At 41.4% G+C, this 121,896-nt stretch overlaps 2 protein-coding genes across 2 annotated transcripts; one reads left to right on the top strand and one right to left on the bottom strand.

Moving 5' to 3' along the window:
* Nucleotides 1–482: 482 nt before the first annotated feature.
* LOC122557200 (tumor necrosis factor ligand superfamily member 10-like) lies at nucleotides 483–17,382 on the bottom strand. Its single transcript, XM_043704637.2, has 5 exons — nucleotides 17,113–17,382; nucleotides 13,984–14,133; nucleotides 3,785–3,830; nucleotides 3,293–3,373; nucleotides 483–1,563 (listed from the first exon to the last, which is right to left on the bottom strand). Exons 1-5 carry the CDS (start codon nucleotides 17,278–17,280, stop codon nucleotides 1,130–1,132), a joined length of 879 nt encoding a protein of 292 aa, XP_043560572.1. The 5' UTR covers nucleotides 17,281–17,382; the 3' UTR covers nucleotides 483–1,129.
* An 18,247-nt stretch (nucleotides 17,383–35,629) lies between these two features.
* LOC122557492 (fibrous sheath-interacting protein 2-like) lies at nucleotides 35,630–70,698 on the top strand. Its single transcript, XM_043705240.2, has 8 exons — nucleotides 35,630–35,814; nucleotides 45,183–45,308; nucleotides 47,774–47,935; nucleotides 52,163–52,252; nucleotides 52,337–52,467; nucleotides 59,146–59,278; nucleotides 61,850–61,960; nucleotides 70,313–70,698. The coding sequence occupies exons 1-8, from the start codon at nucleotides 35,752–35,754 to the stop codon at nucleotides 70,484–70,486; spliced, it is 990 nt and encodes a 329-aa protein (XP_043561175.2). The 5' UTR covers nucleotides 35,630–35,751; the 3' UTR covers nucleotides 70,487–70,698.
* The last annotated feature ends 51,198 nt before the right edge of the window (nucleotides 70,699–121,896 follow it).

The following is a 121,896-nucleotide window of genomic DNA, read 5'->3' as shown; positions in this document are numbered from 1 at the left end:
AACCACTAGAAGAGCCTTTTGCCAAGACAGTAGAGGTTATGGAGGTGCATTTTGCTGGGGTTGATGCCGTCAGCCTCTGCTGAGACAGGAGGCGACTACAAGATTGGGTAGAGTGAGAACAGAAGTAGGTGGGGGGGAAGGGAGAGGGAGTACAGTGAGGCTAAAGTGAGAAAGAGGGCAAGGGAAACAAAGGAGGGAGAACAGTTCCATAAAGGAACACACTGCTAATTGGATCCAGGAAGATATGAAATCACTAAAACAATGAATTCCCTGACATAAGTGTGAAATCTTTAGGCTGCATAAGTTTGGAAGAGATTTTCATTTTACTTTTACAATTACACTATTCTCATGTTAGTACACTATTCATTCTTCAAAGTGAATCAGGTTTTAAACACTCAAATGTTTCCAAATAAACCCCATTATTCTATTGTTTTCAATCAACAAGATAAAATCATTCTGTTAAATATGATACAAAGAACTAGTTGAGCAAACATATTTTATTTGGCAGCAACATCATCCTGAAGATAGTGCTTGCTTTTAAGCAGCTTTAACACTACTTTCAAGTCAGCCACTGAGAAGCATGTGATCCCAGCCTGCAGGCATCTTGCCTCAATATTTGTATTCTTCCTTATAGAGAGAGAAGTATGATCATTCTCTCCCTGAGACTGTGCCATGTGGCAAACTGAACAATTAAGATTCCCATTTACCAGTTCACAGTGGAGCACAATAAAGCAAAACATCACAACCCAAAGCCAAAACACCTGAGACAGATCTTCCCCTAATGAGATATATGCCATTGTGATGTTTTTTGTAGTCATGGATCCTGTGCAATTGTATTCAGATTTGTCTTTTTATGGATTCAAAAACATGATTTCTATAAGCCCTAACCTCATTTACCCACGATTCCCATGTCCCTTAATTTCCTGTTCTTATACAAACATCAAGGGAAATCTTACAGTAGGACAATAATTCCTTCATATTGTATCTTTCTTTTTCCTGATTATGAGGCTGTAACCATGTATTCAGGGATATGGTGGACCTGACTCAAAATGTAATTGAATTTAACGTCAGTTATTGTTCTATAAAATTTCAGTTTAAACTGATGTGATCACTGGTTTATTTGTTAACTCTAAAAAATCATGAAAGCACCAAAATATGTTGCCCCCTCATTAACATCTACAGCACTTGCATTTGTTACTTTTATGAATAGTTTGTCCCCTTGCTGCAGTTCAAAGAGGGCTCCTTGAAAACTTGTATATGCATCAAACGTGGACTCTTTTGACCAACATTTCGTGGAAATAGCTTTTGTTAGAAGAATAGGATTGTAATAATTCATGGACTTCTTGTAAAGATACTGCAGAAACAGATTGTATTGTTGATCTTCTCCATTTGGTTCCGGTATATGCCAGAAATAAACTTGGGAGTAGACGTAGTAGATACCATTTCTTGGAATGGTAATTTCTCCATGATGGTATTTTATACCACCTTGATGCACTGCATATCCTTTTACGTTGTTCCAGTAGAGGATATCCTGTCCATCTCCATGAGCAAAATAAGGTGGCACTGCCAAGGAAGTTTCAAAAGAAGGAATTAAATACATTTTTAACAATGATATCAGTTGTATTCTGTGACATAGTTCATAACAGATACTAAATCTTAAAAGGGCAATAGCATTGTATCATATAACAATGGCCTGCAATTTGCTGTTAGTAGCAAAGGAAAAGCTTTCACTGTTCACCTTGTGTACCTTTGCCCAGACATTTGGCTAGTTTGTCTGTGGTTTATCTCATCCTTAGGTGGGACACAAGCATGTCACAGAAATATGACACATTGGAAATGCATGACTGCAATAAACATAAATTCCCAGGCTTCTTGTCAATCTTTCTCTGTGGCAATATAACATCAATCTAGACAAATACGCCTTGGTGCGGAATGATTAGTGCATCCAGCGCATGCCTGTTTTAAACATTTTAAAGAAGACTTCTTTAAAGAGTCATCAACAATGAAGAATACCAAATTGCAGAACTTGGATTTTTGATTCTGGATTGGGAAAGCAGTTATAATGCAGTCATTGATGATGAAAGAGTCACACAGTATTAAACTTCAAATGGTATGCAATTCATGGAGGATAGATAAGTAGTTTTAATGTAATCCTCTTTCCATTCTCAACTGTTACTTTTATTTTACTTTTATTTAGAATTTGTGTGTTTTCTGAAATATGGAGAGCTATGGAAATCAACTGTGATGAAAAGTACGTGTCAGTATTTTATTATTGTTAATGGACATCAACAGTACTAGGGCCTGCAGCTTTGCAAGGCACTTTTACCCAGTAGGAAAAGCAAGTGAATATTAAAGATTTGCCAACAGAGTCCAACTGCCATGTTCAAAAAGAGGTGTCTACAATCCTTAGGTAGCAGGGTGGAACATTATTATCCTTTGCATGTGACCACCAAAGACAAAGTACAGTCAATGGCCCTTTTGTGGTGGAATGATAGTCTCCCTACCCCTGTACCGAGAGATCCAGGTTCATGTCTCACCTGCTTCAGAGGGGTGCAATTAATTAAAAAGGTATTTTTTTAAAAGTAGAGACAACCTATTGAATATTGATGTGAAACCCATTATCAAGTACTAACAATGTTCAAAGAATGAACTTAACTCAAATGAGAAATGACAGTGTTGCAGATCTCAGGTTAAACAAGGGCATTAGGGTCTTTCACTTGGTACTCTGAGAAGTGCTTACGTCTCCTTTGGGCCTACAGACAGTAATTCGTGCTCAGGTCGCCCTTACTCCAATCTTAATAAAAACCATCTCCTGAACCAGTTTTTAAACATTTTTTTTACTGTTCACAGCAACCATCCTTGTGGTATTTCTAAGTGAAAGTGTAAATAAAGTGCCAATGGTATGCCAAACTCTCAAGGAATTTTCAGAAATAAGGCTCAGCTAAAACTAAAAGAAAAAAAATACATATCATCACTCTAACTTCAAAGTCAGCATCCAGAAGTGAAAAGGCAACATGGAATATCATTATGTCACTTTCTCTATAACATTATAATGGATATTTTTAAATATTAAGAATTGTTACAACTCAGACACTACTGACTCTTAATGTTGCAGTATGTTTAATAATTATTTAACTACATATAGGAAAGCTGCCTGAAAATAAGATGGTGAACACCATATTTGATTTGTTCTGAACTCAGAGTGTAGAAAACAAAACATTGAGCTGTTATTCTTTTGGTTGAGAAATATTTACATTTTTACCATTAGAATAATGCACAAGAATTTGCTTACCATTTTTTAGAGGCTTGTTTCTGTGCTGTCCAGTTAAATGGATAGCTGGTTTTTCAGGACCCAGGGATGTTACATTGTGTGCTAAAAAGGAATGAAAAGTGCTTAAATGTTTTTAAAATTTTCCTTCACTAAAAAGTCACTGAGTCTGGATGCATTAACATGATACAATTGCAATGGAAATGTTTCACAAGTCTTACAAATAGATTAACTTTTTTTTTACTCCCTTTTCATAATATGGGGAACAAATAGTGGGGATGCCTCTGGTAAGTAAGGCACTTCCAAACATAGATGAAGTAGTGAACATTGACCCAGTCCTGCTGTTAAGCATGCTCTGACAGTTTGTTCACACTGGCAGAAACAAACAGATGCAGCCCAGGCTTCTCCAGTCTAATAAATTTCTACAATGTACATCTCAAACAGAGTGCCTGACAGTCTACTGGACATCTTCAAAATTATCATGAACCATCATGTCTCTACTTCAGTAAACCTCACCTTTCAATTCCTTGTATATTAAATTCCTCACATCAGATTGCAGACGCTGAAAAATAACGAAATAAAATGAACACTTTAAGGATACATTTCAATTCCAAAGAGTACACACACAAATTGTAAAACTATTTGTTTCAACCTCTTAAATAATTAACTGCCTGCTCAGGTGGCCTTGAACTAAAGGTATTGAACTTGGTTCTCTTCACTCATGTAACAATATAAAATAGCTTTACCTTGGTGGAAAATTTTGTTCATCATGTTATTCTGGCAACATGACTGTACCATATTTAATTGATGAATACACATAGGTCACTTTCAAGGTAACACTGAAAGAATGACAATATCTTTACAAGTCAGATGGTGAATGACTTGGAGAGGACATTATACATTAGAGGTTTTCCTGTATCTGATGCCCATGTTCTTCTATATAGTAGTGGTCATGGGTTTGGAAGATCAGTCAAAGCAGCTTTTGTGAATTTGTTTGAATGTGGTGCAAATCAAATGGGCTGGTTTGTCCGAGATGGTATGACGATTCTTGAGTGTTATTCAGGCAAGTGGGGAGTAATCCATCACACTCCTGAGCTTTGCTTTTTAAATGGTCGCAGGTTCTCCGAATCACAAAATGACTTACTCAATATAGGAATGCAAGCCTCAGACCTGATCTTTTAGTCACTGTATTTATGTGACTAGTCTAGTTCACCTTCTGGTCAATGATAATGTGCAGCATATTGATAGTGAGGGATTCAACAATGATAATAGCATTCTGGATCAGTGGTGCTGGAAGAGCACAGCAATTCAGGCAGCATCCGAAGACAGGCAAAATCGACGTTTCGGGCAAAAGCCCTTCATAATAGCATTCAATGTCAAGGGGGGTGGTGTGATTCTGTCTTATTGGAGATGCTAATTGCCTAGCACGTGTGACATGAATGTTACTTACCACTTGTAAACCCAGGCCTGGATACTGTCCAGGTCTCGCTGCATTTAGACATGGACTACTTCAGTATCTGAGGAGTTATGAATAGTCTTAACATTGCACAGTGGATATTCCCACTTTTGACCTTACAATGGAGGCAAAATCAGTGGAAAAGCAGGCAAATATGGTTGACTCCAAGGCACTTCTCTGAGGAAATCTTGCAGGAATGCCCTGAAGCTGAGACCACTGACCTTCAATACCCACAATTGTCTTACTCTAGGTAGATATGGGAGTTTTCCCCCAAATTCTCATTGACTCTAATTTTGCTCAGGCTTGTTGTTGGCAGACTTCATCTAATAAGACCTTGATGTTGAGTGTGGTCTCTCTCACCTCTACAGGTAGTTCCTTTGTCCATGTCTGAAGCAGGACTGCAATGACATCAGGGACTGTGGCCCTGGTAAAACCCAAATTGAGCATTACTGAGCAGGCTATTGCGAAGCAAGTGGTGCAAAATGGCATTGTTGATGACACCTTCCATTATTTTTCTGATGACCAAGAGTAGACTGATAGAGAGATAACTGACTGCTTTTAATTTGGCCTGCTTTCTCAGACAAAACATACAAGGGTAAATTTCCATATTATCTGGTAGGTAATATGGAAATTTCTGGATTTGGGAGTAAGACCTTGGCTCCAAAAGCTTTATAGACCAGCAGCTCAGCAAAACATACAGGTAAGCTCAAGGGAAATCCTTTTAACTTTCCTTTGTAGTTTTACAGCTGTTAAGATAGCAGTTAGGGCAGTTGCATGTTTCTCCTGGGAGTTCAAGGAGACTTCTTTTGTCCCTGATGACTACACCTGGAAGTGCACCCAACTGAGCTCCTAAGAGGCTGTGTTAGGGAACTGGATCTGGAGCTGATCATCTGAGATGCTGAGCACTTCATAGAGTTTGAGTGACGTGGTCACACCTAAGGTGCAGGCAGAGAGTAGCTGGGTGGCCACCAGGAAAGGCAAAGGGAACAAGCAGAGAGTCAGGACTCCCCTGTGGCCATTCCTGTCGAAAGCAAGTATACTGTTTTGGGTACTGTTGCTGGGTTGACCATTCAGGGGAAAGTAGCAATAGTAAGGTTGGTGGCAATACAACTGGCTCCGGGGCACAGCAGGAGAGGGTAAAAGTAAACAGGACCTTTGTGATAGGAGACTTAATAGTTAGGGGGACAAAGATAGGAGATTCTGTGACTGCAAATGGGAATCCAGGATAGTGTGCTGCTTCCCAGGTATTGGGGCCTGGCATGTCTCAGAGCAGCTGCAGAATGTTCTCAAGGGGGAGGGGGAGCAGCCAGAAGTTATTGTGCAGATTGGCACAAATGATATAGATAGAAATAGGGATGGGGTCCTGCAGAGTGATTATAGGGAGCTAGGAAAAAGGTTAAAACTAGGACCTCGTTAGTGATAATCTCCAGATAATTTGCAGTGCCATGTGCTAGTGAGGGTAAGGACAGGAGGATACGTCGCTAGTGAATTGGTGCAGGGGCAGGGATTCATATTTTTGGGTCATTGGGATCTTTTCTGGGGCAGAGGTGACCTGTTCAAGAGAGACAGGTTGCACGTGAACTGGAGGGGGACCAATATCTTGGCAGCCAGGTTTGCGAGGGAGGATCTAAACTACATTGGCAGAGGGGTGGGGTCCTCAACAGCAGGAAGGCAAGTGCAAGGCTCGATGGAGATACAGTAATCAGAAATAGTTAAGTTGAAGAGACAGGTCAGGCTGGAACACCACAGGGAGCAAGGAATGCCTGTTGGATTAAATTGCATTTATCTCAATGCAAGAGGGCTGTCAGGTAAAGCTGATTAACTCAGGGCGTGGATAGGTACGTGGATCTGGGATATTATAGCATTACAGAAACATGGCTAAGGGAGGGACAGGACTTGCAGCTTAATGTGCCAGGTACAGGTGCTTTAGGCAAGACAGACATAGTGGTAGGAGGGGAGGGAGGGGGAGTTGCATCTCTGATTAAGGCAAGTATGACAACAGTAATCAGAGATGAAATAAATAAAGGATCATCCAGTGAGGCTTTGTGAGTGAAGCAAAGAAGTAAGAAGGGAATGGTGATGTTCTTCGGGTTGTACTATAGAACCCCAAATAGTCAATGGGAATTAGAGGAACAAATATGCAGGGAGATTAGGGAGACTTACAGGAGCAATAGGGAAATTGTAGTAGGGAATTTTAATTTTCCTAACATAGACTGGGACTGCCAGAGTGTTAAGAGCTTAGATGGGATGGGATTCATTAGGTGCACTCAGGAAAATTTTCTCAAGCCATATATAGAGGGTCCTACTCGGGAAGGGGCAAAACTCGACCTACTCTTGGGAAATAGGGCAGGACAGGTGATGCAGATGACAGTGGGGGAGCACTTTGGGACCAGTGACCATAATTCCATTCATTTTAAAATAGTTATGGAGGGGGACAAATCTTGTCCACAGGTTCAAGTTCTGAAATGGGGCAAGACAAATTTTGATGGAATTAGGAGCTTGCAGGGAGTGATTGGAGTAGTTTGCTTGCAAGTAAAGGGACGCCTGGCATGTAAAAGTGAGATGGTTAGAGTTCAAGGTCTATATGTTCCTGTGAGGTTGGCAGGAATAGGAAACTCTGGATGACAAGACTTATTGAGGCTTTGACCAGAATAATGGAGGCATAGTTCAGTACAGGCACCTTGGATTTGGGAATCCCTGTAGGTAAAAAGGGAATACAGGAGGTTTACTGAAGAAGGAAATCAGGACAATGAAAAGGGGGCACAAGGTAGCCTTGTCTGAGAAGATTAGGGTGAATCCAACGAGGTTCTTTTAGAATATTAAAGGAAAAAAGAATAACTATAGAAAAGCCTGGGAATTATAGACCTGTAAGCTTAACATCTGTGGTGGGTAAGTTACTTGAGAGGTTTCTGAGGGATAAGATATACATGCATTTGGAAATACAGGGTTTGATTAGGAGTAGTCAGCATGGCTTTGTGTGTGGGAGATAACGCCTCACAAATTTGTTAGAATTTTTTGAAGAATTGACCAGGCAGATGGACGAGGGCAGGTTAGATCGCATGCAAAATGGATGCAAAAATAACTTGACGGTCGGAAGCAGAGAGTGGAAGGATGCTTGTCAGACTGGAGGCCTGTGACTAATGGAGTGCCTCAGGGGTCAATGCTGGGCCCATTACTGTTTGATATCTATGAGAATGTACAAGGCATGACTGGAAAATTTGCTGATGACATTAAAATAGGTGGCATCATGGACAGTGAGGAAGGATATCAGAAATTGCAGAAGGACCTTGATCAGCTTGGGAAATGGGCCAAGAAATAGCAAATGGAATTTAACATAGATAAGTGTGAGGTCTTGCATTTCAGAAAATCAAATCAAGATAGGAATTTCATGGTGAATGGTAGGGCCTTAAGGAGTGTAGTGGAACAAGAGGGACCTTGGAGTTCAGGTGCACAGTTCTCTGAAAGTAGATCATAGGTATTCAGGGCAGTGAAGAAGACTTTCAGTACACTAACCTTCATCAGTCAGGACATTGGGTATAGAAGTTGGGAAGTTATGTTGCAGCTGTACAGGATGTTGGTGAAGCCGCATTTGGAATATTGTATTCAGTTTTGGTCACCTTGTTATAGGAAGGATGTTATTAAAATGGAAAAGACTGCAGAAGAATTTTATAAGCATGTTGCCTGGACTCAATATTCTGACCCAGAGGGAGAAGTTGGACAAGCTAGGACATTTTTCTTTACAGAGTATGAAACTGAGGGGGCACCTTAGAGAGGTGTATAAGATCTTGAGAGGCAGGGATAGGGTGAATGCACTCAGTCTTTTTCCCAGGTTTGAGGAATTGAGCACTAGAGGGCATCAGTTTAAGGTGAGAGGGGAAAGAATAAAAGGGAACCTGAGGGACAACGGTTTTTAGACAGAGGGTGATACGCATATGGAAGGAGCTGCCAGTGGAAGTGGTTGAGGTGGGTACATTAACAACATTTAAAAAGCATTTGGACAAATACATGGATAGGAAAGGATTAAAAGTATATGGGCCAAATGCAGGAAAGTGGATGGACATTTTGGTCAGCATGACCAGTTTGGGCCAAAGGACCTGTCTCCGTGCTGTAGGACTCTATGACTCTATGTACATTGACTTAAACTGCTTGGCTAAGGGCATGGCAAATCTTGGGGCATAAATTTTCAGGATTATTGTTGTAAAGTTGTCATGGCCCCAAGCCTTTGCAGTATGCAGGTCCTTCAGCCATTTCTTGATATAAAATGAACTGTATCAAATTGCCTTAAGACTGGCATCTCTAATGCTAGAGACCTCTAGAGGAAGCCGTGATGGATCATTCACTCAGCACTTCCAGCTGAAGACTGTTGCAAATGCTTCTTCCTTATATGTTGCACTGTTGTACTCAGCTCTCAAATCACTGGGGATATTTATGGTGTCTCCTCTTCCAGTGACTTGTTGAATTGTCCACAACCATTCATGAATGGTTGTGGCAGGACTTAGATCTAATCCATTGGCTGTGGAATCACTTAATTGCTGCTTATGTTGTGTTGCAGCTTCACCAGATTGACACCATTGTTCCTGGGCATGTCGTCCTCCACTCTTCATTGAACCAGGATGAACACTTGGAGTTTGACTATGATCACTGTGATCTGGTGACCATACATCCTTCTAGAGAGGGACACATTGTTCTTTGTAGCATATGTTTGACAAGTTAGTTGTTTTGCGGCTAATTGCTGTCACTCAACATCACTATGCAATCACCACCATTAGAATTTACTTCCTTCCTCTCTTCATGTACGACTGATGTGTTTTCTGAGCTGGCTTTTGTTCCTTCTCAACACATCATGATCAAGAATGACATTATAAGTTATGAGCTGATTGTTTAATCTAGAAATCTTTACTGGTATCCAAATATTGGATTTCCAGTTCATACAGTTTGCTTAATGTGCAGTTGTGATAGTGGTCTACCTGCATGCTCATCTTGTATCTCTTTTATTCTCCTCTGACTTTGAAGAAGAATATCTCATGTCTCAGAATGACAAGATCATTAATTTTGCCTTCGGAACATCAGTTGCGCAGAGCATGTTAATCCTTTTCCACTGATGTTACGTGGAAATGCAACCTGGTAATACAAAAATCTTGCTTTGTTACTGACCACATAATGGCAGCACGGTGACACAGTGGTTAGCACTGCTGCCTCACAGCGCCGGAGACCCGGGTTCAATTCCCGCCTCAGGCGACTGACTGTGTGGAGTTTGCACGTTCTCCCCGTGTCTGTGTGGGTTTCCTCCGGGTGCTCCGGTTTCCTCCCACAGTCCAAACATGTGCAGGTCAGGTGAATTGGCCATGCTAAATTGCCCGTAGTGTTAGGTAAGGGGTAAATGTAGGGGTATGGGTGGGTTGCGCTTCGGCGGGTCGGTGTGGACCTGTTGGGCTGAAGGGCCTGTTTCCACACTGTAATGTAATCTAATCTAATCTATAATCATTATACATTAGGCAACGCACCATCCATTCTGCATTAATATTTCAGTATGGTTGTGGGATGGCAGTGTAATATAGGTCACTTCTTACTTGCTACACATATTCTGGAATGGTCTGTCATTGTACTGTAGTCTACTGTCAGATGTAATCTATTCCAGGGCAGTAAATAGACTGAAAATAGCACTTTCTGGATTAGTGATGCTGGAAAAGCACAGCAGTTCAGGCAGCATCGGAGGAGCAGTAAAATCGACGTTTCGGGCAAAAGCCCTTCAGCACTTGCTGCAACTACACACCTGTGCATACTGGTAGTCATGTCGCTGTTGGAACATTGGTATCTACCACACTGATGATTTTGGGAAGACATGATAACCTTACTTATTGGCATTGTAGTGTGACTCCACAAATGCACAGAATTGGTGTTTCATTATATTCTGCCTGACTTTTGGGGGTTGTATACTGAGTGTCAGATACTTCGGCACATATTGGCACTAAGCATACTGCAAGACATGTTTGCACTAATTCCTGTGTCGATTTTAACTTTTAAGGTGTATCATATTGCATTTTCAGGACAAATGACATTCACGATTAATAGCTTCTCATGATCTTACTATGTGGTGTGTGAGGTTAACAACTTTTTGAAAGTTACTTTTTGTTGGAGCTTTATTGATGTGTTTGTGTTTAACATTTTTCTTGCTCTTAGTGTTGTAGTTTTGCACTGTCTTGTTGGTCATCTGTATTTTGTTTTCGGGTCTGGCTAGGCCTTTGGAACCAGATCCCTAGCACATGCATGACTAGTGTCCCTTAGTGACACTTATTTTATAGATGAAGGAAAACTGGACAATATGATAAACTGTATTGGTTACATACTTTATTGGTTTGGTACACTTTGCTGATCACTGAAATAGCTGGAAATGTGTTGCTGGAAAAGCGCAGCAGGTCAGGCAGCATCCAGGGAACAGGAGAATCGATGTTTCGGGCATAAGCCCTTCTTCAGGAATGGGGAAAGTTTGTCCAGCAGGCTAAGATAAAAGGTAGGGAGGAGGGACTTGGGAGAGGGGCGTCGGAAATGTGATAGGTGGAAAGAGGTCAAGGTGAGGGTGATAGGTCAGACTGGGGTGGGGGCGGAGAGGTCGGGAAGAAGATCTCAGGTTAGGAAGGCGGTGCTGAATATGATGGATTTGACTGAGACAGGGTGGGGGGAGGGGAAATGAGGAAACTGGTGAAATCCGAGTTCATCCCTTGTGGTTGGAGGGTTCCTAGCCGGAAGTGAAATAGTGTTGGATGCATGAAATTATCGAACAGCTTCATTCGCGAATTTTGAGAAGATTTGAGAACCTCAGGTTGAGGTTCTGGATGTAAGTTTCAGCTTCATTCTTGCTATGTGGGAAACTGTTTTTTTCTGTGTTTATTTTGTTACATATTCTTTTAGAAGAGCTTTGTACTTTAACCATTTAAATTACAGTCACTTTTTTAAAAGAGAGGGAAGTTTCTAATTTGAAAGAACTTCGATTTTAATTACAAAGATAGTAACTCTGTCTTCTGGCTGGTTAAATCCTAGCTACAGATTTTGCTGATTATCCAACTTTATTCATGTCCAGAAGCTTTGGTTGACCTTCAGTGTGTTTTCCAAATATCTACACCTTGAAATCTTGGACTTTATTTTAATAGACCGAGAGACACAACTGCTAACCATGATATACATTTTGTTTCCAGAAAAGTATATTTATCTGATGCAGTAATGCTAATGTTACCTATTGTGACATAAGAAACTGGAACATGGATGACATGGTATTAAATGATCCAAGATCTGTTTATTATCATTGACCAGAAAATGAACTGGAATAGCCATATAAATATAGTAGTTCAGAATACTGCAGTGAGTAATGCACTCCAGTCTCCCCAAAGCCTATCCACCAACATTCCCTCTAAGCTGCATGGCTGCACAATGCACAGCTTCTCCAATGTTCTGTGCATGGGATCAGCATCAGCACATCAATTGCAGCTTTGACTTATAGTTCTGGATGTTGCTGCTATACATCACCCCAGGAGGCCCAAACAGCTGGTAAGAAAATTAGTGGAAACCCTGCTGTCCACCATCTACAAGGCACAAATCAAGAATAAGATGGAATACTCCCCAATTGTCTGTTATCGGAGTGCTGCTCCAACAACACAAGAAGCTTGACACCATCCAGGACAAAGCAGCCTGTTTGTCGAATCTACAAACATCCAATCACTCCATCACCAACATTCAGTTGCCACAGTGTGTACTACGTACAAGATGCATTGCAGAAATTGACCAAAGATCCTTTGACAGCTCTTTTCAAAGCTATGACCGCTATCATCTAGAAGGTGAAGGGCAGCAGATAGATGGGATAACCAACCGTGCAATTCTCCCTCCAAGTCACTTACCATCCTGACTTGGAAATACATTGTCGTTCCTTCAGTGTTGCTAAGTCAAAATCCTGGATTTCCCTCCCAAATAGGATTTTGGGCCTAAGTACATTACATGGACTGCAGCAGTTTAAGAAGGCAACTCACCATCACCTTCTCAAGGGCAATTAGAGATTGGCAATAAATGCTGGTCCTGCCAGTGATAGCCTGTTTCTCCCATGAGTGAATAAAAAAAAATTACAGCTCACTAATATATACAAATATTATATTCACAGGTGCATCCATGTCTGGGCTAATGTTAAGATATTTGGTTACAGAGACGAGTAACATGCTTCTTTAGCTTATCAACTTTAACTGGCCACATGTACATGGAGTCTGAGATCTTTAGACCTTCAGGTCACATACTATGATACAGTGATGATATCATGCATATGTTATTTAAAGGTATACTTATATACCATGTGTCTTAAAGGTACATTCACTGTGAGACACAACAGATCGATTGCAAAGTATTGCCAACTGGTTGCTAATTCAACTTCACCACTACTAAAAATTTGACCAAGATTCTCTAACAATTAACTATTTTCTAATTATTTTATAATGCTATCATCATCCACATTCATAAACCTCAATTTTATTCAAAGCTCTGTCAGCTTATTCTGCCTTTGATTGTCTTACCTATTCACAGTACTGTTCTCATTGATGTAAGTAGTCTTCCTGACCAAAAATATCCACCGGAAGTTAAAACTCCAGGTAATCCATACAAATACCTGAATTCTGTGTCCTAACAAACAACCTCCCTCATACATCCACTTTTGAAGATCCTCAGACTGAAAAATTTGGAAGATTGATTTATTATCTCACCCCATTTTGTTTTGCAGAGTCCTAATGTTATTTCTATACTCCTCTGAATCCAGTCTCTTTTGCTCCCTATATCACCAGCAGGTAACCTTCAGCTACTTCCATCCTACTCTCTGGGATTCCCCAATGCTCTCAATCTCACTTTTAGCAACCTTTTGAAAACTCATCTCTTTCAGCATTTTTTTCTTTTAGTCTACACTACCAGCATCTTTTCCTTATCAAGTTGGAAAAGGCCTTCTTTCATCAAAGGTCCAAAATAAATAACTTTTCATTGTTCTTTTGAACATTAATTTTTCCTGTTAATTTAGCCATTTCTTCAGCATAAACTACATTCATTTAATACAAGGAGACTAAATAGATAAGTATTTATTTTTCTGTAAATGTTCAAAAAGGCCAGGGCTCTAGGTGGGGCAAATTGGGTTGGAATGTCTGGTCGACATGGATGAGTTGGACCAAAGCGTCTGTTTCTGGGCTGTACATCTCTATGACTCTTAAAAAATTAGGATGAAAATCAGTAGAATATTTACCTGGTTGATCAGAAAGTTAACATTCTTGATCCATCTGTCACACATAAAATCTTCAATGGCCATGTCATTATCTCTTAAATTATCGATGTAGGAATTCAAGTACTGGAGACATCGTTCTGGATAGTTATCAGAATTTAATTTCTGTTGCATCTGGTTATGACAAAGACAGAATTATTAAATTTCTGTGCTCAACGTTGTTATGATTTTCCTTTTGCCTCCTCCAAAGACAGTAGTGGCTGGTGCTGTGAAGTATTGATAACCCAGGATATCACAGAACAGCTGCAGAATATTCTTCTGTGGTTTGGAGAAAAGCGAGAGGTTGTGGTCACATTGGTACTAATAATGTTAGGTAGGAAGGGGAATGTAGTCCTGCAATTAGCAAGTAGGACCTCTAAAAGTAGTAATTTCTGGATTACTCCAAGTTCCCTGTGCAATTGACTATAAAATTGAAAGAAAAACAAAATGAATGAATGAAAACAAGGCTGGAGTGATGGTGCAGTAGAGAGGGCTTCAGAAGCCTGGAACACTGGAATGGACTCTGGAAAGCTGGCAGCTGTACAAGTCAGAGCTGAAAAATGTGTTGCTGGAAAAGCGCAGCAGGTCAGGCAGCATCCAAAGAGCAGGAGAATCGACGTTTCAGGCATAAGCACTTCTTCATTCCTGAAGAAGGGCTTATGCTTGAAACGTCGATTCTCCTGCTCTTTGGATGCTGCCTGACCTGCTGCGCTTTTCCAGCAACACATTTTTCAGCTCTGATCTCCAGCACCTGCAGTCCTCACTTTCTCCTAGCTGTACAAGTCAGACAGCTTGCAACCAGAACAGAGCCGAATTTGAAGTCTTTCTGGATTTTATTGTGCTATTGGGGAGGGTTTAACCTGTGTGTGAAGGGTGTAGAGGAACAAAACTTAAAGGAAATTATCGAGGTGTAAATAACCTAGAGTAGTTATAAGCAGGGTCTTTACTTACTCTATATAGTCTTGGTTAAAAATCACACAACACCAGGTGACAGTCCAACAGATTTATTTGCAAGTACAAGCTTTCAGAGCGCTGCTCCTTCATCGCTCCAAAAACCTGTACTTCCAAATAAACCTGTTGGACTATCACCTAGTGTTGTGTGATTTATTTTTTAAAACTTTGAACTCCAGTCCAATACCGGCACCTCCACATCATATATAGTCTTGGATAGTGGTAGTGTCAGGGGCAGTGAGGGGCAAGCATTCTCATATCATGTGCAAAAGAATCTCCTACAGCAGTTTGTGTCCAACCCAGCAAGATAGGAGGCACAACCGAACCATCCTTTAGAATGAGATGATCCAAGTAGACCAAGTGTCATTTAAGGGTCAATGCTGATTGTGGCATAAGATTGAGGATGATGATGGAAAACAGCATTCAATCACCTGACAGAGAGTACGCTTAATGGGACAAGAATAGAGCTGAGCCAGATAGACTGAAACCAAAAGTTGGTAGGAAAAGCAAGAACTGAACAATATTTTCAAAGTGGAGATACTGAGCACTTTCCTCAAAAGGGAAAATTATGACAAACAAACCTGAATACCCTGGTTGATAAGGAGATAGAAAGTAGATTAAAGAAAAGGTTTGCTAATGATAGGGCCGGGTAGTCAATACAATTGAGAACCAAGTTGACTACAGGGCATACGGAAGGAAGATGAAAAAGCAAATGAGCAAAGCAATAGGGGATTATAAGAAAAGACTGGCAGCTAACATGAAGGGAAATCCCAAAGTCTTTTATAAGCATATTAATTGTAAAAATGTGGTAAAATGAGTGGGGCCAATTAGGGACCAAAATGGGGATTGGCATATGGAGATAAAAGCCAAGGCTGAGGTATATAATAGTACTTTTGCATCTGTCCTTACCTGGAAGACCATGGTGATGGAGGAGGTAACTTAGTCACAATGATGAAATGAAAAGTGAAGCAAGCTTAAGTTCTTCAACTGACATACCAATCAGTGCTGATTTTTAAAATGCCTGGACAGGACCATCAAAGAAATTATTCCAACATTAAATGGGATTGCATGGGCATGTTGAAAAACTATGATTTTGGAAGATTGTGATGTTTTGTCCAGTTGTTTTTGTAGAATTGACCGCATGTGGGTTCATTATAACATACGTGCTGTCCCTGTACAAATTTCAATATGCATAGCTTTTAGAATTGAGTGTGTGGATTTCATTGTACATCAATGGAAATTGTACGTGTGTGCTTATGCAGAATTTCTGTACACAGCAAACTGATTCGGTGTAAATTTCGATGGAAAGACAGTAATAACGCAAGGACATTCGCGGAGAGCTACTTAAAACCTGCAGAAAGTAATGTTCAGCTTGAAACTGGGTGTGAATGTACCTATACCAGTTACAATTAAACCGGTGTCAAAAGTTGAAACTGTATCTACGTGACTTTCAGGACAGAGGTAGAACGGCTTTATGTAAAAGAATTTCTTCTGTAACTCGGTCAGATGAAGGCTCTCTGCACTCGAAACGTTAAATCTGTTTTCTCCCCTCTCTCTGTTACAGATGTTGCCATTCCTGCGGAATTTCTGCCACACTTTTGTGTTTTTATTTCAGATTTCCAACATCTGCAGTTCTTTATTTCTATTTCATTGTAATGGTTGGTTGTACACGAATGTGATGGTGGAGTTGAAGAGTTGTGTTGACAATAACAGGGCGGATATGGACTCAGGATTCAGAATTCCCCGAACCCCACCTATTTTGAAAGGCGTCTGAACTAAAATGGACATGGCGCATTCGAGCAGTTGCTGCTTTCGTTTTCCATAAATCCTAGTCTTTAATTCAATCCTCTACATACACTTCTTACTTGTACAAACTAATGGATTCCAGACTTACATAAACACAATGAAGCAGTTACAAATTGCAACACTTTTTTAAAATAAAAGTACTGTTGCCGAACAGTGCTGAAAATTTCTTGCGCGACAACCTCTTGTTTTGACGATTTTTTTGCAATCCTAAATTGTTCATACTGCACGGGGCGAGCTTAAAGTTGTCAGCCATTCTGTATTTAATACTGTCCGGGGTGACAGCAGTTTCTTATATAAATAAACTTCTCATCCGTCTGTGTATTGGATCTATTTTACAACAGTTGGTACTGTTCTTACCTGGTCAATCTGATCGGTGAAGTAACAGAAAAAGTAGCAAGTGACACACATTTCTGCAATGGCTGTAAATCCCAACAAGAGCGTAACGATGTGCCATTTTCTCTTTTCAACAGCCGTGCACTTTTCCTCCAGTTTTTGATAACTGTAATCCGTCGGAGGCGAGGACATTTTTGTTGAACTTAAGGAGCGACTTTCCAGCAGGTTGCCTGCAATCCACTGAAACTGTGGCAAACAAAGGCCCAGCGTTTCTGCGCTGAGTGACGCTAAAGACTGGGAGTGGAACCAAAGACACTGCTTCCTAGGGGTTGCCTCATTCCCATAAAGCCAGTCCTTTGTGCCTTGGAGACTGTTGTTATTTACCAACGCGTTTAAAGTGATTCCGAAAGCTAGCACAGTAAATCTGGTTAAACTCAGGGTACGTTTCAGAGAAAAAGAACTACAAACTTTTTCCAAAATTAGAAATCCGGATTTAAAATAGCTTTTGAAACAAATAATAAAAGCAAAATCCGACAGATAATGAAGATCTGAGATAAAAGTAGTGCTGGAGAAACGTAGCAGGTCTGGCAGCATCTGTGGAGAGAGAAACTTTAAATGTTTCCAGACCAGTGACACTCTACTGACACTGTATGTTAATTTCTGTCCACAAAAAGGAGACATCCAAAATGGCCAATTATTGCTTTCTCAGTCTACTCTCAATTGTGAGCAAAGTGATGGGCCATGTCATTGATAATTTAGATCAAAGTGGTGCTGGAAAAGCACAGCAGGTCAGGCAGCATCCAAGGAGCAGGAGAATCTTACCTGCAGTGCTTTTCCAGCACCACTCTGATCTAAACTCTGGTTTCCAGCACCTGCAGTCCTCACTTTTGCCATGTCATTGATAGTGCTATCAAGGAGAATTTGCAAAGGAATCTGATGAAGAGTCATACTGGACTTGAAGCATTGACTTTATTTCTTTCTAGATGTTGTCAGACCTGTTGACTTTCTTCAGCATTCCTTGGTTCAGGCTGCCAGCACCCACGGTACTTTGTCTTCCTGCAAAGAAACAGTTTGCTCTTTAAAACTCAGTTTGGGTTCAGCCAGGAGCACTCAGCTCCCAACCTTATTACTTCCTCGTTCCAAATGTGGACCTGAACCTCTCGAGATAAGGAGAGAGTGACTGCCTTGACATTAAGGCTGCATTGACTGAGTGTGGCCCTGAGGAGTGCTGGCAAAACTGTGATAAATGCAAACCAGGGGAAAATCTCTGCTCCATACCTAGTATAAAGAAAGATGCTAGTGCCTGTAAGAGGTCAATGACCTCAGCTCCAGGACATCATTGTTGTTGTTCCTCAGGCTTGTGTCCCAGGCTGAACAATCAGCAGCTGCTTCATAAATGACCTTCCCTACATCATAAGGTCAAAAATGGGGATTTCTGTTGATCAATTTCAAAAAGAAAATCCAGAATCTTTCATGGCTCCTTAGAGACTGAGCCAGTCTGTGTACACATGCAGCAAGAGTGGACGAACATCCAGGCTTGGGCTAAAAAGTGGCAAGTGACATAAAAGTGGCAACTGTCAGGCAATGACCATCTCCAACAATCGAGAATCTAAGCACCACCCCTTGATAGTCAATGGCATTATCATCGCTGAATCCTTCATTATCAACATCCTGTGTGTTATAATTGACCAGCGGTGACTGAATTGGACCAACCATATAAATAAAATGGCTACAAGAATAGGTCAGAGGTGAGGAATCCTGCAGCAAGATTAACTTAGCTAACTCCCAAAATCTGTTCACCATCCACAAGGAGTGAGTCAGGAGTCTGAATTAATACTCTCTACTTGTCTGGATAAGCAGATTTAACAATGCTAAAGGAGATGACACCATTAAAGACAAAACAGTCCACTTAATTGGTACATCATGCTTCAACTTCAACATTTAGTCCCTTCATCATCATGGCAAAGTAGCAGCATAGTGAACCATCTACAATATGCACTGTAGTAACAGCCTCCTTTGAAAACACTTCCAATCCCATGATGTCTACCAGCTAGAAGGACAAGGGAAGCAGATGCATGTGAACACTATCAACTGTAGATTATCTCCACATTACTCACCATCTTGACTCGGAACGCTCTTTAAACTCAAGAGCTGTTGCAACAACTATTTATTTATTTTGGGATCCACACTCAGTAAGAAATCAATGATTTTCCCTCACCTTCGCTGGGCTGAAATCCTGGATTGACTTCCTAATAGCAATATGGGTATCTCTTCACCCCAAGGACTGCACTGGTTCCAGGAGATAGCTCATCACCATCTTCTCCAGGGAAATTAAGAATGACAAAAGATGCTGGCCTAGCCAGCTATGTCCACATTCTAAAAATGAATTAAGAAAAGTCACGCACCATCTTGAGCATGAACTATAATGCTGTTCCTTCACCATTGCTGGATTCAGCCTGGAAATCATTGATTTACAGTACAGTGGGTTTACCCACAAAAGAACTGCAGCAGCTCAAGAGGGCATTTTACTCTGACTTTCATTGGGATAATTAGCAATAATGACATAAGTCAATGAAAAAAAATCTCTCCATGTGATATCAAGGAACACCTGAAGATGGATGTGGCTCTGGACCTTAAAAACATTCTGGCAATAGTACTGAGGACTAGTGCTCTGGAATTTGCCACACCATTAGATTAGATTCCCTACAGTATGGAAACAGGCTCTTCAGCCCAACAAGTCCACACCGACCCTCCGAAGAGCAACCCACCCAGACCCATTCCCCTACCCTATATTAACCTCTAATGCACTTAATACTATGGGCAATTTAGTATGGCCAATTCACCTAACCCGCACATCTTTGGATTGTGGGAGGAAACCAGAGCAAACCCATGCAGACACGTGGAGAATGTGCAAACTCCACACAGACAGTCACCTGAGGCTAGAATCGAAAGATGGAAAAATGTCCTGTTCATAAAAAAAAAAGTGCCAAATCCAATCTGGCCAGTTAGCAGCCCATTAATCTACCCTCAGTCATCACAAAAACGAAGAAATGGTGAATAGCAATACTATTAAGTGGGAGTTACTCAGCATTACCTTGCTCACTGACACCCAGTGCGCTTTCCACCAGGGACACTGAGCTTCAGACCTAATTGCAGCATTGGTCAAAACATGGACAGAAGAGCTGAATTCGCGAGTTGATGTGAAAGTTACCACCCTTGACACCTCGGCAGGATCTGATTTAAATCTATCCACTGGTTGGAGTCCTACAAGAGAAGCAGTATTGGAGGCCACTCATCTAAGGCCTAAAACATTTCTATAGGAATTCAAGTTTTGTGTTCTAAGCCCACCATCTTCAACTGCTCCATCATAATAAGTTTGGAAGTCATATCATTCACTTTTCCTCAGATTCTGAAGCAACAAGTGCCCACATGCATTAACACCCAGACAACATTCAAGTATGGATGGTGGAGATGCAACTTACATTCAAGCTGTACTGATGCCAACCAATGAGCATGTCCAAAAGGAGAGAATCTAACCTTCTTGAAATTCAACAGCGTTCCATCATTGAATTCACCACCTTTAGTGTCCTGTGGATTAACATGGACCAGAAACTGAACTAAACCATTCATATGAACACTGTGGCTGGGAAATTTGCATGGAATTACTCACCTTCTGACTTCCCAAAATCTGTCCAGGATTTAGAAGGCAGAAGTCAGGAGTTGGTGGAGTCCACTTGCCTGGGTGAGTGCAGTTATAATACTCATGAAGTTAACCACAATTAAGGGTGAAACAGATTGCTTTATAAGCACTCCATCCACCATGCAAAACATTCACTCATTTGACCACTGGCAAACAATGACCACTGTGGCCATACACAGTGCAACAATTCATCAAGGCTCCTTCCACACCACTTCATAAAAGAATGAAGGAAGCAGACACTTGGGAACACTACTACCTGCAAAATTTTCCCTTTAAGCCACACACCATCCTGATCTTAAATCTTCAGCAATTAGGGATGGTTAACAAATGCTGACCTTGCCAGTGACCCATGTTGTGTGGAATTACGACTATGTCAAATGGAACAGACTTTGAACACATCCAGCAACTGAACATTGAGCTGCTGTAGGCCATCAACAGCAGTAAAATTATACTCAAAGGCCATCTGCAATGTCATGGCCTGGCACATCTCTCACTCCATCATCACCATCAAGCTAAGGAATCAATACTGGTTCAAAGAAGAATGCAGGGCAGCATGCCAAGAGCAGCATCAAGAAAACCTGACAAATATGTGTCAACCTGGTGAAGCTACAAGACAGATTACTTGCACACCAAATGGCACAAGCAGCATGTGAAAGATGCGCTAAGTGATTCCACAACAAACAGATCAGACCCGAGCTCTGCAATCCTGCCACATTTGACTCTGAATGGTGGTGGACAAGAAAATAATTTGCTGCAGTAGGGGGCTCCACAAATATCCCCATTGTCAAAGATGGCAAACCCAGCAAGTCAGTGGAAAAGATAGAGCTGAAGCATTTGCAACAATCTTCAGCCGGAAGTGCTGAGTGGATGATCCATTTTGACCTTATCTGCAGGTCCCAGCATCACAGATTCCAGTCTTCAGCTAATTCGATTAACTTCCCATGATATCAACAAACAGTTGAAGATATTGTGTACTATAAATGCAATGGGCTCGGAAACATTCTGGCAATAATACTGAAGACTTCTGCTCCAGAACTTACTGCTGTCCAAGATGGCTACCAGACTAGTTTGCCTGAGGTTGTCACGATGGTCACACCTTCTCAACTTCACCCATCACCTGAGGCATGATGACCTTTGGGCTAAAACACCACTAGTCATGTCTCTCTGAAGACAGAGTAGCCATATGGCCCTCAGACTATGGTGGCATTATCTTATTTTAATTTTACCAGACTGGCATCCAATAATAATACATATAATACATAGAGTCATTGAGTCATAGCGAGGTGCAGCACGGAAACAGACTCTTCGGACCAACTGGTCCATGCCAACTAGATATCCTAACCTACACCAGTCCTAGTTGCCAGCATTTGGCCTGTATTCCTCTAAACCCTTCCTATTCATATACCCATCCAGATGCCTTTTAAAAGTTGGTAGAAAGTGAGGACTGCAGATACTGTAGGTCAGAGACAAGAGTATGGTGCTGGAAAAGCACAGCAGGTCATAAGAGGAGCAGGAGAATTGACATAAGCATCCCCACAACGCCGATTCTCCTGCTCCTCGGATGCTGCCTGACCTGCTGTGCTTTTCCAGCACCAACTCTCACCTTTTAAAAGTTGTAGTTGTACCAGCCTCCACCACTTCCTCTGGCAGCTCATTCCATACACGCACTACCTGCTGCATGAAAAAGTTGCCCCTTAGGCCCCTTTTAAATTTTTTCCCTCTCACCCTAAGCCAATGCCCTCTAGTTTTGGACTCCCCATTCCAGGGAAAAGACCTTGTCTATTTATCATATCCATGCCCCTCATGATTTTATAAACCTCTATAAGGTCAGTCCTCATCCTCTGACGCTCCAGGGAAAGTAGCCTCAGCCTATTCAGCCTCTCCCTGTAGCTCAAATCCTCCAACCCTGGCAATATTTCGGAACTCTTTCAAGTTTCACAACATCCTTCCGTTGGAGGAGACCAGAATTGCACACAATATTCCAAAAGTGGCTGAACCAATGTCCTGTACAGTCGCAACATGACCTTCCAACTCTTGTATTCAATACTATGACCAATAAAACAAATGCCTTCTTCACTATCCTATCTACCTGCGACTCCACTTTCAAGGAGCTATGCACCTGCACTCCAAGGTCTCTTTGTTCAGCAACTGTCCCCAGTTACCCTCCCATTAAGTGTGTAAGTCCTGCTCTGATTTGCCTTTCCAAAGTGCAGCACCTTACATTTATCTAAATTAAACTCCACCTGCAAATCTTCAGCCCATTGGCCCATCTGATCAAGATTCTGTGTTACTCTGAGATAACCTTTTTTTGCTGTCCTCTACATCTCCAATTTTGTCATCTGCATACTTACTCTACCTCCTATGCTCACATCCAAATCATTTATGTAAATGATGAAAAGCAGTGGACCCAGCACTGATCCTTGTGGCACTCCACTGGTCATAGGCCTTCAGTCTGAAAGGCAACCCTCTACCACCACCCTCTGTCTTCTATCTTCAAGTGAGTTCTGTGTCCAAATAGTTAGTTCTCCCTGTATTCCATGAGATCTAACCTTACTACTATTTACCATGAAGAAACTTTACCAAAGCCTTACCGAAGTCCAAATAGATCATGTCACTGTTCTGCCCTCATCAATCCTCTTTGTTATTTCATCAATCCTCTTTGTTATTTCATCAAAACATTCTATCAATTTTGTGTGACATGACTTCCCACGCACAAAGACAGGTTGATTATCCCTATTCAGTCCTTGCCTTTCCAAATGCATGTAAATCTTGACCCTCAGGATTCCCTCCAACAACATGCCCACCACTGATGTCAGGCTCACCGGTCTATAGTTCCTTGGCTTTTCCTTACCATCTTTCTTAAATAGTGGCAACACATTAGCCAACCTCCAGTCTTCTGGTACCTCACCTGTGACTATCGATGATACAAATATTCCAGCAAGGGGCCCAGCAATCACTTTCCTAGCTTCCCACAAAGATCTAGGGTACACCTGATCAGGTCCTGGGGATTTATCCACCTTTATGTGTTTCAGGCATCCAGTATTTCCTCCTCTGTAGTATGGACATTTTTCGAGATGTCACCATCTATTTCCCCTCATTCTATATCTTCCACATCCTTCTCCACAATAAACACTGATGCAAAATACTTGTTTAGTATCTCCCCAATCTCCTGCGGCTCCACACAAAGACTGCCTTGCTAATCTTTCAGGGGCCTTATTCACTCCCTAGTTACCCTTTTGCCCTTAATGTATTTGTAAAAACCCTGTGGACTCTCTTCAACCCTATTTGCCAAAGCTATCTCATGTCCTCTTTTTACCCTCTTGATTTCCCTCTTAAGTGTACTCCTACTGCCTCTATACTCGATCCCTCCTGTCTATACCTGACATATGTTTCCTTCTTTTCTTTAACCATAACCTCAATTTCTTTAGTCATCCAGCATTCCCTACACCGACCAGCCTTGCTTTTCATCCTAACAGGAATATACTATCTCTGGACTCTCGTTATCTCCTGATGAGTGCAGCTCCAACTCAAGAAACTGAAAACCATCCAGCACAAAGACCTGCTTGACACCACATCCACAAATATCCATTCCCTCCACTAATGTATAGTAGAAGCAGTGTATACCATCTCGAAGTTAAATTGCAAAATTTCACTGAAGCTCCTTTGGCAGCACCTCCCAAACCACCACCACTTCTATCTAGAAGGACAAGAGATGAGAGAACACTACCACCTCCAAGTTCTCCTCTGAGTCAGTCATCATCCTGACTTGGAAATAGATTGCCGTTCCTTCATTGCCACTGAATTAAAAGCCTGGAATCTCTACCCTAATAGCATTATGGGTCTACCTACACTCAACAGACTGCAATGTTTTAAGACGGCAACTCACACCCTCCTCAAAGAAATGAGCACTAAGTGCTGATCCAGCTCGCAAACCCACATGCCATGAATGAATAAAGACCACAGTTCTCTTCGGTAATTAAGCTTGGGCAACAAACGCTGGCCCAATCTGCGATACTTACATAAATGCAATATTAACTTGCCCGAAATAAACAGATTGACATTTACTTGAGTAAAGTTAATGAAGGAATTTTGAAAGAGTGTACTCAAATCTGTAGATATATAAGACAAATATTCTGAGTAAATAATTTTGAAAGTGTCATATATTGATAAATCTTACCAACTGATGTTTTTTAATTACTGGGAGGATTGGGGGAAGCAGCAAATATTGCATCAAAGAACTACCGAACTTTGTAGCACAGAAGGACCAACTTGATCTACTTTAATTTGGCTGGGATGTTTACAATAACGCAGAATGCTCCACGTGCCATATAACATTGAAAGTAATCTGAGAATTGTAGTACAGGAATTAATTTTCATTTTTTTTCATGACACTTGTTTAATAATTGAGAATTTTATTTTTCACAGAGCTATCAGTAGATAGATATTTTTAAATTCCATTTAATAGATATAGATTTACAATAATGTTACCATTATGCAATTCCTTGGTGGGCAATTTCCTGTATTATGTAAGGTCTTTAGTTAATGAAAACCGATATTCTTTAAACACACTTTGTCCTTTTATTTCAATTTTAACTACAGTAAATGATATTTCCCATTAATATAAATTGCAGTGCTGACTAATACATATTGTCCTGTCCTTCATCCATCCTCATTATAAGAATGCACATCCATCCCCATCACCTTTGTCTTGTCAACATTGATCAGGAAACTGTATTTCCCATTGACTTGCTCAAGATCTTCCTTTAATTCCTGCACTGAGTTAACAAGTAAGATAATGTCATCAGCAAATCAAAGATTAAAACCTCACGGCCAACCAATCAGCAGCCCACGTTTGTATTTTTCAGGTTATCATATTAATTTCTGCTTGAATATTGGTCAACTACACAGACAGTACATATCCCTGACTGATAAGTATTATCTGGAATAGCTTCACTCAGGATTGTGGCCACCATCTACAGACCTGTAAACATATTCATTGAGATTACACGGTCCATGGCTATTGAAGATTAAAGTTAAAAATTAAACACATTTACCAAGGCAACAGGGCATAAATTTTACACTCTAGCACTTGCTCATTTAATGATGACAATTCAAAGGTATCCAGGTGAACTTAAAAGTGAATCAATGAAATTAATTGTCTGAACAACCAGAAAAAGATCATCAGAGTGTGTTACTGGAAAAGCACAGCAGGTCAGACACATCCAAGGAGCAGGAGAAACAACATTTCGGGTGCCTAATAAAGGGCTTTTGCCCGAAACATCGATTCTCCTGCTCCTCGGATGCTGCCTGCTCTGCTGTGCTTTTCCAGCACCACACTTTCGACTCTAATCTTCAGCAGTACTCACTCTCACTGAGAAATAGATAATCAGATCAATGTATATTAGTTTGTAGAAGATGTATTCAAAGTATGCTTTGAAGCTCAAATGGAGCTTGAGATGCTTCAGACAGTGTAAGTTTAGTAAAAATACTTTTTGTCAAAATAGTTTGCTTGCAAGAGAAATGTAAACACCATAGACTAACAATGCTTGAAACATGAAAACAATTTCAAAATGAATCAGTGTATTATCTCAAAGTACACTGAAATTAAAGGTACAAATGAGGTAGACTGAAAAAATGTTCAGAAAGCAATGCAGGCTGATCATATCATGGCAAAGTTGAAACCACAGTCCTTGTAACTGCTACTTCGAGCTCTTAATTTATATACATTATAATCATACATTTCAAATAGAACCATATTTAAAACAAGTGAGTTTAAACTTATTGGTTGTTTAAATTTTGATTTACAAAATTAATATTTTTAACAGTCTCATATAAAAGATGTAGAGCTGAATTTTACTGAAAAATCAGCTATGTGGGAGGTTTCATGGAAGGCTTTTCTCCATGAGCTCTAGCGACTAATCTGTTACAATTCACTGCTGCTCATCTCATTATGTATGCACCATGCCTCTAAGGGGCCACTCTTGCACTCACCAGCAGCAGTATTACTCATCGCTGCCAGGACCTTCCAAGATTTGTGCCACTGATGCTACATTTTGATATTAGCTGTGAACCAGTTCAAATACAGCAAGCAGGAATGGATATTCACAATTTGTTGCTGCACATTTCTAAAGTGAAAGGCTGAGAAAGAAAGCACTCCTGCTTCATGAGCATGGACCTCGACAATGGACTAACGGAAAGAAAGGCTGTCCTACTTCTTCAGGACCATCAGAAGAGACCACAGCACCATATCCTGTCAGCCTGGTCTGACGTTGCTGCCTGCGTCAGTGCAGTGTCTATGGATCAGAGAAATGCCCAACAGCGCAGGAAGGTTAACAACCTTTTCCATTTGGCAAGGGTAAGTGACGCCATATTCTCTCTGCTGCCTCACACTCGCTCTAAATCTGCATTTATAATAAACATCGCAGCTGTGCCAACACAAAGGGTTAGTAGATGAGAGGTCTACCTTGGAAACAAAAGTAGAAGTTGCTGAAAAAGCTCAGCACATCTGGCAGCATCTGTGAAGAGAAATCAGAGTTAACGTATTGGATCCAGTAACCCTTCCTCAGAACTGATGGTAGCTAGGAAAATGTTTGTTTATATTGCAGAAGATAGGGTGGTGAGAGGGGTTAAGATGTAAATATAGGTGGGATAGAGCCCAGAGAGAGATAAAAACAGTTGGATAGACAAAGGAGTGGATAACAATCTGGCTCAGAGGGTGAATAGCTGTTAACGGGGACTGTTAGTGGCTAACAATAAGTAATGTGTAACCGCAGACTTTGTGATAACAAGGCCTAGTGTGTGGGGTGGGGAGCTAGGATATGGGAGATTTCAGGTCCTAAAAGTATTGAATTTGATATTGAGTCTGAAGAGCTGCAGGGTCCCCAGTGGAAAAATAAGTTGTTGTTCTTCCAGCTTGGGTTGAGCTTGGCTGGAACACTGCAGCAAGCCTGAGACAGGGATGTTGGCCAGGCAGCGGGGGGGGGGAGGGGTAAAGTAGCAGGCAATTAGAAGTTCAGGGTCTGTTTTGCGGGCAGAACATGGATGTTCTGCGAAGAGGAAAACCAGTTTATGCTTTGTTTCCCCAATGTAGAGGAGACCACATTGTGAGCAGTGAGTGCAATAGACTAGATTGAGGGAAGTTGAAACTTTATTGCTGGAACAGCACAGCAGGTCAGGCAGCATCCAGGGAACAGGAGATTCGACGTTTCGGGCACAGGCCCTTCTTCAGGAATGAGCAGAGAGTGTTCAGCAGGAGAAGATAAAAGGTAGGGAGGAGGGACTTGGAGGAGGGGCGTTGGAAATATGATAGGTGGAAAGAGGTCAAGGTGAGGGTGATAGGTCGGAGTAGGATGGAGGCGGAGAGGTCAAGAAGAAGACTGCAGGTCAGGAAGGCGGTGCCGGGCTGGAGGGATTCGGCTGAGACAAGGTGGGGGGAGGGGGGATGAAGAAACTGGTGAAGTCCAAGTTCATCCCCTGTGGTTGGAGGGTTCCCAGTCGGAAGATAAGACACTCCTCCTCCGACCGTCGCGTTGTTGTGGTTTGGCGGTGGATGAGTCCAATGACCTGCATATCCTCGGTGGAGTGGGAGGGGGAGTTGAAATGCTGTGCTACAGGGTGGTTGGGTTGGTTCGTCCGGGTGGCCCAGAGGTGCTCTCTGAATCGCTCCGCAAGTAGGCGCCTGTCTCCCCAATATAGAGGAGGCCACACCGGCTGCAGCGGATGCAGTAGATGATGTGGATGGAGGTGCAGGTGAATCTGTGGCGGATATGGAAGTTTCCTTTGGGGCCTTGGAGAGAACTGAGGGGGGAGGTGTGGGCGCAAGTGTTGCACCTCCTGCGGTTGCAAGGGAAGGTGCCGGGAGTGGAGGTTGGGTCGGTGGGGGGTGTGGATCTGACAAGGGAGTCGCGGAGGGAGTGGTCTCTACGGAAAGCTGATAGGGGAGGGGAGGGAAATATATCCTTGGTGCTGGGGTCTGTTTGGAGGTGGCGGAAGTGACGGCGGATGATGCGCTGTACATGGAGATTGGTGGGGTGGTAGGTGAGGACCAGTGGGGTTCTGTCCTGGTGGCGGTTGGAGGGGCGGGGCTCAAGGGCGGAGGAGCGGGAAGTGATGCGGTGGAGGGCACCGTCGACCACGTCGGAAGTGCTGCTTCACCTTGAAGGAATGTTTGGGCCCTTGGATACTGTAGAGGGAGGAGGTAAATGAGCAGGTATTACACCTTCAGCAGTTGGCGGGCAAGGTGCTTTTGGGCTGTGGTCAGGGGAGGTTTTGGGAGTGAAAGAAAAGTAGAGCAGGGTGTCCTGGAGGGAACAGTCCATGCAGAAGATAGACAAGGGAGGGGAGGGGAATATGTGTCTGGTGGTGGCATTTTGCTGGAGATGGCAGAAATGGCGGCTGATGATTTTTTGGATGTGGATGCTGGTGGGATGGTAGGCAAGGACAAGAGGAACCCTATCACTGTTGCGGGAGGGAAGAGAGAGGGTGAGGGCAGAAATGCAGGAGGTGGGTCGGACCCATTGGAGGGCCCTGTCGACAACGGTGCTGGAGAATCCTCAAATGAGGAAGAAGGTGGACATTTTGAAGGCTCCCTTGTTGAAGTTAGCCTCATCAGAACATATGTGATGGAGATGGAGGAACTAGGAGAATGGAATGGAGTCTTTACAGAAAGCAGTGTGCGCGGGTGTATAGTCTAGGTAGTTGTGGAGATCGGTGGGTTTGTAGTGGATATTAATGGTTAGTCTATCCCCAGAAATGGAAACAGATGTCGAGGAAGGGAAGGGAGGAATCAGAGATAGACCAGGTGAAAATGAGGGCGGAATGGAATTTGGAAGCGAAATCGATTAATTTTTCCAATTCAAAACGAGAGAGGGAAGCAGCACCGATGATATTGATATATCAGAGAAAGAGTTGTGGGTGGGGACCAGAATAGGATTAGAACAAGGGATGTTCCACGCACCCTATGAAGAGGTCTGCCTCAGCTTTTGAACAATGGAGACCCTCAAATCCCATTATCGTGCACACTTTGCCACAGTTATTTGCTACGAAACACAATAGTTTCTGAAAGTGAAAATCAAATCCACCCAATTAGCTGAGTGGCTCAAAACCAATTTATAGTCACATGAAAAGAACTGCTGATTAGTTTGGTCTACCCATGAATTATAAGACTTGACTTTTGATTGTCAGTCTCCAGACTTTGCTAAACTGCTACTGCAGATCTCAATATCTCTTTGAAATCTAACTTCTGGAAAGAAACTGATGTTTTGCCTGTGAAGTGAACCAACCTACAAATTTTCCAGCCTATAACTACTGCATCTTCACCACACACACTATGTCTGAGCTCTTGTGGTACAGACTTTGTTTTAAACTTAAAGAATTTGATGAGCCATTTTAAATTGGACTTCACAAATAGCATAAGGGGAAACACAAAACAGCCTTTTTCTTTTTATAAGACTGGAAAAGGAAATATGAAAAGCAAATTAAAAAACACACTTCTGTTATCAGACAGAAGAGAACAGTAAAGATAATTCAATTCACCATGCCCTCTTGTCCATGACAGCTGCAAATGTTAATTCTTTTTATCATTGTTCAATTGAATTGGTCTCTACCACTGTGTTTCAAATCCTAACCATCTTACATCATAAAAGAAGTTTTCTCATGCCATCTTGCTGTTTATTTTCAAATGCTTCCTCTGGTTTTTGATCCTTCTACCAAACTGAACAGTCTCTTCCAATCTACATTGTCCACGCACCTCAGTATTTAAAGAATCTCTATCAAATTTCTGCAATTTCTCATTAATGAGAACAATTTCAGCTGCACTCTAATCTATCTTCATAACTGACATAATCATCCTTAAATCTTTGCTGTATCCTCCAATGTCTTCACATTCTTCTTAAAGTATGGAGAAAAGAAATTGGAGAAAATACTCAGTTGAGATTGAAACTAGTGCCTTGAAAGATTCCCCAAAACTTCCTTGCTTTCACTCTATGCCTCTGTTTATAAAGCCCAGATTCTCTATGTCTGCATCTTCAATGCTTTGTGCACATACACCTTGAGGTACTTCTGCTCCTGCAACATCTCCCCATACAGAATGTCTCATTTATTTTATAATTTTTTTCTTCATTCTTTCTACCAAAATTTCTCTGCACATTTCTCTGCATTAACCTGCCATGTGGTCACCCACTCCAACAGCTTGATACTGACTTCTTGAAGCCAACGTTTCTCTGAGATGTGGGCTGCAGATGTGCCCAGTCATTCTGATGTTCCACACACAGCGATCGACATGCCGATGTGGATCATTGCCCTGACATCCGGTTTATAACTGGCAGCATCCTTCAATGCATTTGATCCTGACCTGGAGACTTATCAAGATAGAAACACAGAACCTTGGAGAAGAAGGTCATTTGAGCCAGTGTTCTGAGCTATCCTGAGCCTGTGCTAACACTGTGCCTTGTTCATTGAGAGGAAATGGCACTGAGGATTAAAACTTCTGTCTCTCCTCTGGCATTGTTGAAAGCTGACAAAAGGGCTATAAATGTCTCATTTTGACATTTGACTTAGGAGTGTAGGACCACTTATTTCAACAAGTGTTCCATCAGTCATCTCACAAAGAGATAATAGAGGAGTGTAAAAATGAATTGCTATAATCTCACCAGACCATAGGGCTGCTCCCTCATGGGAGAGAGAGACATTAATGGTGATCTAACTCACTTCCCAGGTAAGGGGATATGATGAGAAGGAGAATCTCTTATGGCAAACCTCAGCCAGTGCAGGAACAGTCACTCTGCATTAGAAACCAGCCATCCAGGCTACTGAGCTAACTAATCGCAGCAAACTGTAAGTGCTGTGTGAGCACAGAACTCTTCTCTGCCCAGCCCCACCTCACCCACAAAAAAAATTCATGGGATAAAATAGAATTTGGAATTTTATTTGGCATTCAGATGGAGAGGGAATCAGATCCATGTCCTTTTGCAACTTGGGTTTACATTACATTAATTGCATGGGAAATGGCCCACAAATGCACCTTAAAGTCACAGTGATATCTATCCAATGACCAATGACATTTGGTGCAATTACACATGAATTCTCAGTACCGTCACTGCAGTACTGCACTTCACCTGTAGTAAGTTACCTACAGTGGACAAAGTCAGAAGTCGCATGACACCAGGTTATAGTCCAACAGATTTATTTGAAATCACAAGTTTTCAGAGCATTGTGAGCATTCATCAGGTGAAATGGAGGGAAGTGCACAGGCACAGAATTTATAGGTAGAGAGATCATTGCCGGAAAATTCCAGGTAATTAAGACTGTCAAAAGATAGTTCAAGTGGTGTGAGTGGAGTGTCGACAAGCTGCAGACGTAAGTAAAGTGTCAACAGCAAGTGATGGGATGACTTATGATCCAATTAATTGAGGCAGACATGTAATTACAAAAATCAAAAACAAGATGGTGCTAGAGACAAACTAGCTGGAACATAACATGATAAATATAAGAGTAGCATGACAAGGATCTAACCAAAGTAACAAATAATCCAAAATTGCACAAACTAATAAAGGTAGAAAAATCATAATAAGTTATCAAGGTGATGGTGTCAAAACAGAACAGTAAGGAAGAGTTTACAGATATCGAACAGTATGGTGGGGTTACATGTAGTGCGACATGAATCCAACATCACGTTTGACGCTGTCTTTATGGTTGTGGAACTTGGCTATCGGTTTCTGCTTAGCGATTCTGCATTGTTGTGCATCTCAAAGACCACCATGAAGGACACTTATCCAAAGATCGGCGGCTGAATAACCTCAGGAGGAAACATTTCTGCCTGGCGATTGTTGTTGGTGTCTATTAATCCGTGGTTGTAGCTTCTGCATGGTCTCGCTGATAAACCAGGCCTCAGGGCATCCTTTCCTGCAGCATATAGAATGGATAACATTGGCCGAGTCACATGAATACCTACTGTGTACGTGGTGGGTGGTGTTCCGACATGTGATGATAGTATCGTGTCGATGATCTGGAATGTCTTGCAGAGGTTGCTATGGCAGGGTTGAGTGGTGTTATGGTCACTGTTCTCTTGAAGACTGAATAGTTTGCTGTGAACGTTTGGCGCTTGTTTGAAGGCAAGAAGTGGAGACATAGGGATGACCTTGGCAAGATGTTAGTTATCACTAATGACATGTTGAAGGCTGTGAAAAACATGGTATAGTTTCTCCACTCTGGGGAAGTACTGGATTATAAAGGGTGCTGTATCGGTCATGTCACTTGTCTTTGTTCTAAGGAGGTCCTTGCAGTTTTTAACAGTGTTACATTGGAACTGGTGATTGTTGAGTTGAGCATCGCATCCTGTTCTTAAGGGAGCATCTTTCAGTGTCTGTAGGTGTCTGTCATATTCCTCCTCATCTGAGTAGATCCTGTGTGTGCAGGGCTAGAGGAGTGAAGCATCATGAGGTTATCTGTGGGCTTGCGGGAGAGTGAAGTACTGTGGTGTCTATCATTGATGGAGATGTGTGTGTCCAAGGAGATTGATTCTGAAAAGTAGTCTGTGGTAGGTCTGAAGATGGGATGAAACTTGTTGATATCCTCATATAATTGTTTCAGTGATACTGAATGACCTCCTTTCCAAAATCAAACTGGAGAATGCATTCAATTTTGATAATGAGTAGTTGGCTGGATGGACAGATTGTGATGCAGAATGATGGCAACAGCATGAGTCCAGTTCCACACCGGCCAAGACTACCATGAAGGACCCTCCTACTGAACTTCTTCCCTTAGCTTAAGTATGGAGACCCTCAGGTTATACCACTACCAGTCATTTCTCTCTCCAGTAATACAGCAGTCCTATGGCCCTGTAGTTTTATGGTGACTTTACCTTTATGAACCACACTTGATCCAAATTAATAAGAATGTTCTACTTTCTGGCCTATTTGTCCCTCTTAATGCTAAATGCACACTAGAGCGCATAGATTACTGTTGTTCTGTCTTAATTTATGCTATTTAGATTTACTAGGATGTTGCCTGGTATGGAGGGAAGATCTTACGAGGAAAGGCTGAGGGACTTGAGGCTGTTTTCATCAGAGAGAAGAAGGTTGAGAGTGACTTAATAGAGACATACAAGATAATCAGAGGGTTAGATAGGGTGGACAGGGAGAGCCTTTTTCCAAGTATGGTGACGAGGGGGCTTAGCTTTAAATTGAGGGGTGATAGATATAGAATAGATGTCAGAGGTAGTTTCTTTACTCAGAGAGTAGTAAAGGTATGGAATGTTTTGCCTGCAAATGGACATGCATGGAATAGTGTAGGTTAGATGGGCTTCAGATTGGTATGACAGGTCTACACAACATCGAAGGCCGAAGGGCCTGTACTGCGCTGTAAAGTTCTATGTTCTATAAGCTTATTGTATATTGAAGTGTATATTTGGCTTCATTCCAATCTAAATTTAGCACTTATTATTTACTAGATGGTTTATACATTTTCAACTATATTTCTTTTGTCAGTGAAAACAAATAATTACAAATATATTCAGAAAATGAAGAAATTGAACAATATTTGATCACAGTGGCTCAGTCAGTAGCCCTGCTGCCTCACAGTGCCAGGGACCTGTGTTTGATTCCACCCTCAGATGACTGTCTATGTGGAGTTTGCAATATTCCCCCAGTGGAGAAAGTGAGGACTGCAGATGCTGGAGATCAGAGCTGAAAATGTGTTGTTGGAAAAGCGCAGCAGGTCAGGCAGCATCCAAGGAGCAGGAGAATTGACGTTTTGGGCATGAGCCCGAAGAAGAGCTGAAGAAGGGCTCATGCCCGAAACGTCAATTCTCCTGCTCCTTGGGTGCTGCCTGGCCTGCTGCGCTTTTCCAGCAACACATTTTCAGCAACATTCCCCCAGTGTCTGTGTGAGTTTCCTCCAGGTGCTCCGGTTTCCTCCCACAATCCAAACATGTACAGGTTAGTTGGATTGGCCGTCCTAAATTGTCCTTAATGTTCATGGGTGTGGAGGCTAGGTAGATTAGCCACGCAAAATGCAGGGTTACAGGGCTAGGAAAGGGGAGTGATCTGGGTGGGATGCTTTTCGGAGGGCCAACGTAGACTTGATGGGTTGAATGGCCTGCTTACACAATGTAGGGATTCTCTTATTCTATGAGTGTTCTTGTGAAGGGTGATTGTTGATTTCTTTCAGAGTCTGATTTGACTTTTTGATATGTTCAGTAGTTTCTGCCTTGGTATTTCCACTCCCTTTTATTTTAAATGGGGGTGTAGGGTTGAATGTAAAAAAAGGACTTCATATTAATGTGAGATGACCAATTGTATTGGCAATGATGTGTGAATCTTGATTCACCTCTGATCCAGAGGTGCTGCTCTGCAGATCGAATATTTAATCTGCTTGTTGGGAAAGATATCATGGTACTATTTGGAGGAAGAGTTGGGGAGTTGCCTCTGGTGGCTTTGCCAATATTTATCCTGCAGTCAACATCAATGGGTTAATTGTCTGCTCATTACATTGCTGTTTGTGGGAATTTGCTGCTCACAAATTGGCTTGGCTGGCACGTTTCTTATATGGTTAGCAGCGATTATACATCACAAATTAGCTGTGAAGTGCTTTGACACATGAGGGGTCAAGCGAAAAGAAACCGAAGTCTTCCTTTTTTGTCACGGTTGCTATGGAGTGTGTTTACCTCGAGTGCCAAAGTCTCGCGATATTTCTGCTATTCGCTTTGCTATAGTTTCTATGGTGACGGTGTAAACATAGCTGTTTGTTAATTATTAATTATAGGATATGGCCAGTGCTGGTGAGCAGGTCTGAGAACTCCCCAGTTAACCCAACCAGCCTTAACAAAGGGTAAACAGTGCCTTTGCAACCAATGCACGTGGCGACAAATCCCTCCCAAACATTTTCAGAGTGAAAATAGGAAGTGTCAAGAGCCTCGCTTCACCCTTCCATTCAAACCCTTAGTGTAGTGCATTCACACCGCCAAGATGAAAGCCTACCTGTCCTCCTATTCCAAGAATGCGGCCCTTCGCACGGCCGAGGAAAGAGATGTGAGTAGTAGATAATATTACAATAAAGATTAGTTGTCGCTTTGCTGAGGGAAGACTGCAGGTGGACGCTCATCAGTGATCAGACGACAAACTAATTGCTTAACTTCGGGGAGGGGAGTTAAACAGCGTCTCTTTGGGTTGGCTTCTATCACACATGTTCGATGGCAGGGGAATGGAACTAAATTAACTAGACTAAGTCATCCTTCATGTGAAGGACCAAGTAGGTCTTTCCCACTGCAATGCGACAGCAGACTGAATGGTTCTGGCCAGGAAGCAACCAGTGGTTTGTGCTGATTAGAGCTAGCAATGCCGCATTATCAGGCTTTAAGCTGAGGCTGTTGTTCACATGGATGAGATGTGTCCCTCTGGTGGCAATATTCAACGGGGCGTGCCCTTTTGGCGTCAAGCAATTACATTACACACCAGGCTTTGTTGGTAATTCTGAGGACTGAAAGAGTCCACAAGAGGCTACAGAGATGGAACAATTCACTGACAAATGAAATTCCATGAAATGGTGCATTTGTGTCAAATAGTAATAATTACACGAAAATTTGGACAAAACTGGATAAGGTAGTAGAATGATGGGGGATTCATATCTATAAGGCATTTATGTAAGTAACTCAAATGGGTGAGGTCATAAAAAAGTGGAACATTGCACACTGCTGCAGGAGCACAGTATATCAAAATGTAATGGTAGCGAAGTAGGTCTTATGATTTAATTGGGAGCATTCCTGTCTCTGAAATAGATGCTTTGAATTCAAGTCCCACTCTTAGACTTGATAGCTAAGGAAGATGTGTTCATAAAGTGGCCAGATAAGTTTAAATTAATCATTCTAAATCTCTCCAATGGCAATAGGAGGTAATTTTAAAAATGATAGATTCCTGGTCAGCCATGTGAGGTGTGTCCCATGGAAAGAAATTGGAGCCCCTGCTATCACTATCAAAAGCTCCAGGCAACAACATGCATATTCTGTTGACAAGGCATCTGGGACTCCTTGGTTGGTTGGCTCAGCTAGTGGGCCTCATTCCTGAAGATGCGCTTATGCCCAGAACGTCGATTCTCCTGCTCATTGGATACTGCTGCGCTTTTCCAGCAACACATTTTTCAGCTCAGCTAGTGGGATGGTGGGTATGAATCAGATCAATGTGAATAGCACAAGATTTGATCTCTGTTCTAGCTGGAGTTGGCACATGAATTCTAAGTGCCCTACCCACTGTGGCACTGTTATTTAGACAGAAAACTCAAAAAGAATGTTGTATCCATAAAAGTGGGTAGAAGGTGAACTTGCTTGTGAGGAGGAACTTATAATGTCATTCTCCACATTTTAGAGAAATCTAACTCATAGTATGTTAATTACTTGGCCCTTTCATCAGCACAACTGGCCCATTTCATAGAATTCCTACAGTGTGGAAACAGGCCCTTTGGCCCACCAACCGCTCCAAACAGTAACCCACTCTAACCCATTCCTCTACCCTATTATCCTCCATTTACCTCTGACTAATGCACCTAACCTACACATTCCTGAACACTATGGGCAACTTGGCAAGGCCAATTCACCTAACCGACACATCTTTGGATTATGGGAGGAAACCTGAGCAACCAGAGGAGACCCACGCAGACACGGGGAGAATGTGCAACTTCCACACAGACAGTCAGCCAGAGCTGAAATCAAACCCAGGTTCCTGGCACTGTGATGCAGCAGTGCTAACCACTGAGCCATCAAGCTGCCTCCTTCATCTCTGTCAGAGATGTAAGAGGTCCATGAGGGAAAGGGAACCCCGTTAAGAGCTGTGTTAAGGTTGGTTTATGAAGCAATGCTTTACCTATATTTACAGAACAAGGTATTTGGTTAATACAGTCCAGGGTGGGTTTTTGTAGTGACATAACAAAGTTATTCAAAATTCTGAAGAAATGGATTGGAGTAAATAGAAACAGATTGTTTTAAGTTGATATGAATCTTGAAAGAAAGCAAGAAATTTAAGTCAGATGGAAGTAAAAGGTGTTTTTTACTACACAGAGGACTGTCGAGCTTTGGAGCATATTTCTACAATAAGTGAATAACACAGCAATCAACAATTAAAGTTGTGTCGCCATAGTCTTACCAGACTACAGGGCTGTTTTCTTATTAGAGAGACGCAACTGGTAGTGATTTAACCTGAGGGCTACTAGTTCTCGGGCGAGGGAAGAGGTTGAGAAGGAGATTCCTTCATGGTAACCTCAAACCAGTGATGGAATTGTTAGCATCACACTCCTCTGTAAACCAACGATCCAGCCAACTGAACTACACCAATTCCCATAGTTGAAGTAAACATCTAATAAACAGATAAAGGAAAAGAGGACATTAAATCTAGACCACTACCCATGTGGAATTAAGATTATTGTTTATATAAATAGCATAGTTGCCAATACTACTCCTTGCCAATTATATCAAATTATTTTAGATACTAATCTAATTGATTTAATAGAAAAGGCAAATGCTTTGGATTGAGAGGCTATTACCAACTGTGTACACTCAGTCTAAGTTATCAAATGCCATCTTTTCTTACAAGAATAAGCAAAGTTGCATAATTATAATGGCATTCACCTATGACTGCATAAGGCACATTGAGGCAACCATTTACAATACAATAGAATTCCCACTTTTGCTTTACTTTGCTGCCATATTTCTCTCCGTCTACAGTTTTAATAAAATATAATTTTTTCTCCCTTCATAACTGTCAAATATCCAGACCAGGACTGTCATCCTTCCAACTTGGCACTGCCTTCATGACCTGTCTTATCTGTCCGTCTTCTTTCCCACCTATCCACTCCATCTTCCTCTCTGACCTATCACCATTACCCCCATCTTCATCTGCCTATTGCACTCTCAGCTACCTTCCTCCCCCCCCCCCCCCCCCGCAGCCCCAACCCCCTCCCATTTATCTCTCCACCTCCTTGGCTCATAAGCTTCATTCCTGATGAAAGGCTTTTGCCCGAAACGTCGATTCTCCTACTCCTCAGATGCTGCCTGACCTGCTGTGCTTTTCGAGCACCATACTCTCGACTCCGATCTCCAGCATCTGCAGTCCTCACTTTCTCCTTTCATCTCTCACCTCTACATTTCTGATTGTTTATTTTTCTTACTTTTCCATGACAATATGGTGTTTTGTAATGTGCAGAAAATCATGTCAGCTGCTATTGTAGGACATGTACAAATTTACACCTATCTAAGTTTACATATAATTCCTGTCTCCAGAAATGATACCTCCATTGTTAAGATTTTGTCACACTTCTGAGTTAATGTTTTCCATGACAAGTTCATAACTGCACATTTATAATGGAAACTCATGTTGTATAATGGTAGAAGGATCTGAAAGGGTTAATGCTGTAAAGTACCTTTGTGGGAGAAGCAGGGTCTGAAGAGTTAGTCTGACTGTTTGTGTCTTCACCATTCTTTGAAATAACAGGCTGAAACTTACAATTTTGGCTACGTGTGAACTGGATTGAGTTTTTTGGAGGGATTCCCACCAAGATTTCATTGTGTCTTACCAAACATGCTTCATCAACTGCCTACCCTGTTCTGTCCAAATCTATTTCCATCTTACCATGTGACATTCCCAGAATAACTTACCATCCTGGGGCAGCTGTTGAAAGATGCATCACTGACACCTCTGCCATCTTTGAAAGGCTACTGTGCATCCAGATAATAGTTGGAAATCTGGTATCACCTCTGACTGGCAGTGTAATGGCACAGCAACCAAAAAGCCAAGTTTCTGATGGCATATGGCTGGTAATCGTTTGCATGTATAACCCCATTCTCTCACTTTAACCACCAGGCTGTGTGCCTGTCCTCTACATCCCTTTGAAGTGCTTTCTTTTTTTGTCACTGCTATTCTTTCCATAATGCCCACTGGACACCTACATCTAGTAATTATCCAATAGGGAACCATCACATACAGACAAGCAATAAAAAAAATCCAAGCATGAGCTTTTGTTGACAGACAGCAACAGGGTTCAGAAAGGAAAAGAATAGATGTTGCAATTCACTCACCTCCACCATGCAAACCAAATGCTGAAATCGTGATCCTGACAGTCTATGATGGTCTTCTGCACCCAGCTAGCATCTACTGGAGTTGGGTATCAATCAGGTCCCATTTGCCTTATCGGGTCCAATGAAACTAAGCTCTGTCATCCACAAAATGAGTTCCAGTTTCAATGTGCTTCCACTTTTTTTCAGAAAATTGCTCCCATTTCCCCAGCTCCTCAAAAGTTATCACTCTGCTTTGCTGCCTGCTCAAATTGGGATGCACTTCAAGCCAGGCGTGTGTGGCATTCTCTGTCTGGACTATATTAGAGGACCCCCCCTCTCCCCCCTCCGATTTATCCAAGCTGAAAAAGCACATCTTTAGCAGCCCTATTGTCTGCACCACAATTGCCAGCATGATGAATGTGCCGTCCTGGTTGAGTGACCAACACACCGTAAAGTGCTCGGACACCCTTTCCATCCCAGACTCACATCAACCATAATGCGTGCCACTGAATTCATTAGAGACCATCATCATAGTTTTGAGGCATGTGATGCAGTGATGTTCCCCTATCCTTTGGCACCTTGTGGAACTTCAAAAGTGATGGGCACTTTTGCCAGTTTTGTCTCTTTTTTAAGGTATTGTTGATAACTTTGCATTGCTAAGATGACATTGTCTGTTTGGCTAGCATCAATAGCATGGCGCAATCTGCCTTTGACCATCATTTCATGGACCAGCATGTTCACTCTGCATGCTTCTTGTATGTGCAAATAAATGCTTGCAAAAGAACTGTTGCTGAAATTTGCAGACAGGTGCTTCATGTAATTGCCCCTTCAATGTCAAACCATTCAGTATTCATGGAACTGTGCATATGCCCATCAAATTAATGTTGACTCTGCCCACCTTGGCATATTTTCCCATTGCATTTCACATCGAGGGAATAGCAAGTGATGGCAGGGACCTTAACATTTGGTTGACACTTTCAACAATAGCTTTACCTGGTCACCAGGTAACCCTCCCAGAGCCTTCATCATGTTCTCTTTTACCTTAGTCGACCCTAGAAGCCCATTTCAATCCATTTTGTTGATTATCTTTCTTTTACTCTTTTGAGTGTGGTAAGAGCGTGGAAAGAATTGTTTGTTCTTATTACCTGCAGCAACACCAGAAATATTCCCTCTTTCCAGTTATCAGCCTCTTAAAAACTTGAATCTACTTCCTTTAGTGTATTCTGTGATCTATTGCACACAAATTCTCTTATTATGTGGTTGGAGTGCTCTAAATACGTATCTTATACTGTTTAAAAACATCACTAACTAATTAGCAATAGATTGAAACAGATGACTGCAGTATATTATGTTGTTCTCACTCAGTTTATATTGTTCAGCTGTAAAAGTTAATCTAGATTCAGGATTATCTTAAAAGCAGAGAATGCTGGAGAAACACAGCAGATCTGATAGCATCTGTGGCAGCAGAAAAATGGAATTAACATTTCAATTCCGGTATAACTATTCAGAACATTGTGTTTCTATTTTCACAGATGCTGCTGAACCTGCTGAGTTCTCCAGCGTTTTATGTTTGTATTTCAGATTTCCAGCACCTGCAGTATTTTGGTTTAATTCAGGATTGGCTCTTGCCTGTTTGAAGATTAGATTAGATTAGATTAGATTAGATTACTTACAGTGTGGAAACGAGAGAATGAACTTGGTCTCATAGAAACCAATTGTTTTTTAACATCATACTTAACTTTCTTGTGGCAGGATCAGAACATGATTTTTAGATCTAAGCCTTTTATGTAACAAACAAAAAGCAACTTGCCTAAATACTATTCAGTAGGAAACATTCTTTACACTACAGTAAAGTTTCTTCCATTTAACTTTTAAACAACCAAATAGCCCATGTAACTCTCCCCACACAAACCTCACTCCATGTTTATACTTTTACTCTGTCTCTTAAGTGGCTACATTCTTCTTCTGGAAATAGTCTAATATTTTTATCTGCTTCTACTTGTCAGTTTCCTTTCTCCATGCCCAGTTGGTCAACTTCTAATCTCCAACCTGACTTCTATAATGAGGGTTACCCTAGAGATTCCTCCCTCTAGCCAAAGCGAGCCAAAGTCCCCTCAATCCAAGTATAAACTCTCAATTATGTTCTACTGTACATGGTGAATAAGAAAGACATCATTTCCTCTGCTTCAGGAACAGAACTAACTACCTCTATCTCATCACTCTTTCTATCTTTCTCAGATTCCTGCAAACCAATACTACAATGATGTGCTATGAACTCTTCTCTCACCTCCATGGCAAAATGAAGAACATAGGTCTTATATCCCAGTAGGAATGTTATCTGCTAGACCCCCAACTTCATTCTATATTGAAATTAAATAGACTGCGATTTTTGGGAAGATTTGTAGCTCAGGTTGATGATATGGATGTAAGTTAGCTCGCTGAGCTGGAAGGTTTGTTTTCAGGCGTTTCGTCACCATGACTAGATAAATCATCAGTGAGAGCATCCGGTGAAGTGCTGTTGGTATGTCTTGCCACTCTATTTTTAGGTCTTGGTTTCTTAACGTGGGTGATGTCATTTCCAGTTCATTTTTTTCAAGGGAAGATGGATGGGGTCTAAATTGATGTCTTTATTGATGGAGTTCCAGTTAGAATGCCAGGCTTCTGGGAATTCTCATGCATGTCTTTATTTCGCTTATCCTAGGATGTGCGTGTTGTCCCAGTTAAAGTGGTGTCCTACTTTGTCTGTATTTATGGAAACTATTGATAGTGGGTCATGTCTTTTGGTGACTAGTTAGTGTTCATCTATCTGGTTATCAAGTTTCCTGCTCATTTGTCTGATATAACGTTTTTTACAGTTCTTGCATGATATGTCGTAAATGTATCTAAGGGATCCTTTAGGTTCATTAATCGCTGTTAAAGTGTGTTGGTAGGTTTGTGGCCTACCCTGATGCCGAGGGGTCAGAGTAGTCTGGAATTCATTTCTGATATGTCTTTGATATAAGGTAATTTGGCTGTAGTTTTTGGTTGTGTTGTGCCTGCTTGTTTAGGTTTGTTTCTGAGGAATTGGTGGATTGTGTTTACTGAGTACTCTTTTTTATGAAAACGTTATATAGGTATTTTTCTTCAGCTATTTGTAGTTCTTGGGTGGGGAAGTGTGATATAGCTCATTGAAATAACATCTTGATCCAGCTCTGTTTGTGGGTGTTGGGATGATTGATTCTGAAATTAAGTATTTGGTCCGTGTTTGTTGTTTTTCTATAGATGCTGATTTGAAGTTCTCCATTAACTGTGTGTTCAACTGTAACGTCTAGGAATGGGAGTCTGTTGTCATTCTCCTCCACTTTTATAAATTTTATGCCTGTCAGGATATTGTTGATGGTGTTGTAGGTTTCTTCTAATTTGTTCCGTTTTGTGGAACAACAACAGACTCCTATTCCTAGACGTGACAGTTGAACGTACAGTTAATGGAGAATGTCAAACCAGCATCTACAGAAGAACAACAAAAACGGACCACATACTTAACTTCAGAATCAATCATCCCAACACCCACAACCAGAGCTGCATCAAGACATTGTTTCAACGAACTATATCACACTGCCGCACCAAAGAACTACAAACAGCAGATGAAAAATACCAATACCACGTTTTCAATAAAACAGGTATCCAATAAACACAATCCACTGATTCCTCAGAAACAAACCCAAACAAACAGGCACAACACAACCAAAAACTATAGCCACATTACCTTATATCAAAGACATATCAGAAATGACTTCCAGACTACTCAGACCCCTTGGCATCAGGGTAGCCCACAAACCTACCAACATACTTAAACAGCAATTAATGAACTTAAAAAATCCCGTAAATACTACCAGCAAAACTAATGTCATTTATAAAATACCATGCAAGAACTGTAAAATACAGTATATCAGACAAACAAGCAGGAAACGTGCCACCAGGATACATGAACAATGAGCACCAAAAGACATGACCCACTATCATTAATTTCCATACATATAGTCAAAGAAGGACACCACTTTGACCGGGACAACACACACATCCTAGGACAAGTGAAACAAAGATATGCATGAGAATTCCTCAAGGCCTGGCATTCTAACAGGAACTCCATCACTAAATGCATCAATTTAGACCCTCTATCTTCCCTTGAAGAAAATAACCAGAAATGACAGCCCCCACCTTAAGAAACCAAGAGTTAGAAATAGAGAGGTGGGACATACCACCAGCGCTTCACTGGGGGCTCTCACTGATGATGTTATCTAGTCATGGTAACGAAACATCTGAAAATGAACCTTCCAGTGAGCTAACTTACATTCATATTAAATAGACAGTTTAAAGTATAACCCATTATAAAACCCGAAATTCCTATTCCACCCTATGAAACTTGAGGACGACCAATCTATTCAGACTCAACAGCAATTCTTTGCTGTTGTTGATAGTTATGAACATCTTGCACCTCATCATAGTGAAACAACTTAGAAACCCTTCAACTTTTAACAACCTAGCTATAAAAGCTAGAATTCTATCTATCAGATAGAATTGAGAACAGGTCTCAAGACTCCCTTCATTCTTCTGTTTTATCCTAAGTTGAAAAGACATTTCCAGAATGTAACAATCTTATAAATATTGTAGTTGTAACAGTATTGGAGAAAAAAATAAAAGTTACTAAATTGATAGTGGTAGACAGATACCATGAATTTATTTCTGACATTGAATAAATACATTGTAAAAAATAGGCTTATGTTTCCATTATCATACTGATTCCATAAATTCAGTTTAAAGAAGTGCTGAGTTTCTGGAAATATCATCCTTTGGATAAAATGTTAAGTTCAGGCTGTGGATTCCAGTGGATCAGATATGCAATTTAGATCCCACATTACTTTTGAAAAACAAAATCTAACTACAGTGTCCTGGACCACACTCTTTACTCAGTCAAAACACTCATTGACTTATCAGACAAATTATTGTGAGTTGGAGAATGCAATTTTATTTGCTCAACAGTCATTTGCTAAGAATTGAGTTTTTGAAGTGAATTCAGAATCCATGGGCAGAAAATCCATTTTTTGTGTGAAGCACATTCAAATATCTCAATGTTATGTAAACCTATCCATCACTTAACAAAAAAAAAGGCAACACTATCATATTAGTATATCTTTAGAATTATCATCTGATAAATTCATGATTATGTTGTTTATGAACTATAGTAAATCTTAAAGAAGTTATCTTAAGTTATCTCTTTGCTTCATATAAATTGTGAAACTATGAATTCCACATATAAAATGTCAAACTACAAATTCACCTCATCCAATAATAAATCAACTGATTTTTTTTTATCTACAGTGTATGAGCAGTAAAGCAATCATGGGGGCAGGGTCAAAACAACTTTTGAATTTGCCCCTGGGGTCCAAGCTTCCCTTGCTTCCAGGTAGTGGAGTTCTGCTGTACACAACAACCCTGGGTGAAAAGGTAAGTCATAAAAGTAAAACTAATTCCTTTATTCAGAGTTTGTTATTATTAAAATCCTGGGCTGGATTACCATTCTGCCTCTTTATAATAACTCTTTCATTAATTTAATGCAGCAGTTTCAGCTTTTTTGCTTCATTGAATCAACAATCATGAAAATTAACATTGGCAAAACCCAAACTCAGACAAATCAAAAACTCACCAGGTGACAGAGTGTCTTTCTAATCACTGTCTCTCTGATCTTCCATCACTGAAAGGCCAGGCTGTGCTTCTTGAGTATCTGAAAGGGAAAAGATCTAAGTTGTTATGAGGGGATGGCAGAAAGCAAGTGGTGCATGCTTACATCCTAAAGACTTTAAAATTCATACTTTATCTTTCGTTTTGGTACTGGATAGTCTCCCCCATTTCCTTGTGTGTGTGTTGTGTGTTTGATGTTGTGTCTTTGTTATTTTTACTCAGTGTTAATAAGTAATAAAATGGATCTTCATTTCACTCAAGAAAACCTGGTAATAGGCACTTTTTAAGAACACAAAGAACAAAGAAAATTTACAGTCCAGGAACAGGCCCTTCGGCTCTTCAAGCTTGAGCCGATCCAAATCTACTGTCTAAACCTGTTGCCCAATTCCTAAGCATCTGTATTCGTCTGCTCCCCACCTACTCAAGCATCTGTCCAAACGCATCTTAAATGAATCCACTGTTGGCAACGCATTCCAGATGCCCACCACCCTCTACGTAAAGTACTTGCTGCGTGTATCCTCCTTAAACTTGCCACCTCTCACCTTGAAACCGTGACCTCCCGTTATTGATTCCTTCACCCTGGGAAAGAGCTTATCTCTATCCACCCTGTCTATACCCTTCATAATTTTATAAACTTCAATCAGGTTCCCCCACCATCTCCTTTTTTCTAATGAAAACAAACCTAACCTACTCAACCTCTCTTCATAGCTAGCACCTTCCATACCAGGTAACATCTTCGTAAACCTTCTCTGCACCTTCTCCAAAACGTCCACATCCTTTTGGCAATGTGGCAACCAGAACTGTACACAGTATTCTCAGTGCAGCCGAACCAATGTCTTGTATAAATTAAAAATGACTTGCCAGCTCTTATACTCAATACCCCGGCCAATGAAGGCAACCATACTATATCCACCTGTGCAGCAACCTTCAGGGTAGATTGGATCTCCACTCCCAGATGTCTCTGCCCATCAACTTTTCCCAAGGCTCTTCCATTCATTGAATAATTTGCTCTTGAATTAGTCTTGTCTAAATGCATCACCTCACATTTGTCTGGACTGAAATCCATCTGCCAGTTTTCCACCCAACTCTCCAGTCTATCTATATCCTCCTGTATTCTTTGACAGTCCCTTATGCTTTCTGCTACTCCACCAATCTTCGTGTCATCTGCAAACTTGCAGATCATACCAACAGTGCCCTCTTCCAGATCATTTATGTATATCACAAACAGCAGTGGCCCCAACACTAACCCATGTGGAACACCACTGGTCACCTTTCTCCATTTCAAGAAGCTCCCTCCAACAACTATTCTCTGTCTCCTATTGCTCAACCAGTTCTTCATTCACCTATTGTTTCTGGTGAATGAGTTAACAGTGAGATATGGTTGCATGCTAAAAAGAACGAAAAAAATTGTATTGTGACCAACTGAGGATATTGAAAAGAAGGAGTCACTGCTCCTCAATTAGTCGACATACTCCCCTATTTTTTTCTTGTTCAGAGATCTGTTAATGTTTTGGTGAAAAGCCCAAGAAGATATCCAGAAGTATTTGCTGAGTTTCTGCTTTGTACTATTGACTCTTGATCTACAACTTGAAACACTTAACATTCCTATTAAGGTAATGTTATACTGACCCTGAGACTGATATCTTTCAGAACACTCTCTCTGCCCAAGTGTCGCCCAAGGGTAAGATTGAGGGCGAGGTTCCAAATGTGCCGAACCACAGAGTAGGCAGCATTAGTCCTAAGGCTGCAAAGACAGAAAAAAAGGTTACTATAGGAAAATGACCTTAATTATTTTGTTTTGCCATGCCACTGATTTTGGTCACCATCCTCCAAGATGATGTGGAACTCAGCTGCATATTAAACAATGTTGTGTGCAGGCTTCCATTAGACAAAACTCTGTTGTGATGAAGAACTGAAGACAGGACAGGGCTGAGGTGCCTACTGGCCTCCATCCAAGAATCTGCATAGCTGGTGTGTACTGATGGTCATTGGGTATTCATTTTGGAGCACCGGTGTCTATTGGCACCAGTGACCGAGAAACCCTATGTTTGTTTGGTTTCCTTACTGCATGGCAACCAATCACGTTGTCATGAACTGAAGTGTTAATAAGTGTTCACCATCCCTCTTTGCAGTTCTTTTTTCTTATGTTAAAATGGATATTTTAAAATGTAACTAAATTGTAAGGTTTAGTACTCATGACAATACATAACTGCTCAATGTCTTAATTACAGCTTCATCAACCATCTTGTGAGTTCAATCTCACAGATCCCAACTTGCACCTGTTAAAACTCAACTATCAAAGTCTTCATGATCCTTATTTAAGTGGTTACTACAGGCGTAAAGACATACTGAAAAAGTTAAAAAATCAGGGGCTTATCACAGAAAACAATAAGGTAATTGACAGTCAGTAAAGATGTCCCAATTTTGAATTATGGCTTATCTTTTTCAAATGTATCTTGTAGAAAGGTGACAACTTTGCACATTTTAACAATGTAACATGTTCAATGCAGGGCATCATTTCGTTTTTTTTATATTTTAGTTTGTATGTGGAGATAGGGTAATGGGATAACAATAATACATGAATCATTAATTGATTTGAAGAGTTTTGATACTATTTTATAAAACTTGTAAGTGCTTTTCTATGCTATTTCTATTAATTATTCTTTGGGTTGCTTTTATATGAGGTTCCTTCCTGAAGAGGTGAGGAATGATAATTATTGAATATGAATGTCATTAGAAAGAAAGGAACGATATTCATTCATGCAATGCATTTTGCTATCTATCATCCCCAAAAGTGCAATACAGCCAAGTACTTTTGTACTAATGGAGAATTACACAGCAAAATCTCACAACAACAATGTGGTAATGAACAGAACGCTTGTTTTTCACTTTTTTGGTTGTGGGATAAATATAGGTCAGTAGCATAACGGCTCAGACAACTTGATTAAAGATTTAAGTTAACTTTTGACGGTCGTACCAATATCATCATATTGGACAGACTCCTACTTTTGTGCCTAAGTGCTGGTTGTGTCAAGTCTTTTTGAAATTTTTTTTGCAGTGTGCTTTCTCACAGAATGTTACCAAATGCCTTCTTAAATTCCTATGCTGCTGTATGACTTCGCTCCCATGATTCTTTCTTACTGATGATTGAGAATAGACTGATGGGCAGTAATTAGCTGAGTTGGATTTGTTCTCGTTTTCAGAACAGAACATACTTGAGTAATTTTCCACATTGCTAGCTGGATGTCAGTGTTGTAGCTGTACAGGAACAGCTTAATTATGGGTGTGACTAATTCTGGAGCACAAGTAATCAATAATATTGCCAGAATATTGTCAGGTCATATAGCCTTGCAGGATCTAGTGCCTAGAGCCATGTCTCAAGTGGAGTGAATTCACTTAACTGAAAACTGGTACTTATGACACTGTGGACCACAGGTGGAGGCTAAGATGGATCATTTTCTCGGCACTTTTGACTAAAAATGGTTGCATATGTTTCAGACATGTCTTTTGCACTGAGTTTGGACTCCCCATTAGTCAGAATGGGTATTTGTGGATCCTCCATTTCTTGTGAGTTATTTAATTGTACACAGCCATTCATGACTAGTTGTGGCAGGACAGCAAGTCTTCGGTCTGAACCATTTGTTGTGATATTACTTAGCACTATCTATTGCATGTTGGTCACACTACTTGGCATGTAAGTAGTTCTGTGTTGTAGTTTCACCAGATTAGCATTTCATTTTAAGATACACCTTGTGCTGTTTCTGAAATGCTCTCCTGCACTTTTTTTATTGGTGCTGATCTCTGGCTTGATGGTAATAGTACAGTTGGGTATATGCTGGGCCATAAGGTTAAGATTGCAGCGGAATACAGTTTTGCACATGGCCCATAGAACCTCATGGATGCCCCATCTTGAATTTTGTCCGTCTTGTCCTGATGAACCACCTGATGAAGGAGCAGCGCTCCGAAAGCTAGTGCTTCCATATAAACCTATTTGACTATAACCTGGTATTGTGTGATTTTTAACTTTGTACACCCCAGTCCAACACCGGCATCTCCAAATCCTGTCTTGAATTATTAGCTCTGTTTGAAATCTCCTTCATTCAGCATAGTGATAGTGATAGTGCTGTGGAATATGATGGAGGGATTTTTCAATGTGAAGGTGAGTCTTCATCTGTAGAAGAATCATGCGGTGGTCATTTCTACCAATACTATCATGGACATATGATTACAAGTAGACTGTTGAGGATGAGGTCACGTATATTTTTCACTTTTGTTGGTTCTATACTGCAGTGCTAGTCCAGCAGTTATGTCCTTTTGCACTTTGGGAATATATTAGTCAGCAGTAGAAAGTGAGTACTGCAGATGCTGGAGATATTCAGACTTGAGAGTGTGGTGTTGGAAAAGGAAAGGAGGTCAGGCAGCATCTGAGGAGCAGGAGAATTGGCGTTTTAGGCATAAGCCCTTCATCAGGAATGAGCGTTGTGGGCCAAAGAGGCTGAGAGATAAATGGGAGCTGATGGAGCTGGGAAGAGGGTAGCTGGGAATGTGATAGGTAGATGAAGGTGGGGGTGACGGTGTTAGGTCGGAGAGGAGGATGGAGTGGAAAGGAGGGAAGGAAGATGGACAGGCAGGTCAGGTCATATGGTGGAACCGAGTTGGAAGGTTGGATCTGGGATAAGGTAGGGAGAGGGGAAATGAGGAAACTGGTGAAATCTTCATTGATCCCATGTGTTTGGAGTGTCCCAAGGCAGAAGATGAGGCATTCTTCCTCCAGGCGGAAAAGGAGGAGTCCTAGGACCTGCATGACCTTGGGGGAGTGGGAGGGGAAATTAAAGTGTTCGGCATGGGGCAGTGGGGTTGCTTCGTGCGTGTGTCCTGGAGATGTTCTCTGAAGCTTTCCGCAAGTAGGCGTCCTCTCTCCCTAATGGAGAGGAGACCGCATCGGGTGCAATGGATACAGTAAATGACGTGTGTGGAAGTGCTGGTAAATCTTTGATGGATGTGGAAGGCTGTCAACGATGTTCAGGTGTGTGACGTCAGTGGAGGGAGAAGTGGTTGCGACGGCGGCAGCTACGGGGTTGGAAGCACCAGGACAGGTGACGTAGGTGATATCATCGAGGACAGAAATGATGGGACGCATGGTATGGGTGATGTCGGTGGGGGCGGAGGTAGCTGTGACAGCGGCAACAATGGGGACAGAAGTGATGTTGCCTTCCACAGCCATCAGAGATTTACCTGCACTTCCACACGTGTCATTTACTGTATCCATTGCATTCGATGTGGTTTCCTTTACATTGGGGAGACAGGACAACTACTTGCAGAATGCTTCAGAGAATATCTCTGGTACACACGCATGAGGCAACCCCACCACCCCGTGGCTGAACACTTTAACTCCCACTCTCACTCCCCCAAGGACATTCAGGTCCTGGGCCTCCGCCACCGCCAAATCCTAGTCACCCAACAACTGTAGGAAGAACTGTAGGAAGAACTTGGGCCTCTCCAACCATATGGAATCAATGTCGGTTTCACCAGTTTCCTCATCTCCCCTCCCTCCTGTTATTGCAGATCCAACCTTCCAACTTGGCACCACTCTCTCGATCTATCCTACCTGTCCATCTTCCTTCCCACCTATCCACTCCACCCTTCACTCCGACCTATCAGTATCACCTCCACCTCCATCTATTCATTGCATTCCCAGCTACGTTCTCCCCAGCCCCACCCCCCCTCCCATTTATCTCTCAGCCTCCTTGAACACCACCCCCACATTCCTGATGAAGGGCTTATGCCCGAAAAATTGATTCTGCTGCTCCTCGATGCTGCCTGACCTGCTGTGCTTTTCCAGCACCACACTCTCGGCAGTGAGTAATTGGTGCTGAGTCTTGGTGATTGACATGGAAATGCTCCTAGAGTACATTTGCTGCTTTTGTCACACACAGTGTGCCATTCAGTTGTGTTCAGCATGGAAGAATACTGTTTCATCGAGTGGATGGTAATCAGCAGGAGTTTGCCCATGTTTGACCTGATATCGCAACACTTCATGGGGTCTGGAGTCAATGTTGAAGCCAACTGCATACCACTACCAACTGCATACCTGATGTACTTGTCCAGTCACTGAGGCAAGATATATCAAGGAATAGTAATATGGTAGTGCCTGGGGCATCGTCTTTAAGGTATAATTCTGGGAAGATGACTGCATAAGGCTCTTATATAACTGTGGGACAGTTCTCCCAATTTTGTCACAAGCTCCTAGTTGTGAGCTGTGGATGTCACACTCCCTTTGTCAGTAAGAACATTGCAGGGTCCACAGGTCTATGTGCAGAGGTTAGGCTTCTAGATTACTAGTCCAGTGTCATTACTCATATGCCACCATCTCCTGACACTAAGACGTTTTTCTTTAAATCTCAATCCTATTCTTCATAAACATTTCTTAGACATAATAGTATTTGTAACAAATATTTGCAGCTTCCTTAGTGATAAACCACATTCCATTATAGTTGAAAATACAGCTGTAATTAATACCAAAAACAGCAAGTGTTGGAGAGCAAAAAGAGTTAATGTTTAAAGCCCAATGATCCCTCATTGGATTCATTAATTTGTAATTTATTTCTCTTCTTTTTCAGATTATTTGCACCCTGAAGGAATTTAATCAGTATAGACAGTATTTAACCAGCATCAAGTTAGACTTCGAAAGGAAGTATGCACAAGAACAGGTGAGCAATAAAATATCTTTGAACCAAATTCACTTTTTGAGCATGTTGGAAAATAGGAAATAACTCACTATTTTGGTTCCCCAGAGGCTACTTGCGAAGCAACTACTGAATCTTCAAGATCAAGGTTTTGCGAAGGGGATAAACCTTTCTGATCTGCAGGAATGGCTCACAAATGAATCCAAGAAAAATATAAGCAAAAAGGCTCTGAGGGACAGGTAAATAATTGACATATCTTCTTCTTTGACTAAAGGGATTCTTTCAAGAATTTCAAATAAGCCTATTTTCTGCTACATATTGTTTGTGGTAAAAAAGACTCCAGTTACCCTAATGTATCATCTTTCAAGTACAGAAATGTTAGTGATGGTTTGATGGGTTTGAAGTTAATCTGGTACAGACATAAGCTTCAATTACTTCAATTATTTTCTGAGTCCTGATATTTAACTAATTTTAAATTATTGATTCATATCAAGATCAGAGAAGATGAGGAGCAAGGAAGGAAACTGGAATTTCAAAAGGGTGTGGAAGGAGGAGATAGTCTAATGGGTGACTTAGAAGTACATAACAGAAAGAGCTGGAGATAGGGATTAAGACTAGGGAGTAAAGGCAAGGAATTTTTAAAAAATTCATTTGTGGGATCTGGATGTTGCTGGCTATGCCACAATTATTGACCATCCCTAATTGCCCTGGAGAAGGTGATAGTAAGCTGGGGGAGGCCAGAAAACACCAAGTGGAAATGGTTTCACAACATTTAAAAGGCATCTGGATGGGTATCTGAATAGGAAAGATTTGGAGGGATATGGGCCAAATGCTGTCAAATGGAACTAAATTAGGTTAGGATATCTGGTCGGCATGGATAAGTTGGACTGAAGGGTTTACTTCCATGCTGTACAACTCCATCACTAAGTACAGTTTTGAAAGTTACTGTGCAATCTATGATTGGCAGGTCTCTAGTCCCAGCAGCACCAGAAGGTGCAATAGACAGGACTGGGACTCCAAGCAGTCCCTAGAGTCAAAGTCCTGAAATCAACAACTGTGTAAGTGCGGAGAGCACAGGGTGAAAATGGGAGGTGATATTTAGATGTGGTGGGTAAAGGGGACTGGAACTACTGGCAGAGAGGAAGGATCATTTGGAGTCTTCCTCATTTTCTGGGTTTCCCCCTCTTGGCAGAATTTGACATTCCACCTCTGACAGGTTTGTAGATGTGAAAAAGATGCTGTAAGATTCCCTGAGTAACCTTTCCACCATTCCCTCAGTAGCTTTACAATGGGACTGGAAAGGGTTAGACAAAGTGGTTTACACCAGTTGAGGCCATGAATTAGCTAATTAATGACCTCCATCTTCTTCAGTTGATTAGCCTCAATTTTCAGAATAGTGGGAGGTGTTCATTTGAAGAGGGGGAAAACCAGAAAATGAGTAAGACTCCAAATAATCCTTCCTCTCTGCCAGTAGTTCCAGTCCCCTTTACCCACCACTTCTAAATATCACCTCCCATTTTCACCCTGAGATCTCCACACTTACACAGTTGTGGATTTCAGGACTTTCACTCTGAGGACTGCTTGGAGTCCCAGTCCTGTCCATTGCACTTTCTAGTGCTGCTGGGACTAGAGACCTGCCAATCATAGATTGCACAGTAGCTTTCAAAACTGTACTTAGTGATAGAGTTGTAGAGATATACAGAATGGAATTAAATCCTTCAGTCCAACTTATCCATGCCGACCAGATATCCTAACCAAATTTAGTTCCATTTGCCAGCAGTTGGCCCATATCTCTCCAAATCTTTCCTAATCATATACCCATCCAGATGCCTTTTAAATGTTGTAATTGTACTGCCCTCCACCACTTCTTCTGGCAGCTCATTCCATACATGCACGACCCTCTGCATGAAAAAGTTGCCCCTTAGGTCTCTTTTAAATTTTTCCCCTCTCATCCTAAACCGATGCCCTTTAGTTCTGGACTTCCCCACCCCAGGGAAAAGATCTTGTCTATTTACTCTATCCATGCCTCTCATGATTTTATAAGCCTCCATAAGGTCACCTCCTAGCCTCCGGTGCTCCAGGGAAAACAGCCTCTTCCTGAGTGATGGGCAGAAGTTCCATCTCCAGGAAATTAACGTTGGGCAGCAAGTAGCAGCATGGATCTGCTCTCCAACAATTCTTTAAGTAACAGGTTGGTCAGAAGCTCTACTATTTGAAAAACACTGGCCTTGTATGGGTAAGACTCAGCAAACTTGCCTACTTTGAGAAAGTTTCATGCCACTCCATATCCAATATTTGATATGGTGATCAAAGTGGGCTGACAGAAGTGTGAGTGTTCTGTTTGAACTTGAATGAAATACCAACTCCATATGCTGTCCAGCATAAATACCAACTCCATATGCTGTCCAGCATAAATACCAACTCCATATGCTGTCCAGCATAAAGACAGCATATTTTCACCTCTGTGAAAATATACTGAAGTTTACTAGTTCCTGTATGGGAATGGAGCAGAGACTTGCTAAATAGCAGCTGTTAAATAGTCACTTGTTAGGTAATCATGATCAAACAGGTTGCTGATGCTGTCCTACCACCACAGGAGAATTTCGAGAGGAGATAGGAAGACTCTGGGGTGTGAATGATTGCTTGCCTCCTTGAGGTGGAAAGTTGATTTCTGAAATTGAGCACCCCGTTAATGCAGGAACATAATACTTACGTAAATGATTTGTATATTTAGCATTGTTTTACAGCATATCACCCTGGATAAGTTATTTCTATCAGGAAAAGAAACTCCAAAGAGGGAAAAAGAGAAGCTCAAGCCTAACTCTAGTTCATCTCCAGTGTCCAAAAGACATCCTTGGCATCACCTAAAAAAAAGTCACAATCACAACGAAGCAAGAATTAATGAAGTAAAGAAGGATTCACTGTTTGCACATGGAACCGGGTGGAAAAGATGCACTTTGTGAGGAGCCCATATCACGAGATTAGGGGCTACCAAATTAGGGGCTGTCAAAGCAATAAATGAATTTGGAGCAGAGTAAGCCATTTGAATTGTTTCGGCTGCTTGATGTGATAATGGCCGATCTTATTTTAGCCAGTGTCCATTTACTGTCTTTTCCCAAAAAACATTGTTCTCTTCACATGAGAGCTGTCAACGGAAAACTCTAGCTGATGATCAAGGCAAATGGCAACTCCAGCACTGCAAAACAAGACACAGCAGGAATCATCACACAGCACCAAGAAGGAACAGCTACATGTGTGCCACTTGAGGCAGGCATTGCCCTTCCAGAATTGGCTTTTTCAGCTAACCTAATGAAGGTATTCAGACTGCATTCGCACTATCTCTCACCACTTGAAGGATGTCAGAGAGATAGCTGCCGTTAATTTTGGCTCCACATTGTTCTGACTGTGGCACAGTTGCCCGCTGAAGCCTGTGGCTCTCTGTCACAAAGAAGTCTATTAGACAGGGATGCTGCAACCCTGCAGCCCTAATGATTTCATCAAAGGGCTTTTCTCTCTGATCTACATAGCATGACACCAACGAGAGAGTACACAGTTATATTATTGGAAACTACTCTGGGGTTTGCTGTCTTCTGGCTGCCTCAGTAACTCTCACTCTCTGTTGGTGCCCGGAGACTTCAGAGCTGGTTGTCTTCAGTTTGGCCTGCAATGTTAGGAGCCCCTCCTCCATTCCTAATTGAATAATGGACCCATCAGTGAGCAAATTAGAAGGCTGTCTCCAAGGAAATGACTGAATTTGTGTTTCAGCATAGGCTCAGGATTCAGTTTTGTGCCCTGATATTGGCAATTGTCTTTTGCTGCTTCCATCTCAACTCATCTGCTGCTGAATCCCTCATGCATATCTTCACAATTTCAATGCTTTCTATGCTCAACCCTCTATAAACTAATGTAATCTCATTCAAAGCTCTGTAATACATGTCTTTTCCAGCAACAAATCCCACTCACCTCTATCCTCACTGACCTATATTGGCTCATAGTCCTCCAAAGTGTCATCCTTTTTATGACTTTGTCACTCCCAGCAGTCTTTATTGGAATATGCCCATAATGATCCACAAAATACTGTTCCTTTGAACAGTGACTAACCATCGTGGTCACCAACTGCTAAAATAAACTTATTACTTAACAAGCCAGATTTCATTGTGGAGTATGATTTTTCCAGTATTACAATCACTGGGAATCTTAATAATATTTATTGTAGACAGAACATTACTAAGGTAAGTAGTTCCCAGCCTACAATATGTAGCAGTAAGATAACAGGCCATCTTGTAAAACTGAAAATAGGAATTGATTCAAATTCTATTGCACCTTGACCTCAAGGATCTGGAAACAGATTAGGTGGAGTTTAAAGTATCAGAAAGTGTTTGCACAAATTGAATAGCTATTTTATGTATTAACCCACTTACAAGGTGACAGGATGTTGTAATTTAGGCCAGGACCACAACATTTGTTTCAAGTGAGGGGCCTGACACCATACCAGGATCAGGTATTCCATACCAGGTTTTCCCTGAATTGGCTATATAATGGCCAGAGGTGTGCTCCTGATTAAGGAAGAGGCAATCAGAGACCTTCCATCATGGAAGAAACTGCAGTTTACTATTGAAGTTAAGGATGCCGAGAAACAATGTCCCTGTTTGAGCTGTCCTCTTAGCAGCTTTGAAAATATTGACGATAAAATATAGTCACAATTGTTGGGTCACCATTATTCAGGGGGAGAGGGGAATAATTTACAATGTGTAGTTTGCAGTTACAGCTTTGGACAGGTAGAAAGCAAGGTATAAAAGGAATGCTGGAATTCCAATCCTCTCTTAGAATTGTTGGACTCTGCCTCTAAGTTACTGTTGTTTATTTGGTACCTTGAAGTCTTTGTGCAGTCTAGTCCAATTGACCTACAAATTACCTGAACAAAAGGTTGGTATCCATTCCACATTTAAACTGACTTAAACTAAAAGGCATGGAAATAGTATGGTTCTTGTAAACTGGCATGCCAACAGTTGACTCAAAGTTCTCTGCCATTCTGACTCCATTCTTGACCTCACATCGGAGTGAAAATTCAGCCATGGAGCAAGTACTTTTTTCTTAATTTTCCACATTTTTTTCCTAAAACAACTGTGTCTTGTAGCTGCAGGGCAGAAAACGTGGTTTTATAAAGTACATCTGTGGGGATCTATTAAGTTATAAGAAACACTGGGACCGATTGGTATCGCTATTGACAAGCTATATTAAGGATAAATAGTCTCTCCTAACTCAAGGTGTGCTCCTTTCTCAAAGTAAAATTTGTTGTGACCAAAATATCTGCATTACCATCTGACATTTCCACCCCAACCTTGTTTCCTTCCTATTCACCAGGATGACTGCCCTATCTTCTTAATTTCTTTAGCAGACTCCCCATGAACACCAATTCTGAGTGAACGTTCTTTAGTTAACCACAATAGAATTGATTAATTGTGTTTGAAAAAAAATTAGAGAAATTTGTTATGGTTCCATAAAGAAGCCCTCTCTCTAAATGTACAAAAGGTTATGGATTCATAATGTCTTATTCCAACATTGAATCTGATATTTTAGCAGATTCAAACCTAAGGGAATACTGTATTGTTAGAGGTGCTGCCTTGAAAATATTAATGCTCTGTCTGCTTGCTGAGGAAAATGCTATAAGATAGAAACATAGGAAAATGGGAACAGGTGTTGGCCCTTTGAGCTTGCCCCACCATGATCATATGATCATCCGACTCAGTACCCTTTTCCTGCTTTTGCGGGTCCCTGATCTTCAGTCCATTAAATTGAATAATTGTCTTTGTTTGCAAATCAATTCATAGCCTTCTCCATACAACCTTGGAAATTTCATCTAGCTTTAATCTCAATTCATGCTTTATATTCCACCATTCATAGGTTCAAGTGCATCACCTCTCACTTATTAGTAGAGTTGCTGTGATCTTTTTTACCTTTCAAAAAGCACAGGTGCCTTGTCTGGTATCTTGACAAATTCTCACAAAATTCAAATGTTCAGTAAGTCTGGGGATGTTTGTAGACAAAGTCTCCGATGGATGATCTTTCAACAGAACTCTTTGCAACATCAGTTATTTCTCTAAATGTCAACCTGCCTGATCTGCTGTGCATTTCCAGTTTCTAGAGCATTTTGTTTCTGTCTTCTGAAACCTTAATTGATCCCATGATACTCTCTGAAAAAGTGCAGTGAAGTTCTCATGTTTCAGAATATAAATCCCTTAACTAACATAATATCACAAAGTTAAAAATCACACAACACCAGATTATAGTCCAACAGGTTTATTCGGAAGCACTAACTTTCCTTGCATCCAAATAAACCTGTTGGACTATAGCCTGGTGTTGTGTGAATTTTAACTTTGTACAGTCCAGTCCAACACCAGAACCTCCAGATTATAATATCTCAATGAAAACAAATTACCTGACCACTTATTACTGTTTAGATAATACTGCTATGCAAACATCGGTGACCATTCAAAGTTTGTGAGAAGATTTGTAGCTCGGGTGCTCGTTGTTGTGGTTCTGTTCGCCGAGCTGGGAATTTGTGTTGCAGACGTTTCGTTCCCTGTCTAGGTGACATCCTCAGTGCTTGAGAGCCTCCTGTGAAGCGCTTCTGTGATCTTTCCTCCGGCATTTATAGTGGTGAGGAATATAAATGCCGGAGGAAACATCACAGAAGCACTTCAAAGGAGGCTCCCAAGCACTGAGCATGTCACCCAGACAGGGGATGAAACATCTGCAACACAAATTCCCAGCTCGGCGAACAGAACCACAACATCGGTGACCATGTTGTTGTCAATTGTAACAGTAATCACACATAAGAAAGGAATTTAATATTTGTGAAATATTTTGGGAATTGGTACTATTAGCTATTTTAACAAATCTCTTTTTTCCAAAAGGTATTTCAACATGATTCAAACAGAAGAAAAGATCAAAAACTTGATAAAAGAACAGAAATGCTGTGCTGTTCTGGCAGACTCAAGTAAAGATAGTCAAAAAGCAAAAGAATTGGTACACCAAATTCAGCAAGAGGTGTGCATACAAAGATTGCATTTTTTGTAATCCTATTATAAAATGTTAAAAAGAAAATACTAAAGTCTGGTTAGAAATTATACATGTATTTTTCACATCAGTAGGGTGAATAGTGGTGTACAATTAATCAGGGATCTTTTCAGTGCTTCTCTATTGGTTTTTGTATTTCTCTGCTTTGGTTCATTTTACAAAATAATGGGATCTGTAGTGATTGAGTACAGGTTGACTTCAAGGTTCTTGATTGGGGTTGTCAACCTAGGCCAATCAGAAAAGCCTTAGCTGACCAGTAAATATAACGAGGAAATAACCAGGTTATTTACCCTAGCAAATAATAGGGTGACTTGGTGATGGGATCTGGCCTCTGTTAATTCATGTTCTATGCCTTTTATAATGTTGGAAATAGATAACAATTTTTGATGTTTTCATCATTCTGGAATCTCTGATCATTTTCCATGAATAGGGTAGTCGTACATTTATTAATTAATTCAATGACTGGGTGTCATTGACTAGTCTAATATTTATTGCCCATTCCTAACTGCCCTGGACAAGATGTGGTGTGATGTCTTCTTAAATTGCATCAATCCTGAGGCTGCTGTTAGAAAAGGAACTCCAGAATTTTGAATTTTTGCCAGAGAGGGAACAGCAATACGGATCCAAACTGGGATGGTGTGTGAGTGACTTGGAGGGAAACTTGTAGGTGATGATGTTCCCATGCAACTGCTGTTCTTGCTCTTCTAGTTTGTAGGGGTCACAGATTTGGAAAATGCTGTTGAAGGAACCTTGATGAGTTGCTGCAATGTATCTTGTAGATGGTACATACTAATGCCGCAATGCTTCGGTGATAAAGGGAGTGAATCTTCAATATGGTGGATGGTGTTCCAGTCAAGTAACCTGCTTTGTTTTAGATGGTGTAAAGCTTCTTGAATGTTGTTGGGGCTGAATCTATCCAGGCAAGTGATGTGTATTCCATCAGAATTCCCGATTTGTGTCTTTTAAATGATGGACAGGCTTTGTGGAGTCAGGAGATGAGTTACCTACCACCAACTTCCTAGTTTCTGAAATATCTATATGATGAGTTTCTGGTCAATGGTAGCCCCCAGGATGTTGATGGAAGGGTATTTAGGAATTGTAATGTCATTGAAGGTCAAGAGGTGATAGTTAGATTCTCCCGAGTTAGAGATGGCTATTCCCTGACACATACATGGTGCAAATGTAATTTGCCACTGATGACCCCAAGCCTAGATGTTGCCCAGGGGTTGCTGCATATGGTCATGGCTGCACAGTTTCTTAGATATGAATTGCCTTAAAATGTATTTTGAGTGCAAGCTTGCTAAAAAGTGGTAATTTTTTCTAGCGGTGCCGCAATTATTTGTTCATCCAATGTCTCTGAGGAATTTAATTGGGGCTGGGTCATTATTTTAAAGAGTTCCTAAACTGGGTGCCATTCAGTAGCAATATCTGCTAGTTCAGGAGCTGTCTAAAAAGAAAGTTTGTGTTGACAGATGTGTTTGACCTCTGCTTCACATTGAAGAGAGATTTGCAATAATCAACACACTGGAAATCATGATAATGTGGAAAGGTTGTAGGACAGCATGCGAACGACTTTGTACTGAATTTATCAAGTGAATTTCATCAGTGTCCTATTTCTTTTTGTCTACCATGGGATAAAGCAGCTAACAAATTATTAAGTGGTTTGCCCAAGCCCAGCAGTGTGCAGGCTAGATGGATTAGCCATGATAAATGTGGAGTGATGGGGTCTAGGTTGAATGCTGTTCAAAGGGTCAATGGGCCAAATGGCCTCTATCTGCATTGTCAAGATTCTATTAAAAAGGAAGGGTGGCAAGTGGATATTACTGCTGTCTCACATATCCAGGGCCTGGGTTTGATTTCAGCCTTGGGTGACTGTATAGAGTTTGCACATTCTCACTATGTCTGCATGCGTTTCTGCTGAGTGCTCCGTTTTCCTCCCACAGTCCAAAGATTTGCAGGTTAGGTGGATTGGCCATGGTAAATTCCTCGATGTTGTCCAGGGATGGGCAGACTTGGGCAATCAGATTGTTAGATATGTAAGTGTCAATGGCAGAACCAAATTCATAGCCAACACATTTAACTTGAGCAACATTATATCTTTGTTTTAATAGATTTGCTCTTTTTCAAACTGAAATCTTCCATCTTTGTCTGTTTGCCACATCTGTTAGTGGGCGGCACGGTGGCACAGTGGTTAGCACTGCTGCCTCACAGCGCCAGAGACCCGGGTTCAATTCCCGCCTCAGGCAACTGACTGTGTGGAGTTTGGACGTTCTCCCCGTGTCTGCGTGGGTTTCCTCCAGGTGCTCCGGTTTCCTCCCACAGTCCAAAGATGTGCAGGTCAGGTGAATTGGCCATGCTAAATTGCCCATAGTGTTAGGGTATGGGTGGGTTGCGCTTCGGTGGGGCGGTGTGCACTTGTTGGGCCAAAGGGCCTGTAAGTAATCTAATCTAATCTAAATTACATTAGAAATGAACAAGTGAACAGGCACAAACAAATGATTATTAAAAATATTGATTTTTCTAAGTTATTGTATTAATCAGGAATTGAATATGAAGGACAGATCTGTTTTAATGCGACTTGAAGAAGATGTGAAGAGTGAATTTAATCTGGAAAAAAGAAGAAGGAAAGCAAAGGAAGAGAGAGCCAGAAAGGTATATTTCAGTGCGTGAGTTTGTCTGTGGAGATTCTCAAATGTAGCAATGTGAGTTGAAGGATGTAAAGATGTTTTGAATCAGCATCAATGCAAACTATTTTGATGATAAAAAAACTCCTTTTAAGTTGGCAAATTTACGATTCTCAATCTCTGAGTGAAAAGAATTTGCCATAATTCCTCTCTAAACTTCTCGCAATTACTGAGGTTACTGACCTCACTGGTCAATAGATTCTTCCTACCGTTTCTACCTAGATCCCTCATAACCTAATACATTTCAATTAAATCCGTCTCAGCCTCCTTGTCCTAAAGAAAAATATTCCATCTCAGTTTTTTATAAATCTTCTTGATATCCTATCCTTTACAATCACATCCATAGTGTAACAGAGAGACTAGAACTGTTCATAGTACTTTCGCTCTTGCCTTACTAGTATAATGTATTGTTTTAGGATATCCATTGCTTTTGTGAAGTATGCTTTGGCTAATTGATGACTTGTTGACAGTCCTTTCTGCCTATCGTGTTGCCTTCTGGGTTTATGCTTTCCAATGTTCATTCCCCTTCAGACTTCTCAGCATTCTACCATTTATTGTACATTCCCTTGTGCTGTTTGCATTCCTTGTGATAACCACACACTTTTCAGTATTGAGTTTCATTTGTCACTTTCCTGCCTTTCTGATCAGCCCATTTATGTTTTCCTGCAGTCTGCAACTTTCTGACAAAATCAACCATGCTGTCAAATTTTGTATCTTGTGGAAATTTTGTAATCATTTTGAAATCATTTATATACTGACCGTGACAAACATCTAACTTTTACATTGAACCCTGTGTAACCCTATTGGGTCCATCAGGCACTAAGACAACTTTCAACTGTTACCCTTGTTTACTACCTATGTGTCAATTTTGGATCAAACTCGTCAATTCCAATATACAGGGAGAAAGTGAGGACTGCAGATGCTGGAGATCAGAGCTGAAAAATGTGTTGCTGGATAAGCGCAGCAGGTCAGGCGGCATCCAAGGAGCAGGAGAATCGAAAGAAGGGCTTATGCCCGAAACGTCGATTCCCCTGCTCCTTGGATGCTGCCTGACCTGCTGTGCTTTTCCAGCAACACATTTTTCAATTCCAATATACATTAGAGATTGTTTAGAAAAGTAAAAACCCAAGGAAATCAAGGGGCATTGACAAGTTGGAGATTGTTAAAATTCTTGCTAAAATCTATGTAGCCTACATCAAATATGTTAGTCTCATCAGCCCTAATTGTTACCTCCTTAAGAAACTCAGACAACTTATATAGGTACAACATTCCCAGAACAAATCCATGCTAATTGCTTTCATTTATTTGTGTCTATCCAAAGGAAAGTTACTGAAAAAATAACTCTCATATCACAAGATTAGGCTGAATCACCTGTAATTATTCCAAGTATCCTTTTATCCTTTTAAATCAACAATACATTATTAACAATTCTCTACCTCATCCTTTGGATCAAATCTATATGCAGAAAAGATTGGAAAATATAGTCAGAGTCTTTGATATCTCCTTCCTATCAGAAAGATGTTGTGAAATTTGAAAGGGTTCAGAAAAGATTTACAAGGATGTTGCCAGTGTTGGAGGATTTGAGCTATAGGGAGAGGCTGAACAGGCTGGGGCTGTTTTCCCTGGAGTGTCGGAGGCTGAGGGGTGACCTTATAGAGGTTTACAAAATTATGAGGGGCATGGATAGGATAAATAGACAAAGTCTTTTCCCTGGGGTTGAGGAGTCCAGAACTAGCGGGCATAGGTTTAGAGTGAGAGGGGAAAGATATAAAAGGAACCTAAGGGGCAACTTTTTCATGCAGAGGGTGGTACGTGTATGGAATGAGATGCCAGAGGATGTGATGGAGGGTGGTACAATTACAACATTTAAAAGGCATTTGGATGGGTATATGAATAGGAAGGGTTTGGAGAGATATGGGCCAGGTGCTGACAGGTGGGACTAGATTGGGTTGGGATATCTGGTCAGCATGAACAGGTTGGACCGAAGAGTCTGTTTCCATGCTGTACATCTCTATGACTCTATGTTTCATCTGTGTCAATTTATCCACTTTCAATTCATTTTTCTTGCTCTGTTTATCCCTCTGAATATTTCATACTTCTCCTAAACTACATGTCTGCATATACTCTGTTTTTGTAAAGAGAATGATGAGTTACTGTTCCTGTCCTTCTTTAGCAATGTTTTAATAATAGCTATGAGATCATACTTCCAAGTGTCTTTCTGTACATTTAGTTCATCTGCTTTATTAATTAGAATCTTTCCCTTAAGTAATTGCCATTAATCACTGCCAAACTCTCTTATTGTTTGTTGTCGTTGTTTCTTCTATTGTCCACTTCAGGGACTAATTTACTGACCATAGACTTGGCTCTGGTTGTAAATTCCAAAAGGAACAACCAACCTTTCCAGTTTGCAGAGCTGCATGTAAATAACCTGTTGTCAATAATCACTAATGAGTCCAGTTGATAAGAAGAGGGCAGGGTTTCCTATTCTCCATCCACAGTACAATAAAGTGTCAACATCTTATTTTTATTATTTTTGCTCCTTTCTGTCATCTTATGCTGCTTCGTATGCCAGGGTGTACAATTTCGTGAAATATGCTACCAGTGCATGCCAGAAATAGCACACTGGGCTTTGTTTAAAAAAAAATCACAATTCAATTTTTAAAAGTTCTAATTCCAGAAAGTTGCTAGATTGGCAGGCCTCTTGAAAACACGTCAGACTCTTAGGGATATTGACTCAAGTAAACCTCAGGTTGAAAGCTTCAGCTTTAGCTAGCCTTGGAAGCACTTTACAGTTGCTGAAATATTTGTAAAGATATTCATTGTCATGAAGAAATGAAATGTGAAATCTTTGTCCATGATAATGTCCCTGAATCACCAGTGATAAATGTAGCCAAATAATGGACTGGAATCTGGCACTTTGTGTTATACTCTGTCAGTTAAACCTTTTTTGCATCCTTTGGCTCAAAGAGTGCTGAGGTATCTGGGCCTTCTGTGAATATCAGGGAAAATAGTGTTGAGATTTAGAAAGAAGCAGAGAAATGACAGAGAAGGATAGTGAGTTAGAGTGGGTGAATTCATGCCAAATCAAGTAAAATGAAAGTTAAAATGAAGGAAAGAAATATTTGAGTGTTGACTGGCACTGCATTTTCTTAGTAATTCATTCATAGGTTAAGGGCATTGCTGGTTTGGTCAGCATTTATTGCCCATTGTCCATTTTTGTATGTACTGCCTCAGGGAGGAATTTCCATGATTTTGATCCAGTGATTCTGAAGGAAAAGCAATATAATTCCAATTCAGGATGGTAAGTGGTCCAGAGGGGAACCTGCAGGTGGTGGTGTTCCCGTTAGCTACTAACATGTCCTTCTCGATATTAGTGGTCTGGCTGAACGTTGTTGCAAATGCTGCAACCTAATCATTTGCACTAATGTGCTGGGCTACCCCATTATTGAGATTGGGGATATTTGTGGAATGTACTCCTCCTGTGAGCAGTTTAATTGTCCACCACCATTGAAATGGCAGGATGCTGATGTTCAATCTCATCTGTTTGGCCTGCAAGTGGTCCTGTTTTGTAGCTTCACCAAGCTGACAATTTACTTTAAGGTATACCTAATGCTATTCCTGGCTTGCCTGCTGCTGGCCCATATCCCTACAAATCTTTCCTATTCATATACTTACCCAAATGCCTTTTAAACATTGTAATTGTACCCACATCCACCACTTCGTCAGGAAGTTCATTCCCCACACGGACCACCCTCTGTGTAAAATATTTGCCCCTCATATCTTTTTAAGTCTCTCTCCTCCTTTTTTAAAAAATGTGCCTCCAAGTCTTGAAATATTGCCCATCCTAAGGAAAAGACAACTACCATGAGAGGTAGATAACTGTAAGAGATGGCTGCAAGAGGCTAATAAGATGAGAATGTGTGTATGTCAGCTGTTCATTTGGAGACTTAGAGCAAAAGAAACAAATGACGCACCTACAAATTCAATCAAAGGAATACTGTGGAGGAGAATGCTGTGGAGTGTAGTGTTATAGTGTCACCTGAAAGTTGCTTATATTCACCTCTGTAGATCTAATGAAGTCATTCAAAGCTTTTTCAGCATGAAATCCAGGTCCTGTGCACCACACTCATGTAGCTGACAGTTACCATGACTTAGATTTATGCCTGTTTCATTCAACTGTCAGTAGTGTAACTGGTGAAGACAGGAAAGAGTTTCAGTATGTTCCAATTTTCTTCTCTTTGGAGAGAGGAGCTATTATTGGACCTGGTCCTGGGAATTGGGATGGATCAAATAGATCAGGTGTCAATGAAGAAACATTTACTGACTAATGATCATAAGTCATGTTAGCTGCACAAACAAACAATGAACAATCTAGATTAAAAATATTTACTTGGATGAGAGTCAATTTCAGTATGGTGAGTAGAGATCTGGCTCAGGTAAATCAGAACCAAAGATTAGCAGGCAAGTTGTAGTTGATCTATGCCTTTAAAGAGAAGATAGCTCGGAAACAATTGAAATAGATTTTGTTGAAAAGAAAACCTGGGGCACAAAAGCTGGAGTTCTCTGGATGATGAGATAGTTTATGATAAAGATGATGTAAAAAAAAGTTGGAAATGGTAATGAGTCTTTATAAAACATTGGTATAGCATCGTATGAATACAGTGTATAACACTTTCAGCTAAAGTTTTAGGAAGGATGCAAAGCCATTCAACAGGGTGCAGAAAGTATTTCAGAGGATTTGTTAAGGCATGAGAGATTTTATAGTTTTGTGGATAAACTGGAGAGGTTCAGGTTGTTCTCCTTGGAGAAGAGAGGTTGAGAGGAGTTTTCATGAGGTCTTTAAACATAGTCAGTAGGGAGAATACTAAATCCCAGTGGTGGAAGAGTGAGAAGCAGGACCCCAATGTAAGGTAAATAGCAAAAGAATCAATGGTGACTTGAGAGAAACTTTTATAGATTAAGTATTTAGGTTCTGGAATGTTCTGTCTGAGAGTGTAGTGGAGGCATGTTTAATTTTTTAAAGGAATTGGATCATTAATTGAACGTAATAAAAATGCTGAGCTACAGGAAAAGATTGGGGGAGGGGAATAGCTGAGTTTCACTTAGTGTCAGTATAGACACAGAAATCCAAAAAATCTCTTTGTGTTGTAACCCATTTATAATTCTGTGAAATGCATTTTAGTAAAGCTATTGTTAATGTTCCACATAGTTGGTCAGAAAATCAAGAAGTCATAGGATCAGGGACAAGTGGCATTCAAATTTAAAAAAAAATATTAATTCATAGGATGAGGGCATCGCTGGCTAGGCCAGCATTTATTGCCTATCCATAATGGTCCAGAGGAGAGTTAAGAGCCAACCACATTGCTGTGGGTCTGGAGTCACATGTAGGCCAGACCAGGTAAAGAAGGCGGTTTCCTCCTCTAAAGAACATTAGTGAATGGATAGGTTTTTCCAACAATTGACAATGGATTCGTGGTCATTGATAGACTCCTAATTCCAGATTTTTTTATTAGAAGGTATAAATTTAGGGTGAAAGGGAAAAGATATAAAAGAGACTTAAGGGGCAACTTTTTCATACAGAAGGTGTGTGGAATTGGTTGCCACAGGAAGTGGTGGAGGCTAGTACAATTGCAACATTTAAAAGTCATCTGGATGGGTAAATGAATAGAAGGTTTGGCAGGAAATGGGCTGGGTGGGACTCAGCTGGATTGGGATATCTGGTCAGCACAGACAGGTTGGACTGAACAGTCTGTTTCTATGCTGTACATCACTATGACTATAAATGCAACCATCTGCCATGATGGGATTTGAACCTGGGTCCCCAGAACATTACCTGGGTCGCTGGATTAACAATACAGCAATAATACCACTGGGCCACTGGGCCACTGTGTCTCTGTGATAGAAAGCAAAGGATAATGGTCAGATGTTGCATTCTACAAAAGTCATTACATGGTGCCAAGATTTTCATGGTTTATGTTCATAATGCAGAGTTAAACTGTAGGTGGCATAAGTGAGAAGTCTGTAAGTAATATGAAAGTTTGTCATGTATTTGATGAAGAAGAAAACTGTAGATGACAGCAAATTGTCAATGGATTGGTCAAGTTAGCAGAATAGTGGTGAGTGGAATTCAATTTGGGGAAGTAGAGATAAGGCATTTGAGGTGCCTGTCAAATCCAATGAATGGCTTGTTCATCATCTACCTCTGCCTCCACTGGATCTATTGAGGCCCTTTTATGGGCAATTAATGCCCACTTAAGGACCTCATTCTGCTGCTATAGAGACTTAACCAGGAGAAGGAGATATTCAGAACAAGCAGCCATCCTCGCAGGTTTCTCTGAGTGCTCGAAGCCCAGCTGAGGGTTCTTTCTCAAGGCTTTACTCTTCCCCGTACTTGCAGGTTGTCCTCACACCATGGACTCTCTATCCCCAGCTCCCCAATCCTCTCATACTCTTGGCTGAATCTGCCATCTTCTTTCCTGACAAAGTACCTACTTACACAAATTCAGATGAAAGCACACATGCCTCTGTGTTGAAGTGCTGGCCTCTGCCTCGCAGCGGTCTGAAGCAAAACCCTCTGATTTAGTAGGGAGGAAATCCCATCCAAAAAATTCCAATATGCTGGGCAGCCAAATTTCCCTTTGGTGAGCTTTTAGATAAGGTGGGAATAGAATATGAGCCTTGTACAATTTAGCTCATGGTCGTAATACAATTTTGATCACATTGATAAAGAATCCAAGTCCAAATGGCTATCTTGTTTGACATTTACACTTAAGATTAATTTGAAATTCAATTTATTAGACTTAGTAACTGGAGCAGAAGCATGTAAAATAGCACTTATTTTTATCAAACCATTCAATGAAACAAAAAAACAAAATGTTATGGTTATACTGGCTCATTAACCCATTACTCACATCCAAAGGCTGAACAAATATGAAGAAAAAGGAAATGGAAAAAATGATGATGCTACTGAATAATCAATTATAGAATCATAGAGTTGTACAGCATGGAAGCAGACCCTTCAGTCCAACTTGTTCATGCTGACCAGATATCCTGAATAAATCCAGTTCCATTTGCCAGCATTAAGCCCATATACCTCTAAATCCTTCCTATTCATATACCTATCCAGATGCCTTTTAAATGTTGCAAATGTACCAGCCTCCACCACTTCCTCTGGCAGTTCATTCCATAAATACAGCACCCTCTGTATGAAAAAGTTGCCTCTTAGATCCCTTTTGAATCTTTACTCTTTCACCTTAAACCCTCTCTAGTTTTGGACTCCCCCACATTGGGAAAAAGACTTGTCTATTCACCCTATACATGCCCCTCATGATTTTATAAACCTCTAAGGTCACCCCTCAGCCTCCAACCTTCCAAGGAAAATAGTCCCAACCTATTCATCCTCTAACCCTGGCAGTATCCTTGTAAATCTTTTCTGAAGCCTTTCAAGTTTCACAATATACTACCTATAGCAGGGAGACCAGAACTCAATGCACTATTCCAAAAATGTCCTCATCAAAGTTCTGTATAGCTGCCAACTCCTATATGTCGTCCCAACTCCCATATTCAATGCATTGACCAATAAATGCAAGCATACCAAATGCATTCTTCCTGCCTATCTATAAATCCACTTTCAAGGAACTATAAACCTGCAATCCAAGGTCTTTGTTCAGCAACACTCCCCAGGATCTTACCATTAAGTGTAAAAGTCTTGCCCTGATTTGCCTTTCCAAAATGCAGCACCTCACATTTATCTAAATTTAAGTCAATCTGCCACTCTTTGGCCCATTGGCCCACCTGATCAAGATCATGTTGTACTCTGAGGTCACCTTCTTCGCTATCCACTACACCATCAACTTTGTTGTCATCTGCAAACTTAATAATCATACCTCCTATATTCACATCCAAATCATTTATATTAGTGATGGAAAGCAACCCTCCACCACTGCTCTCTGTCTTCTATCTTAGAGCCAGTTCTATATCCAAATAACTAGTTCTTCCTGTATTCCATGTGATGTAACCTTGCTTATCAGTCTACCATGATGAACCTTGTTGAACACCTTACTGAAGTCCATATAAATCACGTCCACTGCTCTGCCTATATCAATCCTCTTCATTACTTCTTCCAAAAACTCAATCAAGTTCAAGAGACATGATTTGCCATGCACAAAGTCATGCTGATATCCATAATCAGTCTGTGCCTTTCCAAATACATGTAAATCCTGTCCCTCTGGATTCCCTCCAGTTAATTCAGTAAATAGAAATTCCACCATTCTAAATAGAATAAAATCATGTTGTATCTTAATATGTCTTATTTTGCTAGAGACAAGAATCTTTCGAAAGGAAAATGGACCACCAAATTCAAAAGCTGCACGAGTTTATTGAGCGACAAGAAGAGTACGATCGATGTAGAGGGGAAGGCGCTGAACACAGAGAGAGATTCGGTCATCCCCGTGGTAGAAGAGGTGACAGTTCTGGTTCCAACTCCCTAACTTAGTGTCCAGTCCTCATCAACGAGAATAAAACGCATGATGATTTGTTTAAACTGCTTCCAGCTAACTATGTCTCTGTATTGAAAAAAATCCCATTGATTTGTGTTTAGCTAATGTGACCTATTGATTAATGTTCATAGCTGCAATGCCAAAATATTTAGCATTTATATATTGATTTGAAAATACTTTCTGTTCAAAATTAAAATGACAAGTGAGATTCGTTGCCGGAGCTTTTTTCAAATGATCACAAGTTATATGACAGCAGAAAAGGGTGCCAATTTGTTAGCAAGTTGATTGATAGGCCAAGGCAATGCTATGGAGATGGTAATGGAGAGCTATAGATTCTCGAAGCTCCCTGGTAATTCAAGAATGTACAAGGCTTAAACCTTTGATTTTACTTTCAGAGAATATGGTCCCTTCTTACAAACAAATGGCGCTTCTAGCAAGCGTAAATGAGCCTGGATGAGTGCAGCTCCAACAATACTGAAGAAGCTGGAAACCATCCAGGATAAAGCAGATGGCTTGATTGGCATTCCATCCACCATCACGTAAATACTCAGTCCCTCTACCACGTAAATACAATGGCAACTGTGTGCACCAAATACAAGATGCACGGCAGCAACTTTCCAACTTCCTATGACAGCACCTTCCAAACTTATAACCTGCATCACCCGGAAGGACATGGGCAGCTGTAGACTTCCATCCTGACGTAGCACCCTGACTTGGAAATATGTTGCTATTCCTTCAATGTCACCTGGAATTAATTTGTGGAATTAATTTCCCAATACCGCTGTGGGTGTTTCTATGTCAGATGGATTGCAGCAAAAAAAAAAGTGGTTAACACCTTTTTTGGGGTAATTCAGTTTGGGTAACAAATGCTGATTTTGGCAACAACATCATCATCCTATCAAAGACTAAAAAAGAGATACATGAGTAAGTAGGTGTTCATTTGGAAGTACTGTTTGAATCTTTGAATTTTGAGAAGAGACGACATAAAAGATGTGGTGTTGCATCACCTGTGCTTGTATGGGAAGATACTGCAGAAACAACATGGTTTGGGGTAACTAAGAAATGGGCCTTGGCACCATGGAGAGAATAATCTTTTCAGAATGCTGAAAGAGTAGAGCAGGAAAAAGTTTTTTTTATTTGGTGTTGATCTTAAACTGGTGGTGGCTAAAATGGTAGTGTATCACTAATTGAACATAGAGGCTAGGTGTGATAGAAGATTGTGACAAATGGAAAAGGCTGAGTGCAGAATAAATAAAGTAGAATGGACATGATGGGGAATCCTGTCAACCATGCTGGGGTATAGGGAAGGGAATCCTTGGATGAGGGAAAAGGAAGACTTACCAAAAGTGCTGTTATTGAAGGTTGCATCATCTGAACATGGAAAATCTGGGAGAATGGAAATGAATCTGTCCAAGAGGGGGTGTGAGGAAGAGTAGGGACATCAAAGTACCTGTGGGAGTCTGTAGTTAATAGTATGTGATAACTAACTCAATTTCTGGCAATAGGGTAAGCCCATAAAGCAAAGAGTCAGAAGTAAATTAGGTGGTGCGAGGACAGAAACTGGAGAAAAAAAATGTAATTGAAACTTTCCAGTTCTTGGCCATAGCATGACGCACCAATACTTTCATCATTTTATCAGAGAAAAGAGGGGGCATTGAGGGAGAAGGTGTGTTGCTAAGAAACATTGAAATAAATTTTGCTCATTGAATTGAATTTGTTTTTAGCTAGTTTATGATTTATTGATGAATGTTTCTAGCATTTAGCACTTTTGTATCATTTGAGAATATTTTCTGTTCAGGATTAAAATGACAAAAGTGTTTGTATCCCTCAAAAAGGCTGGCATAGCTAGGACCCATGCAGGTACTTATGGCAACACATTTTATTTGGAAAAAGTGTGTGGAGTTGAAGGACAAGTTGTTCAAAATACAAACATGTTCAGTGAAGTTGAGAAGGGTGATTTAGAATGGAGACTGGTTGGGTTCTGTTCAAGAATGAAACAGAGAGAACTTGAGCATCCTGCTGGGTGAAAGAGGGATTGAATGTCCACATTGAAGAGTGAGGGCCATGACAAAGAAAACATTGGAAGTGACTTAGAACATCAGAAGAGTTACAAATTTAGATAGAAAAAGAAAAGACAAGGGGAGGGGATAAAAAAAAGACGTGATCTTCTTGAAAGTTTCTCTGCCTGAAGGCAAATCAAATCCAGATTAGCATAATCTTCATCCTAGGTAGTTCAAAACCTACATCAGCCAGAATGGATGAAACCCCATGCTGTTGGCACTTCTCCGATCCAAACAATCATCCAATTAGCTCGCCAGCCAGCCATGGAGTTCTAGTTGCTGTGGCAACGTATATTTTTACATGTACATTAAAGCCTGGAGCTGTGGATTATGATGGTAGAGGCTCCAATCTCTGGTTCGCGAATCTTCTTCAGAGAAGGAAATTTGCTATTCTGCTAGTTTGGTCTACAAGTGACTTCAAAATCACAGCAGTGTAATTTTGCTCTATTAGGCCCTTACTATGGCAATCAGAGAGGGATAATAAATGCTGGACTACATAGCGATGTCAGCATCCCATTAATGAATTTAAAAATAACTGGGAGCAAATCAGTGTTTTATAAAAGTGTCTTATAACTTTTATTATACTTCTACATTAATAAACTCCATGATCCCGTATACCTTGTTAACCACTTTTTCAATGTGCCTTGACACTTTCAAACATTTGTCCACATATACCCACTGGTCATTTCTCCAGTATCTTTAAGAATTGTATTTTTTTTTGTGCTTTTCTTCATTTTTCTAACCAAATTGTTTTCACTTTGCGTTCCTCTGTATTATATTTCATTTGCCACATAGAATCATAGAGTCCTCATGATGTAAAAGCAGGCCATTTAGCTCATCAAGTTTACACTGACCTTCAGAAGAGCACACCTCTCAGACCCCCCTCCCTATCCTATCCCTACAACCCTGCATCTACCATGGCTAACCCACCTAGTCTGCACATCCATTGACACTATGGTCAATTTAGCATGGCCAATCCACGTAACCTGCATGTCTTTGGTGGTATACATGTCCACCTGTTTCACCACTCTGTTAACTGTCCTCTTGACATCTATCATGTTTTCCTCAAATTTCAAGTTTTATGTCATTTATACATGTGAAAATTGTGCCCTACACACATTGGTCATTAATATATGTCAAAAAAAGAAATGGTTGTAATACTGACTGCTGGGAAACTCCATTCTGCACCTCCCTCCAGTGTAAAAAATGAATATTCACCACTATTCATTGGGAGACAAACTGCAGGAACCAAAGATCTGACTAGAAATGAAATGCAACTGTTATAACTTGGAAGCCTGGTGGAAATGGAATGTGCCCCAATTTCTGTGAGTACATATTCTGTTCCAGTGCCAACAATCTCTAAAAATATTGAGTAGGTTTGAACTCAATGCAATCAAGGTGGTTTTCCAGAACTGGATTTTAGAGCTATGGGGTAACAGTAGCTGAAGAAATCACAAGATACAGAAAATAGAATGAAATAGCATGAATTCAATGGATGACCTGTGGGAAAATGATGCTAATATATTACATAGCATTAAGAAAATTCACTTAATATGGGACTAGAATTTGCTAAATATTCTGTGCTGTTTCAAGTCTTCCATTGTATGACCATCTCTTTTATTTAAACAGGGGTTTCTAAAAAGCCAGGCAAACCTGATCCAAGATGTCTAGATGAGAAGTGGGCCCGGCTACACAGAGGTAGGATGTTCACAATAGGTAGAAAGTATGGTTTGAATTTTCCTGGTAGTGATGAATTGGGAAAATTGCTCAAATTGGGAGCCTGACACTGGCTTGCTTCCATGCCATTCTAGAGATGAGAACCTCTGTGATGCAATTTGTTTCCCAATTCAGGGCCCCTTTCTGGCCCCTCTGCCATTGTATCCAAATCAAAATGGGCCTGTCACTGTGGGGAGGTGGGGTCCTCTTTCACATCCTTATAGTTCATGGAGAGGTCCTTCATCTTTCTTCTCTTCCCCCACTGCCCTAACAGCGATGGCAATGCCATTGATCTCACTGTCCCTGCACTCCAGTTGTTGTGGCCAGCCTAATGGGCTGAGCTAATAATAATTAATTTGCCAGGTTGTCTATACTGCCTCACCAAGGAGCTATTCTCTCCAACTTGCAGCTTCAACAATAGCCGACAACCAGGAAGGGGGTGTTCTATGTTGGGCAGCGGCCCTCACAATAGTTAGTAATTTGCAACAACAGCAAACTGATGGCTCCAAGATCCAACAAGGTGTTTGCGTTTTCTCCTGGTGTTGGGACCTCTCCTGTGTCAACAAAATGTGGGTCCATATTATTGTTGCCATCACCAAGAAACTTAGGAACTTTTCTTTAATTTTCTATTATGTTAGGTAATATATCCAGTTAAGAGGATTATAGTTACTTTCATTATTGATTAATGATTGGGTTTACTTTCATTGTTATGATGTGACAAGGATACCAGGTAGGTAGTAATTAACATTACCTAACAACCCCCCCCCCCCCCCCCCCCCCCAGTATCTATAGAGAAAAATGAGAACTGAGGAAGGGTCACTTGGTGTGAAACATTAACTCTGATTTTGCTCCACAGTTGCTGCCAGACCTGCTAAGCTGTTCCAACAATTTGTGTTTTGTTTCTGATTTATAGCACCTACAGTTCTTGTCTTGGATAATATGTTGCTTTCCTCATTCTAGGGTCAAGGATGTCACTTATCAGCTTCAGGATATCCTGAGAGGGGAGCTACAGCGTAGTGAAAAGAGGGATGTAGCTCTGCAGTCAGATTTTAGAGAACAAGGCTGGTAGGGGAATTGGAAGATAAGGCAGATGAATGTGTGGCTGGAAGATTGGTGCAGGTGAGAGGACTTCTTGGAGTATTGAGACTAACTCTCTGGCGGAAATAGGATATGTACAGGCCAGAGGGGTTGCACATGAACAGAACTTAGACTAAGTTCCTTGCATTTTGCTAGTGCTACAGGAATGGTTTAAATTAGTTTGACAGGAGAATAGGGACCTGAGGGTTGAATTGGTTGGAATAAAATCAGAAATGAGAATGGAGAGCAGAAAATTAGTGTATGAGTCAGGAAGGCAGAGGAAAAAAAAAGTTAGAAAATATAAAATAGTTTTGCAGTATTCAAGGTTATCTACCTTAATGTGAGGAGAATAGCAAATAAAGCAGATAAGCTTTAGGAAACATAGAAATGTTGCAGCATGGCATCATGTCTTTACAGAAACATGGTTTAAGGAATAGGATTGGTATCTCAACATTTCTGGCACAGTGTTTTAAGATATAGAGAGGATGATAAAAAAGATGGATGAGTTTGATAAAAGAAATCATTACAGCAGTGAGGAGGGAAGGATCAATATAGAAGAAGCCATATACATTGAGCTAAGAAGCAAAAAATCAAGTTTGCTGTGGACCACCAAACAGTTAGATGGACAGAGATTAGCACATCTATTGGCAAACCTCTGAGGAGTGTGAAATCAATTGGGCTGTAATAGGGATTTTAACTAACCCAATGTCTGAAAAGAACTGAGACAGCAGAACTCTTGGAATGCATTTGCAAGAACATCTTTGGCTGATATGTGGCAAGACTAACAAAAAATATGCAAGTCTGGAATTAGTTTCAGGAAATGAAATTGGGCATATGAAAGGAGTGGCAATGGACGAACGTTTTGTTGGGAATATTCATAGTACTGTTTGTTTTAATATAATTTAGGAAAAGGGCAAGTTTAGAACAGGAGTTTGAGTTCTAAATGCGGCAAGGCCAATTATGCTTAAACTGGCCTGAAAACAGTTATTTGGTAAATCAAAGTCAGAGTGTCAATTGAAGGGGAGATTGAAGGTGTTCAATTAAATCTGTTCCCTCAAAGAAAATAAATAGATCAGACAAACCTACGGCCTTGGAAATGGCAAGGAGCTTACAGGTTAAGGTGAGATAGAAATGAAAGCTTTTTCTTGACATTGAGATCTTATTACTACAGGAAACCATGAAGGGATTAAAAGTGAGAGGTGAAATCAATGAAGAAATTAGAAAAGCAAGCAGGTGTGCAATGTTCCCTTAGGGAGGACACTCCTGATGTCATCACCATATTGTGGCAATATGGCCTAATGGCATAAAGCTTGCAGTCTAAAGCTTACTGTGTTCTGTCTAATTCAGTTTCCTTTGCAATGGCTTTTTAATTAGGTGTTTCTATAGGCAGAGTCTTTTAGGGGAGCTGAGCAACATGGGTTATGGCGAGTTTTGTATTAGGACCAGATGAGAAGTTGATCTCAATATCAAGACTATCTTACTCCACCTTTTCGAGCTTTTCACAATTGGAGTGGTGAGATTCCTGACAAGAAGCAGTAAATTGCCAACTGATGGTAATTAAGGCTTGTTAAACACTTTTTTGACAGCCCAGCTCACCTCATTAATATACAGCTATCTATCTTACTAAACTAGCCAAACAAGCCAGAGACCTCTGGGGGAGAACCTGGATGACCTTTGTGTTGGTCACCTTGGCAGTGACATCTCAGGGCGTGCTTCATGGGCACTGAACACATGGACTCATCAGCAGACATCAGCATCCAACATGTACCAGACTTTAAGAACCCTCATGGCACATTTGTAACCCATTTACAGGATGCAGCTCAGAGACCCACACCCTGGATTGGACCACACTACATCTAGAGGCTCTTCACTTGCTGTTGTAGTGTGTAGCCACACTGAACCGACCCAGTATCTCACGCCTTTACATTGTCTTGCCTTGCCATTTTGAGCTTCAACCACTCAGCCAGAGATACCAGGCTATTATTATTTTTGCCTTACTTTGCTGTTTGACGTTGTCACTAAGGAAGGAAGTTTGTCAGCAAACCTCAGTGAAGGGGATAGCCTTTGCTCAGGGATCATGCACACTAAGTCAAGAGCAGTCTCTGATACCAATTCAGGGTTTGGATACCAGTCCAGCAGTTTTGGAAACTGTTATGCAGAGCCTGCAAGAGATGAGCAGATGGGGGACATTATCCTGATGAAATCCATTCAATGCCTATAAAGCTCCCTGTAGGGGTTGGACTGGACTGTGGTCTGCAGCCAATCTTCTAACAACTTCAGTTGACCAGCTAAACTTGACCTCAATGAGTTTATTATTGATGAAAATGAAAGCGATTCATCAACAAGAATTTCTGATCCTTGACAATTCTAGCTACAAGAATGAGGTGCTTAATCAGTTTTATTTGAAGCCTTGATCTTCACAAGAAGTGAGCATCATGCAATGTAGTATTTCCTCACAAATATGATCAGAATAAATTTGAAGAGCATGTTAAAAGTCATTGAAAGGTGTATCCCATTTGCAAAGAACAATTTCTTCCAAACTGTGACCGACATGCATTTGAAAAACATGTCATGATACTTTTGAAAGTGTTCAGAGTTTTGATTAAATTACGAAGCCTATTTAACTTCCTTTAATGTTGAAAATAACTACTTGAAGTTACTAATGTAGTCAGTACACCATGTATTATTGAAGAGCACCTTTAATACTGACGAAAAAATTGTTTTGCAATCTTTAAAAACATTATCATTCTCATGTAGAGAATGCATCATATAAAGGTTATGTAAAATCATTATCAGAGGTTACTGATATAAATAGTTGCACTACAGAACAACAAACATATTTTGTTGGAACACTATCTGCAATGCATCACTGGTAATCCTAAAATTGATTGTACAGAGCATAAAGCAAAAGTATTTTCCCTGCATATATTCTATTATGGATTCTAAACTGTATGGTGTTTCACCCTTCAAAACTTGAGATAATTTACAGATATTTAGATGATCATTTGAACTTTAACAAGTTTAAACACATCTGAAATCCCAAGTTTGAATTCATTCTAACACCATACAAGTATACAAAATAAAGAGTGTACTTCTGGACAATAGTACCTGAATATATATCCTGTAAAATATCATATTATGATTTAAATTATTAACTAAATTTTTACATGTCTGTATAATTGTTGAATTGGCAATAAGTGCCTATGTTCGATGATGTATATCTGTTTCAGATTTCTTTTGAGAAAGAAGGTTGTCATCTTACAGTGCGCCAAACTACCACTTTGTCCGCTGGTTTGATGGTGAGGTTGGGGTTGGAGCAGAGGGAGTGGGATCTCCCACCCACAGCTTCCAACTTAATAGTTCAGGAACCCCACACCTGATTCTATCTACTATGCAGTATACATTTAAGGAACATGCTCATGATATTGTCATATCATGTTATTATCATGTGACCTAATCATATAAAGTTCACATTCTTCATTTTATTGAGCTTTGTTCTGTTACATGGTGACATGCTGAGGGAAGTGAGGTACGCTACATCTGAATTGCTTAGCTCAGGCCCTGGTACACAAGATTGTAATGGCGTCAGTACTATATGACCCATAGATCAAATACCATATTATGCTGGTATTAAAAAATCAGAGTAAACCCAATGGGCAGATGTAGCTATGGTTCTTACTGTATATTTTTGGTTCCAATTTTCATTCCCAAGTTGGGGCCACAGAATTGGGAGAAATCCAGGCTCTACAAACCTGACCTATAGAATGAGTTACTTTTAAGACTTTCTGTCCAGCAGAGAGCTGGATTATGAATTAGGCCAGGCGAACCAGGAAGAGTCTGAGAGACCGCTGAGTTTAACTTCCGAGGACATCTTCGCCTGCCTTCAACACACCCCGGGGTAAAAACAATGACTGCAGATGCTGGAAACCAGATTCTGGATCAGTGGTGCTGGAAGAACACAGCAATTCAGGCAGCATCCGAGGACAGGCAAAATCGACGTTTCGGGCAAAAGCCCTTCATCAGGAATAAAGGCAGAGAGCCTGAAGCGTGGAGAGATAAGCTAGAGGAGGGTGGGGGTGGGGAGAGAGTAGCATAGAGTACAATAGGTCAGTGGGGAAGGAGATGAAGGTGATAGGTCAGGGAGGAGAGGGTGGAGTGGATAGGTGGAGAAGGAGCTGGGCAGGTCGGACAAGTCCGGACAAGTCAGGGGATCGAGTTGCTGGAGGTTAGAAACTAGGATGAGGTGGGGGAAGGGGAAATGAGGAAACTGTTGAAATCCACATTGATGCCCTGGGGTTGAAGTGTTCCGAGGCGGAAGATGAGGCGTTCTTCCTCCAGGCGTCTGGTGTGAGGGAGCGGCGGTGGAGGAGGCCCAGCACCTCCATATCCTCGGCAGAGTGGGAGGGGGAGTTGAAATGTTGAGCCACGGGGCGATTTGGTTGATTGGTGCGGGTGTCTCGGAGATGTTCCCTAAAGCGCTCTGCTAGGAGGCGCCCAGTCTCCCCAATTTAGAGGAGACCGCATCGGGAGCAACGGGTACAATAGATGATATTAGTGGATGTGCAGGTAAAACTTTGATGGATGTGGAAGGCTCCTTTAGGGCCTTGGATGGAGGTGAGGGAGGAGGTGTGGGCACAGGTTTTACAGTTCCTGCGGTGGCAGGGGAAAGTCCCAGGATGGGAGGGTGGGTCGTAGGGGGGCGTGGACCTGACCAGGTAGTCACGGAGGGAACGGTCTTTGCGGAAGGCGGAGAGGGGTGGGGAGGGAAATATATCCCTGGTGGTGGGGTCTGTTTGGAAGTGGCGGAAATGTCGGCGGATGATTTGGTTTATGCGAAGGTTGGTAGGGTGGAAGGTGAGCACCAGGGGCGTTCTGTCCTTGTTGCGGTTGGAGGGGTTGGGTCTGAGGGCGGTGGTGCGGGATGTGGATGAGATGCGTTGGAGGGCATCTTTAACCACGTGGGAAGGGAAATTGCGGTCTCTAAAGAAGGAGGCCATCTGGTTTGTTCTATGGTGGAACTGCTCCTCCTGGGAGCAGATACGGCGGAGGCGGAGGAATTGGGAATACGGGATGGCATTTTTGCAAGAGGTAGGGTGGGAAGAGGTGTAATCCAGGTAGCTGTGGGAGTCGGGTTTGTAGAAAATGTCAGTGTCAAGTCGGTCGTCACTGATGGAGATGGAGAGGTCCAGGAAGGGGAGGGAGGTGTCAGAGATGGTCCAGGTAAATTTAAGGTCAGGGTGGAATGTGTTGGTGAAGTTGATGAATTGCTCAACCTCCTCGCGGGAGCACGAGGTGGCGCCAATGCAGTCATCAATGTAGCGGAGGAAGAGGTGGGGAGTGGTGCCGGTGTAATTACGGAAGATCAACTGCTCTACGTAGCCAATAAAGAGACAGGCATAGCTGGGGCCCATACGTGTGCCCATGGCTACCCCTTTGGTCTGGAGGAAGTGGGAGGATTCAAAGGAGAAATTGTTAAGGGTGAGGACCAGTTCGGTCAAACGAATGAGAGTGTCAGTGGAGGGGTACTGTTGGGAACGTCTGGAGAGGAAAAAACGGAGGGCTTGGAGGCCCTGGTCATGGCGGATGGAGGTGTAGAGGGATTGGATATCCATGGTGAAGATGAGGCGTTGGGGGCCGGGGAAACGGAAGTCTTGGAGGAGGTGGAGGGCGTGGGTGGTGTCTTGAACGTATGTGGGGGGTTCCTGGACTAGGGGGGATAGGACAGTGTCGAGGTAGGTAGAGATGAGTTCAGTGGGGCAGGAGCATCCAACGCGCAGCCCTCCAATCCCTCTGCTCCAATCCTGACCTTACCATCAAGCCAGCGGACAAAGGGGGCGCAGTGGTAGTCTGGCGCACTGACCTCTACATCGCTGAAGCCAAACGACAACTCGAGGACACCTCTTCCTACCGCCCCCTTGACCATGACCCCACCCCCCATCACCAAACCATCATCTCCCAGACCACACAGAACCTCATCACCTCAGGAGATCTCCCACCCACAGCTTCCAACCTCATAGTCCGGGAACCCCGCACTGCCCGGTTCTACCTCCTTCCCAAGATCCACAAGCCTGACCACCCTCGCCGACCCATTGTCTCAGCATGCTCCTGCCCCACTGAACTCATCTCTACCTACCTCGACACTGTCCTATCCCCCCTAGTCCAGGAACTCCCCACATACGTTCAAGACACCACCCACGCCCTAACCTCCAGCAACTCGATCCCCTGACTTGTCCGGACTTGTCCGACCTGCCCAGCTCCTTTTCCACCTATCCACGCCACCCTCTCCTCCCTGACCTATCACCTTCATCTCCTTCCCCACTGACCTATTGTACTCTATGCTACTCTCTCCCCACCCCCACCCTCCTCTAGCTTATCTCTCCACGCTTCAGGCTCTCTGCCTTTATTCCTGATGAAGGGCTTTTTGCCCGAAACGTCGATTTTGCCTGTCCTCGGATGCTGCCTGAATTGCTGTGCTCTTCCAGCACCACTGATCCAGAATCTGGTTTCCAGCATCTGCAGTCATTGTTTTTACCTCGTGATTTTAACCCTACTGCGAATCCTCTTGCAAGGATGCCTGCCTTGAAGAAGTTTTCCTCCTCTCTCTACAAGAATCTCAGGGAGTCTCTCTCCCACTGCAATTCCCAAGTCATTTCCTCAGCCCTGAAGCTCTTCAACCATGTCCTGAAACAAACTCGCTATCACAGCCACATTTGCTTCCTCAGTGCCTGTCTCCGTAACCAACTCATCCCACACGGACTCCGGACCACCTTTAAACCAGCAGAGTTCGGACCCGAACAGGACAAACAGTACAGACTACAGATTCAAAAACACCAGCAACGGTTCTCCATCAAGATCCTCCGCTCCACGCTTGCAGCAATGCGCCGGTACCTAACCTCTCTACAGTCTGCCCTGCCTCAGCTGAGGGCCACACTCTCTCAGAATTGCAAAGGACCCACTCTGTACTACATCCTCAGGAGAATTCATACTCTCAACAAACAGTATTTCAATTCCATCTCAAACATCAAAAACTGTAAGTACAACAAACTTTTATCTACCCACCTCCAGAACCAGCGCTCCTCGAACATTCCAGAAGATTCCCCTGGCCTCGGAAACGCCATTAGCCATGCGGCTGATGCAGCTACCACCCCCACGCTGATTGATGATGTCACTTCTGCCCCCATCATGGCCACTCCCACAGCCACTTCCGGCCCTCACATCATCGCCGATGCCACACGCTCAGTGACTTCCGCCACCCCTACTGCCGTATCTGCCACCACGTCCGTCCCCACCAACGCCACTCACCTGCATTCTGCTGACATGCCCCCCACAGACCCCACTGTCACTATCCCCACCCCCCAGAACCCCGAGGGGAACATCACCCCTGCTCATGACTCTACCCCCATTCCCCCCACCATCACACCCACTCCAGGTACTGGCTCCGACCCCACTCCCAGCTCTATACCCACACCAGCTCCCAGCTCCCAGCCCTGCCGAGTTTTCACCATCCCCCCAGACCTCCCCCTCACTGAGGACGAACGATCAGTCCTCAGCAAAGGACTCACCTTTGTCCCCCTCCGTCCACGCATCAATGAATTTAATACACGCCGTGACATCGAACAATTCTTCCGTCGCCTCCGCCTCCGAGCTTACTTTCACAATCAGGACGCCCGCCCACCTTCCGAGGACCCCTTCGCCCACCTCCAACACAATGCATCCACCTGGACACCCCGTGCTGGCCTATTACCTGCCCTCGACCTCTTCATTTCCAACTGCCGCCGGGACATTAACCGCCTCAACCTGTCGACCCACCTACCCCACTCCAACCTCTCACCCTCACAACGCGCAGCCCTCCAATCCGTCTGCTCCAATCCTGACTTCACCATCAAGCCAGCGGACAAAGGGGGCGCAGTGGTAGTCTGGCGCACTGACCTCTACATCGCTGAAGCCAAACGACAACACGAGGACACCTCTTCCTACCGCCCCCTTGACCATGACCCCACCCCCCATCACCAAACCATCATCTTCCAGACCATACAGAACCTCATCACCTCAGGAGATCACCCACCCACAGCTTCCAACCTCATAGTCCAGGAACCCCGCACTGCCCGGTTCTACCTCCTTCCCAAGATCCACAAGCCTGACCACCCTGACCAATCAACCAAATCGCCCCGTGGCTCAACATTTCAACTCCCCCTCCCACTCTGCCGAGGATATGGAGGTGCTGGGCCTCCTCCACCGCCGCTCCCTCACCACCAGACGCCTGGAGGAAGAACGCCTCATCTTCCGCCTCGGAACACTTCAACCCCAGGGCATCAATGTGGATTTCAACTGTTTCCTCATTTCCCCTTCCCCCACCTCATCCTAGTTTCTAACCTCCAGCAACTCGATCCCCTGACTTGTCCGGACTTGTCCGACCTGCCCAGCTCCTTTTCCACCTATCCACTCCACCCTCTCCTCCCTGACCGATCACCTTCATCTCCTTCCCCACTGACCTATTGTACTCTATGTTACTCTCTCCCCACCCCCACCCTCCTCTAGCTTATCTCTCCACGCTTCAGGCTCTCTGCCTTTATTCCTGATGAAGGGCTTTTGCCCGAAACGTCGATTTTTTGCCTGTCTTCGGATGCTGCCTGAATTGCTGTGCTCTTCCAGCACCACTGATCCAGAATTCAACACACCCCATCCACCGGACACTCCGTGCCGGTCTATTACCTGTCCTTGATCTCTTTATTTCCAACTGCCGCAGAGACATTAACCACCTCAACTTGTCTATCCCCCTCCCCAACTCCAACTTCTCACCCTTACAATGCACAGCCCTCCACTCCCTCTGCTCCAACCCCAATCTCACCATCAAACCAGCGGACAAAGTGGTAGTTTGGCGCACTGACCTCTATATTGCTGAAGCCAGGCGCCAGCTTGAAGACACATCTTCCTACCACCTCTTCGACCACGACCTTACCTCCAATCACCAAACCATCATCTCCCAGACTGTACACAACCTCATCACCTGAGGGGATCTCCCACCTACAGCTTCCAACTTCATAGTTCAGGAACCCCACACCTGATTCTATCTCCTACCTAAGATCCACAAGCCTGACTACCCCAGCTGGCCCATCGTCTCAGCCTGCTCCTGCCCCACTGATTTAATCTCCACCTACCTCGATACTGTCCTATTCCCCCACAACCACCCCGGTCTAGAACCTCCCCACATACGTTTAGGATATCACCCACAACCTCCACCTCCTCCAAGACTTCCATTTCCCGGGCCCCAATGCCTCATCTTCACCATGGACATCCAGTCCTCTACACCTCCATCCACCATGACCAGAGCCTCCAAAGCCTTCCGTTGTTTCTTCTCCCGCCATCCCCTTCCACTGACACTCTCATCTGTTTGGCTGAACTGATCCTCACCCTCAAAAATGTCTCCTTCGAATCCTCCCACTTCCTCCAGGCGAAAGGGGTAGCCATAGGCATCCGCATGTGCCCCAGCTATGACTGTCTCTTTGTCAGCTGCATAGAACAGTCCATCTTCCAGAGTTACACCAGCCCCACTTTTTCCTCCGCTACGTTGATGACTACTTCGGCGCCACCTCGTGCTCCCACAACACCTCCCTCCCATTCCTGGACCTCTCCATCTCCATCAACGATGACCAACTCAACACTGACATTTTCTACAAACCCACCGACTCCCAACAGCTAGCTGGATCACACCTCCTCCCACTGTACCTCCTGCAAAAATGCTATCCCGTATTCCCAATTCCTCCGCCTCTGCCGCATCTGCTCCCAGGAGGACCAGTTCCACCACAGAACACATCAGATGGCCTCCTTCATTAAAGACCGCAATTTCCCCTCCCACGTAGTTGAAGATGCCCTCCAACACATCTCATCTACGTCCCGTACCTCCACCCTTGAGCCCCACCCCTCCAACCGCAACAAGGACAGAAGCCCCTCGATCCTCACCTTCCACCCCACCAACCTCCGTATACATTGCATCATTCTCCACCATTTCCGCCACCTACAATCGGACCTCACCACTAGGGATATATTTCCCTCCCCTCCCCTAACCGCTTTCCGCTAAGACTGTTCCCACCGTGACTACTTGGTCAGGTCCACGCCCCCTAACAACTCACCCTCCCCTCCTGGCACCTTCACCTGCCACCACAGGAATTGCAAAACCTGCACCCACACCGTCCCCCCCATCACTTCCGTCCAAGGCCCCAAAGGAGCCTTTCACATCCATCAAAGTTTCACCTGCACTTCCACACATGTCATTTATTATATCCGTTGCTCTTGATGCGGTCTCCTCTACATTGGGGAGACCGGACGCCTTCTTGCAGAGTCCTTCAGAAAACATCTCCAGGACACCCGCACCAATCAACCCCACTGCCCTGTGGCCAAACATTTCAACTCCCCCTCCCACTCTGCCGAGGACATGCAGGTCCTGGGCCTCCTCCATCGCCACTCCCTCACCATCCAACACCTGGAGGAATTATGCCTCATCTTCCATATCAGGTCTTTCCAACCCCAGGGCATCAATGTGGACTTCACCAGTTTCCTCATTTTCTCTCCCCCCCACCTTACCCCAGTTCCAACGTTCACCAGACCCGAAGCTTAACTCTGATTTTATTCATAGATAGTGCCAGCTGAGCTTTTCCAGCAATTTCTGTTTTTGTTTCTGATTTACAGCATCTGCAGTTCTTTTGATTTAGTGAAAAAAATTTAAATTGTGTTTTAGAGAATTTTCTTAATCAGAATATTTCTGGCTCAATAAGGCAAGGTTCTTAAGAATGAATTGGGTCAAATTGGTCAAGTTTCAGGAGGAAACATTTAGTGAATAGTAATCATAATACATAGGTTTTAGATAGTCTAAAGAAGAAGGAGCAATCTGGAGTAAAAAGACCTAATGGAAGCAGGGCGAATTTCAGGTATTTGCAATAAGAGTCTCTCATATAATGTGGAATCACAGATGGCAGGAAAATATATGTCCATTGTGAGAAAAATATTATGACGCAGCGGTGAACTCTTTTGCTAATTAAACCAAACACACAGAAAAGCACACCATGCCTCATAATCTGTTAAAGTATGACTGACAGAGAACTCCCTAAATTACACTATTTAAAGAAAAAAATATCAATTTTATTCTTTAACTCTAAAAGTGAACATTAAACAACAACTATTTACAACTCTAGGCCTCCTTTCTCTTAAAGGTTTGTTATCTACCTCTAACTCTATTACAATATACTGATCAAATAAAAGCCCCTATTAAAATTATATCAACTTAATTTTAAAAACCAGACAGCAGCTGTTGTTCTTGGTGTTAGTCTTCTTCTGGTAGTAGATCTCCCTGGGTCATCTTTGAGCTTTTGCTGCAAAGATGTTTCATATGAAAGAGGTACCTTTGATGGAGGGTGTTTCGAATAACAGTTTCTCTCTAGATGGCAATTTGTCTCTCTCTCTCTCTCGCTCTCTCTCTCTGGCTAACTCTCAAAATGCCGGATTTTATTTACCCCAAACATCGATTGTCTCATTGGTTCGATGTTGTCAAAACAGTAAAATTCAAATTTGATTGGGTTTTAGTACCCTGGGGGTGGTCAAAACAACTGAGGTCTCTGGCTTACAGCCAAATGTTACATATTTTCAATTTTCCAGTAATCTCTGACACTGCTAGTCAATTACATGACAGTTGCCTGCAAACTCTCACTGCCAAAACAGCCTTAACTCTCTGTTAAAGGTACAGTGTACACCTTCAACTTCATAACGCCTCATCTCTTAAGAAAGAAAATGAACCATCATAATGAAAAGATGATTTCATTTTTTCTCTAATTCTTAACCCCATTACCATAAAATACTCTGACTCAGTTCGATGATATCTTCTTTGAGCATCACCTCCACTTCCTTCTGGACCTGTGTTGTTTTAAAATGATTAAATCTGTCAGGGTGTTTGTTTTATCAGAACAGCTTTCCCTACTTCCACCTCATGCACAATCCTCCCCATCTTATTCCTGCATATGACCTCATACTGCTGTAAAAACCTTTCAACTGTGTTCTTTGCTTCTGAGGCAGCTAGTTCATAAACCTATTCCAATCTTCAAGGACTTCCTCGTTGTTTAAGATATTTTGAGGCACATCAAACTCCACAACATCTGGACTTGATTTCTCACTCTGCAGGGCAGTAACTAACACCTGCTTCTCCAGGTCCATCTCTCCATTATAATAAGGTTCCAACATATTCACATGACATACCTGATATACTTTTTCCTATCCAGTATCTTTACCAGATAGTTTACCTGACTCAACTTTTTATCAATTTGAAAGGTACCAATAAACCTGGCTTTGAAGGGATCTCCTACCACTGGTAATAGTACTAATATGTCATCCACACGGGAAAATGTCTGAATTTCGGAGTTTTTATCTGCCACCTGCTTCATTCTATGCTGTGCCCTCTTCAGGTGCTGTTTAGCTAACTCACCTATCCAGTTTAATCTCACCCTCACTTCTGATACATAATCTAAGTGTGAGATCTCAGGCTTCGGTCCTGTCAATTTCACTTTAATTAATTTCAGAGGGCCTCTCACTTGATGTCCAAATATTAACTCAAAGGGAGTAAACTGAGTAGATTCATTTGGGGCATTTCTAATGGCAAACAATACGAATGGGATACTTTATCCCTATCATTCAGGCAATCCTGACAGTATGCTCTTAATATGGTTTTCAGGGTCTGCTGCCACCTTTCCAAAGCTCGCTGGGATTCAGGATAATACACACTTGATTTCAATTGCTGTATACCTAAGCTATCCATGACTTCTCTAAACAGCCTAGCAGTAAAAGTAGACTGTTGGTCTGACTGAATCTCTCTGGGTAGCCCATATTGCATGAAGGAAGCTACGAACTCCTCTACCAACCTTTTTGCCTTAATACTCCGTAATGGAATTCCCTCCAGAAATCTGGTAGACACACCCATTATAGTTAGCAAGTACTGGTTTCCACTTTTAGTTTTAGAGAGAGGACCTACACAATCAATCATAACCAATGGAAAAGTTCTTTGCATGTGGGAATTGTCAACAAAGGTGGTGGTGGTGTCACTGCCTGTGGCTTACCTGCCATTTGGCATGTATGACATGTACAGCAAAAGTTAACCACATCTGTATGCATTCCAGGCCAATAGAAATGTTTTTATACCTTAGCCTGAGTCTTCCGTACATCTAAGTGACTTCCTTCTGGTAATTCTTGTGCTACCCGTAACAGTTCCTGTCTCTATGCTACCGGCAACTGGTGCACTTTTGCCAATTTCTCCTCTGCTCTAACCTGCCATGGTCTACATTTTCATCTTTGGATTCTATCCTTAAGATAATAACCCTCAGGAATATTCTCTGACTCCTTTTCTGCATATGTATCTTTTATTGTTTCATCTTTCTTAGAGAAGTCCATTAGCCTTTCAGGACTAAACACTTCTGTCTGACCCTCTGCCTGTTCAGGTTTTTCCTGCATCATTACATCAAACAGGGTATCTGCTAACTGAACGTAATCTCCTTCATCTTTCTCTTTAGTTTTTGCTTCGTGCTGTGACTTATGATAGTGGGATCTTGCTACTACACAGTCTGGGAAAATTCCACAGTATTTTTCTTATAATTCCTCAGTTCCCTAGTCTTCCTTTGGCTTCTCCACAACAAGGGGTGTCACTCCAACCTTGGATCCTGCTAAATCGTTCTCAAGATCAAACTGTATTCCTGGAACTGACACTCCGTCAATCACTCCCACTGTTACTTCCCCAATCTTGAGTTGTTATCCAACCTGATTTTACATAGAGGAATGCTAAATTTCTGTCCATCTATCCCACAAATTACCACTCTCTCAAGTAACAGGTCAGAAAGAGTTCATCTGTTCCTGTTAGAGACTGGTTAGATCCTGTATCTCTCAAAATTACGACTTCTTTCCCTTCTATCCCTGTTCTTTCTGAGTAAAGTTTATGCACAGAGGAGAATTCTTTATAGAGATCAGGCACTAACTCCAAACCCAGCCCTTGCCTCGGCTGTGCATTTCCTGCAGCCCTTTGACTTTTGGGGTTTCCTTTACTATTTCCACGAATGCCACTGGCTTAGCTTCTTTTATCACATCTTTTCCCACAGTGCCTTTCTTTAATGACCAGCACTGTGACTTTATGTATCCCACTTTACCACAGTGGAAACACCTGAGGCTTTTCACCTCCTTTCCACCCTATTGGGTTTCTTTTTTAATCTGTGGTAAACAATTACCACTGATCTCTACTCTTGTGGTGTAGGATTTCTCCTTCTCCCAATTTCTATCTGTCACTGGATGAAATTCTTGCTGGAATCTAAGCTTTGCCTTATGCACCAATGTATATTCATCTGCCACCTCAGCTGCTCTTCTCACTTCTTGAATTTTCTGTTCATCGACATGAATTCTTATGATCTCTGGAAGTGAGTTTTTAAACTCCTCCAGCAGAATAAACTCTCTTAGAGCCTCATAAGCCTTATCTATTTTAAGGCCCACACCAATCTATCAAAATTACAATGTTTAATTCTTTCGAACTGAGCATAAGTCTGACCTGTTCCTCCTTTATGCTTCTGAACCACAGTCTATATGCTTCTGGTACCAATTTATAAGCACTCAAAACAGCCTGTTTAACCTCTTCATAATCTCTTGACTCCTCATCTGACAATGCTGCAAATACCTTACTAGCTTTGCTGACCAGCTTAGTCTGAACTAGCATTACCTACAGTCCTCTGACCACTCCATCTAACTAGCCAATTTTTCAAATGAAATAAACAAGGATTTGACATTTTCTCATCAAAATGTGGCAGTTTTTTAACATATATAAACATGTCACTACATTCTCTCTTCATCGCCGTCCTGTTAACTTTGACTTTCCTGACTAAATTGCAACTTCTGAAGTTCAAATTCTCTCCTTTTCTCTTTTTTCTCTTTTCCGTTCTTTTCTCTCTCTCTTTGCTCAGCTAAGAACTTTCTCTCTCTTTCTTTTTCCTCTCTCTCTCTGTTTATCTTCTAACTACATTTTTTTCAATTGTAACCTAAGTTCTTTCTTCCTCTATTGCATTTGTCTGTTTCTCTGACACATCTAAGTGTTTGAGTAATTCCCTTACAATTTCAGCTTTACTTTTGTCTTTGGGTTAAACCCAAATCTAACCTCTTTGCTATTTCTAAAAGTATGGTCCTTTTCTGTCCTTCTAAACTTGCTTGACAATTTTGGGAATCATCTTCAAACCCCAGAACCTCTTTAGCAATCTTAAGAGCCATTTCTCTCACTTCTAATTTAACAAACCATAAATAACTAAGATTAAACAAATTGTCTCACCTAAGTTTTATTTAAAGATCTAGGACACTAATCGGCAAGTGTTTAAATATGCTGAGATCCTTTGTACCCCAAATTCATTCAAATCTGTCCAAATCTCAGACGGAACTGTATAAACCTGTCCAAATCACAGACCTGTGCCCCCAAACTGTTACGGCACGGCAGTGAATCCTTATGCTAATCAAATCAAATACCCAGAAAAGCTCACCTCGCCTTGTAATCTGTTAAAGTATTACCGACAGAGAACTCCCTGAATTACACTATTTAAAGAAAAAATATAAATTTTATTCTTTAACTCTAAAAGTGAACATTAAACAACAACTACTTTCAACTCTAGGCCTCCTTTCTCTTCAACGTTTGTTGTCTACCTCCCACTCTATAACAATATACTAATCCAAAAAAAGCCCCTATTAAAATTACGTCAACTTAATTTTCAAAACCAGACAGTGGCTGTTGTCATCAGCATCTGTTTTCTTCTGGCTGTAGACCTCCCTCAGTCATCTTCACTCTTTTGCTGCAAAGATGTTTCATATGAAAGAGGTACCTTGGATAGAGGTTGTTGTGAATAACAATCTCTCTCTAGATGGCAGTTTGTCGCTCTCTCTGGCTAACTCTCAAAATACCAGTTTTTATATTTCCCAAATATCGGATCATCTCATTGGTTCGATGTTGTCAAAATAGCAAAATTCAAATTTGATTGGGTTTAGTATCCTGGGGCATAATTTAAACTCAGTGGTTAAATTCAAATAGTGGTCAAAACAACTGAGGTATCTGGTTTGTAGCCAAATGTTACATATTTTCAATTTTCCAGTATACACTAAGACTACTAGTCAGTCGCATGACAGTTGCCTGCCAACTCTCACTGCTAAAACAGCCTTAACTCTTTCTTAAAAGTACAGTACATGATACACCTTCAACTTCATAACAAGAGGAAAGTGAACAAAGGTCAGAGCTGTCTGGATGATGAAAGATACAGACAGTAAGAAGAAGGACTGTATGACAAGTTTGTAGTGATCTTAATGAGGTCAGCCAGGTGTACCTCATAGAATGTGAGTTTCCTGACTGGGGTTATTAATGTGGATCAACCAGGGAGCTCTGGCTGACAGATAAGAACACAAGTGATAGATATCCTGCTCACTCTGAGATCTGGCTCTGAGGGAGCTGGATTTGTGTCAAGGACACTCTACTTGTAAATAACGGGTGACTTGGTGACATGATACTGACCTCTATGAAGTCATTTCAAAGTTGATCTTGTAAATTAGATAATTCAAGAGTCGTAAGAAGAAATGTGAGGCCACCATATCCCTGCTTCATTTTGGAGTTCACTGGTGATCTAGTTAAGTGCACAACTTGTTAAACTTCTTTGTGTGCCCATGACATCTTAAAGGGACCTGATTTATGTGGTCTGCATGGGAGCCATTGAGTTGCTGTGCCACTATTCAAGTTAGACAGGATATTGATTGGAGTTCTGGAGAAGAGCCATAGGATTCAAAACATTAACTCTGTCTGACTTCACAGACCTGATACCATATCTTTGCGTTTTTCTGGCACTCTGTTTTTATATTGGAACTTATCTATAGTGTTTTGATTTTATTAGAGCATCCATTGGAATCCATTAGGGACTGAAAAGGAGATTTACCTGTCAAACCAGAGAGTTTGACTGAACAGCCAAATTAGTTTTGCATCTCCTTTTACGAAGATAAATGGCACTCTGTAGTTACAGAGGAAAAGGAAGAGTTAATATACTAGATTAGCTGAAATTGAAGAAGAAGAGGTATTGAAAGACTGCTTGTTATGAACTGAGATGTGAGAGAACTGAAACCCTTTGTTCCATCATTGTACCTTCTTTAGTCAGTGTGATTTTGAAAAGGAAGATGCGTGTGTTTCTTAATCTCTTGAGTGTATGTTCAATTTGAACTAGCAGCGTGTTTTGCATAAGATTAAAGCAAATTACTTACTCACAATCACCCTGGAAATCTAATGTAACTACACTCACACTCATCCCACACACACACAGGTATTTGTGAAAAATGCAATTAAAGAGGATAGTGCACTTTTGCAAATTATAAACAATGAGACAGTTTGTATGTCATGATTAGATTGATTCGGTATAGATCTGATGTAGAAGGCATTCCTTTTTGTTCTTAAATCTTGGTAGGTGAATTCAGGAACTGAAATTATGAATGAAAGTGTGTGAATGAATTAATGTGGTGAATTATCAGCAGGTCAAAAAGGTAGTTGTTTGCCTGAGGATTGGTTTTCTGTACTGGTGCATTAGGCCTCGATGTTGCTGCGTTTGCAAACTGTGTATCTTCAGCTTAGTCAGGTTCATGCAGAGGCAGCCAGCTGATTCAAACCTACCCTAACAAATGGCTGTTTCAAACTTGAATGACCACTGTGAGTCAGGCACGCCCTGAAATAAGTTTCATGCCAAAAGAAAATGAAAAGGAATGCTACGTACAATGCTGACAACCCAAAAGGATGCCACATCCCCCATTATGAACTGGATATCCATGGGATTTTCTAACTTGAGTTCGATCTTTTTAATCAGACTATGCTTCATAGACCAAGCAGTTGTAGCAGCAGTCAGGCATGCTGTAAATGTAATTGTACCAGATTATGAAGGGTTACATAGTGTCAATATTTCAGGCTCATCTGAAGAGGACAAGAAAGATCCCACAAAGAGATGGAAAGTGATGAAAAACAGTTGCAGGTCAGTGTCAACTTTAGAAATAATCACCCAGAATTGATGTCTGCAGGCAAAAGTCACAAAAATGAATAGATCAGTTTGTCAGTAAATGCCATAACAAGGACAGCAAATTTGGCTTTTCAGATGCTGAACTGATGGAGTGGATAATGGACATGGTATCTGCCTGAACACTTACTGAAGCATTCAGATAAGACATCTCAGAAACAAAGAAAGATCATAGCAGGTGGCAGAAAATATGAAGCCATTGTAAGTGGACAGCAGCACCTGCAGGGGTTAGGTGCAGCAAACACAATTAACACTGTAGCCAGGACACAAAGAGCAACCAAGCTGTGTGGTAAGTATGGTCTGTTACAAACCTGTCCTGCATTCCAAGATCTGTGCAAGGTGTTTGATGCAAAAGGATACTGGGTCTGCCTGTTCAAGAAATCTAGGTTCAAAGATACAGCCAGAGGTTTCAACAGAGTGCATCAAGACAGAATACAGACACAGCAGTGTGGCTAGTGCAGCAAAGAATGTGCCATGGACATCCATAAATGTTAGCATGAAACACATAGTTCAAGAACATCAGACTCAACTCAAGGCTTTCCACTGACTAAAATCTTTTGCCACAATCACCACCATTAACTGAAAGAAACCTGGCAAACACTCACTCAAAACCAAGATTGGCATGGGAGCTAGTGCAAATATTCTGCCAATCCAAAAGCTGAAGAATGTGTACCAGCATTGTTTGAACTCAATATTACAACCTATAACTGCTACATTAACTGCACACGGAGCATCGCTTATCCCTTGCATCCACATAGTAATAATGCCATACAGGTTTGGCAATTTCATGTGGAAGCCACCTGATAGACATGAGTGAACTTGCAGTGGCAGAATTACTAGCATGTACAATTCTCAAAATTATGATTATCCATTATAAGATCTTAATAAATAGGAGCAGATAGAAATCATTTGGCTTCTTAAGTCTGCTTCGCCATTCAGTATCTGATCCAGCATTCTACACTTTCACTTCCTAGGTTCACCAATGCTGAATCACCAAGGGTCCAATGGCAGCAGAAGAGATAAAAACAATACAGGCTTTGAATCAGTCCATGATTTACATCTGTTGTACCTGGATATATTCGATGCCATAGAAATTTCCAGAAAGTGATGTGTTCATTTAATAGGAAAGCTTAAGTGTGAACTGGATGATATGGAACACAATATCATGATCTGACATCTGAAACATGGCAGATTTGTGCATTTCTAATTATATGCAGTGATCCTAGGTTGAGGGAAGTCATGTCACCCAACAGAACAATGTAGAAGAGGAACAGGAGCCAGCTAAGGCAAGCATACAATACACCAATTGTGCACAGCAAACATTAAAGAACACAACAAGATGGTGACTGTGATGAAACACCAAGACAACAATCAACACCATGGTAACTTGTCTAAAGACCAAGAGAAATCCAAGGCAAAATCCACAATTCCAAAAGATTGCACCATAGAGTTGTCAAATCACAAAATGATATATGAACACTTAGATTTCATTACTTATAAATTTTCCAATCCTAACTCTATATAATTAATATTGCTATTACCCAATTTTTAAGATAGCATACATCAGCTATCTTTGAAAACAGAAGTTGTATTATCACCCTTAGAGTAATATGCCTTTAAGAACTCAACAAATAAATTCACTAAGTATCTGGTTGTTGTCACTTGACTACAGGTGACAGTCTTTCTACACTTGAGATGCAGGTTGTGTTTGGAGATTACTCTGTGTTGTACATATTAGCATAGCTGTAAATAAATCCACTAAAGGTCTTCAAGAAAACAAAATCCATATTCCTAATTTGTGTGACATATATGTAACACAAAAATATCATTACCAGCATGAGTTGTGCATGATTCTTTGACATAAATAGAACAATTAATGAGAAGGTTGACTTGTGCAGACCTGCTGAAATTTGCCTTCTACCAAACCAAGGTTTATAACATTGCAATGAAAGATGAATGATTTAAATATATATTAAAATATCATTTATTTAGAGGTTGGATTTCAAACTAGTGGCATTTGGTGTTGATTTATTTTTGTTAAAATTAATTATGTCAGTCTTTCTGGAATCATTGTTTTAAACCAGAATGTGTATTGCAAGGACTTTGGAATATTAATGAGAATTCTTTTATATTGTAGAGGCTTATGATGAGAAAAAAGAATTTTAAGCTATTAGCTGTGGCAGAATCTTGATTGAGTAAGTTGTTAAAATTTAATTCAAAAGCTTTTGGATTCAGTTTGAAGGAGACTTGACTGAGGTCAGCAGCAAATGTGATGTCTCTTAGAAAAGGGACATTGTTCAGTGGAGTTCAGAAAATATGTTCATATAATCCCTACTAGGCAGATAGAGGCCATTCAGCTCATTGAGTTTGCGCCGATCCTTCGAGCTTCCCACCCAGACTTATCCTATCCATGCATTTACCATGGCCAATTCACCTAACCTGCACATTTTTGAACTGTGGGAGAAAATCAAAAAACTACACAGACACAAAGAAAACATTCAAAATCCACGTAAACACCCAAGGCTGGTATTGAACCTGCTGTGAGGCAGCAATGCTACTACCATGCCACCCCACCGTTACCTCAGGAAAGACTGTCGTTTGTGAAACATTCAGAACAGAAATGTTTAATGTGAAATATGCATTTGTTATTCAAAACTGAGGAAATCTAAGTTTTTAGCTGCGTGGGTATTCAAAGGAAAAGCTTTGTGGCTCAGAAGACAAGAACTGAAAAGAAACATGTAAGCTAGACCTACAAATTTGATAGGGAAGGAAATAAGTGATGATGTTAGGATGTTGATGCAGTATATTTAGAAATTATTTCAAACTGTGCTAAATTTACACAGCTTGGCTTGTTTTAGTTTATTTCTTTTACGTAATAAGCTTTTGCTTTATTGTTAAAACCAAAGTTGCAGCTTTGTGAGCTCACATTTCAATGAAAGATCACTGTATTAAATTAGAAACAAAAAGAATATGATCGCCCAAACTACATTTCAATCTGGGATGTAGCTTGTCCAGCAGTAATATTAGTTGAGTTTATAACATTGGGGCCTCTGAGGGTTATGGATTCATAGAGATGTACAGCATGGAAACAGACCCTTTGGTCCAACCCATCCATGCCAACCAGATAACCCAACCCAATCTAGTCCCACCTGCCAGCACCCGGCCCATATTCCTCAAACTCTTCCTATTCATATACCCATCCAAATGCCTCTTAAATGTTGCAATTGTACCAGCCTCCACCACATACTCTGGCAGCTCATTCCATACCACCCGCTGCGTGAACAAGTTGCCCCTTAGGTCTCTTTTATATTTTTCCCTTCTCACCTTAAACCTATGCCCTCCAGTTCTGGACTGCCTGACCCCAGGGAAAAGACTTTGGTCTATTTATCCTATCCATGCCCCTCATAATTTTGTAAACCTCTATAAGGTCACCCCTCAGTCTCTGACACTCCAGGGAAAACAGCCCCACCTGTTCAGCCTCTCCCTGTAGCTCACATCCTCCAACCCTGGCAACATCCTTGTAAATCTTTTCTGAACCCTTTCAAGTTTCACAACATCTTTCTGATAGGAAGGAGACCAGAATTGCACACAATATTCCAACAGTGGCCTAACCAATGTCCTATACAGCCGTAACATGACCTCCCAACTCCTGTACTCAATACTCTGACCAATAAAGGAAAGCATACCAAACGCCTTCTTCACTATCCTATCTACCTGCGACTCCACTTTCAAGGAGCTATGAACCTGCACTCCAAGGTCCCTTTGTTCAGCAACACTCCCTAGGACCTTTCCATTAAATGTATAAGTCCTGCTAAGATTTGCTTTCCCAAAATGCAGCACCTCGCATTTATCTGAATTAAACTCCATCTGCCACTTCTCAGCCCATTGGCCCTTCTGGTCCAGATTCTGTTGTAATCTGAGGTAACCTTCTTCGCTGTCCACTAACCTCCAATTTTGGTGTCATCTGCAAACTTACTAACTGTACCTCATATGCTCACATCCAAATCATTTATGTAAATGACAAAAGTAGAGGGCCCAGCACCGATCCTTGTGGCACTCCACTGATCACAGGCCTCTAGTCTAAAAAACAACCCTCCACCACCACCCTCTGTCTTCTACCTTTGAGCCAGTTCTGTATCCAAATGGCTAGTTCTCCTTGTATTCCATGAGATCTAACCTTGCTAATCAGTCTCCCATGGGGGACCTTGTCGAACGCCTTACTGAAGTTCATATAGATCACATCTACTGCTCTGCCCTCATCAATCTTCTTTGTTACTTCTTCAAAAAACTCAATCAAGTTTGTGAGATATGATTTCCCACGCACAAAGCCATGTTGACTATCCCGAATCAGCCCTTGCCTTTCCAAATACATGTACATCCTGTCCCTCAGGATTCCCTCCAACAACTTGCCTACCACTGAGGTCCGGCTTACCGGTCTATAGTTCCCTGGTTTGTCTTTATCGCCCTTCTTAAACAGTGGCACCACGTTTGCCAACCTCCAGTCTTCCAGCATCTCACCTGTGACTATGAATGATACAAATATCTCATCAAGAGGCCCAGCAATCACTTCTCTAGCTTCCCACAGAGTTCTCGGGTACACCTGATCAGGTCCTGGGGATTTATCCATTTTTAACCATTTCAAGACATCCAGCACTTCCTCCTCTGTAATCTGGACATTTTGCAAGACGTCACCATCTATTTCCCTGCAGTCTATATCTTCCATATCCTTTTCCACAGTAAATACTGATGCAAAATATTCATTTAGTATCTCCCCCATTTTCTGTGGCTCCACACAAAGGCCGCCTTGCTGATTTTTGAGGGGCCCTATTCTCTCCCTAGTTACCATTTTGTCCTTAATATATTTGTAAAAATCCTTTGGACTCTCCTTAATTCTATTTGCCAAAGCTATCTCATGTCCCCTTTTTGCCATCCTGATTTCCCTCTTAAGTATACTCCTACTTCCTTTATACCCTTCTCAGGATTCACTCGATCTATCCTGTCTATACCTTACATATGCTTCCTTCTTTTTCTTAACACAACCCTCAATTTCTTTAGTCATTCAGCCTTTCCTTTCACCCTGACAGGAATATACTTTCTCTGGATTCTCGTTATCTCATTTCTGAAGGCTTCCCATTTTCCAGCCGTCCCTTTACCTGCGAACATCTGCCTCCAATCAGCTTTCGAAAGTTCTTGCCTAATACTGACAAAATTGGCCTTTCTCCAATTTAGAACTTCAACTTTTAGATCTGGTCTATCCTTTTTCATCATGATTTTAAAATGAATAGAATTATGGTCGCTGGCCCCAAAGTGCTCCCCCACTGACACCTCAGTCACCTGCCCTGCCTTATTTCCCAAGAGTAGGTGCATCCACATACTGAATCAGAAAATGTCTTGTACACACTTAAGAAATTCCTCTTCATCTAAACCTTTAACACTATGGCAGTCCCAGTCGATGTTTGGAAAGTTAAAATCCCCTTCCAGAACTACCCTATTATTCTTAAAGATAGCTGAGATCTCCTTACAAGTTTGTTTCTCAATTTCCCTCTGACTATTGGGGGGGGGGGGGGGGGGGGAGGAGGGGGTCTATAATACAATCCCAATAAGTGATCATCCCTTTCTTATTTCCACCCAAATAACTTCCCTGGATGTATTTCTAGGAATATCTTCCCTCAGCACAGCTGTAATGCTATCCCTTATCAAAAATGCTACTCCCCCTCCTCTCTTGCCTCCCTTTCTATCCTTCCTGTAGCATTTGTATCCTGGAACATTAAGCTGCCAGTCCTGCCCATCCCTGAGCCATGTTTCCATAATTGCTGTGATATAACAGTCCCATGTTCCTAACTATGCCCTGAGTTCATCTGCCTTCCCTGTTAGGCCCCTTGCATTGAAATAAATGCAGTTTCATTTATTAGTCCAACTTTGTCCCTGCCTGCCCTGACTGTTTGACTCACTTCTGTTCTCAGCTGTACCCGTCTCAGATTGATCTCTTTCCTCACTATCTCCCTGGGTCCCACCCCCCCACCTTACTAGTTTAAATCCTCCCAAGCAGTTCTAGCAAATTTCCCTGCCAGTATATTAGTCCCCTTCCAATTTCGGTGCAATCCGTCCTTCTTATACAGGTCACTTCTACCCCAAAAGAGATTCCAATGATCCAAAAATGTGAATCCTTCTCCCATACACCAGTTCCTCAGCCATGCATTCATCTGCTCTATCCTCCTATTCCTGCCCTCACTAGCTCGTAGCACTGGGAGTAATCCAGATATTACTACCCTTGAGGACATCCTTTTTAAATTCCTGCCTAACTCTCTGTAATCTCCCTTCAGACTCTCAACCTTTTCCCTTCCTATATCATTGGTTCCAATGTGGACAATTATCTCTTGCTGGCCCCTCTCCCCCGTGAGAACATTCTGCACCCTCTCTGAGACATTCTTGATCCTGGCACCAGGGAAACAACACACCATTCTGCTTTTTCTCTGCTGGCCACAGAAACATATGTCTGTACCTCTGACTACAGAATCCCCTAACACAATTGATCTCTTGGAAGCCGACGTACCCCTCATTGCATTAGAGCCAGTCTCAATACCAGAAACTTGGCTGTTCGTGCTATGTTCCCCTGAGAATCCATCACCCCCAACATTTTCCAAAACAACATACCTGTTTGAAATGGGTATATTCACAAAAGACTCCTGCCCTAGGTGCCGACCCCTCTCACCCTTCCTTGAGTTAACCCATCTATGTGTATCTGAGATTTTCCCCCCTTCCTATAACTGCCATCCATTACATACTGTTGCTGTTGCAAATTCCTCATCGCTTCTATATGTCTCTCCAACTGATCCACTCAATCTGATAAGATTCGCATCCAATAGCATTTATGGCAGATATAATCCGCAGTAACCCTTAAACTCTCTTTAAACGCCCACATCTGACAAGAAGTACATATCACTGCAAAGGCCATTTTTGCTCCTTCACAATCTACAGACCCAGAAAATAACACTGTCTTATTCCTCTACAAACACTGCCCCAGGTTAAATTAATAGCTATGGCTTATATTTTAAGTTTAATCAAGAGACTTATCTCCAAAAACATATAATCAAGAAAGGATCCACTATACTCACTACTGCAGCCTTTCTCTTGGACAGACTTAAAACAACGATTAACTTATCTGATTCTGTGCTGTGAACTTTGCCCAACTGTTCCTCCAAGATTAGTTGTGAATTTCACTGTTTGTTAATTTTCCCAGATGCACTCCGATGTCCAGCGATACATGAATTCAAACAGCAAAGGCAGTAACTGTGCAGGTTCTCTCTCTCTCTTCTGCACTGTCCTCACCATGTGCTTCCTTTGTCTGCTCTTCTCCCTTTCAACTGCTGTTGTTTTGACTTTTTTCTTCCAAAGTTCCAAAACAATGCAACAGCATATAAAACAGTAATTGCTGTTCTTGGAATTCGAAGAAATCACCTCCAACACCTAAAATACCTCAAAAAAAAGGAGCAGCTCTTACAGCCAGAAATTTTTCCCGTCCTCCATCTTGGATTACCAAAGAGGGCTCTTGCTGGCATTCAAGTTCATTGAATTTAAAAGGCGTCTATGTCTCATTTAAATAAATAGGTATATGAAGATTCTGGCATATAATAATGATGATGTGGTGAAATTTATTGCACAGATCTTAAAAATGGTGTTGAATGTTGCTCAGAGTTTTCTGAGAGGGGAGGTATGAAGGTGGATTATTTGGAAGGTTTAATTAAAACTAAAGCAAGAGATTTAGTGGATAAACTGAAGGCAGAAGTAAAAGCTGGATCTCATAAGGAAGATTGCTTAAACTGATTATACAATATTTAGAATTTGAAGAATGAAAACTTGGATTGAGATTTACCAGCTGAAATTACAGAAGCTACAGATAGAAATAAAAAAAACTTAGAGAGAGAGAAAAAGAAGTAAAAAAATTGGTGTTAGTAAACAAAGTGGGAGAAAGGGAAAGGAAAAATCTTGAGTGGCAAGAAGAAAAGGTTTTTTTCTAGATAGCAAGAAGTAATTAGTGGGGTGCCAGAGGGTTCGGTCCTTGGCCCCCAGCTATTTACAATGTACATTAATGACTTGGATACCGGGATAGAATGCTTGATAGCCAAATTTGCAGGTGACAAAAATAGATTTTTTAGATTCAGATTTACTTACAGTGTGGAAACAGGCCCTTCGGCCCAACAAGTCCACACCGACCCACCGAAGAGCAACCTACCCAGACCCATTCCCCTACATTTACCCCTTCACCTAACACTACGGGCAATTTAGCATGGCCAATTCACCTAACCTGCACATTTTCTTTGGACTGTGGGAGGAAACTGGAGCAAACCCACGCAGACACGGGGAGAATGTGCAAACTCCACACAATCAATCGCCTGAGGCAGGAATTGAACCTGGGTCGCTGGCGCTGTGAGGCAGCAGTGCTAACCACTGTGCCACCATGCCGCCCAAAATAGGCGGGATGGTAACTTGCAATGAAGAAATAAGAACCTTACAAATGGATATAGATAGGTTAAGAGAATGGATCAAAACATGGCAGATGAAGTTAGATTGCCTACAGTGTGGAAACAGGCCGTTTGGCCCAACAAGTCCACACTGACCCTCTGAAAATTAGCCCACTCAGACCTATTTCCCTCTGATTAATGCACCTAATACTATGGGCAATTCACATGACCTGCACATCTTTGGACTGTGAGAGGAAACCGGAGCAAACCCATGCAGACACAGGGAGAATGTGCAAACTCCACACAGACAGTAGCCCAAGGTTGGAATTGAACCTGAGTCCCTGGCACTGTGAGGCAGCAGTGCTAACCACTGAGCCACCGTGCCACCAAGTTTAATGTGGAAACCTGTGAGATCATGCATTTTGGTCGGAAAAATGGGAAAGCGACTTATTATCTAAATGGAGAGAGACTTCGGAGTGCTACAGTACAGAGGGATCTGCGTCTCCTCGTTCATGAGTTACAGAAAACTAGCGTGCAGATACAGCAGGTAACAAAGAAAGCAAATGGAATGTTGGCTTTTATAGCTAAAGGAATAGAATATAAAGGTAAGGAAGTATTGTTGCAACCAAACAAGGTATTGGTGAGATCACATCTGGAGTATTATGTACAGTTTTATTCCCCTTATTTGAGAAAAGATGTAGTGGCATTGGAAGCAGGTCAGAGGAGGTTCACTAGGTTGACTCCTCAGATGAGGGCTTTGTCATATGAAGAGAGATTGAACGGTTTAGGCCTCTATTCTCTGGAAGGTAGATGCATGAGGGGAGATCAAATTGAGGTATTCAAAATGATAAAAGGTTTAATAAAATGGATGTTGATGCTTCCTCTTTTGGGGCAATTTAGGACGAGAGGTCATATTCTTAGGATAAGGGGGTAGCAAATTTAAAACAGAGTTGAGGAGAAATTACTTAGAGTCATAGAGATGTACAGCATGGAAACAAACTCTTTGGTCCAACCTGTTCATGCCAACCAGATATCTCAACTCAATCTAGTCCGACCTGCCAGGCCCATAGCCTTCCAAACCCTTCCTATTCATATACCCATCCAAATGCCTTTTGAATGTTGCAATTGTACCAGCCTCCACCATTTCCTCTGGCAGCTCATTCCATATAGGTATCACCCTCTGTCTGAAAACATTGCCCCTTAGATCTCTTTTTTATCTTTCCCCTCTCACCCTAAACCTATGCCCTCTAGTTCTGGACTCCTCGACCCCAGGGAAAAGACTTTGTCTATTTATCCTATTCATGCCCCTCATGATTTTATAAACTTGTATAAGGCCACCCTTCAACCTCCGACGGTCCAGCGAAAACTGCCCCAGCGTGTTCAGCCTCTCCCTGTAGCTCAAATCCTGCAACCCTGGCAACATCCTTGTAAATCTTTTCTGAACCCTTTCAAGTATCACAACATCTTTCCGATAGGAAGGAGACCAGAATTGATGCGACAGTGGCCTAACCAATGTCCTGTACAGCTGCAACATGACCTCCCAACTCTTGTACTCAATACTCTGACCAATAAAAGAAAGCATACCAAACACCTTCTTCACTATCCTATCTACCTGCAACACCACTTTCAAGGAACTATGAACCTGCACTCCAAGGTCTCTTTGTTCAGCAATACTCCCTCGGACCTTACTATTGAGTGTATAAGTCCTGCTAAGATTTGCTTCCCCAAAATACAGAACACCTCGCATTTATCTGAATTAAACTCCATCTGCCACTTCTCAGCCCATTGGCCCATCTGTATTTCTCCTAACAGGTTGTGTATCTGTAGAATTCACTACCCTAAGGTGCAGTAAATGCTGGGACAGTGTAAATTTATGGAGGAGTTAGACAGATTTTTAATTGGCGATAGGTTGAGGGGTTATTGGTAGAAGGCCGGAAAATAGGGGTATGGAGCATATCAGCCATGGTCGAATGTCAGAGCAGACTCAATGGGCCAAATGGCCTAATTCTGCTCCTACACCTTATGAACTTCTGAACAGTGGAAAGGAACATTGAGTTAAGAAAAATGGATATGAATAAGAACATTAAAAAAAACACAGATTCGTGGAAAAGGGGATGGAATTTAAAAAATTTGAACTCTGAAGCAATAAGGAAATTAGTCAACATAGTTTGGTCAAAATAATTATTAGAGTAAAGAAGGAAAGAAAAGGCAATACTTCAATGAGTGATTCTGATTCCAATGAGGTAAGTGATTTAAGTAAATTCTATTCTTAGTGCCCTAGTTTAATGATGATTGAATTAAAAGATTTTTAACTTAAATTGAGAAGGTATATGAATGGATGAAGTGACCAAAAGATGTTTGAGCCTTAATGTTATGAAGTGTTTTTACAGGTATGCAGGTTTCTCAGAAGAACAATCTGCACATTATGAAATCCTTAAAAAAGCAACTCAATGCTTGTGCACTTTTCCTTGAAACTTGTCAATTCAAATTCAGTTCTTCCAAAGGTACAGGATTCTGTGATTTTTAAGAAGCAATCTGAAAGTAGACTATTTACTGGATTTGCCATGTAACATTCATGGTGAATCATCATTTTTGGCTTATCTGGAAACTCTGCCATAGAAGAAATCACTTCAAATATTTTAATTCAATTAAGTGTTTGAGAATTATTTTCTTTCCAGGCGAATGTGCAATACTCCCTGAAGGTCATTCAGTAGTGCTTACAGAAAAACCAAAATTGAAAGGTGCAAAACTTAAGGTATGTAGATAGTGAATGTGATGATATTATATAAATTCCTATAATTGAGTTAGTAATAATGTGGTTAATATTTAAATATTGTTTAAGTATACTAGTAATTCTGGTCATACCATTTGAAATGATTGACATAGTAAACTGGCAGATTACTTCCCTGAAGGACATTAGTGAACCAGATGGATTTTTCCAACTATCAACAATGGATTCACGGTCATCATTAAACCCTTACTTCCAGATATTACTGAGTTCAAATTACACCATCTGCTATGGTGGGATTCAAACCCAGGTCCCCAGAACACTACCTAGGGCCCTGGACTAACAGCCCTGTGGAAATGTGGAAATCTGAGTAATGAAACAATTACTTAGGACTTCAATGAGACTATACCTGGGATACATTACAGAGTTTTGGTCTCCATACCTGAATAAGTATATGCTTGCCTGAAATGGGGTGAATCAAAGATTCACTAGATTGATTCCAGTGTTGAGAGGGTTGAGAATAGGTAATTAGATTGGATTTACATTCTGTGGATTTTGGAATAACTCCATGGAGGCCAGAATCCCCGCACTAAGTCACCCTTTATTTATACATGCACAATGCGTGGACTCTGACCAGCTAGCTCAGAGCCAGTCCCAAGTTAATAATCAGAGAATTCATACTCGAGATTCACCTGGGCAACCTCATTCCAATAACTTCAGATTTTTTGAAAAGGGATCTCATTAAAGTGTGTAAAATATTAGATGTTGACAAAGTAGATGATTAAAGGCTGTATCGTGGCTGATAGTACAAATACAAAGAGAGGTCAATGTCACTCAATAACAGGTGCCCATTTCGGATTGAAATGAAGATATGTTTCTGCATAAAGAGTGTTATGATTCTTTGCAATTCTCAATCTCAGAGGGTGTGAATGCTCGTCATTGACGACATTCAAAGACTGAGACTGATAGAAGTTTTGATACCAAGAGGATCAAGGGATGTGCAGAAAGGGCAGGACAGTAAATTAACCATATTTAATAATGGAGCAGGTGCAAGGGTTTGTATGACCCACTCTTGATCATGATTTTTATGATGTGCTTTATTTGTGCTGGAAATCCTGAAAGACTGCCTATGATTTATTTATAGATTTTAAAATACCATTTATTTCAATATAGCAAGAATACCTAAAGGATGTACACACATGTAGGTGAAAACAGAGTATTAGCTATGGCTAAACTGTGTGTTCTTTTTCTTTGGAACAGAGGAAGCTGCAGAGAAAGTTGACAGATTTACTTACAGTTATAAGGGTTCTAGAATAAATAGAAAGGAGAGACCGATTTCTGTAACTGAGAAGTCAAATAACCACAACAGCAAAATTACGAACAACTTGACCAAAATATTAGAGGGCATTTGAGGTGGAATCATTTATCCAGAACATGTGGGGAGGAAGGGAAATTGTTGGGATTTGGAACTCACTGAAAGGTGGTCAAGGCACATATGTATGCCTCATGTTAAAAAGACATGACTATATATTCTTGAAGTGCTACATTCTACTAGATCAAGAAGGAGAAAGGAGATGCTGGAGATCACAGTCAAAATGTGTGGTGCTGGAAAAGCACAGCCGGTCAAGCAGCATCCGAGGAGTAGGAGAGTCGACATTTCGAACATAACCTCTTCATCAGGAATGTTGAGGGGAGGGAGAGGGGCCACACCTCCTCCCACCTTCCCCTCCTGTAAAAATCCCTTATTCCCAATTCCTCCACTTCCACTGCATCTGCTCCCAGGAGGATCAACACCACTCCAGAACCTCCCCAATGGCCTCCCACTTCAAGGAACGCAATTGCCTCTCCCACATAGTCAACAATGCCCTCCAGAGCATCTCCACCACTTCCTGCACCTTTGTCTTTGAATCCCACCCCTCCAATCACAACAAGGACAGAATCCCTGTGGTCCTCACCTTCCACTCCACCAATCTCCGGATATAACGCATCATCTTCCACCACCAGAAATATATTGCCTTCCCACCCCTTTCAGCACTTCGCAGAGACCATTCGCTCTGTGACCTCTCATTAAGTCCATGTCCTACCATCAACCCACTCTCCACTCCCAGTACCTTGCCTTGCCACCGCAAGAAGTGTAAAACCTGTGCCCACACCACCTCCTCACCTCCATGCAAGGCCCCAAAGGATCCTTCCACATCTGACAGAGATTTTCCTGCACATCCAAACATCTCATCTAATGTAGTAAAAACAATGACTGCAGATGCTGGAAACCAGATTCTGGATCAGTGGTGCTGGAAGAGCACAGCAATTCAGGCAGCATCCGAGGACAGGCAAAACCGATGTTTCGGGCAAAAGCCCTTCATCAGGAATAAAGGCAGAGAGCCTGAAGGGTGGAGAGATAAGCTAGAGGAGGGTGGGGGTGGGGATAGAGTAGCATAGAGTACAATAGGTCAGTGGGGGAGGAGATTAAGGTGATAGGTCAGGGAGGAGAGGGTGGAGTGGATAGGTGGAAAAGGAGCTGGGCAGGTCGGACAAGTCCGGACAAGTCAAGGGGACAGTGTTGAGCTGGAGGTTAGAAACTAGGATGAGGTGGTGTGTCTATTGCTCTCGATGTGGTCTCCTCTACATTGGGGATGCAGGATGCCAACTTGCGGAATGTTTCAGAGAACATCTCCAGGACACACACACTAAACAACCCCACCACTCTGTGGCTGACCACTTCAACTCCCTCTGCCAAGGACATTCCAATCCTGGGCCTCCTCCACCGCCAAATCCTAGTCACCCAATGACTGTAGGAAGAACACCTCATCTTTTGTCCTACCTGTCCATCTTCCTTCCCACCTCTCTGCTTCACCCTTCACTCCAACCTATCACCATCACCCCCCGACCTTCGTCAACCTATTGCATTCCCAGCTACCTCCCCCCCAGCCTACCCCCCTCCTATTTATCTCTCAGCCCCCTTGGGCTCCTCGCCCACATTCCTGGTGAAAAGCTTATGCTCAAAACGTCAACTCTCGTGCTCCTTGGATGCTGCCTGACCTGCTGTGCTTTTCCAGTGCCACACTCTTTGACTATAGATCAAGAACTTGAACTTGAAAATAGAATTTAGATAAGTAGCTCTTTTTCAATTGGTACAAAAAAAACTTTTATCATACATGATCGGTTTCTAAGTAAGTGTAAAATAGTGTTTAATTTTTAATATGACCCTCCTTGATTTGTTTAGGTGACTCTGGAAGACCTCAACAAATTAATTCAGAATATAATAACATTTGTAGTGGCAGTATTGACTAGCACCATCTATCCTGCAATTCACAAGTATGAAGACATGACACTAGATCATGCTGAAAGCAAAGATCAGGCTCACCGTCGACGTACTGGTGACCGCCGACGCCTCACTGGAAGTCAGGATCTCACAGATGACCAAAATCTCACAGAAAGTCAAATTGCTCTCAAACGTCTTGAATATGCAGAAAAGGAAGTTGAAACTGATGCAATTGAGATTGCTGAAATGGGAGCTGAAACTGAACTACTTGAAGTGTCTGAAAAGGAAGTAGAGACTGATGCAATTGAATTTGCTGAAAAAGGAGCTGAAACAGACATGATTCAAAGTAGTGATGAGGACACAAAACAGCAAACAATTGAAGTTTCTGAAAAAGGAATTGAAACTGAAACAATTGAATTAGTTGATGAGGCAGCTGAAACTGAAAGCCAAGGCATTGGTGAAGGTCAAGACACTGGTGAAAGCAAAGACGTTGATGACAGCCAAGTCATTGGTAAAGGCCAAGCTGCTGGTGAAGGTGAAGATGCGGATGAAACCAAAGACACTGGTGACAGTGGTCAAGATCAAGATGTTGGTGAAGGTGAAGACATTGGTGAAACCAAAGACACTGGCGACAGTGGTCAAGGCCAAGATGTTGGTGAAGGTGAAGACATTGGTGAAACCAAAGACACTGGTGACAGTGGTCAAGGCCAAGATGTTGGTGAAGGTGAAGATACTGGTGAAACCAAAGACACTGGTGACAGCCAAGTCACTGGTCAAGGCGAAGATGTTGCTGAAAGTGGAGAGATTGATAAAAGCCAAGTCATTGGTGAAAGCGAAGATGCTGATGAGAGCCAAGTTGTGGGTGAAAGTGAAGTTATTGGTGAAGGTGAAGAGGTTATTGAAGTTGAGGATGTTACTGAGGGCCAAGAACCTGGTGAAAGTGGTGAATCTGGTGAAAGTGTTGAATCTGGTGAAAGCTACTCCACAGAGTGTGAAGACTTTTCGGAGACTGAAAATGGTGTGAAGATGGAAGATTCTGAGATGACCCTAGGAGCCACCGAAGCTGAAGCTGAAACTGCTAAAGGCCAACAAACCACTGAAGGGCCTGATGCTGCAAAAGATCAAGATGCTGCTAAAAGTGCTGAAGGCCAGGATGAAGGCTTGGATGGAGCCAGAGTTCAAGGTGATGTTGCTGGAGAACACGATGCTATTGAAGGTCAAGATCTAACTGAAAGCCAAATTGCAATACAGAAACAACATGGCACAGAAAACCAATATTTGGATGAGAATAGTGATGATCAAGTTTCTCCATCAGACGCCAGTGACATGGCTGATGAAATGGTCAATGATGTCATCACATCAGTTAATGAGGATCCACTAAGTGCACCTATGAAACTCCTTCCATCGCTCAACTATCTTTCACAACTTCTATGTAAACCTTTGGAAAAGACACAGGAAAATACTAAGGATGTCCTAGGTATTTCCAGATCACAAATACTTCCAGCCACTGAAAAGATTTTACGGACTCATCTAGAGAAACTAACAGCTGATAACCCAGATCTTGTATATATCCTCACTGGTTTTCCCAGTACTGAAAAAAAATCTGCGAATTCCAGGAAGTTGATTTTTAATTGCAAAATCCATTGTCTTGCCACAGATATTGCGAATAGCATTCTTCAGAAATTGCGATGTATTATATCAAGTGACGTCATTGCTACTATTTTAAACTACAAACCAGCCATGTCAAGTTTACATAATAAAGATAATGTTTCAGGTAAAAATGAACAAGTTCATAAATCTGAAATGGAAGTGAAAAATGACAAATGTGATGATCTTCATTTGATCAATGTAGAACAAGAGTGCTGTTATTCACATGAAATTTGTTTGGGAGCTGCATCACAAGTATCTGAGGATACTTGGGAATTCCAAAATTCAGAAATATTCAATATTATTGAAGACATGAATAAATATGTTTCGACAAGGATTGAGACGGTCACATCAGCAAAGATGATACCAGTTGTATGTACGGATCCTCCTGAATCACCAAGTGAAAACCCAGAAATAGATTTTAGTGCGCAGGCAAAGGACATAGTAATTACTATATTGAAATCAATACATAATGAAGTAAAAAAGAAAGCTGTTGCAAAACTTAAATGTGGAACTGATATGTCTCTGCTAAAAGAAGCTATTTTAGTAGATGAAATACTTTCTGCAATTTTGCAAGCTCTTAGTGGGAAAACAGCTGATGATTTTACAAAATTAAAATTGAAGAAGAAAGTAAAATCTAAGGAGATCTCAGAAGGAAAACGTAAAGCTCATAAAAAGCCAGGTGAACAAATGATTTCCACACCTAAAGGTGAAACACTCCCAGCTGTGAATATTCCTGGAATGGTGATTTATCCACAAATGGAAGATGGTGATATCTCAACTGTCAAAGGTGCACCAGGACGACAGAAACCTGAGATGGGCCATGTGGCACAGCAGAAATCTGAGGATACTGAAAAAGGTACAAAGTTCCCAAGAAGGGATTCCAAGATACCTGCCCAACATGATCTTAATGAGCAGGAACTTGCCTATGAACCAAAAGACATTCCAGAAGGGACGTTATTAGAGAAATTATTCAAGAAACAGGAGGAAACATCTACTTCTGACCTTCAACCAGAAAGAAAACCAAAAGGGACACAAACCATACCAAAGAAATGTCGTCGCAGAGAGAAAAAAATACAAACAAAACAACACAAAGTCAGAGACAAAAAGCAACAAACAGCCAAAGAATCAAAGCTACAGACAAGCAAAGACTCAAAACAACAAGTTGTCAAAGACACAAGACAACAAGCAGAGATGGATGCAAAACTACAAGGAGAGAAGTACACAAAACAACAGGCAGAGAAGGAGGTAAAAGCACAAACAGAGGAGGTGGCAAAAGAACAAGCAGAGAAAGACACAAAACAACAGGCAGAGAAGGAGGTAAAAGCACAAGCAGAGGAGACAGCAAAAGAACAAGCAGAGAAGGAGGCAAAAGAACAAGCAGAAAAAGAGGCAAAAGAACAAGCAGAGAAGGAGGTAAAAGCACAAGCAGAGGAGGTGGCAAAACAACAAGCAGAGAAGGAGGCAAAAGAACAAGCAGAAAAAGAGGCAAAAGAACAAGCAGAGAAGGAGGCAAAAGAACAAGCAGAAAAAGAGGCAAAAGAACAAGCAGAGAAAGAGGCAAAAGAACAAGCAGAGAAGGAGGCAAAAGAACAAGCAGAAAAAGAGGCAAAAGAACAAGCAGAGAAGGAGGCAAAAGAACAAGCAGAAAAAGAGGCAAAAGAACAAACAGAGAAAGAGCTAAAAGAACAGGCGGAAAAGGAGGCAAAAGAACAGGCGGAAAAGGAGGCAAAAGAACAGGCAGAAAAGGAGGCAAAAGAACAGGCGGAGAAGGAAGCAAAAGAACAGGCGGAGAAGGAAGCAAAAGAACAGGCAGAGAAGGAAGCAAAAGAACAGGCAGAAAAAGAGGCAAAAGAACAGGCAGAGAAGGAAGCAAAAGAACAGGCAGAAAAGGAAGCAAAAGAACAGGCAGAGAAGGAAGCAAAAGAACAAGCAGAAAAGGAGGCAAAAGAACAGGCAGAGAAGGAAGCAAAAAAACAGGCAGAAAAGGAGGCAAAAGAACAGGCAGAGAAGGAAGCAAAAAAACAGGCAGTAAAGGAGGCAAAAGAACAGGCGGAAAAGGAGGCAAAAAAACAGGCGGAAAAGGAGGCAAAAAAACAATCTGAGAAGGACACAAAGAAACCAACAGATAAAGAATCAAAACAATTAAGAGAGAAAGACTCAAAACTAGTAGCAGATAAAGAATCAAAATCTCTAAAAGGCAAAGAAATAAAGTCACTTTTAAAAACGTCAGCTGGTGATAAGGTCCCATACCAGTTACAACTTAGTCCAGAAGCTATCAAAGCACTATGTCAAATGATTGTGGGCCTCATTTTGGACAGATTTGGCTTATCAGATGCACATGAAGAAACACATCGGCAGCATTCAGGAAAAGGTATTTCTCCTCCACCAAGTGTGTATTAAAAACTTTTATAATAGTTTGATTCTATAAAAGATAATATAGTTGTAAAAAACAACAGAAACTGTCAGTAGTGTAGGTTGATTCTAAAGAAATAAGGTAGAATAAAATGGCTTTTAATTAAATTCTTGAATGGGGGAAGAACTATTTTGATACCTTGAGCAGTCAATTCAAGATGATAATTAAGGTCAAAAGGTAACATGTAGGATCTGAAAACAATTTGAAGATCTTGGATAAATTCACACATACATTAACGAAATACCAAATGATTTAAATTTTAAAATTAAGCTAAGGTGAGGAATATTCAAAATAAATTACAATTAAAATAAATAAATTACAGTTAGTGAATATTTACTTAACCAGCACAGAGACTATCTGCACTTCAATATTTTTTCATCTCTTGATAATTTAGCCCCACAGTCTTTGCTGTTCTAAAATGACATTCTTACATCGCTTAAAACTGATTTCAAGACTTTCAGAGACCTCATTCTCTCCATAATAATTCTTTACTTTTCTTCCTCTTACCTTTGTATAACTAAAGTTCAAGACTTTTTACTATCTGGTGAGGTTCATCTACCTTTGTCTTTGGACTCCTAGGGAGTATAAATTATTGTCCAGTTTTACCTCTAGCTTCCAATGCCATTTACAAGCTTTCCTATTCATCCTTGATTATTCAAACCATTATTATTATTATTATTATTATTATTATTTCTACTCCAGCTTTTTTTTTCTTTTTCATAGCATGCAAGTACACTGAATTAAATATTTATCTCTCTGCCAATTCACAATGTTAAACTAAGATTCATTAAAACATCTATTTCAGTTCATTCTTTTCCAGGATTTTGAAACTGTGGAAAATCTTATGATAATCATTTACATTGCCTTCTGTAATTCTCAGATTTTTAACATTCAAGGTTGGCAAATCTAGACTATACTTCTTAATCCCCATCCACCTTGTTACCTTTTTTCAAACTTGATAGTGACCTACACTGTCAGTTTTGCCTTGTCACATAGTTTCCCAAATTTACACTGTACTCCAAACGATGTGGTTCCAGGTATGAATATGACAGTTGCTACGCATTTGGTCATAGAAATGGCAGAAGTCATTTTGCTACATCTTGTAAATGGCTTTTCAGTGGGCCTCTAAATGAAGAGCTGCTTGCCTTATGGGGGATTAGAATCATGCTATAACCCATTCCACAATGAACATAGCCTTCAACTGTGTGATCGTTGAGCAGCATGAATAGCAGTGGGTAAAAATGTCCTTGTTATTCATAAGTAAAAGAGGTGCCAATATGTAAGTATCCTTTTGCAAAATAAATGATTGTGGGGACTGAAAACAAGTTAAGAACATAGGTTCAGGAGTAGGCCATCCAATTAGATTATGGCTTATTATCTACCTCAATGCTATTTTCCTGCACCAGCTCCATACACCGTGATGCCATCAGAATCCAGAAATCTATAGAATCTCAGAGTCATCGTGCAGAAGGAGGCAATGTTACCCCATCATACCTGCATCAGCTCTTCAAGCAACCATCATTATCCAGTGGCAATCTCCTGTTTTTCCCCCTTAACCTAGAAAGCTATGATTATTCAAATAATGCACCTGAAGCACTATTGAATGTCTCCATTGAATGTGCCTTCATCACATTTCCAAGGCAATGCATTTCATACCCTAACTACTCGCTGTGTTAAAAGCTTTTTTCTGACATCACCCTTGCTCATTTTGCACATGACTTTATTATTTTTCCCTTTAGATCTTATTGTCTTTATCAGCTAGAACAGCTTCTCCCTATCTGCTTTAACCAGCCCGCTTATGATTTTGAAAACCTTCGTCAAATTTCCTCTCTGCTTTCTTCTCTTCAAGTTCCAGTTTCTTCAATCTGTCCTCATATTTGAAATTTCAAATTTTTGGAAACTTTCTTGTAAATCACTTCTACACTGTCTCCATTGCATTCACATCTTTTCTATAATGTGATGCCCATAACTGTCCTCAATACTTCAGCTAACGTCTACCAAGTTTCAACGTCACCTCTTTGCTCTTGTACTCTGTACCTCTATTAGTAATTCTGAGGACACTGTGTGCTTTATTACTTGCTGTCTCCAACTGTTCTTCTACCTTCAATGATCTACGTACATATACAGGAGAAAATGAGGATTGCAGATGCTGGAGATCAGAATCAAAAAGTGTGGTGCAGGTCAGGCAGCATCCGAGGAGCAGGAAAGTCGATATTTCGGACATAAGCTCTTCATCAGGAATGGAAAAGTATGGAACTCCAAAAGGACATTCACAAGTTGGTGGAGTGGGTGGAAAAATGGCACATGGGGTTCAATGCAGAGAAGTGTGAGGTGATACAGTTTAGTAGAAAAAAAACATTGAAAGACAATACAAAATGCAATGCTAAATAGAGTGCAGTAACAGAAAGACCTGGATGTGTATGTGTGTAGAGTCAAAAGGTTGGCACTGGAAAAGCACAGCAGGTCAGGCAGCATCTGAGACATTCCTGATGAAGAGCTTATGCACGAAACATCGACTCTCCTGCTCCTTGGATGCTGCCTGACCTGCTGTGCGATTCTTATTGACTTCAGTTAATCATGAACAAGGACATCCAGCTACCATAACCTCCCAGCCTCTCACCATTTAATAAATATTATGTCTTTCTCTTCTTTGTACCAAAATGGATAACTTCTCACTTATTAACATTAAGTACATCTGCCATGTTCTTACTCATTCACTTAGACTATCAAATTGTGCTAATTTTATTTACAATCCTCTTGTTTGAGATCTTATGAAAAACTTACTGAGAATCCAATTACACCATATTCACTAGTTCTCCTTTATTAATGCGATAAGTGGCATACTCAAAAATTTCAACTGGTTTTCACCATGACTTGCTTTCACAAATCCATTTTGACTCTGCCCAATGTACAAGTTTTTGAAGTGACCAAATATATTAATAGATACTAACATTTGTCCTACTACCGATGTCAAACCAACAGCTCTGCAGTTCTCCCTCACTCTCTCCTTCCCTTCTTAAACATCTGGGTTAGGGTCTGTTTTGGTCTGCAGGAACCTTTCCAGAATCTTTACAATTTGATTTATAGCTACCAATGCAATTGCAATCCCTATAACATCCTTCAACACTCTGGTTTGCATTTCATCTAGTCCAAGGGGCTTTTATTCCAATTAATGTTTCAAGAGTTACCTCTTTACTGGTACTAATTTTTTCAATTCCTCATTTTCACAAGTCTCTTGGCTGTCTAGCATTTCTGGCAGATTTTCCCATCTCCCTCAGTGAAGACAGCACAAAGTAATTATTTAATTCCTCTGCCATTTTCCTGTTTGTCCTCGCGGATTTACCTCTTTATGTACCTAAACTAATTTTGACATTCCACTTTTATGTTTCTTATTTGCTTACCTTCATATTCTCTTGTCCCTTTCTTTATCAGATTCTTGGTCAGACTTTGCTAGATTCTAAATTGTTCCCAATCTTGAATTACCATTTTTGATAGCACTCTTATAAAGCACTTCCATTTTGTAATCTTTAACTTCTATTGTTAGCCAAGATTGATTTACCATGGCGTGTTTGTGCCTTAAAGAAATAGCATACTTATGGGAGATGACGTGTTACATCTTTAAATGTTAGTCATTGCCCAACTACTGCCAAATCCTTTAAGGTATTTTCCCAATCTACCACAGCCAACGTGCTCCCCAAACCTTGTAAAAACCTAAAGAACTGCTGATGCTAAAAATCAGAGACAAAGATAGAAATAGTTCTGAAGAAGGGTCACTTGACTCAAAACACTAACTCTGATCCTCTCCACAGATGCTGCCAGCATTAGCTTTTCCAGTAATTTCTATTTTTGCTCCATACAACTTTGCAGTTTCCTTTGTTCAGATTTAAGATCCTCATTCCAGAATGATCTATATCACATTCAAGCTTAACATCAAATTTTATCGTATTATAGTCATCAGATCCCAAAGGCTCCTTTAAATTAGGTTATTAACTCATCCTTTACTCCGTTTAAACAACCTGGTCCTTAGTTGGATCTTTAATATACTGCTGCAAAAGCCATCTTATACATGTTCCAGGCTATTATTCTCCCCAGCATTAGTGCTTCTTTGGTTTATCCAGCCAGTATATAAATTGAAATCAATTATTATTGCTGCATCATGTGTGTTGTATGCATCTCAAATTTCCTGATTTATAACCATACCCTGCAACACAACTACAATTTGGTGGCCTATAAACAGTTTCCACCAATGTTTGCTGTCTGTAACTGTTCCTCAGCTCTAACCAAACTGTTTCTAAAGTTGATCAATCAATCTCAAATTTTCTTTTACTTTGGAACTATTCACATCCCTTATTAAGAGTCATACTGTACCTCCTTTTCCTTTTGTCCTATCCTTCCTAAATGAAAAATATCCTTGGATATTCAGCTCCCAGTTTTGTACACCTTGGCGGTATAATGGCAATTAAATCATAACTATTGTCCTCAATTTCAACCACCAAATCATCACTACGTTTGCTCACTGCGTATTACCTGTTATTAGTTTGCTTCTCTCCAATCTGAGCTCACTCCCATATTACCACTGCCATGTCAATCTAGTTTAAACCCTTTCCATCTATGGCAGAAGACCTTTGTCTGAAGTCGTTAGTCCTGATATTGCTAAGGTGCAACCTATCCATTTTGTGCAGGTCCCACCTGCCCCAGAACTTATCGTGATGCCCTCCCACCTACCCCACTTCTCCAGCCAAGTATCCAGTTGCACAGTTCTCCTATTCCTATCAGGTGGGACTGCTACTATTCCTGCCATTACTGCATTTGAGGTCCTGCTTTTTGACCTTCTTCCTAGATCCCTAAAAGTCTACTTTGATGTCCTCACCGCTTCCTACCTATGTCATTAGTGCCAAAATGGATCACCACCTGTCCCAGATACCACCTCCTCACAGAAGAATGCCCTAAAGCCATTCTGTAACATATTTATTCCTAGTGCAAGAAAACAACATATCATCCTGTAGTCATAGCTATGGCTGCAGAAACACCTACCTGTCTGAATATTAAAAATAAGTTAGCTGAAAATAATTTATAACATGTGATTTTCCTATGTTAACTGGAAGTGATTAGGATATAAATACTGGCAGGTGAAAGTGAGGACTGCAGATGTTGGAGATCAGAGTCAAAAAGTGTAGTACTGGAAAAGCGCATGAGGAACAGGAGAGTTGACATTTCGGGCATATGCCTGAAATATTGACTCTCCTGCTTCATCAGGACTTGCTTATGCCTGAAATATTGACTCTCCTGCTCCTGAGATGCTGTCTGACCTGCTGTGCTTTTCCAGCACCAAACTTTTAGACTATAAATACGGGCATTCTTACTCATTTAATTGATTGTATTTTGACTTTATTTAACTGCATTCTAACCATTTGTATGAAAACCTGTTTATGTGTTTTGTTATGGCCAGACCCCTCAAAACATTTCAAGAAAATAGCCCAGACACTAACTTTGCATTTGCTTTAAGCAAGTGTATAGTGGATATTCCAGGAGAAAATCAGCTGGTTAAACTACTTAGTTTTAAACAAAACAGAATTTATTTACAAGATTACTGAATGAAACACAAAGAACAGAAAACAAAATCCTGAATAACCTATGATATCCGAACACCCAACAGACTATCCCAATTTAATTATGCTGTTCCAAAATACTTGCAACAATCCCCATAAACACCTGATGGCACAATAGGTAAAATGAAAAAAGTTCTCACAGGCTTGAATTCAGAGGGAGAGAGAAACCAGCAGTCTTTCTTCACACACACACACATACTCACATCTGCATTAGAAAACTGAGCTGCTAGAACTAGCCACTCCCCTTTAATTACACAAGTTTTTTCAAAATCTGAAAGCCTTCAGCCTGAGGCAGTATCTGCTGGCTGTAAACAAATTGGCTCTAAAATCCATCTAAACCTCAAATTTGTCAGAACCTTGCGTTGTTTACATCCTCTCTAAAAAAAAACAAGGACAGCATAACCTTGCCAAAGGAACAGCTTCCTCACACCTCCCCCCTTAAAAAACGTGGCACAGTGGTTAGCACTGCAGCCTCACAATGCCAGAGACCCGGGTTCAATTCCTGCCTCAGGTGACTCCCAGTGTGGAGTTTGTTCTCCCCGTGACTGCGTGGGTTTCCTCCGGGTGCTCCGGTTTCCTCCCACAATCCAAAAATGTGCCGGTTAGGTGAATTGGCCAAGTTAAATTGCCCGTCGTGTTAGATGAAGGGGTAAATGTAGGGGAATGGGTCTGGGTGGGTTGCGCTTCGGCGGGTCGGTGTGGACTTGTTGGGCCGAAGGGCCTGTTTCCACACTGTAAGTAATCTAATCTAATCTAATCTAATCTAATATCCAAATATGGCTTCATTTTAAAATCCCTTAAAAATTTTGTTGGTACTCTAAAACACACATCTGCATTACATTGACTATAAACATGCAAACATGTACCTCTATAGGCTGTTTCAATCTCTGGCACCCCTGCCACTGAATGTCTCCATTTCTTATTTAAGTCTCAACAATGTGTCAGTAAGCACGTTTTCTCGTCCTGCCACATGTACAATTTTCAAACTGAATGGCTGTAACAACAATTTCCACCTAAGTAGTCTGGCATTTTTGTCCTTAAATTATTTCACAAACTTCAATGGGTTATGATCAGACTATATGATTGTCTCAGAGGCATTACTGGCAACATAAACACTGAAATGTTGTAACGCCAACACCAAGTTCAAGTCTCCTTCTCAACTGTTAAAAATTTCTGCTGATGCATGTTCAACTTCCTGCAGAAATACCCAATAGGTCTTTCTATCTCCTCGTCATCTTCCTGCAAGAGCACAGCACCAATACCCACATCACTCACATTGATAGCCACATTGAATGACTTTGCATAATTAGGTGTGGCTAATACTGGGGCAGTGGTAACACAGCTTTCAGGCTGTCAAATGCCTTATGACAGTCCGCTGTCCATTGAAATTCCTTGCCTCTTTTTAGCAATTCAGTGAATGGAGCAGCCACACTGCTAAAATTTTGTACAAATTTCCAATAAAACCACTTAATCCCAGGAATCGTAGTACTGCTGTTTTTGTTGATTTTTTTTTTATCCCGTAGGGTCATTTGTCCATGTCCAATAAATGGTCCAGGAAGGTGACTTGGGCATTGGCAAATTCACTTTTAGCCAGGTTTATCACCAAGCTTCCCTTTTGAAGTCGATCGATCAATTCTGATAAATGTTGTAAATGTTCCTTCCATGTGTGACTAAAAATCACCAGGTCATCTATGTAAATGACACAGTTGGGTAATCAGGCAATAACCTTATTGATTCGTGTCTGAACTTTGGCTGGTGCATTTTTCATGCCAAATGTCATGACTTTAAACTGATACAGTCCATTCAGCATTATAAAAGCCGAAATTGTCTTTGCTCTTTCTGATAAAGGTACCTGCCAGTATCCTCTGAGCAAGTCCAACTTAGAAATATGAGTTACTTGTTCCACCTTCTCAATACAGTCTTCCGACCGTTGAATTGGACATGCATCAGTCTTTGTAACTGCCTTGCCTTTGCAACACTTGACACATAACTGTCGGGTACCAAGTGGTTTTGGCACCATTAATATGGGTGAGCTCCAGTCACTGTAACTCACTTTGATTATATCATCTTGTAGCATGGGTTCAATCTCCTTTACAATCTGTGCCAACTTTAGAGGGTTATGTCTGTAAGGTTGTTGCTTAATCAGAACAGCATCTCCTATTTCTACATCATGTATAATTAGGTTAGTACTTCCCAGATTATTTCCACATATCTCCCCACCCTTTTAAGTCATTTCAATTTTCCTCTGGAAGGTAACTCAATACTTTATCCCAATTTTTTACAACCTCATCATTGTCCAATTTAATTTGAGGAATGTTCTATTCAGATTCCTCTGAATAGAACATCAATAATACCTTTTGAGCATATTCACATGACACACTCTAAGATTTCTTTCTCTCTGGAATTCTTATCAAGTAGTTCACCCCCACTCAACTTCCTTTTGATTTGATAAGGTCCGCTAAACCTTGCTTTTAAAGGTTCACCTATCACTGGAAGTAATAGTAATGCTTTATCCCCAATAGCAAAATTACAAATGTTTGATTTCTTTTCTGCTGCCTGTTTCATTGTATGCTGCAATACTTTTAAATGTCGTATAGTCAACTCCCCAGCTCTGTTTAATCATTCCCTAAAACTTGACACATAGCCCTAATATCGGCAGCATGGTGGCTCAGTGGTTAGCACCGTTGCCTCACCGCATCAGGGTCCCAGGTTCAATTCCAGTCTCGGGTGACTGTCTGTGTGGAGTTTGCACATTCTCCCCGTGTCTGTGTAGCTTTCCTCTGGGTGCTCTGGTTTCCTCCCACAGTCCAAAGATGTGCAGGCCAGGTGAATTGGCCATGCTAAATTGCCTGTAGTGTTAGGTGCATTAGGCAGAGGGTAATGGGTCTGGGTAGGTTACTCTCCGGAGGGTTGGTGTGGACTTGCTGGGCTGAAGAGCCTGTTTCTACAATGTGGGGAATCTAATCTAAATATGTGGATCCTGGATTCTGACTTACCAATTTCTCCTTAATCAATTTTAACAGTCCTCTCACTTCATGCCCAAAGATTAATTCAAATGGACTGAATTTGGTTGATTCATTTGGTGCATCTCTGATCTCAAATAGCACAAATAGAATTCCCTGATCCCAATAATCTGTATAGTCCTGACGATGAGCCCTCAACATGGTCTTTAGTGATTGATGCCACCTTTCTGGTGTTCCCTGCGATTCTGGATGGTATGCAGTAGATTTGAATTGTTTTATTCCTAAACTGTCCATAACTTCCTTGAATAATTTTGATGTCTTAGCCATATAAATACAATGGTTTCAAATTCAGGCCCAGGAACCCTGCAGCGAGTAATCTATCTCCTGACTCCACAAAGTCTAACCACTGTTTAAAAAATCCAAGTCAGGAGTGTGATGGAATATTCTTCACATGCCTAGATGGATGCAGCTCCAACAAGACACAAGAAGCGTGACAGCAATCAGGACAAAGCTGCCTGTTCTATTGATACCACATCCAGAAATATTCACTCCCTCCTCCACTAATGCTCTACAGCAGCAGTGTGTACTATCTCCAAGATGGACTGCAGATATTCATCAAGGCTCCTTAGATAACACACTCCAATCCCACAAACAGTACCGTCAAGAATGACAAAGTCATCAGGTACATGGGAACACAATCACCTGCAAGTTCCCCTCCAAATCGCTCACTGTCCTGACTTGGAAATCTATCACCGTTCCTTCACTGTCAGTACGTCAAAATCCTGGAATATAACACGGTATGAACAGGTAACAAATACTAGCCCAGCCAGCGATCTCCATGTCCCACAAGTACGAGCCCAGCCAGTGATCTCCATGTCCCACAAATGATTGAAAAATGTCATTATATTCAAATATGCTCAAAAACAATGAGCCATCATTTGACATCCAATACTATAATTTGAAGCTCATTTTCAGTGACTCTTTGCCATTTTCCACATCAAATGTAATCAAGTGTGCAAAAGGCATATTGAATACTTGATAGCATCAGAATTAAACACTCACAAAGAAAAAAGTGTTCAAATGCATCAAATGTGATCAGCAACCTAGTGCATTGAAAAGAATGAGGAATTTGATGACTTAAGTAAAAGTGAAATTTACCTTTCATTTATATCCAAAAATCTTTCAAAAAGAAAAGTATATAAAGAAAAAAACGTATTAAAAGCAATGATTAGAGTATCACTGATAGCTTGTTCTGAAGTGCCAGGACTGTGTGTGTTCACCTCAGCCCCTTGCTGCAGATATTCTCCAAGAATGTTGTACTTGCAAGGCGAATGTGTTTACCTCTGTGCCCCAGTACTGGTAAATGTAGATGCTTGTGAT

This window comes from Chiloscyllium plagiosum, unplaced genomic scaffold (genome assembly GCF_037043375.1).
Source record: "Chiloscyllium plagiosum isolate Xiang-an unplaced genomic scaffold, Cpla_swu_hap1 HiC_scaffold_11, whole genome shotgun sequence".
Classification (NCBI taxonomy): Eukaryota; Metazoa; Chordata; class Chondrichthyes; order Orectolobiformes; family Hemiscylliidae; genus Chiloscyllium; species Chiloscyllium plagiosum.
This window is presented reverse-complemented; position numbering and strand designations above follow the sequence as displayed.

What these genes read in the sequence shown, in the direction of transcription:
- LOC122557200 (XM_043704637.2), bottom strand. Translation starts at nt 17,280, where the DNA reads ATGTCCTCGCCTCCGACGGATTACAGTTATCAAAAACTGGAGGAAAAG. An exon ending in AATATACAAGGAATTGAAAG is followed by an intron (nt 3,374 to 3,784) that starts GTGAGGTTTACT and finishes ATTCCTTTTTAG; the next exon opens with CACACAATGTAACATCCCTG. An exon ending in AAACAAGCCTCTAAAAAATG is followed by an intron (nt 1,564 to 3,292) that starts GTAAGCAAATTC and finishes CTTCCTTGGCAG; the next exon opens with TGCCACCTTATTTTGCTCAT.
- LOC122557492 (XM_043705240.2), top strand. Translation starts at nt 35,752, where the DNA reads ATGAAAGCCTACCTGTCCTCCTATTCCAAGAATGCGGCCCTTCGCACG. An exon ending in GCACGGCCGAGGAAAGAGAT is followed by an intron (nt 35,815 to 45,182) that starts GTGAGTAGTAGA and finishes TTTTATCTACAG; the next exon opens with TGTATGAGCAGTAAAGCAAT. An exon ending in GGAAGTATGCACAAGAACAG is followed by an intron (nt 52,253 to 52,336) that starts GTGAGCAATAAA and finishes TTGGTTCCCCAG; the next exon opens with AGGCTACTTGCGAAGCAACT.